A 144,179-nucleotide genomic window follows, 5' to 3' on the forward strand; every position below is an offset into this window, starting at 1 on the left:
TCCCTAGCTAACATTACGTGTATGACGTTATTATTCGTATCACAGAACCTTTTACTTTGCTAGTTAGAGCCTAATGTTAGCTAGCTAACATTGAACCTGATTGGTTAGCTCCCAGCAGATTCATGCAGGGTAGTAACAACATGATTTGGCACTATGTTCATTGTATTTTAACTAGCTAGGTTCATTGTTTAGCTAGCTAGCTACAGCCGTTGAATATGGCCGGTGCCAGCAAACGTCAGCAAAAAAGCGTAATGAAATTGTTGCCAGCAGAGCTGGTTAGGCTGTTTTCATGTTATCCAGAGGTAAACAAATCATCAGCCAGAGCGTCAAGTGAACGCTCCGAGAGCGATACGAGATCGGTGGGGCTAAAGCTTAAGAGGGTGTGAACGATGATGAATGGGTGTAGACAAAGAAGAGCTCTCCAGTAGTAGTACCAAAATATTCTAAGGCCATTTTCTCAAAAGTGAGTTTACAAGTTGATCAACTTTCAAAGCAGAATTACTTCCCCGTTGTTCCTCAAAAATGCAGTGTACGATATACCATTTTGTAGCTCTAGGTCTCTACTTTTATCCAATGAAAAAAAAACGCAATTTCAAATGTTTCTACATAAGACCATATCCAGGTCGTGAGTCACATTTTTGTTCAGTGTACATACATTAATCAAAGGGCAGTACAGATTCACAGAATACAGCCAATGTCAAAGCTAAATAAATATTTTCTACCTTCAGTCGTGCTTCTACTAAAACTCCAGATCTAACTGGGTGATCAATAAATCATGGATGTATGTAAATTGCTAGGTCTTAGCAGGTGAATGGTTCGTTTTCTAATGATTATGCTAGCTAGCTATCTATGGCTCCATACAGAATCAAGCTAGCTAGCCATCTATGGCTCCATACAGAATCAAGCTATCTGTCTATCTATGGCTCCATACAGAATCAAGCTAGCTAGCTATCTATGGCTCCATACAGAATCAAGCTAGCTAGCTATCTATGGCTCCATACAGAATCAAGCTAGCTAGTCATCTATGGCTCCATACAGAATCAAGCTAGCTATCTATCTATGGCTCAATACAGAATGAAGCTAGCTATCTATCTATGGCTCCATACAGAATCAAGCTATCTATCTATCTATGGCTCCATACAGAATCAAGCTAGCTAGCTATCTATGGCTCCATACAGAATCAAGTCTGAATCTGATTGATTGATTGCTTCTGTGGACATGTGTCTTTTATACAGGTAACAAACTGAGATTAGGAGCACTCCCATTAAGAGTGTGCTCCTAATCTCAGCTCGTTACCTGTATAAAGGACACCTGGGAGCCAGAAATCTTTCTGATTGAGAGAGGGTCAAATACTTATTTCCCTCATTAAAATGCAAATCATTTTATAACATTTTTGACATGCGTTTTTCTGGATTTTTTTGTTGTTATTCTGTCTCGCACTGTTCAAATAAACCTACCATTAAAATTATAGACTGATCATTTCTTTGTCAGTGGGCAAACGTACAAAATCAGCAGGGGATCAAATACTTTTTTCCCTCACTGTATCTATGGCTCCATTCAGAATCTAGCTAGCTAGCTAGCTAGCTTAAAAATAGCTTGCAAAATAACTTTACCTAATCTATTTCGGTACTACAAATGATGTTCACAACTCATCAGTTACACGTTTGAGAATGTGTTTACAACTACAGATTATTCTTTCATGTTCACAACTCATCAGTTAGACACTTCCACTTTGTGTTTACAACTACAAATCTATTCTGCACGCTCAAATCATTGTTAATGATTTACCTTCACAGATGACATGGTCATGTGTTACACCCCAACCATAGTTATAACAACTATCGTACTGCAGTGATCGTTATCTTAACCCTAAGGACACACTGTCATATTTGGTTTGTCTGTGTCTGTGATGTTGCAAACGACAGACAGACAGACAGACAGACAGACAGACAGACAGACAGACAGACAGACAGACAGACAGACAGACAGACAGACAGACAGACAGACAGACAGACAGACAGACAGACAGACAGACAGACAGACAGACAGACAGACAGACAGACAGACAGACAGACAGACAGACAGATGAACAAACAGGCAAGACAGGCAGCCAACCATGTCAGCAGGCCAGGGCTGGTGTGGAGGTTGTAGCTGGGAGGGCTGGGCCAGGGCTGGTGTGGGGGTTGTAGCTGGGAGGGCTGGGCCAGGGCTGGTGTGGAGGTTTGAGCTGGAAGGGCTGGGCGTCTGGAGAGTCTGGTTCAGGGCAACTCAGGCTACCCCAGACTGATTTATTCACAGTGTTTGGGTCCGCTCGGCTTTCCACCCAGGCCCCGGGCCAGGCTGAGGAGAGCAGAGGAGAGGAGACTTCATTTGTTGTTAAACTAACGTTCTTCTTGGACAGACTTGTCAACTCAGAGGACACAGACATGGACACAGACTACGACTGACTTGGCTGAGTAGCAGGCAGACAGACAGACAGACAGACAGACAGGCAGGCAGGCAGGCAGGCAGGCAGGCAGGCAGGCAGGCAGGCAGGCAGGCAGGCAGGCAGGCAGGCAGGCAGGCAGGCAGATCGACAGAGGCAGGCAGACAGAGAAGGAGAGGGAGGCAGACAGACAAGCAGACAGACAATTGTTAAAAATGGACAGTTTTGCTGTGTAATGATCCTGTTTCTCTTATTGTGAACATTTTTCATCACTGTGATGTATCTATGTGATGAATGCTGGTTTCCCAGAAATCATGGTTGAAAGATTTTTGGAATTAGGAAATTAGGAAATCCCGGTAGGAAATTCTCCTACCGGGATTTCTGGAAAACCTGGGAATTATTTGAAAAGTTACTAGAATTTTGCAATCCTTGTGCTGTATGTAATTTCCTCTTTAGTATATCGGCTGCTGAACATAGCCCTGGTTTATGTCCTAACCAGGAGGAACAGCGTTGACCAGAACCCTGATTGTGTGATGCTGGTTTATGTCCTAACCAGGAAGGAACAGCGTTGACCAGAACCCTGATTGTGTGATGCTGGTTTATGTCCTAACCAGGAAGGAACAGCGTTGACCAGAACCCTGATTGTGTGATGCTGGTTTATGTCCTAACCAGGAAAGAACAGCGTTGATCAGGACGTCTCATTTGATTGAAATAGATACACTTTGATATCTCAGCTGTTTGTTTTAGCAAATACAGATGTGATAAGGAGAGCGGACGGCTTCTGCAATCTCTTTTGCATAACTTTTTGTTATACAGGTTTGTCTCACTGAGATAAACAAATCTTTTGGAAGAGAGACCTGTTCAAAATAGCAGCAGTGGGCAGGAAGTGAGGAAATCTTTGTTGTGGCCAGGATGTTTTGAAGGTTGTGGCTCGATGGTGTACAACTATGGACGGGAGGGACTTTTCATAGCAGGTTAGGACAGCATTTTAGCTAAGCCTAACCCTTTTCCTAACCTTAACATTTTACTGCAGTGGGTTAAATCAGGGTCACACAGTGTTTCTTGGTAGTCTTAAACAAATCAACTTTGAAACAAAAGTATGCACCTCACACACATGGTTATGGGCTTAAAAATGAAGACCCCTGTACCATGTCAGATATAGAGTGGACATGTATTACATGTTGAGTTAGCATCCCAATGTTACACGTTATATACTTCACAGAAGACTGAAATATAAAATCCGTTTGACAGGATCACAGGATTTTCGGCAGCTCTTTTGAAATAATGTTAATCAATTATGAAATTATGAAAAATATTAACATTCCACCCATGAGGCCACTAGAGGGCGATTTGACCATTTGACTGAAGGAAAGGAGGGTAAACCCAATTCTCCTAACCACCGTCCTAACCTTAGCCTCATTAACCCACATTCTCCTAACCTGCTGCGTAAATTCTCCTAACCTGCTGCGTAAGTTCTCCTAACCTGCTATGAAAAGTAATTTCCGTCCATAGCTGTATACCATATAGTCAAAACCATGTTTGAATGGCTATGCTTTAAGTAACATGTTACGTCCACAACATGGTCATAACTAAACTATAAGTTATCAGAGAATACAAGTTTTTTTGTTGTTGCTGTATGCTTGTTATTTGAATCTATATCAGCAACACCTGTGGGATGGGATATTGTTCTATTCATGTCTCATCAAGGAACATTTCCCTCAGTAGATGAAGAGATAAGCTGAAGCGGTAGCTATTAGGTAGGTATTGTCGACAGACACATCCATTTCTCTCCGATAACTGTATTTCACTGTGGAACCTTTTGTCACAAGTGTTTTATTGTATCCCTGTCAGGTAATTGCCCGAATAGTAAGAGGCAAAAAAATATGTTGGTTTAGGGGGCAGATGAGGAAGCTAGCTAGCAGATTCCAGTGGGCATTCATTACGTTACTAATCACACGCGCTACTGTAAGGTTGAAAACATCCACATCAACTAATAATGCAACTTCTCGTGCCTTCAGATAGGTCCAAGCATTGCGCCCCCCCCCCCTCACCCCCAAACACACACACACACACACACACACACACATACACATACACGATCCTGATAATCAAATGTTACCAACAGCCAAGCCCACGCCAACAATCCGCATTACTAGTTTTTCCAGAGATCAGACTAACATATTTTCTTGGGGAAGCCTGGGTTGTGGCTTTGCGGCTACTAAGCTCTTTTTTTTTTAGGCAGGACTTAAGCTGTTTGAGTTGACTTTGGTTTAATGCCTTTTTTTCCCACCCTCATTCTGTCTTCCAGATAAAGAAATACTTTGAGCTGGAGCCTTTAGCCAGGGGGAAACGTTGGATCCTGGAAGGCAGTACGACAAACAACATGGTGGCCGTGAAGGAGAACTTCATCCTGTTAATCAGACTACTGGAGGACACGGACACAGGGCTACCCGCAAGGATATGATGCTAATGCTACATTAGAATCTAATAGCAAAGGACATCACAGCTTACAATTCTAGGGAGAGAGAACGTTTTTGTAATGTTACCCGTAATGTTCCCATAATGTTTGAATGTCCAGTTTTCCCTTAGTTAGGGGAACATTCTATGTTAGCAAAAAATCCTTCTGAGAACCTTTTTAGCATGTCTTGGTGTTAAAGTTAGGAGAATATTCCCTTAATGTTAAGCAGAACTTATCTAGAACGTGGTTACAATGTTCTCAGAATATACAACAATGTTCTAGACACGTTTTATAGGACGTTGCAAGAACATTCCTGTGTACAGTTTTCTGAGGGTTAGGAGAATATTCTTGCAATGTTCCCATGAAACTTGTCTAGAACATTTATAATCTTAAGTTCTGAGAACATGGTAACCATGTTCTGGGGAAGGTCTACTTGACATTAAGGGAATGGTCTCTTGGAAACATTCCTTGCGCATCACGGGAACATTCCTATGAAAACGTTAGTTTATGAACAAATGAGACTCTAAAGGGAACATTCTCTAATGTTGTGGGAACATTTGTTGTTAGCTGGGATGGCGATAATGATGATGGCGATAATGATTGATGCTACGTTAGCATGTTGAGTCAAAGGATTGTATGACGTTAATGCTAATGTTAGCATGTTAAGCCGAAGGATGGTATGATGTTAATGCTAACATTAGCATGTTGAGTCGAAAGATACTATGATGTTAATGCTAACATTAGCATGTTGAGTCAAAGGATTGTATGTTAATGCTAACTTTGGCATGTGGAGTCAAAGGATGGTATGATATTAATGCTAATGTTAGCATGTTGAGTCAAAGGATGGTATGACATTAATGCTAATGTTAGCATGTTGAGTCAAAGGATGGTATGACGTTAATGCTAACATTAGCATGTTGAGTCGAAGGATGGTATGTTAATGCTAACATTAGCATGTTGAGTCGAAGGATGGTATGTTAATGCTAACATTAGCATGTTGAGTTGAAGGATGGTATGATGTCAATGTTAGCATGTGAGTGGAAGGACAACCATAGCAAGACCTGCCAGTGTCCACAGTCACACATTAACATGGTGAAACGTCTTTGCGTTCATGTAGTTGATTTTGGAGTTGGAAGCAGCGCAGCACAGAACAGCGACGTACACAACAAATGCATCTGTAAGCATTTAACAGAACAGCTACACAACACATTCTCCTTTCCCCCCAAAAAACTCAGTTCCATTCAACCCACCCACCCACTGATGCAGTTGTTTTGTAATGAAGGAAACTCCTTGAACTTTCTCAGTAATGGAAGTTGTTGTTTACCACTATGTGATGTGTGCCATGTCAATGAAAACCCCCCGCAGTGCCATTTACAGCGTATGGCATTCCTTAAGTCGTCATCGTGAACACACTGCAGTGACTGCAGCTCATCTGTAAATATGTTTAACATTTGGGATAATTGCTTTACCGTATGTCCATCGGAGCAGCACATATGCCTAAAATTAGCCAGAAAAGTGCCAGTTGTCAAGTGGCCTAGTTGTTCAGTCTTGATAACTAACAATGTTCTGGGATTCAATGAATGAGGTCTGAAGCCTTCTGTTGTGTGTTAACAAACCACAGCCAGACAGGTAGACAGGCAGACAGACAACATCCCCCTTTGAGTCTTAATGTCCCTGGGAAGGTCCCATACTAGTCTCTAGGTCTATAATAGGATATTCTTATGCAGAATAATCTGTATGGCAAGACAGAAGCACTACATAACATGGGATGAAGGGGTAGGGGTCTTGTGGGATGGGGTGGAATACAAACTCTATCAATCGCCGTCGGCGACAGCTGCGTCTGACACGGTTTTGTGCTGCCTGACAACCTAATGCCTTCCAACTGTCTGTCTGTGAAGACCCCTCCCTATCTAACACCCCAGGAGCCCCCGGACGCCCCAGACCCCCCCCCCCCCCACCACCACATCCCGGAACCCCAACACACCCCAACACACCCCCCCACATCCTGGACCCCCAAAACAACCCTGGAACCACCCCCCGGACCCCCTGGACCCCCAACACATCCCGGACCCCCCGGAACCCCACCACCCCCGAACTCCCCGGACACCCCAACACATCCCGGACCCCCCGGACACCCCAACACATCCCGGACACCCCAACACATCGCGAACCCCCCGGACCCCCACCACCCCCCAGACCCCCCGGAACCCCAACACCCCCCAGACCCCCCGGAACCCCAACACATCCTGGACCCCCCGGACCCCCAACACATTCTGTAAAGGTCACGTTTTATTAACATTTGACAGAGGTTCGCAGGGATGTTGCTGTGAAATGGCTGTAATATTATAAACACAGTGGTGTAAAGTACTTAAGTAAAAATACTTTAAAGTACTACTTAAGTAGTTTTGGGGGGAAGAACCCTACCCTCCTTCTTCTATTTATATTTTGAAAAACTTTTACTTCACTACATTCCTAAAGAAAAGTATGTACTTTTTACTCCAGACATTTTCCTTGACACCCAAAAGTACTAGTTACATTTCGAATGCTTAGCAGGACTGGAAAATGGTCCTATTCATCCCCACTGCTGATCTGGCGAAGTCACTAAACACAAATGCTTCATCTGTAAAGTATGTCTGAGTGTTGGAGTGTGGCCCTGGCTATCTGTAAAAAAGTAAAGAACATGAAAATCGTGCCGTCTGCTTTGCTTAATTTAAAAAATATATATATTTTACCTTTATTTAACTAGGCAAGTCAGTTAAGAACAAATTCTTATTTACAATGACAGCCTAGGAACAGTGGGTTAAACTGCCTTGTTCAGGGGCAGAACGACAGATTTTTACCTTGTCAGCTCAGGGATTCGATTTAGCAACCTTTCAGTTACTGGCCCAACGCTCTAACCACTAGGCTACCTGCCACCCCATATATTCCTTAAAATAAGGAATTTGAAATGATTTATTATTTTACTTTTGATACTTAAGTATATTTAAAACCAAATACATTTAGACTTTTACTTAAGTAGTATTTTACTGGGTGACTTTTACTTGAGTCATTTTCTATTAAGGTATCTTTATTTTTACTCAAGTATGAAAATTGGATACTTTTTTCCACCACTGCAACCCCAGACTCCCCATTCGTACCCTACGCAAGCCCCCTACCCACCTCATCCCAGAACCCCAGTCCACTGCCAGCTCCACTCCCTATTCCAGTACTTTCTAGCTGTGGTATTTACAAGATCCCCATAGACCCCTCTCCTCGATCCTGATGGGGAGCAGCCTCCCCATAGACCCCTCTCCTCGATCCTGATGGGTGGCAGCCTCCCCATAGACCCCTCTCCTCGACCCTGATGGGTGGCAGCCTCCCCATAGACCCCTCTCCTCAATCCTGATGGGGAGCAGCCTCCCCATAGACCCCTCTCCTCGATCCTGATGGGGAGCAGCCTCCCCATAGACCCCTCTCCTCGACCCTGATGGGTGGCAGCCTCCCCATAGACCCCTCTCCTCGACCCTGATGGGTGACAGCCTCCCCATAAACCCCTCTCCTCGATCCTGATGGGGGGCAGCCTCCCCATAGACCCCTCTCCTCGACCCTGATGGGGGGCAGCCTCCCCATAGACCCCTCTCCTCGACCCTGATGGGGGGCAGCCTCCCCATAGACCCCTCTCCTCGACCCTGATGGGGGGCAGCTTCCCCATAGACCCCTCTCCTCGACCCTGATGTCCCAGGAGGACATGCTGTCGGCGGGATTAAAGATAAACAGCGACTCGGCTTCCCCGAGAGGATACCATAAACACAAGCACTGCCCTGCGGTGACGCACCACAAACGCATCGGCAGGCAACCATATGACACCTATCAGTTTCGTCTGTTCTGTTGTTGTTGTCCCTGTGACGGGGTAATACCAGGAAACCAAGAGGAGAATTGGGGATAATATGGAGGTGTTTCCTCTCTATGCATGTCAACACCCACCACCACCTTCCAACGCAAATACACACACCCTTTTGTAAAACAAACACACACACACACACACACACACACACACACACACACACACACACACACACACACACACACACACACACACACACACACACACACACACACACACACACACACACACACACACACACACACACACACACACACCCCTTTTGGAAAACAAACACAATGTAAACAGACCAGATAATTAGAGCTCAATTTCAGCCAAATGATTGTCCAAGCATTTCTCCACATGGCTAAACTAAATAACACATTTAGATTGATGCTTTGATGCTCCATTTCAGGATCATGCCAGATGGGTTAGTCCATTTTTTAACCCAGATGGGTTAGTCCATTTTTTAACCCAGATGGGTTGGTCCATTTTTTGCCTAGATGGGTTGGTCCATTTTTTGCCCAGATGGGTTAGTCCATTTTTTGCCCAGATGGGTTGGTCCATTTTTTGCCCAGAAAGGTTGGTCCATTTTTTAACCCAGATGGGTTGGTCCATTTTTTTGCCCAGATGGGTTAGTCCATTTTTTAACCCAGATGGGTTGGTCCATTTTTTGCCCAGAGTTGCTCCATTTTTTTTAACCCAGAAAGGTTGGTCCATTTTTTAACCCAGATGGGTTGGTCCATTTTTTGCCCAGATGGGTTGGTCCATTTTTTTTCCAGATGGGTTGGTCCATTTTTTACTTGGGATTTTTGTGCAAAATGATCATTATCTGACAAGTAATGGAGGCCTAAAGGAATAAAATGGGCCGTCACGAAAAGATTGTGTTGGTGTGTTAGAAATGCCGGATTCTGGTCCCAGTCCACCCCTGCTCCTAATATGGTATCTATCCCGCCCTAGCTCCACCCCTGCTCCTAATATTGTATCTATCCCTCCCTAGCTCCACCCCTGCTCCTAATATGGTATCTATCCCTCCCTAGCTCCACCCCTGCTCCTAATATGGTATCTATCCCGCCCTAGCTCCACCCATGCTCTTAATATGGTAACTATCCCTCCCTAGCTCCACCCCTGCTCCTAATATGGTATCTCTCCATCCCTAGCTCCACCCCTGCTCCTAATATTGTATCTCTCCATCCCTAGCTCCACCCCTGCTCCTAATATGGTATCTCTCCATCCCTAGCTCCACCCCTGCTCCTAATATTGTATCTATCCCTCCCTAGCTCCACCCGTTTCGGGAAGAGGGGGCAAGACATATTATAGACGTGTTTAGAGAATCCCTAAATAGAAGATCAGTGATAGATGAGTAATGAGATCTAATGACGCATTTATTTACAGTACGGTTCCCAGCTCTGTTAACTGCGACACACACACACACACACACACACACACACACACACACACACACACACACACACACACGAGAGAGAGAGAGAGATTCCATGAGCCTTGATTAAGTATCTTTCGAGGGGAGTTGTGATCGAGCTGTGAAGACAGAACAGCATATTTTTGAGTTCATCTTAATGAATTAGACCCTGCCAAACGATAAGCGCTAGAATCACTTTGATGCGACGCGCCAAAAGATCTTGCTAATGATTGTGTGTGTGTGTGTGTGTGTTCTTATCTTAATGTTTAAAACTGATTTACTTGATAAATTATATTTAAATTATACATGCAGCCATAAAGCCGTTATAACAGCTAAATAACACATAACATTTGTCATTGTTATAGCATCTGGTATGTACTGTAGACTCTTATGTAGCATGTAATAACATTTGACATACGCTGTCATCCAGACTGTAATAGCAGTTGTTACTAACAGTTGACATAGGACAACAGGATGAACGTGTCTCATAACTATTTAAAACTACTTATGACAGATGTTTTAAGTGTTATATAGCTGTTATAAATGCTTTATGAATAAATTCATAAGGATACCTACATAAAAGTGTTACCAGAAAATCATAGATAGACATTTATTTTTGTGTGAATCATTTTTAGCCTTTTGAGTGTATAATAAAATGATGGTTCTTTTCCCCCTTGTTCCTGAACGGAAAAGCACCCCTTCAAACATCTCAAAATGACTCTTTGGAGGATGAAAAGTTTATTCAAAGTCCACATCTGTCAACATGACACTGACACCAACCTAGATTCCTGTTGTTGTTGTCTCATGTTTGATTGAATGCCCTCTCTGTCCGTTGGGCTATTAGATTCCAGTAGACTGTCACTCAGGGGCTTACTGTTTTGCTCTCTCTTGCTCCCCCCCTGCAAGCTCTCTGTCTGTGATGTTGTTTCTCTTCGTCCCAACAACACCACAGTGTTGACTGACCGAGACCCTATCTCCTCCCAAGTGGTCAACACATCAAAAACATTAAGAAGACCAGCTCTCTGTTTCAGACAAACATCACTGACTCTGAGGGACAGGGGGAGGTGTGTGGGGTGTGTGTGTGTGTGTGTGTAAGGGTTTATCTCTCGAAAATCTCCTCTCCCTATCGCCTTCCACTGCTCCATCCCACAACAATGACAACAGAACATGTCAATCAAAATGATGGCACCGCATTCTTTAAAAAGGTCAGTTAGGTTCGAATTCAAAATGGCTGGTTGTCACTTCTGCACCACTTTAACTTTAGTCAAAATGTTTTTTGGGGGTAAAAAAAAAAAATGTTTGGAGCCTCTAGTTTCTAGAAATGAAAAACAATGTTTTATTGATATTTTCCCAGCTCTTAACTCACAAATATATTTTTTTATTTTATTTCCAGGAAATACACCATCACCCTTGGCTGTACACAGAGAGCTAAAATTAATACTCTGCATGTACTTCTCTCATGGCTCAAAGTGGAGGAGAGATTGACTACAACACTACGTTTTTATAAGAAGTGTTGACAAGCTGAATGTGCCGAGCTGTCTGTTTAAATTACTAGCACACAGCTCAGACACACATGCATACCCCACAAGACATCTCTTCACAATCCCCAAGTGCAGAACAGACTATGGGAGGTCACACAGTACTACATAGAGCCATGACTACATGGAACTCTAATTCACATCAGGTAACTGATGGAAGCAGTAAAATCATATTTATAAAACAGATAAAAATGCATCTTATGGAACAGCGGGGACTGTGAAGGGACACACAGGCATAGACACACACATACAAACACTTGAGAAGACATGCACTCTACACACACGAAAAATTATGGATTTTGTGTTGTAGATATGTGGTAGAAGAGTAGTGGCCTGAGGGAACACAATGTGTTGTGAAAAGTGTTATTAAATGTAATGTCATGTAATATTTGAAATTGTATATAACTGCCTTAATGTTGTTGGACCCCAGGAAGAGTAGCTGCTGCCTTGGCAGGAACTAATGGGGATCCATAATAAACCCCAGGAAGAGTAGCTGCCGCCTTGGCAGGAACTAATGGGGATCCATAATAAACCCCAGGAAGAGTAGCTGCTGCCTTGGCAGGAACTAATGGGGATCCTTAATAAACCCCAGGAAGAGTAGCTGCTGCCTTGTCAGGAACTAATGGGGATCCATAATAAACCCCAGGAAGAGTAGCTGCTGCCTTGGCAGGAACTAATGGGGATCCATAATAAACCCCAGGAAGAGTAGCTGCTGCCTTGGCAGGAACTAATGGGGATCCATAATTAAAAATGTTTAAAAAAAAGTGTAACCTTTAACTAGGCAAGTCCGTTAAGAACAAATTCTTATTTACAATGATGGCCTACCATGCCCTACCATGCCCTAACCCGGACGACGCAGGGCCAATTGTGAGCCGCCCTTTAGGACTCCCAATCACGGCCGATTGTGATACAGCCTGGAATCGAACCAGGGTCTGTAGTGACGCCTCTGAGATGCAGTGCCATTAGAGAACACTGTGCCACTCAGGAGCCCTCTATAAATATAAAATACATATGAAAATCTTCAGCTCAGGAGTATCTGTACATCCTGTCTCTCTCTATGTAATGTTGTGTCTCTCTTGTTGTGATGTGTTTTGTCCTATATTTATATTGTATTTTATATATATATTTTTTTTATCCCAGGCCCCCATTCCCCGCAGGAGAGGCCTTTTGCCTTTTGGTAGACGGTCATTGTAACTAAGAATTTGTTCTTAATAACTGGCTTGCCTAGATAAATAAAGGTTAAATACATGAATAAAAAATAAATACGAAGCTAGCTATCGCACACGATGAACTTCAGATACATCAGTGGATTCGTCCCAAATAGCACCCTCTTACCTATATAAGTGCTCTACATTCGACCAGATACCTATGGGCCCCTGGTCAAAAGTAGTGCACTATATAGGGAGCAGTGTGTCCAGTCCTTGTGAGTTATTTGACATGGCTCCTGATTCACATGATTCCTATTGTTCTCTGTGGCCCCATGAGAAGTGGTACCGTGGTAGCCAGCCTGGGTCATAGTGTTATAGTACTCAAGAACTGGTCTTTTTTTTTTTTTTAAATGTACTCAGTCTTAGACAATTTAGACTCTTAAAACACTCATAATAATCAGCTCTCATTCAGTCAATAGATAAAACCTTTTTGCCAGGTCAAATATCCACACTCCTTTCATGATACATTAATGTCTTATTGCCTATTAAAACCTGGCCTTCCCACATTTACTCGTGACACATGTTACAGATGCTGTATCTTAATTTGATCATCCTGTTGTTGCAGAAATGTTCACAACACAACAGGAAATGCAAACTTCTAGTTGATCCCTTGTAAACATCTGTAGTAAGGGGAGACTGGGGAAGTTGTAACACATTTGGTATTTGTATTTATTAAAAACAAAAACGTTTTAAGTGAAAAGTAGGCATTGCTCTGAAACTTAAAAAAATGTAATTTACATGAGCACCACAATGCATACTCCACCCATGCTCCACCAAGGTTTTCCAGCATACAGCTTTGACCTACTACACTAGCTATGTTGGTCTATTGAACTTCAAATGTGTAGGCAGGTTGCTTAGGATACAAACCTTCTCAAACATCCTAATTCATACTCTTAGAGGATGTGCTTCCCCAATAATGTGATTTGTACTTTACAAGGTAAAGTATTGGATTCTTCCACATTCTTTCACCACACTAATCCCATTCCACTACCATTTAAAGCTTTTTTTTATTTCTTTTTTTGATATATGAAAGCAAGCGTTTCTTTTATACTTAGAAAACCATCATGCTTGATTGAGTAAGTTGTTTTGTCTTGCAGTAATGTGGTGCCTGACTGTATTTCCTTAAACGTTTTTATTTAGCAATACATGTCATTGAGAAAATTATTTTTTTGGGGGGGGGTCAGTAGGTGGACACAGTCACTCATACAGTGCCTTCAGAAAGTGTTCATACCCCTTGACTTATTCCACATTTTGTTGTTACAGCCTGAATTCAAAATGTATTAAATCATTTTGTTTTATCTCACCCATCTACACACACCATAATAATAAAGTGAAAACATGGTTTTAAACATTTTTGTAAATGTATTGAAAGTAAAATAAAGAAATCTCTCATTTACTTAAGTATTCACACCTATGAGTCAATACATGTTACCTTTGGCAGTGATTACAGCTGTGAGTCTTTCTGGGTAAGTTTCTAAGAGCTTTGCACATCTGGATTGTACAATATTTGTACAGTATTCTTTTTAGAATTCTTCAAGTTATGTCAAGTTGGTTGTTGATCTTTGCTAGACAGCCATTTTCAAGTCTTGCCATAGATTTTATTAAGCCAAATTAAGTCAAAACTGTAACAAGGCCATTCAGGAACATTCAATGTCATCTTGGTAAGCAACTCCAATGGATATTTGGCCTCGCATTACGGTCAGATGACGAGCAGTTGCCATACCAGACGGTGATGCAACTGGTCAAGATGCTCTCGATGGTGCAGCTGTAGAACTTTATGAGGATCTGAGGACCCATGCCAAATCTTTTCAGTCTCCTGTAGAGGAAAAGTTGTTGTCTTGCCCTCTTCACGACTGTCTTGGTGTGTTTTGGACCATGATAGTTTGTTGGTGATGTAGACACCAAGGAACTTGAAACTCTCGACCCGCTCCACTACAGCCCCGTCGATGTGAATGGGGGCGTGTTCGGCCCTCCTTTTCCTGTAGTCCACAATCATCTTCGCATCTTCTTTGTCTTGAAAACATTGAGGGAGAGGTTGTTGTCCTGGCACCACACAGCCAGGTCTCTGACCTCCTCCCTATAGGCTATCTCGTCGATGTCGGTGATCAGGCCTACCACTGTTGTGTCATTGGCAAACTTAATGATTATGTTGGAGTCGTGCTTGGCCACGCAGTCGTTGGTAAACAGGGAGTACAAGAGGGGACTAAGCATGAACCCCTGAGGGGCCCACTGTGTTGAGGATCAGTGTGGCAGAAGTGTTGTTACCTACCCTTACCACCTGGGGGGCAGCCCGTCAGGAAGTCCAGGAGCCGCCCCCAGTTGCAGAGGGAGATGTTTAGTCCCAGGGTCCTTTGCTTAGTGATGAACTTTGTGGGCGCTACGGTGTTGAACGCTGAGCTGTAGTCAATTAACAGCATTCTCAAATACAGTACCAGTCAAAAGTTTGGACACACCTACTCAGGCAAGGGTTTTTCTTTATTTTTACTATTTTCTACATTGTAGAATAATAGTGAAGAGATAACTATGAAATAACACATGGAATCATGTAGTAAGCAAAAAAGTGTTAAATAAATCAAAATATATTTTATATTTGAGATTCTTCAAAGTAGCCACCCTTTGCCTTGATGACAGCTTTGCATACTCATGGCATTCTCTCAACCAGCTTCATGAGGTAGTCACCTGGAATGCATTTCAATTAACAGGTGTGCCTTGTTAAAAGTTAATTTCCTTCTTAATGTGTTTGAGCCAATCAGTTGTCTTGTTACAAGGTAGGGGTTGTAAACAGAAGTTAGCCCTATTTGGTAAAATACCAAGTCCATAAGTTTACATACACCTTAGCCAAATACATTTAAACTCAGTTTTTTCACAATTCCTGATATTTAATCCATGTAAAAAATCACTGTCTTAGGTCAGTTAGGATCGCCACTTTACTTTAAGAATGTGAAATGTCAGAATAATATTAAAGCGAATGATTTAATTCAGCTTTTATTTCTTTCATCACATTCCCAGTGGGTCAGAAGTTTACATACACTCAATTAGTATTTGGTAGCCTGGCCTTTACATTTACATTACATTACATTTAAGTCATTTAGCAGACGCTCTTATCCAGAGCGACTTACAAATTGGTGCATTCACCTTATGATATCCAGTGGAACAACCACTTTACAATAGTGCATCTAAATCTTTTAAGGGGGGGGGGGGGGGGGGGGGGGTTTCAGGTGTCTCTGGAAGGTGGTGATTGACTCCGCTGTCCTGGCGTCGTGAGGGAGCTTGTTCCACCATTGGGGTGCCAGAGCAGTGAACAGTTTTGACTGGGCTGAGCGGGAACTGTGCTTCCTCAGAGGTAGGGGGGCCAGCAGGCCAGAGGTGGATGAACGCAGTGCCCTTGTTTGGGTATAGGGCCTGATCAGAGCCTGAAGGTATGGAGGTGCCGTTCCCTTCACAGCTCCGTAGGCAATCACCATGGTCTTGTAGCGGATGCGAGCTTCAACTGGAAGCCAGTGGAGAGAGCGGAGGAGCGGGGTGACGTGAGAGAACTTGGGAAGGTTGAACACCAGACGGGCTGCGGCGTTCTGGATGAGTTGTAGGGGTTTAATGGCACAGGCAGGGAGCCCAGCCAACAGCGAGTTGCAGTAATCCAGACGGGAGATGACAAGTGCCTGGATTAGGACCTGCGCCGCTTCCTGTGTGAGGCAGGGTCGTACTCTGCGAATGTTGTAGAGCATGAACCTACAGGATCGGGTCACCGCCTTGATGTTAGTGGAGAACGACAGGGTGTTGTCCAGGATCACGCCAAGGTTCTTAGCACTCTGGGAGGAGGACACAAGGGAGTTGTCAACCGTGATGGCGAAATCATGGAACGGGCAGTCCTTCCCCGGGAGGAAGAGCAGCTCCGTCTTGCCGAGGTTCAGCTTGAGGTGGTGATCCGTCATCCACACTGATATGTCTGACAGACATGCAGAGATGCGAATCGCCGCCTGGTTATCAGAAGGGGGAAAGGAGAAGATTAATTGTGTGTCGTCTGCATAGCAATGATAGGAGAGACCATGTGAGGATATGACAGAGCCAAGTGACTTGGTGTATAGCGAGAATAGGAGAGGGCCTAGAACAGAGCCCTGGGGGACACCAGTGGTGAGAGCGCATGGTGCGGAGACAGATTCTCGCCACGCCACCTGGTAGGAGCGACCTGTCAGGTAGGACGCAATCCAAGCGTGGGCCGCGCCGGAGATGCCCAACTCGGAGAGGGTGGAGAGGAGGATCTGATGGTTCACAGTATCAAAGGCAGCAGATAGGTCTAGAAGGATGAGAGCAGAGGAGAGAGAGTTAGCTTTAGCAGTGCGGAGAGCCTCCGTGACACAGAGAAGAACAGTCTCAGTTGAATGCCCAGTCTTGAAACCTGACTGATTAGGATCAAGAAGGTCATTCTGAGAGAGATAGCAGGAGAGCTGGCCAAGGACGGCACGTTCAAGAGTTTTGGAGAGAAAAGAAAGAAGGGATACTGGTCTGTAGTTGTTGACATCGGAGGGGTCGAGTGTAGGTTTTTTCAGAAGGGGTGCAACTCTTGCTCTCTTGAAGACGGAAGGGACGTAGCCAGCGGTCAAGGATGAGTTGATGAGCGAGGTGAGGTAGGGGAGAAGGTCTACGGAAATGGTCTGGAGAAGAGAGGAGGGGATAGGGTCAAGTGGGCAGGTTGTTGGGCGGCCGGCCGTCACAAGACGTGAGATTTCATCTGGAGAGAGAGGGGAGAAAGAGGTCAAAGCACAGGGTAGGGCAGTGTGAGCAGGACCAGCGGTGTCGTTTGACTTAGCAAACGAGGATCGGATATCGTCAACCTTCTTTTCAAAATGGTTGACGAAGTCATCCGCAGAGAGGGAGGAGGGGGGGGGGGGGGGAGGAGGATTCAGGAGGGAGGAGAAGGTAGCAAAGAGCTTCCTAGGGTTAGAGGCAGATGCTTGGAATTTAGAGTGGTAGAAAGTGGCTTTAGCAGCAGAGACAGAAGAGGAGAATGTAGAGAGGAGGGAGTGAAAGGATGCCAGGTCCGCAGGGAGGCGAGTTTTCCTCCATTTCCGCTCGGCTGCCCGGAGCCCTCTTCTGTGAGCTCGTAGTGAGTCGTCGAGCCACGGAGCAGGAGGGGAGGACCGAGCCGGCCTGGAGGATAGGGGACAGAGAAAATCAAAGGATGCAGAAAGGGAGGAGAGGAGGGTTGAGGAGGCAGAATCAGGAGATAGGTTGGAGAAGGTTTGAGCAGAGGGAAGAGATGATAGGATGGAAGAGGAGAGAGTAGCGGGAGAGAGAGAGCGAAGGTTGGGACGGCGCAATACCATCCGAGTAGGGGCAGAGTGAGAAGTGTTGGATGAGAGCAAGAGGGAAAAGGATACAAGGTAGTGGTCGGAGATTTGGAGGGGAGTTGCAATGAGATTAGTGGAAGAACAGCATCTAGTAAAGATGAGGTCAAGCGTATTGCCTGCCTTGTGAGTAGGGGGGGGAAGGTGAGAGGGTGAGGTCAAAAGAGGAGAGGAGTGGAAAGAAGGAGGCAGAGAGGAATGAGTCAAAGGTAGACGTGGGGAGGTTAAAGTCACCCAGAACTGTGAGAGGTGAGCCATCTTCAGGAAAGGAACTTATCAAGGCATCAAGCTCATTGATGAACTCTCCAAGGGAACCTGGAGGGCGATAAATGATAAGGATGTTAAGCTTGAAAGGGCTGGTAACTGTGACAGCATGGAATTCAAATGAGGAGATAGACAGATGGGTCAGGGGAGAAAGAGAGAATGTCCACTTGGGAGAGATGAGGATTCCAGTGCCACCAGCCCGCTGGCTCGATGCTCTAGGGGTATGCGAGAACACGTGGGCAGACGAAGAGAGAGCAGTAGGAGTAGCAGTGTTATCTGTGGTAATCCATGTTTCCGTCAGCGCCAGGAAGTCTAGGGACTGGAGGGTAGCATAGGCTGAGATGAACTCAGCCTTGTTGGCTGCAGACCGGCAGTTCCAGAGGCTGCCGGAGACCTGGAACTCCACGTGGGTCGTGCGCGCTGGGACCACCAGGTTAGAGTGGCAGCGGCCACACGGTGTGAAGCGTTTGTATGGCCTGTGCAGAGGGGAGAGAACAGGGATAGACAGACACATAGTTGACAAGCTACAGAAGTGTTGTTTCTTGTATTATTGTCTCTTGTGTCTTTAGAGAACTGTTTCACTTTGATATCCTTTTTCTTCTGTCCTGATTTTCTCTTTCTTTTCTTCTGTTAACTAGATATTCTTTGTTGTTCTTCGTTAGCTAGCTAGCTTCTTCCAAAAGAGTCCCTAGCAACTGCTTAGCAACTGGTAAACAATTCAGCTAGCTAAGATAACTACAATTTTATGAAAAATAGTTATTTTTCAAAAGCCTATCTTCTTTGTTTGTTGCTTGTTTTTTCTCCTCTTCAGTCTTGCAGTTTTCTTTTGCTTTTTCCGATGTACTTCACTCTAAAAACCATGTAAATTTCAATATTTGTAGGAGCTCATTTTTCAGCTGCTGCTGCTCAAATTGGAGTTCCGGAACATAAATTGTTAACTTGGGTCAAACGTGTCGGGTAGCCTTCCACAAGCTTCCCACAATAAATTGGGTGAATTACGGCCCATTCCTCCTGACAGAGCTGGTGTAACTGAGTCAGGTTTGTAGGCCTCCTTGCTCGTACACGCTTTTTCAGTTCTGCCCACAAATATTCTATAGGATTGAGGTCAGGGCTTTGTGATGGCCACTCCAATACCTTGACTTTCTTGTCCTTAAGCCATTTTGCCACAAATTTGGAAGTATGCTTGGGGAAGACCCATTTGCGACCAAGCTTTAACTTCCTGACTGATGTCTTGAGATGTTGCTTCAATATATCCACATATTTTCCATTCCTCATGATGCCATCTAATTTTCCTGCCTCATGATGCAATCTATTTTGTGAAGTGCACCAGTCCCTCCTGCAGCAAAGCACCCCCACAACATGATAATGCCACCCCTGTGCTTCATGGTTGGGATGGTATTCTTCGGCTTGCAAGCTTCCCTCTTTTTCCTCCAAACATAAAGATGGTCATTATGGCCAAACAGTTCTATTCTTATTTCATCAGACCAGAGGACATTTCTCCAAAAAGTTCGATCTTTGTCCCCATGTGCAGTTGCAAACCGTAGTCTGGCTTTTTTATGGCTGTTTTGGAGCAGTGGTTTCTTCCTTGCTGAGCGGCCTTTCAGGTTCTCGCTATAGGACTCGTTTGACTGTGGATATAGATACTTTTGTACCTGTTTCCTCCAGTATCTTCACAAGGTCCTTTGCTGTTGTCCTGGGATTGATTTTCACTTCTTGCACCAAAGTACGTTTATCTCTAGGATACAGAACCCGTCTCCTTCCTGAGTGGTGTGACGGCTGCGTGGTCCCATGGTGTTTATACTTGCGTACTATTGTTTGTACAGATGAACGTGGTACCTTCAGGCATTTGGAAATTGCTCCCAAGGATGAACCAGACTTGAGGAGGTCTACAAAAAAATTTCTGAGGTCTTGGCTGATTTATTTAGATTTTCCCATGATGTCAAGCAAAGAGGCACTGAGTTTGAAGCCACGCCTTGAAATACATCCACAGGTACACCTCCAATTGACTCAAATGATGTCAAATAGCCTATCAGAAGCTTCCAAAGCCATGCCATCATTTTCTGGAATTTTCCAAGCTGTTTAAAGGCACAGTCTACTTAGTGTATGTAAACTTCTGACCCACTGGAATTGTGATATGGCGAATTATAAGTGAAATAATCTGTCTGTAAACAATTGTTGGAAAAAATTACTTGTGTCATGCACAAAGTAGATGTCCTAACCGACTTGCCAAAACTATAGTTTGTTAACAAGAAATTTGTGGAGTGGTTGAAAAACGAGTTTCAATGACTCCAACCTAAGTGTATGTAAACTTCCGACTTCAACTGTATAAACCAAAAAAATCAGCTCTCTTAAAAGTTTTACTCATTTTCTGTTCTGTTATCTATTCAATGGGCCTGGCACATTCCCACTTTCAAGGAGCCTTCCGTTTTGAATAAGTTATTTTGCTTAGAAACCTTTAGGTCTACCTGTAGAAAGAAAAATAGAAGAAAAAAAACCTCTGCATTTCTGGCAAGAGTGGCCAAAAGTGTGTTTATCATCCCCAAAAGTGGTCTATGGAGTGGTGGTGTATTCTATGCGACAACCATGGGTACGCCTGACGTATCCAAACCAGAGATTGACTCTCCAGCAGACGAACTGGTGACCACAGAGAGAGACAACAAAACTCGTAAATATGTAAATTGTAATTTATTTTCGAATGAGCGGTCGTTCATGTAAAATATTAGCATTTTTCTATGAGTTTCCAGCTCTTGAGCAGTCCACACACCCCCTTTCCCTTGTCTACCAAGCCATCCCATCTGGTTTGCGCTTCGTGGGACTATCATTTGTTTTTTTTCAACAGGACAATAATCCAACACACCTCCAGGCTGTGTAAGGGCTATTTAAGGAAGAAGGAGAGTGATGGAGTGCTGCATCAGATGACTTTGGCCTCCACAATCACTCGACCTCAACCCAATTGAAATGGTTTGGAATGAGTTGGGCTACAGAGTGAAGGAAAAGCAGCCAGGGACCTTACATATGTGTTTGTGTGGTACAGAGATGAGGTCGTAATAAATGTAAAAAAACCCCCCCAAAAAAATCACATTAAAACACTATTATTGCACACCAGTGGCGGTCAGTGCCGTTTAAGATGGAGGAAGATTTTATATATTTCTATTACAGCATATTGGATGACTGTCATTCATATTCCATTCACCCAGTTCAATGTAACATCTATAGGTTTAGGCTACTATATGATACTAGAATGTTCCCCTATACCCATCATGAGGTTGATAAAACCTAGCCTATGAATGAAAGTTTACAACGTAGGTGCACACAGGTCAAGAGACAAATTTGAGGTGACAGACAGTGACACCTGGACAGACAGTGACATTCAATACCGCCTTGCACACTCTTGCCTGCATCAATATATAGGATTTAATCATTAGTACAACAGTTGCAAACAAGAGTTTCTATTGGACAAATGTAAGTATTTTTTTATCCACGTTTTGTTCCGTTTGCTACCATGTAAGCAATCTAGGCCGTTAGCCTTGCGAGGGTTAAAACATTTAAAACGTCTTACTGACGTTGGCCACGGTGAAGAAGAGTCAACAGTCCTTGGTAGCTGGCCGCGTCTGTGGCACTGCGTTATCCTCAAAGTGGGCAAAGAACGTGTTAAGCTTGTCTGGCAGCAAGACGTCGGTGTCCGCAACGTGGCTGGTTTTCCATGATGTCTCTAAACCCTGCCACATGCGTCTCGTGTCATCCGTTGAATCGTGACTCCACTTTGTCTCGATATTGACGTTTTGCCTGTTTGATTGTCTTGCGTAGGGAACGACTACTCTGTTTGTATTCCATATTCCAAGTCATATTCCCAGTCACCTTGCCATGGTTAAATGCGGTGGTTCGTGCTTTCAATATTATGCAAATGCTGCCATCTATCCACAGTTTCTGGTTAGGGTAGGTTTTAATAGTCACAGTGGGTACAACATCTCCTATACACTTCTTGATAAACTCAGTGACCGTTTCGGTGTACACGTCCATACTATTCTTCATGAAGGTACCCGGAACATATCCCAGTTCGCGCGATCAAAACAATCTTGAAGCGTGGATTCCGATTGGTCAGACCAGTGTTGAATAGTCCTTAGCACGGGTGCTTCCTGTTTGAGTTTCTGCCTATAGGGAGGAGCAAAATGGAGTTGTGGTCAGATTAGACCAATGACACAAAATCTAATTTGAATCCATTTTGAAATCAGCCTGTCGCCTCCTTTAACCAATGTCCTCCTTTAACCATGTCTCCTCCTTTAACCATGTCGCCTCCTTTAACCTGTTTAGGACAGGGGGCAGTATTTTCACGGCCGGATAAAAAACGTACCCAATTTAATCTGGTTATTACTCCTGCCCAGAAACTAGAATATGCATATAATTGTTTGATTTGGATAGAAAACACCCTAAAGTTTCTAAAACTGTTTGAATGGTGTCTGTGAGTATAACAGAACTCATATGGCAGGCCAAAACCTGAGAAGATTCTAAACAGGAAGTGCCCTCTCTGACCATTTCTTGGCCTCTTTATCGAAGACTCCCATAGGCTCTCAGAAGGCGCCAGAACGGGGAATGATGACTCTGCAGTCCCTGGCTGAAAAACAGTAGCGCATTTGGATAGTGGTCGATCTGAGAACAATGAAACGGGTGCGCGCGTGCACATGAAGAGTCTATTTTCCATTTTCAGTCTTTGAACGAAAACGACGTCTCCCGGTCGGAATATTATCGCTATTTTACGAGAAAAATCGCATAAAAATGGATTTTAAACAGTGTTTGACATGCTTCGAAGTACGGTAATGGAATATTTTGAACATTTTTGTCACGAAACGCCGTGATACTCAAACCAATGATACTCAAATTAAATACAGGGTAACATTTGACATTCCACTATCGTTAATTTTATTTATTTAACCCTTTATTTAAATAGGCAAGTCAGTTAACAACAAATTCTTATTTACAAATGACAGCCTACCGACGGTCAAACCCTAACCCGGACGACGCTGGGCCAATTGTGCAACGCCCTATGGGACTCCCAATCACGGCCAGGTTGTGATACAGCCTGGAATCGAACCAGGGTCTGTAGTGACGCCTCTAGCACTAGGTAATTAATCAATTGTTAATGTGGCTGTAAATCTCCCTCTAAACCAGAGTAGTGTGTTGTGTTTGATATTGCTGTGTTGGCGTAAGGCCAGACTCTGTAGGTGGATTAGTTCATTGAATCCAAACAGTTTATTACAGCGGAAAGCAACTCCGATGACGACACTATGTGGGCAGCTTGCAGCGCTCAGAACACAAACGTTTCGTGTGAAAGAGAAAGAGAGAAATAGCAACTGGTTCACAGTCACCTTCTAGTAAACAAATGGTTTTCCTTAGAGAGAAAACACCTGCTATTTACAAAACACATTTTCAGTTCAGCCATGGAACAGTGGTTTGGTTTAGAGGACGGACGGATGTCTGTGACATATTTGGGCAACAGCAGGAGACGGTTATAGCTGAATATAAAAATTCTGAATCATGAGAGCGAAATCTGGCCCTTTATTTTCTACCTCGACTAGAACAATTCACACCATGTGACACTGAATTAAATAAGAAATAAACCAATGATACTCAAATTAAATACAGGGTAACATTTGACATTCCACTATCGTTAATTTTATTTATTTAACCCTTTATTTAAATAGGCAAGTCAGTTAACAACAAATTCTTATTTACAAATGACAGCCTACCGACGGTCAAACCCTAACCCGGACGACGCTGGGCCAATTGTCCAACGCCCTATGGGACTCCCAATCACGGCCAGGTTGTGATACAGCCTGGAATCGAACCAGGGTCTGTAGTGACGCCTCTAGCACTGAGATGCAGTGCCTTAGGCCACTGCACCACTCGGCAGCTACTAGGCAACTAGCACTGCAACTACTCATTGTTTTGAAATATCTGTTCAACTAGACTTCAGGAATGAAGCCTTGTTTACACCTGGTGCTAACATGCATCCTTGGTCTTGATCTTGTCCACATTTTGACAATGCCCATATTTGTGGTTCTTATCCCTCCATTGCGTCTGCATTGTGACCAGTTTCCTGGCCCCTGTCTGTATGCTCATTATTTGATAGATTGTCTTCCAAAATAATATGGATTTATTTTAGGACACATTTTGATGTCATAAGTCAATGGTGCCAGCTATCAATGATTTTAGAAAGCAGGATAATGATGATTGAAATGGTTTTACTGTCTACACTTGTGATAAATCCAGACATAATGTGCCCTCTGGAGGACGATCTGATCACAATGTGTCTTTTGATCGTCTACACCTGCCTAAAAATGTGGGCACAATCAGGACACATGTTAGCACCAGGTATAAACGGTGCTTTAGTGTGTTGTTCATGGTGATTAGGTGAGGTTGTCCATTTGAAAAACCCTGTGGGGTACTCTACTGTTGAGCATGGCTATGTTCCAGGGAATAGGGTTAAGGTACTGTATACACTGCGTGTACAAAACATTAGGAACACCTATACAGAATGGTGTCTGGGTAGAGGTGGATCAGAGAATCACCAGCAGCAAGAGCGACATCATTGATGTATACAGAGAAGAGAGTCGGCCCGAGAATTGAACCCTGTGGCAGCCCCATAGAGACTGCCAGAGGTCCGGCCAACAGGCCCTCCGATTTGACACACTGAACTCTGTCTGAGAAGTAGTTGGTGAACCAGGCGAGGCAGTCATTTGAGAAACCAAGGCTGTTGAGTCTACCGTTAAGAATGTGGTGATTGACAGAGTCGAAAGCCTTGGCCAGGTCGATGAAGACTGCTGCACAGTGCTGTCTTTTATCGATGGCGGTTATGATATCGTTTAGGACCTTGAGCGTGGCTGAGGTGCACCCAAGACCAGCTCGGAAACCAGATTGCATAGCGGAGAAGGTACGGTGGGATTCGAAATGGTCGGGAATCTGTTTGTTGACTTGGCTTTCGAAGACCTTAGAAAAGGCAGGGTAGGATGTATATAGGTCTATAACAGAAATGGGAGAGGCTTGGGCAAGTTGCTGCGGAGGGTGCAGAGCTGTTGGCTGTGGTAGGGTTAGCCAGGTGGAAAGCATGGCCAGCCGTAGAAAAATGCTTATTGAAATTGTCGATTATCGTGGATGTATCGGTGGTCACAGTGTTTCCTAGCCTCAGTGCAGTGGGCAGCTGGGAGGAGGTGCTCTTATTCTCTATGGCTTTCTTCTGACACCACCTAATATAGAGGTCCTGGATGGCAAGAAGCTTGGCCCCAATGAAGTACTGGGCTGTACGCACAACCCTCTGTAGCGCCTTACGGTCAGATGCCATTTGATTAATTGATTAATAGTTCAGGAGTCTTATGACTTGGGGGTAGAAGCTGTTAAGGAGCCTCTTGGTCCTAGACGTGGCGCTCAGGTACTGCTTGCAGTGCGGTAGCAGAGAAAACAGTCTAATGACTTGGGTGACTGAAGTCTCTGACAATTTTTGGTATTACAGACTCAGACAGGGAGAGGTTGAAAAATGTCAGTGAAGCCACTTGCCAGTTGGTCCGCGCATGCTCGGAGTACACATCCTGGTAATCCGTCTGATCCCGCGGCTTTGTGAATGTTGACTTGTTTAAAGGTCTTGCTTACACCGGCTATTGAGAGTGTTATCACACAGTTGTCCAGAACAGCTGGTGCTCTCGTGCATGCTTCAGTGTTGCTTGCCTCGAAGCGAGCATAAAAAGCATTTAGCTCGTCTGGTAGGCTCGCGTCACTGGGCAGCTTGCGTCTGGGTTTCCCTTTGTAGTCCGTAAGAGTTCTCAAGCCCTGCCACATCCAACGAGCGTTGGAGCCGGTGTAGTAGGATTCAATCTTAATCCTGTATTGACGCTTTGCTTGTTTGATGGTTCGTCTGAGGGCATAGCGGGATTTCTTATAAGCATCCGGATTAGTGTCCCGCTCCTTGAAAGCGGCAGTTCTAGCCTTTCGCTCGATGTGTATGTTGCCTGTAATCCATGGCTTCTGTACATACGGTCACTGTGGAGACAACCTCATCGATGCACTATTGATGAAGCCGATGACTGAGGTGGTATACTCCTTAATGCCATTGAATGAATCCCGGAACATATTCTAGTCTGTGCAGCAAAACAGTCCCGTAGCATAGCCTCCACGTTATCTGACCACTTCCGTATTGAGCGAGTCACTGGTACTTTCTGCGTTAGTTTTTGTTTGTAAGCAGGAATCAGGAGGATAGAATTATGGTCAGATTTGCCAAATGGAGGGTGGGGGAGAGCTTTGTATGCATCTCTGTGTGTGGAGTAAAGGTGGTCCAGAGTTTTTTCCCCCTCTGGTTGCACATGTGACATGCTGGTAGAAATTAGGTAAAACTGATTTAAGTTTCCCTGCATTAAAGTCCCCGGCCACTAGGAACGCCGCTTCTGGATGAGCATTTTCTTGTTTGCTTATGGCCTTATAGAGTTGGTTGAGTGTGGTCTTAGTGCCAGCATTGGTTTGTGGTGGTAAATAGACAGCTACGAATAATATAGATGGAGAACTCACTTGGTAGATTGTGTGGTCTACAGCTTATCATAAGGTACTCTACCTCAGGTGAGCAATACCTCGAGACTTCTTTAATATTAGACATCGTGCATCAGCTGTTATTGACAAATAGACACACCCCCACCCCTCGTCTTACCAGATGTAGCTTCTCTGTCCTGCCGGTGCATGGAAAATCCCGCCAGCTCTATATTATCTGTGTTGTCGTTCAGCCACGACTCGGTGAAACATAAGATATTAGTTTTTAATATCCCGTTGGTAGGATAATCTTGATAGTAGGTCATCAATTTTGTTTTTCCAATGATTGCACGTTGGCCAATAGAACGGATGGCAGTGTGAGTTTACTCACTCGCCTACGAATTGTCAGAAGGCAGCCCGACCTCCGCCCCCTTTTTCTTCACGCAAATGGTGGGGATTTGGGCCTGTTCCCGAGAAAACAGTATATCCTTCGCATCGGACTCGGACTCGTTAAAGGATAAAGCTTCTTCCAATTCGAGATGAGTAATTGCTGTTCTGATGTCCATAAGTTATTTTCGGCCATAAGAGACGGTAGCAGCAACATAATGTACAAAATAAGTTTAAAAAAATGAGTTACAAACAACGCTAAAAAAACCCGAACAAAATAGCACAGTTGGTAAAACATCAACCATCCTCTCCGGCGCCATTCTACCCTACAGGTGGGTTTGTAGGGTAACATGGGGTAAGACGCTGCCCCTATTAAGACAAGATTGTAAATCCCAGCAGTCTTCAAAATGAAATGTAAGAGCAAACTGTTTTCAATAATTTGTTAAACGTATATTTTTTACGTATTGATTGGAATATAACTGATTAAATATTGATTAAACACACACACACACACACACACACACACATTAAACATTTCATAACTTAACACAACTTAAATTTGAGTATAGCTCGTGAGCCCACCTTTGACCCCGCTCGCACCGTATCCAGTCCCCACCGGTAACAGAGAAGAGCTCGTTACAGAACAAGGATTCTGCATCCCTTTCTTTTAGGGTGTTTGTTGAGGTTTTGGAACCTGGAACAAACTTTTTCAGTCGTGCCACAGCTTTCTTCAGTGCCACAGCTTTCTTCCGTGCCACAGCTTTCTTCCTTCTCTCGTAGTCTTACCTTCCAGGAATAAAAAAAAAAAAGGTTTGAAGTACTGGAGCTGCGGTTGAGGGCAATGTATTTCAGGGTTCTTGCAAAAGTAGGGGACTGTTGCTATGTATAGGCGGACTTGGTCATAAAGTCTGTTTAAGTCCAGGGTGGAGTGGTTGGCCAGGTAGATGTTTTGAGACACAGTCTAGGAAAAGTCTTGGGTTTTTCCGCTGTATGGTAGCAGGGTGGGATCATTTTTGTGGTAGCAAGGGGGAAGTAACCACTCATGCGTTGGGGAAAGTGGAAGAAGCTTTTTCAATCAATGCCTTGAGTGCTGTGGACACCCTTTCCTACTGTGCACTCAGGTCATTTGTGCCTATGTGAATTATTAAGTGGCTGGGTGACCCTAGTTGTTTCTCAGATAAGCAGATCTAGGGCGTGTCTGGGTGTCTGGGCACCAGAGTTTAGCCTGTGGTTAGGGTCTAGAATGGGCTGTTCTGCTGTGGTGTCGAGGCTGTGGTCAGGATCTGGGGTGGGCTGTTCTGCTGTGGTGTCGAGGCTGTGGTCAGGATCTGGGGTGGGCTGTTCTGCTGTGGTGTCGAGGCTGTGATCAGGATCTGGGGTGGGCTGTTCTGCTGTGGTGTCGAGGCTGTGGTCAGGATCTGGGGTGGGCTGTTCTGCTGTGGTGTCAAGGCTGTGGTCAGGATCTGGGGTGGGCTGTTCTGCTGTGGTGTCGAGGCTGTGGTCAGGATCTGGGGTGGGCTGTTCTGCTGTGGTGTCAAGGCTGTGGTCAGGATCTGGGGTGGGCTGTTCTGCTGTGGTGTCAAGGCTGTGGTCAGGATCTGGGGTGGGCTGTTCTGCTGTGGTGTCAAGGCTGTGGTCAGGATCTGGGGTGGGCTGTTCTGCTGGCTTTTCTGGGGGGGAGTGGCCAGCTCATTCATGGGTTTTTTTCTGTGTCGCATCTCACTTCTCTCTTCCTCGTCCATCAGCTTTCTCTCATCTTCCTTTAGTGTTCTAAATTTTCTCTTTCAGCCTTCTCTCTTCCTCCATCTAACGCGCTCATCTTGTCCTGACGCTGGTCATTCCTCCTCTTTGTCCCGTCGGAGTTGTCTCACCACACGTCTCTCTCCCCCCTCCAGTTCTCTTGATCTAGTTGAGGGGGGATGTTGTTATGCTGGACTGTTGTCTAGTTCTAGTTGAGGGGATGTTGTTGTGCTGGACTGTTGTCTAGTTCTAGTTGAGGGGGGGATGTTGTTGTGCTGGACTGTTGTCTAGTTCTAGTTGAGGGGGGGGTGTTGACGTGCTGGACTGTTGTCTAGTTCTAGTTGAGGGGATGTTGTTGTGCTGGACTGTTGTCTAGTTCTAGTTGAGGGGGGGATGTTGTTGTGCTGGACTGTTGTCTAGTTCTAGTTGAGGGGATGTTGTTGTGCTGGACTGTTGTCTAGTTCTAGTTGAGGGGATGTTGTTGTGCTGGACTGTTGTCTAGTTCTAGTTGAGGGGGTGTTGTTGTGCTGGACTGTTGTCTAGTTCTAGTTGAGGGGGTGTTGACGTGCTGGACTGTTGTCTAGTTCTAGTTGAGGGGATGTTGTTGTGCTGGACTGTTGTCTAGTTCTAGTTGAGGGGGTGTTGACGTGCTGGACTGTTGTCTAGTTCTAGTTGAGGGGGTGTTGATGTGCTGGACTGTTGTCTAATTCTAGTTGAGGGGATGTTGAGGGGCTGGACTGTTGTCTATTTCTAGTTGAGGGGGTGTTGACGTGCTGGACTGTTGTCTAGTTCTAGTTGGGGGGGTGTTGTTGTGCTGGACTGTTGTCTAGTTCTAGTTGGGGGGGTGTTGTTGTGCTGGACTGTTGTCTAGTTCTAGTTGAGGGGGGGTGTTGACGTGCTGGACTGTTGTCTAGTTCTAGTTGAGGGGATGTTGTTGTGCTGGACTGTTGTCTAATTCTAGTTGAGGGGATGTTGTTGTGCTGGACTGTTGTCTAATTCTAGTTGAGGGGATGTTGTTGTGCTGGACTGTTGTCTAGTTCTAGTTGAGGGGATGTTGTTGTGCTGGACTGTTGTCTAGTTCTAGTTGAGGGGATGTTGTTGTGCTGGACTGTTGTCTAGTTCTAGTTGAGGGGATGTTGTTGTGCTGGACTGTTGTCTAGTTCTAGTTGAGGGGGGGATGTTGTTGTGCTGGACTGTTGTCTAGTTCTAGTTGAGGGGATGTTGTTGTGCTGGACTGTTGTCTAGTTCTAGTTGAGGGGATGTTGTTGTGCTGGACCGTTGTCTAGTTCTAGTTGAGGGGGGGTGTTGACGTACTAGACTGTTGTCTAGTTCTAGTTGAGGGGGTGTTGTTGTGCTGGACTGTTGTCTAGTTCTAGTTGAGGGGGTGTTGACGTGCTGGACTGTTGTCTGTGTCTATGCTGACTGTGGAGTGTGTTTACCTGCTGTTCCTTACCTCCAGCTGGGTGAATTTATCCCTCATTTCAATGAGAGAGAGAGTAGTGCTCTGTGTTGGGGAAGGGGAGTCGTCACCAAGAGAGGTGCTTCTCCTGCGGTGCTCTCTCTTTGATTTAGTAAAAGTCCTGTTGGAAGTTACGCTGCACCACCACTGTTCTGAATTGACAGAGGCGGTCTCAGGGTCCTTGTAAGGAAGCCATGGGGCAGAGTGTCTCAGAGGCCTCTGCATTTGGGTGATAGAGGTTGTGATTCTCTGTTCCCATTATTGGGTTCAAGGGCTTTCACACCTCTCACAATTAAAATGTTGGAGCTGGGAAGTCTGTCCTGTCCTAGCAATTTTTGTAGCTCTGTAGCCCTCATTTACCATTTAGTCTTTATAAAGTAAAATATCTTGAGATTATTGTAAAGCCTTTTACTTAAACAGTTTCAGATTGAACATTACTCACTCAGTTTCAGGTTGGACGGTATTTTTGGTGGCAAGAATCTTTCTGGATAATTTTGTCCAAAACCCAGGTTGTAGGTTTGGAGTTTTGATTTGGAGTGAAGGTTATGTTGTAAAGCAGGATTAGGCAAATCATTTCCATGGAGGCCCACATTAGAATATGTTTTTGCCATCGCAGGCCAGAATCATATTACAGGATTATACATCATGTCTACTGTAAATCATGTCCAGATATGCTACTTATTTGACTTTATTTTACGATGTCCTCAACACGCCGTGTCACTGTTCGTCTTGCCAGGGAAACATTTTCAAAAAGCTATTTTTTGTCGGTGCAAAGTATTGCTGCAGAGTCAAATAAACATTCTTTAATGAATTTGCCCTCAGCAAATGGCTTGCTGTTTAGCAATTTTGTGGGACAGTACATAGCTAGCTCTCGCAATTCCGTTGTTTGCTGAATGCAGTTTTGTGAAAAGTCCTTGCTGCTTTTGCAACTGAGAAAGCAACTCTTTCGATGTACTTGCCCTCTGCTCAGAATACATATTCCTATATTTATCTGCATGCGTCGTCTGGAAGTGTCGGGACAAGTTGTAGTCTTTCAAGACATTGATGCTCTCTTTGCACACAGCTTTCCCGGATACCTCAATAAAGAAATATTTCAATGTCCACTCTTGCTGGAACACCCTACATTGCATGTTTGCCCAGGCCTGTTGTAGAGGGTAGTATCCTTTATAGATCTTTGTGAAAAAGTCTTAGTTTATCTAACTATCTTTTTGCAGAAAAGTTCAGGAAAAGTTGATGAGCTCATTAACTCTCTGATCCCTCTTCTCCTCTCTCGCTTCCTCTCCCTCTGCTCCTCCTCCGTCTCTCTCCTCCTCTGTCTCTCTGCTCCTCCTCCTCCTCCTCTGTCTCTCTGCTCCTCCTCCTCCTCCTCCCGTCTCTCTGCTCCTCCTCCTCCCGTCTCTCTGCTCCTGCTCCTCCCGTCTCTCTGCTCCTGCTCCTCCCGTCTCTCTGCTCCTGCTCCTCCCGTCTCTCTGCTCCTCCCGTCTCTCTGCTCCTCCCGTCTCTCTGCTCCTCCCGTCTCTCTGCTCCTCCCGTCTCTCTGCTCCTCCCGTCTCTCTGCTCCTCCCGTCTCTCTGCTCCTCCTGTCTCTCTGCTCCTCCTCCTCCTGTCTCTCTGCTCCTCTGTCTCTCTGCTCCTCTGTCTCTCTGGTTGATGTCTATACAGTGGTGGACAGACAGACAACCAGCCCGGCCTGCATCTCCCAGTGTGGCTGTTTCACATACACAAGATTAAGGAGCAAAAGTGACATCCAAAACCAAAATCGGGCCACCCAGGAGAGGCAGGGCCAGTGTAAGACCTGTCAGAGCCCCCCCCCCCACCCCTCCCCATTAATCTTCAAGCCTCTCCGTCCCTGCCAACTCACATCTCCTTCAAATGAGACAGCCAGGCAGAGAGAAGCAGTTACTTTCTCTCTCTCTCCGTTTTTCTCCTTTCACAATCCGTCCAACCCATCGATGAACTCTTAGGGGGACAATTCATCGTCACGGCGTCGCTCCGAGACCAGAGATTTAAAGAAACAACGTGATACTGTTCCGTGGCTCTGTTGGTTTGGTTTAGGGATGTGACAAATAAAACATTTTCTTAATGATTTAACTGAAATTGTTTTTATATTTTAAACCAGGGTTTCCCCCAAACTCGTTCCTCGGGACACGTTTTGGTTTTTGCCCTAGCACTACGCAGTGCATTGAAATCATCAAGCTTTGATCATTTACCGCTTGCTATAGACCACCCTCTTCCCCCAGCTGTGCTCTGGACACCATATGTGAATTGATTGCCCCCCATCTATCTTCAGAGCTCGTGCTGTTAGGTGACCTAAACTGGGACATGCTTAACACCCCAGCCTTCCTACAATCTAAGCTTGATGCCCTCAATCTCATACAAATGAACCTACCAGGTACAACCCCAAATCTGTAAACAGGGGCACCCTCATAGATATCATCCTAACCAACCTGCCCTCCAAATACACCTCTGCTGTCTTCAACCAGGATCTCAACGATCGCTGCCTCATTCCCTGCGTCCGTAATGGGTCTGCGGTCAAACGCTCCCAAAAACACTTCAGCAAGCAGGCCTTTCTAAACGACCTCTAAATATCATGGAAGGATATTGATCTCATTCCGTCAGTAGAGGATGCCTGGTTATTCTTTAAAAGTGCTTTCCTCACCATCTTAAATAAGCATGCCCCATTCAAAAAATGTAGAACCAGGAACATATATAGTCCTTGGCTCACTCCAGACCTGACTGCCCTTGACCAGCACAAAAACATCCTGTGGCGTACTGCATTAGCATTGAATAGCCCCCGCGATATGCAATGTTTCAGGGAAGTCAGGAACCAATACACACAGGCAGTTAGGAAAGCAAAGGCTAGCTTTTTCAAACAGAAATTGCATCCTGTAGCTCTAACTCCAAAAAGTTCTGGGACACTGAAGTCCATGGAGAATAAGAGCACCTCCTACCAGCTGCCCACTGCACTGAGGCTAGGAAACACTGTCACCACGGATAAATCCGCGATAATTGAGAATTTCAATAAGCATTTCTCTATGGCTGGCCATGCTTTTCACCTGGCTACCTCTACCCTGGTCCACAGCCCTGCACCCCCCACCAGCAACTTGCCCAAGCCTTCCCCATTTCTCCTTCACCCAAATCCAGATAGCTGATGTTCTGAAAGAGCTGCAAAATCTGGACCCCTACAAATCAGCTGGGCTAGACAATCTGGGCTAGACAATTATCTGCCGAAATTGTTGCAACCCCTATTATGAAGCGAAAGCCAGCCAACGAGAGCGTACAGGTCGCAGTGGTGGGTAGTATATGGGGCTTTGGTGACAAAACGGATGGCACTGTGATAGACTGCATCCAGCTTGTTGAGTAGGATATTGGAGGCTATTTTGTAAATGACATCGCCGAAGTCGAGGATAGGTAGGATGGTCAGTTTTACGAGGGTATGTTTGGCAGCATGAGTGAAGGATGCTTTGTTGCAAAATAGGAAGCCAATTCTAGATTTAACTTTGTACTTATCCACAAATTCTAAGTCAGAACCGTCCAGAGAAGTGATGCTGGACAGGCGGGCAGGTGCAGGCAGCGATCGGTTGAAGAGCATGCATTTAGTTTTACTTGTATTTAGGAGCAGTTGGAGACCACGGAAGGAGAGTTGTATGGCATTGAAGCTCGTCTGGAGGGTTGTTAACACAGTGTCCAAAGAAGGGCCAGAAGTATACAGAATGGTGTCGTCTGCGTAGAGGTGGATCAGAGATTCACCAGCAGCAAGAGCGACATCATTGATGTATACAGAGAAAAGAGTTGGCCCAAGAACTGAACCCTGTAGAGACTGCCAGAGGTCCGGACAGCAGGCCCTCCGATTTGACACACTGAACTCTATCAGAGAAGTAGTTGGTGAACCAGGCGACGCAATCGTTTGAGAAACCAAGGCTACTGAGTCTGCCGATGAGGATGTGGTGATTAACAGAGTCAAAAGCTTTGGCCAGGTCAATGAATACGGCAGCACAGTATTGTTTCTTATCAATGGCGGTTACGATGTCGTTTAGGACCTTGAGCGTGGCTGAGGTGCACCCATGACCAGCTCTGAAACCAGATTGCATAGCGCAGAGGGTGCGGTGGGATTCGAAATGGTCGGTAATCTGTTTGTTGACTTGGCTTTCGAAGACCTTAGAAAGACAGGGTAGGATGGATATAGGGGGATGACAGCAGCTGCTTTCCAATCTATGGGAATCTCAGACAACACGAAAGAGAGGTTGAACAGGCTAGTAATAGGGGTTGCAATAATTTCGGCAGATAATTTTAGAAAGAAAGGGTCCAGATTGTCAAGCCCAGCTGATTTGTAGGGGTCCAGATTTTGCAGCTCTTTCAGAACATCAGCTGAATGGATTTGGGATTAGGAGAAACGGGGGAGGCTTGGGCGAGTAGCTGTGGGGGGTGCAGTGCTGTTGAATGCAGTAGGGGTAGTTAGGTGGAAAGCATGGCCAGCCGTAGAAAAATGCTTATTGAAATTCTCAATTATAGTGGGCTTATCGGTGGTGACAGAGTTTCCTATCCTCAGTGCAGTGGGCAGTTGGGAGGAGGTGTTCTTATTCTCCATGGACTTTACAGTGTCCCAGAACTTTTTAGAGTTTGAGTTGCAGGAAGCAAATTTCTGTTTGAAAAAGCTAGCCTTGGCGTTTCTAACGCCTGTGTGTATTGGTTTCTAACTTCTCTGAAAAGTTGCATATCGCGGGGGCAGTTCGATGCTAATGCAGAACGCCACAGGATATTTTTGTGTTGGATAAGGGCAGTCAGGTCTGGGGAGAACCAAGGGCTATATCTGTTCCTGGTTCTAAATTTCTTGAAAGGGGCATGCTTGTTTAAGATGGTGAGGAAGGCATTTAAAAAAAATAACCAGGCATCCTCTACTGACGGGATGAGGTCAATATCTTTCCAGGATACCAGGGCCAGGTCAATTAGAAAGGCTTGCTCGTTGAAATGTTTCAGGGAGCGTTTGACAGTGATGAGTGGAGGGCGTTTGACCTCTGAACCATTACGGGTGCAGGCAATGAGGCAGTGATCGCTGAGATCTTGGTTGAAAACAGCAGAGGTGTATTTAGAGGGCACGTTGGTTAGGATGATATCTATGAGGGTGCCAGTGTTTCCGGCTTTGGGGTTGTACCTGGTGGGTTCATTAATAATTTGTGTGAGATTGAGGGCATCAAGCTTGGATTGTAGGATGGCTGGGGTGTTAAGCATGTCCCAGTTTAGGTCACCTAGTAGCACGAGCTCTGAAGATAGATGGGGGGCAATCAGTTCACATATGGTGTCCAGAGCACAGCTAGGGGCCGAGGGGGGTCTATAGCAGGCGGCGACGGTGAGAGACTTGTTTTTGGAGAGGTGGATTTTTAAAAGTAGAAGTTCAAATTGTTTGGGTACAGACCTGGATAGCAGGACAGAGCTCTGCAGGCTATCTCTGCAGTAGATTGCAACACCGCCCCCTTTGGTCGTTCTATCTTGTCTGAAAACATGGTAGTTAGGGATGAAGATTTCAGAGTTTTTGGTGGACTTCCTAAGCCAGGATTCAGACACGGCTAGGACATCCGGGTTGGCAGAGTGTGCTAAAGCAGTGAATAAAACAAACTTAGTGAGGAGGCGTCTAATGTTAACATGCATGAAACCAAGGCTATTACGGTTACAGAAGTAATCAAAAGACAGCGCCTGGGGAGTAGGAGTGGAGCCAGGCACTGCAGGGCCTGGATTCACCTCTACATCCCCAGAGGAGCAGAGAAGAATGAGTATAAGGGTACGGCTAAAAGCTATAAGAATTGGTCGTCTGTGACATCCAGAATAGAGAGAAAAAGGAGCAGGTTTCTGGGGGCGATAAAATAGCTTCAAGGTATAATGTACAGACAAAGGTATGGTGGGATGTGAATACAGAGGAGGTAAACCTAGGCATTTAGTGATGATGAGAGAGATATTGTCTCTAGAAACATCATTGAAACCAGAAGATGTCATAGCATGTGTGGGTGGAAGAACTGAGAGGTTGGATAAGGTATAATGAGCAGGGCTAGAGGCTCTATAGTGAAATAAGCCAATAAACACTAACCAGAACAGCAATGGACATTGCATATTGACATTGAGGAGAGGCATGCTTAGCCGAGTGATCAAAGGGTCCAGTGAGATTCAGACAGCTAGCCGGGCCATAGGTAGCAAGCTGGTGGAAGATGGAGGGAAGTCTGTTTTTAGCCACCTCGTGCGTTTCCGTCTGTGGGTTAGTGGGGTTCCGTGTGGAAGGGGGGACCAGTCCAAGTTGGCAAAATAGTTAGTTATAGTGGCCCAAGAAAAGTGTCCGATAGACCTATTCAGATCGCAGCCGATAAGACAGCTAACGATTAATGATTAGTGGGCCGCAGATGGGCGATCAGGTTACGTCGCGACGGAGGGGCCAGTTGGATAAATCCCTCGGCAGATAACGTCGGTGGTCCAGTCGTGAGGGCCCGATGGGGCTCCGCATCGGCAGTAAAGCGGGTCAGGATAGGTGATTGTAGCCCAGGGGACACTTCAGCTGGCTAGCTCAGGAAAAGCCCACGAGTGGCTGACGGAACTCTTCAGCTGGCTAGCTCCGGGATAATGTGTGTTAATTCCGGGACCGACGTTGCCAATAGTCACTCAGGTCGCAGCTAGTTAGCTGCAAGATCCAGGTGTAAATGTCCAGAGCCTGCGGTAGAAATCGGGGAAAGGAGAGAGAAATAGGTCCGGTGTGCTCTGGTCTGAGTCGCGCTGTACAAAAACTGGCGATAGCTTTTCGAGCTAATGGATAGCTGAGGACAGCTGACCGTGGCTAGCTGAACTCCAACGTTAGCCGGTGAAAATGGCTAACCTCTGGCTAGCTTCTGTTGTGGATTTTCGGATTTGAGGTAAATAATACTTTCTTTTTTAAATTGGTGAGGCGGGTTGCAGGAGAGTACTTTGAGGTTGAGTTTTAGAAGAAAAAATTTAAAAAGATAATGCGAAGAAAAATATGTAAATATATATATATATACACGGGACACGACAAGAGGAGGGTAAAGGACGTCTGAACTACTACGCCATCTTGGATGATTCTCTATAATTCTCTGCTAGGTAAAGCCCCGCCTTATCTCAGCTCACTGGTCACCATAGCAGCACCCACCCGTAGCACGCGCTCCAGCAGGTATATCTCTCTGGTCACCCCCAAAACCAATTCCTCCTTTGGCCGCCTTTCATTCCAGTTCTCTGCTGCCAATGACTGGAACGAACTGCAAAAATCACTGAAGCTGGAGACTCATATCTCCCTCACTAGATTTAAGCACCAGCTGTCAGAGCAGTTCACAGATCACTGCGCCTGTACACAGCCCATCTGTAAATAGCCCATCCAACTACCTCATCCTCATACTGTTATTTATTTTGCTCCTTTGCACCCCAGTATCTCTACTTGCATATCTATCACTCCAGTGTTGAATTGCTAAATTGTAATTATTTCACCACTATGACCTATTTATTGCCTTACATCCCTAATCTTACTTCATTTGCACACACTGTATATAAACTTTTCTTTTCTACTATATTTTTGACTGTATGTTTTGTTTATTCCATGTGTAACTCTGTGTTGTTGTTTGTGTTGCACTGCTTTGCTTTATCTTGGCCTGGTCACAGTTGTAAATGAGAACTTGTTCTCAACTAGCCTACCTGGTTAAATAAAGGTGAAATAAAAATAAATACAAAATTGGAATCAGGTGTGTAGTGTTAGGGGGGGGGCAAAAAACTAAACATGCACCCCTTGGGGTTCCGTGGGCAAGTTTGGGAAATGCTCGGGTATTTGAGAGCTCACGCTTTGTACTTGCAGTACAGTACTTTATATTGTACAACCTCTCCATCCAGCCCGTCGCGTTTTTTTTCCCGACATGTCATCTTGTAGTCTGGTTCTAGATATGCCATCAGGGCAATGAAGCCAACATCCTTTACCATTGATAATGGCTGCATATCAACTGCAATCAGCGCTGTGATTTTCTCACTCCATCCCTTATTGCACCTCTTCGGTGTGAAGAGCTTGTCTGTCTGCTGTTGGGACCGGCGCTGCTGCCAGCAACAGTTTGGTTGCTAAAATTCAAATAATTTGCCTATTTTAAATTTGTGACAAAAAAAGCCAGTATAAGTAGAGAATCATTGTACCATCTAAAATGCTGTGAAATATATTTCCCATAACCCCAAATAATGTATTTTCAGCTGTTTGAAGCTGGTGTACAAAACTGAAAGTAAAAGACGTAAAAACAAAATTTAAGAATGGGAAGCATAGAAATAGAGTATATAGAACAGATCTACCGCTTCTTAGACTTGGTTTTAATGAGAATGACAGATCTATAACACACATTTCTATGTGAATTTGGTCAGTTCGCCCCAAAATTGACGTATTGCCGCTTTAACGATCCCAACTCAGTTTAAAACGTTCACACCCCAAGTTTGGTTGGTTCTTCAGTGACTTACTAGCCTAGAACTCTGTCCATCCCCTTCGGGTTGGCTCTTATCACTGCAAGGATTTTAAAATTAAAATGTATTGATTTTAAAGTGTATTGAAAAAGTTAAATTACAATATACACAAACGCTTTAATAAATTAAGAATAAAAGCTCCAAGACTCATTTCTACATCTTCTCAAACCAATCATAAAAGGTCTCACAGTTGACAGCGCATGTCAGAGCAAGAAAACCAAGCCCTGAGGTCAAAGGAATTGTCTGTAGAGCTCCGAGACAGGATTGTGTCGAGACACAGATCTGGTGAAGGGTACCAAAACATTTCTGAAGAATTGAAGGTCCCCAAGAACACAGTGGCCTCCATCATTCTTAAATGGAAGAAGTTTGAATCACCAAGACTCTGCCTAGAGCTGGCCGCCCATCCAAACTGAGCAAACGGGGAAGAAGGGCCTTGGTCAAGAACCCGATGGTCACTCTGACAGAGCTCTAGAGTTCATCTATGGAGATAAAAGAACCTTCCAGAAGGACAACTATCTCTGCAGTACTCCACCAATCAGGCCTTTACGGTAGAATGGCCAGACGGAAGTCACTCCTCACTATGCCAAAAGACACCTAAGGACTATCAGACCATGAGAAACAAGATTCTCTGGTCTGATGAAACCAAGATTAAACTCTTTGGACTGAATGCCAAGCATCACGTCTGGAGGAAACCTGGCACCATCCCTACGGTGAAGCGTGGTGGCAGCATCATGTTGTGGAAATGTTTTTCAGCGGCAGGGACTGGGAGACTAGTCAGGATCGAGGGAAAGATGAACGGAGCAAAGCACAGAGAGATCCTTGATGAGGACGCTCAGGACCTCAGACTAGGGTGAAGGGTTGTTGTCCTTCAAAACAGAACAACAACCCTAAGTACACAGCCAAGACAAAGCAGGAGTGGATTCGGGACAAGTCTCTGAATGTTCTTGAGTGGCCCTGCCAGAGCCAGGACTTGAACCTGATCAAACATCTCTGGAGAGACCTGAAAAAATAGCTGTGCAGCGACACTCCCCATCCAACCTGACAGAGCTTGAGAGGATCTGCTGAGAAGAAATGGAAGAAACTCCCCAAATACAGGTGTGCCAAGCTTGTAGCATCATACCCAAGAAGACTTGAGGCTGTAACCGCTGCCAAAGTTGCTTCAACAAAGTACTGAGTAAAGGTTCTGAATACTACATAAATGTGTTTTTTATTTTTTATTAATTCATTTGCAAAAATGTCTAAAAATCCGTTTTTACTTTCTCATTATGGCATACTGTGTGTAGATTGATGAGGGGAAAAATCAATTTAAATAAATTTTAGAATAAGGCTGTAACGTAACAAAACGTGGAAAATGTCAAGGGGTCTGACTACTTTCCAAATGCACCATGTACTCCAACTCATGGAAATATACTGCTCAAAAAAATAAAGGGAACACTTAAACACCACATCCTAGATCTGAATGAAAGAAATAATCTTATTAAATACTTTGTTCTTTACATAGTTGAATGTGCTGACAACAAAATCACACAAAAATAATCAATGGAAATCCAATTTATCAACCCATGGAGGTTTGGATTTGGAGTCACACTCAAAATTAAAGTGGAAAACCACACTACAGGCTGATCCAACTTTGATGTAATGTCCTTAAAACAAGTCAAAATGAGGCTCAGTAGTGTGTGTGGCCTCCACGTGCCTGTATGACCTCCCTACAACGCCTGGGCATGCTCCTGATGAGGTGGCGGATGGTCTCCTGAGGAATCTCCTCCCAGACCTGGACTAAAGCATCCGCCAACTCCTAGCCAGTCTGTGGTGCAACGTGGCGTTGGTGGATGGAGCGAGACATGATGTCCCAGATGTGCTCAATTGGATTCAGGTCTGGGGAATGGGCGGGCCAGTCTATAGCATCAATGCCTTCCTCTTGCAGGAACTGCTGACACACTCCAGCCACATGAGGTCTAGCATTGTCTTGCATTAGGAGGAACCCAGGGCCAACCGCACCAGCATATGGTCTCACAAGGTGTCTGAGGATCTCATCTCGGTACCTAATGGCAGTCAGGCTACCTCTGGCGAGCACATGGAGGGCTGTGCGGCCCCCCCACACCATGACTGACCCACCGCCAAACCGGTCATGCTGGAGGATGTTGCAGGCAGCAGAACGTTCTCCACGGCGTCTCCAGACTCTGTCACGTCTGTCACGTGCTCAGTGTGAACCTGCTTTCATCTGTGAAGAGCACAGGGCGCCAGTGGCGAATTTGCCAATCTTGGTGTTCTCTGGCAAATGCCAAACGTCCTGCACGGTGTTGGGCTGTAAACACAACCCCCACCTGTGGACGTCGGGCCCTCATACCACCCTCATGGAGTCTGTTTCTGACCGTTTGAGCAGACACATGCACATTTGTGGCCTGCTGGAGGTCATTTTGCAGGGCTCTGGCAGTGCTTCTCCTGCTCCTCCTTGCACAAAGGCAGAGGTAGCGGTCCTGCTGCTGGGTTGTTGCCCTCCTACGGCCTCCTCCACGTCTCCTGATGTACTGGCCTGTCTCCTGGTAGCGCCTCCATGCTCTGGACACTACGCTGACAGACACAGCAAGCCTTCTTGCCACAGCTCGCATTGATGTGCCATCCTGGATGAGCTGCACTACCTGAGCCAATTGTGAGGGTAGTAGACTCCGTCTCATGCTACCACTAGAGTGAAAGCACCGCCAGCATTCAAAAGTGACCAAAACATCAGCCAGGAAGCATAGGAACTGAGAAGTGGTCTGTGGTCCCCACCTGCAGAACCACTCCTTTATTGGGGGTGTCTTGCTAATTGCCTATAATTTCCACCTGTTGTCTATTCCATTTGCACAACAGCATGTGAAATGTATTGTCAATCAGTGTTGCTTCCTAAGTGGACAGTTTGATTTCACAGAAGTGTGATTGACTTGGAGTTACATTGTGTTTGAGCAGTGTATATAAACTGCATAACATTCATCAAGCTCTGCTCTAATGTCGCCTCATTTTTAGAAGATGTTGGTGGTTTGTGGACTGTTTGGTTTAGAGTACAGTGTATGTAGATCTGAAGGTATATCACAATGGATATGTCCCAAATGGCACCCTAGTGAACTACTTTTGACTAGAGCCCTATTCCATACATAGTGAACTACTTTTGACAAGGGTGCAATTTGGAATGCAGACAATGGTAAGTTAAGGGAATTGAGATTTAGTGAAAAATACAGTGGAATCACCAGATAGTCACATGAAATAGGTCTCTATAACTGAATCAAAGTACCGTTCGGCCTATTCAACTTGATCCAAGTTTCCCTTCAACGTGACTATTGTAAATTCCCTAACTAATTCCACTGAAGTCATTGATGGAACGCTTTTAAATCTTTATTGTTCCAGTATAGTATCGACAGTAGAACATTTGTGTCAACTATGCACCAGTTTTTCCGCCGCCCTTATCTCAAAGTGAGGCCTTCGAAAGCAACAAACGCTGCCCGTTGTCCTTTAAAAAAAAAAACAGCCCCGTGTCTTGTGTTTGGTCAGAGCATTGCGCTCATATCGGAGTGGGTCGTTTGATGTGTTGGAGCATTGGGTCTAAATAAAGAGCGAGAGACTGAAGGATTTGCAATGTGTTAATTAGTGCTGGGTTATACCAATTAAGTGGTTTGTTGTGCGAAGAAGACGGAAGGCACAGTCACGCAGCTAGAGGCCCACTGGACAGCAACACTATTGTACTCTGAAACACAAAGACCAACTGTAAAGAAACCTTGGTTGTCGTTGTACCCTTTTCACACTATCGTGCCAACAGTAGCCTGCTGCATTGTTTGTTTCCTTTTTAGGCCTTTTCAGCATGGTTACAGCAACTGGTGCTGGGTCCTGCAAAGCCTTCAGCGTTAAAGGGGTATTGGAGATGTCTCAGAACTGATGAAAAAAAAATGTATGGAAACCACACTATAAATACCTAGCCACGAGCTTTAGTGAGGTCGGGCACTGATGTTGGGCAATTAGGCTTGGCTCACAGTTGGCGTTTCCGATTCATCCCAAAGGTGTTCAATGAGGTTGAGGTCAGGGCTCTGTGCGTGCCAGTCAAGTTCGTCCACACCGATCAACAAACCATTTCTGTATGGACCTCGCTTTGTGCACGGGGGCATTGTCATGCTGAAACAGGAAAGGGCATTCCCCAAACTGTTGGCACAAAGTTGGATGCACAAAATCGTCTAGAATATCATTGTATGATGTAGCGTTAAGATTTCCCTTCACTGAAACTAAGGAACCATGAAAAACCCGAACCATGAAAAACAGCCCTAGACCATTATTCCTTCTCCGCCAAACTTTACAATTGGCACTATGCATTAGGGCAGTTAGCGTTCTCCAAGCATCTGCCAAACCCAGATGGTGAAGCGTGATTCATCCTTCCAGAGAACGTGTTTCCAGTGCTCCAGAGAATTCAATGGCGTCAAGCTTTACACCACTGCCGCCAACGCTTGCACATGGTGATTTTAGGCTTGTGTGCAGCTGCTCGGCCACACACAAGCTCCCGACAAAACAGTAACTGTGCCGATGTTGCTTCCAGAGGCAGTAACGGCTTTGCTTCATTTCGGCCAGGTCGCAGTTGTAAATGAGAACTTGTTCTCAACTAGCCAACCTGGTTAAATAAAGGTGAAATAAAAAAAATGTAAAGTTTGGAACTCGGTAGTGAGTGTTGCAACCGAGGACAACCTACGTGCTTCAGCGGTCTCGTTCTGAGCTTGTGTGGCCTACCACTTCGATGCTGAGCCGTTGTTGCTCCTAGACATTTCCACTTACCAATAGCAGCACTTACAGTTGGTCGGGGGAGCTCAAGCAAGGCAGAAATGTTATGAACTGACTTATTGGAAAGGTGTCATCCTATGAAGGTGCCACATTGAAAGTCACTGAGTTCTTCAGTAAGGCCATTCTACTGCCAATGTTTGTCTATGGAGATTGCATGACAGTGTGCTCAATTTTATACACCCGTCAGTAAGGGGTGTGGCTGGAATAGCCGAATTTGAAGGGTTGTCCACATATGTATATCACACACACACACAAAAGTATCTCATTGCTCGTCCTATATAGGGCTTTCTACTGTGACCTCTCCATCCCTTCCTTGTCCCTCTAATCTATACTTTCCATAGTTTAACTTAATGGCTAATTAATAAGTATTCCCATCTCTATCACCTCTACTCCAGATGGATCCCTACTCCAGATGGAACCCTACTCCAGATGGAACCCTACTCCAGATGGAGTGCACTATATAGGGAATAGGGAGCCGTTTTGGATACGTTCTATACTTTTCAGTTTAACTCGATGGTAAATTAACAAGACTTCCCTTCTTTATATGATGGGATGAGTTTTCCCTGGATGTCCAGAGAAGCCTTGCTGAGGTAATGGGATGAGTTTTCCCTGGTTGTTCAGAGAAGCCTTGCTGAGGTAATGAGAAGAGTTTTCCCTGGTTGTCCAGAGAAGCCTTGCTGAGGTAATGGGAAGAGTTTTCCCTGGTTGTCCAGAGAAGCCCTGCTGAGGTAATGGGAAGAGTCTTCCCTGGTTGTCCAGACAAGCCTTGCTGAGGTAATGGGAAGAGTTTTCCCTGGTTGTCCAGAGAAGCCCTGCTGAAGCGAGTTTCCTGTTGATGTCATCCAACTTGATTTAAATAGTGTATTAGTGGTCCGTTAGGGGGATGGCCCAACAGATAATAGGTATTGCCTGAACCTGGGAGATAACAATGTCTTATTTGAAATGGAGTGTGATGGCGATGGGTTAAAATCCAAGATGGGACTCGTGTGTAAACATTCATTCATTCATTCATTTGGCTGTGTTGTTGAAATGGTGAAGGTTACAGTAACCACAATCCCACTACAATAAAATTTAGTTGAACTGTAATTAGTCAAAACGGGAAGTTAAACTTTGAGAGCATTAATTCCTAACAAATAGCTCTCCCTGAACTACAACGGGAAAAAAAAGGAAGGGACAAAGCAACAAACATTAAAGTCCACAAACTTAATAGTTTCAATACTAAAAAAACAGGACAGAAAAAAAATCGCTTTGAACACATAAATATCCATGTATTATTTAATCAAGTAGAGAGTATTATGATACAAGCAACAACAGGTGTGCGTCATCAGATCAGGGTCAGGACAGTCCAGTTTACTTAGCAGACCTCCTAGTCCTTTTGTCCCAGGAGAAGTTGGCTCCATACGACTTCGCTCTGGGCTTCTTCTCCATCTTCTCTGTGATGTCGTAGCTCCAACCTGAGATAATAAACAGCTCAGATGAATGAAATGAAGCCACAGGGCCAAGAAAAGCTTGTGTATTCCTCTTGGATCAATTCCCATTCACAATTTAAAGTGGAGGCATAAACACGCGTCGTCAGAAAGCTGTGTATAGACAGAACAGCACTAATCTCTATCCTGCTATGATAAACAAAACACGTTTCCTTGAGTTAGTGTATTAGCGTCACCCTGAACCAACGACTAGCTGAGGTAGGAAGATCTATGGGATTTAACAGTGTGTGGTGTTTACCGTTTTTCTCCGCAAATGCGACAGCGTCATCCTTGGAGGTGAACGTAAGGTTCATGTTGGACATGGGGTCACCCCTAAGAGGACAAATAGAAAGCCATGTGATAATCATTTTACATTTTTTACATTTTAGTCATTTAGCAGACGCTCTTATCCAGAGCGACTTACAGTAGTGAATGCATTTCATACATGTTTTTCTCCGTACTGGTCCCCCGTGGGAATCGAACCCACAACCCTGGCGTTGCAAACACCATGCTCTACCAACTGAGCCACACGGGATCATTAAAAACTAGCTTGAACGTAACAACATTTGTCAGATTTTCTCAGACAAAATAAATAAAAATACACACCAATTTTTATCACAGTGATGTTTTTTTGGGGTCAGGGTTCTGACTAGAAACAGGTATTTAATATATGTCTGTGTTGTCTTACGTGGAGGCCCATCCCATCAGAGGGTTTTCCCAGCGTTCCCGGGTGTCAAAGTCCATCTTCCACTTCTTGATGCCGTGGGCTCCTGACTGCATGGCCGTGCGGGCCGGCACAAAGATGTGCACCTTGCGGGTCTTTATGTGTTCGTCGGGAATCCCGGTCAGAGTGGAGATGTCCTGAGGGTGAGAACCACAAACACACGCATTAGTAGGGGGCGTAACGGTAAATCAGGAAAACATCAAAAAACTAAATAATACGTCTATAGGCTGTAACTATGCTGTGTTGTATGGCTCAAGTAAATCTGAGCCGATAAAACATTTCATGATATTCCGTTAAAACTAGAGACTATGTGCACGTTGAAATCAAAAAAATCTAATCTTGAAAAAAATTGGTGCATTTCAAAATGTCCTTTTGTCAGGCGCAACTGGGAGCTAGTTCTATACGATGGAGAGTGGTGGGGTTGGATAAACCAGGTTTGGGAACATTTTGGCTTCCCAACGGCGACGGACAGAGAGTTGTAGATAAAAACATGTCGCCGCCATGCTCAACATTTACACCTACATCAACCCAGTATACCGGAGCAAGACGGAAACGCAATGTAACAACATATCATCATTCAAGCAGCCCCTTGGCAGCTGATTCTGACCGGGACAAAGAAATTACAAGTGATCGATAGGCAGGCTATGTTTATAACTTTTTTAATTGGTTTATAGCCGCAGATATTTCGTCCATTCTAGGTGGGTTTTAGCAACTCATGAAAGCGCTTTAGCAACGTTACAAACTTCCCCATAGCACCCATTTCAGCAAACAGGTAGTTTAGACAAGGGAGCACTTAGATACGGTCATTTTCACGTTTTCATAGAATTTTTGGGAATGACGTTGAGTAAGGCATGTGAAACTTTTATAGCAACAGAGTGGAAAAGGGGCCATGTGTTTGGACAATAAAAGACACTGCAGACCGGTACAGCCAATAAGAGCCACATTAGACCTATATGCAAATAAGTCATTTCACCACACGGTCCTGCCATCATTCTCTTTGAACTGGACTGTGTGTTTACAGGAAGTAGGACCTGTCATCATTCACTATGAACTGGACTGTGTGTTTACAGGAAGTAGGACCTGCCATCATTCTCTTTGAACTGGACTGTGTGTTTACAGGAAGTAGGACCTGTCATCATTCACTATGAACTGGACTGTGTGTTTACAGGCAGTAGGACCTGTCATCATTCCCTATGAACTGGACTGTGTGTTTACAGGAAGTAGCAACAGCGTGACTTTAGATCATTAGAACACATTCACCTGAATGGATTTCTGTAAATATGTAAAAACACCACAGGAGTCCTCTTCCACCTGGGAACTTTACAGTCCTATTGATCAAACAACCATGAAAGAAGGTCTGCTCTCTCTCTCCCTCAGTTATACACATCAACAACTAATGCTAGCCAGAGCAAGATGAGCTCAAATCTGATGTACCCTCGTTAGATAAACCCTCTCCGACTTTTTCAGATGGTTCTAAACAATCTGTAAAGACTAGATTACATTGAGAATAGTCTAAGGGGTGTGCAGCCTGAGGCAAGGGACAGAGCGCAAGCTCCCCCCCCCCACAGACTTTTTCAAATAGTCGAGTGGCATAATGCAGCCCAGATACGTTTTGATTTAAGACATTACGTGTTGGATATCATTCACAACTACATTTGTTAACTGGTAAATTCCCATCTCCCACATGGTCAGAGACGTAGCAGAGTGGAAACTGGAGAGGCCCAACATAACAGTCCTGTCACAACACACAATGCCAAGGACATTGTGAATGATGTCACAACAGACAATGCCAAGAACACATTGCTGAATGCTGAATATTGTAAATGGCATGTCATTTTTCCCGGTGTACCGAAACACCAAACAGTGACCCCAAAACCACAATACGTACCGAACATTGGACTTGGTGATCTGTTACACCCCTACGCATTAGGGTTGTATTCATTAGTGCAAACTGTATCGAAATTGTTTTGCAACAGAAAAAAACCGAACAAGCAGTAGTCCCTCTCGGTTTTAAACTGTTCTAAATCCGTTTGGTGCCTAATTAATAAAGGACTAGAATTATATGGATATACAAGATCTGTGTGGTTGGGAGAATTAAAATGTAGGCCTAAATCGTAAATAACGTAAATGGATGACTGAATATCACTTATTTTAGTGGTTATAACATTTCAAAATGTTATCTAATGCAGTTTTCAAAAAAACTTTTGACCAACAACTTGACTTTATGACCGACAAGTTTGTTACAATTGAAAAGAAGGTGGATGTGAAGAAAAAAAAAGCAAGATATGTATTCATATTTGTTTACATATTAGAGTTCATCACATGGACATTTTATAACAATATTCAATTAATTATCAGCTTCGTTTCCCCATGTGTGTTTTTCTCCCCTTTCCCAGACGGTGATTTAAAGAGCTGGCCCCTTGGCTGCTGTCAGGATTCCGCCTGGGGAGTTCCTTTGAACATATTCTGTCAAGTGGACCAATAACCAGGGTTCCAGCCAACCTTTTTATGTGCGTAAAGTACATATAAAAAAAATATATATATATAAAAAAATGTAATGCGAGGCCTGATGGAAACAGAAAACTTCAGTAAACTTTCCAAAATGTCGAAAAATAAAATAAAATACGCTAGAGAAGATGGGATCTTTTTGTGTCTGTAAAATGTATTTCTACAGGAAATGGGGGAGGAAAGCACTAATAAATATTGATATAACCATTATATCGAAGTAAACTTGGGAGTCACGTGATACGTTTTGCGGTCCTCCCTCTACGACTCATAAAACCATGCAGTTTATGAGGCTACGGATGAAATAACTTATGAACTTCACAGGGTGGTGAAAGTGCAATGTGATGAGCTTGATTCTCCTTTCCAATTAATATTGACGGTTTTATTCTGGTGACATGCTAGGCTGCCATTTGACAAATACAAACAATGTTGCTGTCCTGTCTATAATAATCTCATCATTTAGTAGGCTATACCCGCATTGTTATCTGAAAACGGTTGGCTAAAGGGCACGTACCGATACAACCGAGTTAACGAAACATTAAGAACACCTTCCTAATATTTTGTTGCACCCCTTTTTGTCCTCGGAACAGCCTCAATTCGTCGGGGACATGGACTCTGCAAGGTGTTGAAAGCGTTCCACAGGGATGCTGGCCCATGTTGACTCTAATGATTCCCACAGTTGTGTCAAGTTGGCTGGATGTCCTCTTGGTGATGGACCATTCTTGATACACACAGGAAACTTGAGGGTGAAAAACCCAGCAGCGTTGCAGTTCTTCACACAAACCGGTGCCCCTGGCACCTACTACCACACCCTGTTCAAAGACACTTAAATCTTTTGTCTTGTCCATTCACCCTCTGAATGGCCCAACATACACAATCCATGTCTCAGGTGTCTTAAGGTTTAAAAACCCTTCTTGTTAACCCGTCTCCTCCCCTTCACCTACACTGATGGTGGATTTAACAAGTGACATCAATAAGGGATCATAGCTCTGGATTCAACTGGTCAGTGTCATGGAATGAGGTGTATTTAATGTTTTCTACACTCCGTGTATAACAAACATTTCTGTGAGAGAACCATCAGTAGATGGAAACACAATTAACTTAAAATGTTTTATTTGGTACATGGGAATTTAACCGCAAAAGGTATTTTTATGTGATAACATAAAAACACAGCTTTTTATGTACAAGTCAATTTGATGGAAACACGTCTCTGGTGGGAAAATGCACATATTGTTTATATGCAGATGTTAGAATATTTGCATGAAAATCTGTTGCCAATTGGATGGAAACCTAGCTACTGGTGGAGATTGAATAGGTCACTGCAGTTCCTTACCGACAAACAACGTGTCGGTAAGAGATGGGGGGGAAAGAGAGAGAGAGAGATGGGGGGGAAAGAGAGAGAGAGATGGGGGGGAAAGAGATGGGGGGGAAAGAGATGGGGGGGAAAGAGATGGGGGGGAAAGAGATGGGGGGGAAAGAGATGGGGGGGAAAGAGATGGGGGAGAAAGAGATGGGGGGGAAAGAGATGGGGGAGAAAGAGATGGGGGAAAGAGATGGGGGAAAGAGATGGGGGAAAGAGATGGGGGAAAGAGATGGGGGAAAGAGATGGGGGAAAGAGATGGGGGAAAGAGAAAGAGATGGGGGAAAGAGAAAGAGAGGAAAAAAAAGAGATAGAGGGAAAGCGACAGAAGAGAGAACAAAGCACACCACAGATGCCACAAATACTTCCCAATTATGCCTCAGCGCAGCACTATAACAGTCTTTCCTGAACGTATGATGAACAAAAACAGAACTAATTGACCCAGTTGTAGTAAATGAGTGTCTGATCTCCTTCCTCCACCACTGGCGTTTGATTCGGCAGCTCCACCATGTTTTTCTAATGCCACCAGTGAACTAATTCAAGGCATGACTGGACTGGACTGACCTGACTGACTGCCATGCTAGTACACTGGCTTGTCTGTCCGTCTGAGGATTCAGGTTGGGTCTGTGTGCATCAGACCGTTTCGTAGGGCAAGAAACCCATCACCAAAACAACAGCATGGACTAGGGCCAAACTGTGGGACGGGACCCTAAAATGGGTCACTGCAGAGATTCAGGTGGGTAACAGTTGGACAGGCCGAGTGTGCAGGGAGCTTATATCCATGACCTCGCCGTGACTGACAGCTCTGAAACGCCTACGTCAAGAAACTTGGATACAATGAGCAGTGTTGCAGTAAAATCTTAAAGCAAATTTGGTGAAACACAAAAACAAAACATTGAAATTGCAAGACAGACTTTTTTTTTTTTTTTTTTTAAATCACACGTTTTGTGGCGGTTCACAGCAGTACAGACGGATGTGTTGACATGACAACTGCTTCAGAGTTTTGAATGAAGCATCCACCGCTTTTGTTCCATGCTGGCTGAACACCTAGCTAGCCAGTAACTAGCTAACACTAGACACAAATGAAAGGGGAAACACTCATCTCTGCAATAGATGAATAGTGTAAATTATATTTGCTGACACCCAACAGTCACATTTTGGAACCAGTAGAGTAGCGATATATAAAACACATCCATCTGCAAAACACACCTACTAGTGTGTTTTTCATTAGTCAATTGTTGACATAGTCCCAAAATGTTTTCCTTGACAGAAATCAAGATGTATAACTTTAAAAATAGTGAAATCATCCACCGTATGATGCTGGGTTTGTATCATATGTGAATGATTTCTGTATTTTGAAAGTTACACATCTTAAGCAAAACATTTTGGGACTGTGTCAACAATGAACTAATGAAACAAATAACCAAAATATGGTTTTTGGGTGGAATTTTTATTTTTCAGTGTTTGACATGGGGGAGGGGACAAGTAACTTTATAATCAAACTACATCAGTGAAGAAGCAACAGTCATTTTTCATACTTTATATTTGGATTAAACCAGATCAATCACATTTCATGAAGAAGAAAAAAAAAACATGATTTTGACTGTTCATGACATTTAATATAGTTTGATGTTTTGAAGTAATGGGTATTTATTAAAACCATATTTTTTTGTATTATTTGGTCGGCAAAGTTTTTTTTTTCACCACTCAACCCTTACGGTTGGTCGCGACGTAAGACACCTCAATTAGTGGGTCACGAAGCAGAGCGCTTTGAGGACCTCCGGACTAGGATACTCCCTCCGGGAGACTGGGTTAAATAGTGTGAATGGATGATTCGTTCCTATATTTTCCCATTGGGAGATTAGGCTAGGTGAGCAAGCCGACAAAACACTTTAATCTTGCTGCATACTGGAAATAACTTGAAAACAGACTTTACTGAAATAGTTAACTATGTGCTAAAAAAAAATAACTGGCATCCCTCATATATTTCAGACCTGAACAGCATGAAGCCCAAATATGTCACTATTAAAAAACAGACTTGAACTCTTGTTGAGACTTTGATTCCTCAAACCTCTGAAATGTTTGGCAACAAACGTGATGTTAGAATTATGATCCTATCAGGAACACAGCCAATGGCTCCCAGCATGGCTCAAGTTACAAAAACAACCATTTCTTATTCAACAAGAAATACTACCTCCCCGTTTCAATCAGCTTTCACATCATTTGTATTTATTTATGTTCATTCGAAAATGGAACATAATACCCCAGAGGTAAACAAACTTATCCAAAATCTGTAAATAACGGTTGCATGTTGCCTAGCTCAAAATGGATCAAATAAATCCAAATTAAAATAGATAACTTAGCCTAGTCAATAAACCTTGACCTAAATGGAACACAAAGACCTTGAGCACCACTAGCCTGGTCCCTGGTGGTGCAGGAGATGAGGAAAAAAAGGAGGGAAACGCCAACCTGTGGCTATATAATATATGCATATTCCTGGTTCAACTGAAGCCCATTCAGAGCCCTATAGAGAACCTGGTCCAATTCTTCTGGGAATTAGCAAACAAGCGATGGGGAAGTCGGCTACAAAAACCCAGACCAACCTCCCAGCACGCCCGGCCACAGCCACCCAAGACTGGAGGGCTTTCCAGGGCGCTCCCTTTTCAATACATGGATTTCACACATTTTAATGGCCATTACAACTTCAAAAGAATCACATTTTCATCATTGTCTGTCATCTGCCAGTTGATTTGTATAAAAGGCGGTCTTTTGCATGAACTCCACACAAAAGCGAGCAGCAGAGCTATGCTAACTGGCCCGCTCGCACAGGGCCAACTGGCCCACTCGCACAGGGCCAACTGGCCAAAGCCAAAGAATATCAATTACATTGACAAGATAGTGTAACCGCTCTAACAACGGCGTACATGGTCCTCCAGGATGGAAGGCAGGTGAGATCAGGTGGGACCATTCTAATGAGGACAATGAACAACAACTGGTAGAACTAAGGACAGACAGAACAACAGTACATTAGGACAGATGGTTTAGAAATCCAGGAGATAGATATACACACATATAGATACACACACAAATATTTGGATATCATTCACAACTACATTTGTTAACGGGGGACCAGTACGGAGAAAAAAATGTATGCATTCACTACTGTAAGTCGCTCTGGATAAGCACGTCTGCTAAATGACTAAAATGTAAGCTGGCCAAAATAAGGATTAGGCACAATAGTGGAATTTGCAGTGTGCCTTCAAAATAAAAGTATGTAATTGACAGTAATGCAAATTAATACAAATAGTATAATTATGCCATACTTTTATTTAAGGCTAACTGCAAAGTCCACTATTGTGGCTAATCCTCATTATGACTAGCTTCACATAGATGGTCCGACCACCATTAATCAAATAAGAACTGTTTTATAAATTAGGGTTATTTTAGATGACACCTAGCTAGATAGTTAGCTAGCTAACTATAGCTACTGAAACAGATGTCGTGTTATTTGACATGTATCTTTTTTGACACGCAAAGACCCAAACAGCGTTCGATAGAAATCCTGGTTGAGAATGAAATGACTGAACAATGAAACAGCACAGCTAGTAAGTGAAAGAAATGGGTTTTGATTATATTTTACTGGTAATGGGGACATGCGTAAATGCCAACAAAATAACTTTTTGGTCAGTGTGGTGTGTGTAACCTTTATTTAACTAGGCAAGTCAGTTAAGAAGAAATTCTTATTTACAATGACGGCCCGGACGACACTGGGCCAATTGTGCGCTGCACTATGGGACTCCCAATCACAGCCGGATGTGATACTGCCTGGATTCAAACCAGGGACTGTAGTGACGCCTCTTGCACGGAGACGCAGTGCCTTACACAGACGCAACAGTCTGTGTGTGTTAACTATAACTGTAGTAGAATGCTTAAAATTGTAAATATTGGTATCGTTTTCTTCGGCCAAAAATGTAATATCAGTGCATCACTAGTTGGAATACTTTTTATTTGTATTTATTTCACCTTTATTTAACCAGGTAGGCCAGTTGAGAACAAGTTCTCATTTACAACTGCAACCTGGCCAAGATAAAGAAAAACAGTGCAACAAAAACAACAGAGTTACACATGGGATAAACAAACGTACAGTCAATAAAACAAAAAAATATCAATGTGTACAAATGCAGAAGAGTAGGGAGGTATGGCAATAAATAGGCAATGGAGGCAAAATAATTACAATTTAGCATTAACAGATGATGTGCAAGTAGAGATACTGGGATGCAAAAGAGCAAGAGGATAAGTAACAATATGGGGATGAGGTAGTTGGGTGTGCTATTTACAGATTGGCTGTGTACAGGTACGGTGATCAGTAAACTGCACTAACAGCAGATGCTTAAAGGTAGAGAGGGAGATAAGACTCCAGCTTCAGTGATTTTTGCAATATACAATAATATAATGATTATTCTAATTCTATAGTTAGAATATGATAGTGGGCACTTTGAATAGTGTTGTTTAACAAACAAATGAAAATGCCAGGGAGTAGTTATTGTGATTGGTTCCTAAAACAAACACTTAGGGCAGGAACCAAAGTGTTGATAATTGATTCCTAGGGGACCCTATAATCTTTGGCTACATTGTCTGTTTTCTCTTAGCTACTTCATGTAGCTAACATATTAATGCTTCTTGTATTCTTCTTTGATTTAGAAGGTACTGTTGCACAAACAACATGCTGATTTAGGTCTATACCATCACTGGTATTATCAGGCTGTATAACTAATTACGTTTGCTCTGACTCAGTACATTTATTAGCTAGCTACCTAGCGATTAGCATTACAGGCTAACAAGATTTAGAACCAACTTGCTAAGAAAAGACAAACTAGCTGTTTGCAGACGTAAGCAACAAACTAATAGTGTAATTAAAGAACGCTACTGGATTTATATGAAGCAAAGTGATAACAGCATTGTTGTCATCAACATTGTTACATGTGCTGCAATGACCATGTAGACTGAAAGCATGTGTCTCGTGGTCGAGGAACAACTAATGAGCTCCTTGATTGACAGGGGGCGGGGCTAGGCCTGTGTGGAAAGCAAGGTGGAGAGAGAGAGATGACTCAAGTAGCGAAGTAAACTATAAAAATCAACGTTAAACACAGCGCATCACATTTAACCAAACATTGAAATACCGTTTATAGAAGGTAAAGTAAAAACCCAAACCAGTCCATGCATCAATACCGGTATATCGTAAAATACGGTATACCGCCCAGCCCTAGTTTGAATACTTTCCAAATGCACTGTATGCATCAAACCGTATGAGCAGACTTGAACTGGTACAGAAATAGTTTCAAAAAAGTTAAAATATTGTTGCACATATCAAGTAACCATTTTGGATTACATAATGGGGAAAAAAGTTTGACTGCAGAATGTTTTTAAGCAGCATTAATGCAACAACGCTGTCGGTTTGATCGAGGCTTTAGCGCTCCGGTATGCTATCCCCCCCAATTCAAATAGCAATTACAGGCTCTCACCTAACAGAGTTTTCACCATACCTGACAGGGATCAATGCAATACACTCACCAGAAAACCTTTTTGTAACATAATCAGTTCTATCGTGATGAAGATCAGACTTCTTTCACTGTTAGCCAACTTACTGCAGAAAAGCAACATTTCTGCTGCTTACCTCTGCCATGTGCATTTGCATCGTTCTGATTGGTCGAAAGTCAAGATAATTTTTTTGAATATCCATATGTAACAGTATAGCTTCCGTCCCTCTCCTCGCCCCAACCTGGGCTTGAACCAGGGACCCTCTGCACACAACAACTGACACCCCACGAAGCATCGTTACCCATCGCGCCACAAAAGTCGCGGCCCTTGCAGCGCAAGGGGAACAACTACTTAAGGTCGCAGAGCGAGTGACGTCACCCATTAAAACGCTATTAGCGCGCACCACCGCTAACTAGCTAGACATTTCACATCGGTTACACATACATCCAACAATCTTTAAATAATATAGGAACAGTAAAATAATTTACCATGCTCATCCCCACTACACCCTTCCTGCTAGCCCTCCCCCAGAAACCCCTACCTGCTTATTCTCTTCATTCTGAGAATCCTTCAAAACAATATTTTAGAAAAGGTTTGGGAAATTTACAACCCTTGTTTGGACTGATCCACAGCTGAAGGATCCCTTCTCCCCATAAATTACTGACGTACAGCCTATAGGCCTACAACTGCCCGTCGTTTGAACAACTCCATGAAAGAAGGCCTATAGATACTCTTTCTGATAGAAATTGCAAATCTGGTCCAAAAGGACAGGAAATGTAATGATATCTGATACCTGTGACATCTGTAAAGTGGCGAACACAGGTAAGAACCAACGTGAGGGACAGAGTACATAGGCCTAGCTCAGTGTTCCCCATCCCTGGTCCTCCAGTAGCCCCAACAGTGTTTCCAACCCCTGGTACGCCAGTGGCCCCAACAGGGGTCCTCCAGTGGCCCCAACAGTACACGTTGTTGTAGTAGACCTGGACCAACACACCTTATTCAACTCATTAAGGGCTTCATGATTAGTTGACAAGTTGAATCAGGTGCACTTGTCCAGGGTTGTTTGTCCTGTTGCAAGGTACTGGAGGACCAGGGTTGGGAAACAGTGTTGCAAGGTACTGGAGGTCCAGGGTTGGGAAACAGTGTTGCAAGGTACTGGAGGTCCAGGGTTGGGAAACAGTGTTGCAAGGTACTGGAGGACCAGGGTTGGGAAACAGTGTTGCAAGTTACTGGAGGACCAGGGTTGGGAAACAGCAGCCTAGGCCAAGCTAGAGACAAGCATTCACTCCAAATGTTCTGCTTTTGCACTAGGGTGTAAGGGTAGTATCCCGTCAATGAATGGAGGACTACCATTTAAAAAAATGTGTCCACATCTTGGTCCAAGTCCATTATCTAGGAAACCTAATATTGCCTTCCATTCTCAGGTTCCAATGACTATATCAGCTGAAGGGCTTTCAGGACAAGGTCTGAATGACTGACTGACGAGGAGAACATGAAAAGCAACAAGTAGAAACTAAAAGACCTCTTCTCCGTTGCATGCAGATTCACTTACTGGAGAGAAGAACAAAAAAAACTATTATAGCGAATCACTTTTAGGCATAATGCTCAATAGTCTAAAATATTTGCCCCCCCTCGCCTCCACATACAGTGAGGGAAATAAGTATTTGATCCCCTGCTGATTTTGTACGTTTGCCCACTGACAAAGAAATTATTTCTATAATTTTAATGGGAGGTTTATTTGAACAGTGAGAGACAGAATAACAACAACAAAAAATCCAGAAAAACGCATGTGAAAAATGTTATAAATTGATTTGCATTTTAATGAGGGAAATAAGTATTTGACCCCCTCTCAATCAGAAAGATTTCTGGCTCCCAGGTGTCTTTCATACAGGTAACGAGCTGAGATTAGGAGCACACTCTTAACCTGTTTAGGATAGCGGGCAGTATTTTCACGGCCGGATAAAAAACGTACCCAATTTAATCTGGTTATTACTCCTGCCCAGAAACTAGAATATGCATATAATTGTTTGATTTGGATAGAAAACACCCTAAAGTTTCTAAAACTGTTTGAATGGTGTCTGTGAGTATAACAGAACTCATATGGCAGGCCAAAACCTGAGAAGATTGCATACAGGAAGTGCCCTCTGACTATTTCTTGGCCTTCTATAGCCTCTTTATGGAAAATAGAGGATCTCTGCTGTAACGTGACATTTCCTAAGGCTCCCATAGGCTCTCAGAAAGCACCAGAACGGGGAATGATGACTCTGCAGTCCCTGGCTGAAAAACAGTAGCGCATTTGGATAGTGGTCGATCTGAGAACAATGAAACGGGTGCGCGCGTGCACGTGAAGAGTCCATTTTACATTTTCAGTCTTTGAACGAAAACGACGTCTCCCGGTCGGAATATTATGGCTATTTTACGAGAAAAATCGCATAAAAATTGATTTTAAACAGCGTTTGACATGCTTCGAAGTACGGTAATGGAATATTTAGAAATGTTTTGTCACGATACACGCCGGCGCGTCACCCTTCGGATAGTGTCTTGAACGCAAGAACAAAACACCGCTATTTGGATATAACTATGGATTATTTGGAACCAAAACAACATTGGGTGTAAACTAGAAGTCCTGGGAGTGCATTCTGACGAAGAACAGCAAAGATAATCCAATTTGTCTTATAGTAAATCTGAGTTTGGTGAGTGCCAAACTTGGTGGGTGTCAAAATAGCTAGCCATGATGGCCGGGCTATCTACTCAGAATATTGCAAAATGTGCTTTCACCGAAAAGCTATTTTAAAATCTGACACCGCAATTGCATAAAGGAGTTCTGTATCTATAATTCTTAAAATAATTGTTATGTTTTTTGCGAACGTTTATCGTGAGTAATTTAGTAAATTCACCGGAAGTGTTCGGTGGGTATGCTAGTTCTGAACGTCACATGCTAATGTAAAAAGCTGGTTTTTGATATAAATATGAACTTGATTGAACAAAACATGCATGTATTGTATAACAATGTCCTAGGAGTGTCATCTGATGATAAAGGAAAGATAAAGGAAAGTCTTGTCTTTAAAATGGTGTAAAATAGTCATATGTTTGAAAAATTGAAGTTTTTGGATTTCTGAGGTGTTTGTAATTCGCGCCACGCCCCATCATTGGATATTGGAGCGGTGTTCTGCTAGCGGAACATCTAGATGTAAGAGGTTAAATGGGAGTGCTCCTAATCTCAGTTTGTTACCTGTATAAAAGACACCTGTCCACAGAAGCAATCAATCAATCAGATTCCAAACTCTCCACCATGGCCAAGACCAAAGAGCTCTCCAAGGATGTCAGGGACAAGATTGTAGACCTACACAAGGCTGGAATGGGCTACAAGACCATCGCCAAGCAGCTTGGTGAGAAGGTGACAACAGTTGGTGCGATTATTCACAAATGGAAGAAACACAAAAGAACTGTCAATCTCCCTCGGCCTGGTGCTCCATGCAAGACATATCAGTGTGAATGACGGATCACCACCTCAAGCTGAACCTCGGCAAGATGGAGCTGCTCTTCCTCCCAGGGAAAGACTGCCCTTTCCATGATCTCGCCATCACGGTGGACAACTCCATTGTGTCCTCCTCCCAGAGTGCTTAGAGCCTCGGCGTGACCCTGGACAACACCCTGTCGTTCTCCGCTAACATCAAGGCGGTGACCCAATCCTGTAGGTTCATGCTATACAACATTCGCAGAGTATGACCCTGCCTTACACAGGAAGCGGCGCAGGTCCTAATCCAGGCACTTGTCATCTCCCGTCTGGATTACTGCAACTCCCTGTTGGCGGGGCTCCCTGCCTGTGCCATTAAACCCCTACAACTCATCTAGAACGCCGCAGCCCGTCTGGTGTTCAACCTTCCCAAGTTCTCTCACGTCACCCCGCTCCTCCGCACACTCCACTGGCTTCCAGTTGAAGTTCACATCTGCTACAAGACCATGGTGCTTGCCTACGGAGCTGTGAGGGGAACGGCACCTCCGTACCTTCAGGCTCTGATCAGGCCCTACACCCAAACAAGGGCACTGCGTTCATCCACCTCTGGCCTGCTGGCCCCCCTACCTCTGCGGAAGCACAGTTCCCGCTCAGCCCAGTCAAAACTGTTCGCTGCTCTGGCACCCCAATGGTGGAACAAGCTCCCTCACGACGCCAGGACAGCGGAGTCAATCACCACCTTCCGGAGACACCTGAAACCCCACCTCTTTAAGGAATACCTGGGATAGGATATAGTAATCCTTCTAACCCCCCCCCCACCCAAAAAAAAAGATATAGATGTACTATTGTAAAGTGGTTGTTCCACTGGATATCTTAAGGTGAATGCACCAATTTGTAAGTCGCTCTGGATAAGAGCGTCTGCTAAATGACGTAAATGTAAATCTCACCTTGTGGAGTTGCAATGATCATGAGAACGGTGAGGAATCAGCCCAGAACTATACGGGAGGATCTTGTCAATGATCTCAAGGCAGCTGGGACCATAGTCACCAAGAAAACAATTGGTAACACACTACACCTTGAAGGACTGAAATCCTGCAGCGCCCGCAAGGTCCCCCTGCTCAAGAAAGCACATATACATGCCCGTCTGAAGTTTGCCAATGAACATCTGAATGATTCAGAGGACAACTGGGTGAAAGTGTTGTGGTCAGATGAGACCAAAATGGAGCTCTTTGACATCAACTCAACTCGCCGTGTTTGGAGGAGGAGGAATGCTGCCTATGACCCCAAGAACACCATCTCCACCGTCAAACATGGAGGTGGAAACATTATGCTTTGGGGGTGTTTTTCTGCAAAGGGGACAGGACAACTTCACCGCATCAAAGGGACGATGGACGGGGCCATGTACCGTCAAATCTTGGGTGAGAACCTCCTTCCCTCAGCCAGGGCATTGAAAATGGGTCGTGGATGGGTATTCCAGCATGACAATGACCCAAAACACACGGCCAAGGCAACAAAGGCCTGGCTCAAGAAGAAGCCAGTCTCCAGACCTTAATCCCGTAGAAAATCTGTGGAGGGAGCTGAAGGTTCGAGTTGCCAAACGTCAGCCTCGAAACCTTAATGAATTGGAGAAGATCGGCAAAGAGGTGTGGGACAAAAATCCTTGCTGAGATGTGTGCAAACCTGGTGGCCAACTACAAGAAATGTCTGACCTCTGATTGCTAACAAGGGTTTTGCCACCAAGTACTAAGTCATGTTTTGCAGAGGGGTCAAATACTTATTTCCCTCATTAAAATGCAAATCAATTTATAAAATTTTTGACATGCGTTTCTCTGCATTTTTTTGTTGTTATTCTGTCTCTCACTGTTCAAATAAACCTACCATTAAAAATATAGACTGATCATTTTTGTCAGTGGGCAAAAGTACAAAATCAGCAGGGGATCAAATACTTTTTTCCCCTCACTGTATAGACTGATCCTCAGTGATGGGGAAACCAGTATTATATATAGATATAGATACTATAGCCTGCAGGGAGCTCGTCTATATAACAGACTCTTCAAGGTGGCGGATAGCAGGATGTTATGGCTGGGGGGGGCTGGTTTGTCAGGCCGTAGACCCGGTGACAAACGTACTGACTGAGAGGCCCACGGACAGGATACACTATAGCTCCACATGTGTACGACCAGACCGGACTCCATATGCCAAATCACTACTACCACAAAACTCAGCAGCTCCAAGGAGGTCAAGCAGGTCAGCCAAAACAAGGCCGATCACAGTGAACCGCCTTGGGCTGAGAGGAGAAATATGCCCCCCCCTTAACCTCCAGAGGGAGTGTGGGTATCCCTCAGTTCAAACCAGGCAGCTGGCCTCACTTCTCACCCTGTCGGGTAGGGTTCAGCTTTGAAGTGTAAAAGAGGAGGCTCGTGCTAATTATGGACTGGATGTAGATGGCGTCCGTCACTAATAGCAACGGATACTGTGCGCTTGCGCGTGTGTGTGTGGGGTTTTTAAAGGGCGGGAGGGTGAGGAGCAGCTGGTGTTTATGGATCGTCTTAGTTCTCCGGTTACCATACCGACAGTGTCCGTTCAACATCCGACTGGCCAGGACATCATGTATAATAACTCATCATTTGGTGGGTGATAAGCTTTGTCCTGTTACACACACACACACACACACACACACACACACACACACACACACACACACACACACACACACACACACACACACACACACACACACACACACATACATATATATGTGGGTATTATGTGTGAATTGGAAATGTTTATTTATTTAATATTATTTTAATTTTTTTTAACATATCCCAACTTCCCCTGAGACACCCTGGGAGAGTGGGGTCACAGCCACGGTCAGCCATTATCAACGACAACCCTGGAACAATTAGGGTTAAGTACCTTGTTCAAGGGCACGTCGACAGATCTCAACCTTGTCGGCTCAGGGGTTTCGAACTAACGACCTTTCGGTTACTGGCACAACTACCTGCAGCCCCGGAAAACATGACAGACTTTGTTTATATGTGTCCCTCTACAACTGTTACTATGACGGTTACCGAGATACAGTTACAGTCTGCTGAGATAGTCTTCTTCACCCCAAAAGGTAGATTGAAAACACCGGCTGGCCATTTAGGGGAGACATGCCAAAACAACACTCATTGTCACTTCATTATATTGTTAGGACTCAGCTGAAATAAGTCCACAACGTCTAGCTAGTCAAGTATTACATCCTGAAGGAGAAAGCATTTGTTTAATTAAAAATTACATTGAGTCATGTGGAATGGACCGATTTTACAAACAAACTAAAAAAAAAATAAAAAAAAAAAAGGGCCAAAATCACAGAGCCAAAGAAAACCTGCAAAGACAGGAGACAGACAGCCTGGCTATGTGACTAGCATTACCACCGACAAGGGGAGACTAGCATTACCACCGACAAGGGGAGACTAGCATTACCACCGACAAGGGGAGACTAGCATTACCACCGACAAGGGGAGACTAGCATTACCACCGACAAGGGGAGACTAGCATTACCACCGACAAGGGGAGACTAGCATTACCACCGACAAGGGGAGACTAGCATTACCACCGACAAGGGGAGACTAGCATTACCACCGACAAGGGGAGACTAGCATTACCACCGACAAGGGGAGACTAGCATTACCACCGACAAGGGGAGACTAGCATTACCACCGACAAGGGGAGACTAGCATTACCACCGACAAGGGGAGACTAGTATTACCACAGACAAGGGGTTGGGGAGACGGAGAGGAAAAACGGATTTCCTGTTTTCCACAGATCAGACTGTATGCTCCAGCGAGCCACGGCCTGTCATTTCCTTCAACCCTTCACAGCTCAGACAACACTCCTCTCTCTGTGTAGAAGAAGTGTGTTAACTAAATGAAATCCTTATTTAGTGGAGCATACATAAAACCTCTTGTCTAGGGGCCCATCAAAGAGGCCTCTCCTCTGACCTGCTAGGCTACTCTACACACCAGCCGGTAGATTCCCACACACACACACTACAAGGAGGCAACCAGACAAAACAGACACTTGATATGTCTAGAGAGAGAGAGGGAGAGAGGGAGAGAGAGAGAGCGAGAGGGAGGAGGATGAATGCAATATGCTCCAGTTCATGTCATCCTACCCCCGAGCGAGGCAGGCTAGGCAGGCCCTGGCCGGCTTAGAGAATTCAAACCCTGGTACCATAGATCTTAACTCATCACTCTAAAAATACCCTGGACAGGACAGTGTTCCTCTCTGGTAGTCACGCTTCTATGTCCACATTGTCAGTCACACATTTACATTACATTTTAGTCATTTAGCAGCCGCTCTTATCCAGAGCGACTTACAGTAGTGAATGCATACATTTCATACATTTTTTCCCCCGTACTGGTCCCCCGTGGGAATCGAACCCACAACCCTGGCGTTGCAAACACCATGCTCTACCAACTGAGCCACACACACACACAGAGAGAGAAGACCGTTGTGTCAGAGTCTTCATAACTGCAGAGAGGCTTCAGAGCTCAGACTCCTCCACTTCATTAAGTTCTGAGACATGGCTAGACATTTAGTTCTGAGACATGGCTGAGACATTTAGTTCTGAGACATTTAGTTCTGAGACATTTAGTTCTGAGACATTTAGTTCTGAGACATGGCTGAGACATTTAGTTCTGAGACATGGCTGAGACATTTAGTTCTGAGACATGGCTGAGACATTTAGTTCTGAGACATGGCTGAGACATTTAGTTCTGAGACATGGCTGAGACATTTAGTTCTGAGACTTGGCTGGACATTTTCATCTTCTTACCATGCTAGTATAAACATAACACTTGGTTAACGGTCAGGGCAATAAACCCCACCTTCTTGTGGACACCGCATTGCTGAGTGGACACCGCTAAAAAGGTAGGTTTTGAGCCATAAATCAACAAAAAAATTAAAGTTGTGAGTAGAGCAGCACCACCAGAGGCTACAGACTACAGACGCTCTGCTCAGTTCAGACAGACACATTTCACTCCTACTATCAGTACTGAGATGGGGAGACATTTTACTCCTCCTGTCAGTACTGAGATGGGGGAGACATTGTACTCCTCCTGTCAGTACTGAGATGGGGGAGACATTTTACTCCTCCTGTCAGTACTGAGATGGGGGAGACATTTTACTCCTCCTGTCAGTACTGAGATGGGGGAGACATTTTACTGCTCCTGTCAGTACTGAGATGGGGGAGACATTTTACTCCTCCTGTCAGTACTGAGATGGGGGAGACATTTTACTCCTCCTGTCAGTACTGAGATGGTGGGGGGACATTTTACTCCTCCTGTCAGTACTGAGATGGTGGGGGGGGGGACATTTTACTCCTCCTGTCAGTACTGAGATGGTGGGGGGGGGACATTTTACTCCTCCTGTCAGTACTGAGATGGTGGGGGGGGGGAAATTTTACTCCTCCTGTCAGTACTGAGATGGGGGAGACATTTTACTCCTCCTGTCAGTACTGAGATGGGGGGAGACATTTTACTCCTCCTGTCAGTACTGAGATGGGGGGAGACATTTTACTCCTCCTGTCAGTACTGAGATGGGGGGAGACATTTTACTCCTCCTGTCAGTACTGAGATGGGGGGACGGGGACATTTTACTCCTCCTGTCAGTACTGAGATGGGGGGACGGGGACATTTTACTCCTCCTGTCAGTACTGAGATGGGGGGACGGGGACATTTTACTCCTGTCAGTACTGAGATGGGGGGACGGGGACATTTTACTCCTGTCAGTACTGAGATGGGGGGACGGGGACATTTTACTCCTGTCAGTACTGAGATGGGGGGGGACATTTTACTCCTCCTGTCAGTACTGAGATGGGGGGGGACATTTTACTCCTCCTGTCAGTACTGAGATGGGGGAGACATTTTACTCCTCCTGTCAGTACTGAGATGGGGGGAGACATTTTACTCCTCCTGTCAGTACTGAGATGGGGGAGACATTTTACTCCTCCTGTCAGTACTGAGATGGGGGGAGACATTTTACTCCTCCTGTCAGTACTGAGATGGGGGGAGACATTTTATTCCTCCTGTCAGTACTGAGATGGGGGAGACATTTTACTCCTCCTGTCAGTACTGAGATGGGGGGACGGGGACATTTTACTCCTCCTGTCAGTACTGAGATCGGGGGGGACATTTTACTCCTCCTGTCAGTACTGAGATGGGGGAGACATTTTACTCCTCCTGTCAGTACTGAGATGGGGGGAGACATTTTACTCCTCCTGTAATTACTGAGATGGGGGAGACATTTTACTCCTCCTGTCAGTACTGAGATGGGGGGAGACATTTTACTCCTCCTGTCAGTACTGATAACCCACAACTATTTAAAAAGGAGGGGGCAAGAATTCAACAACGATTTTTAAATACTGCAGCACAGACAATTTTTTTTTTTTTAAAGTCACATTCAGAGGATAGGTAGTTGTTTTAAAGGGTCAGCCATAGTAGTATGATAGGTGGTGTTGTACAGGGTCAGCCATAGTAGTATGATAGGTGTTGTTTTAAGGGTCAGCCATAGTAGTATGATAGGTGTTGTTTTACAGGGTCAGCCATAGTAGTATGATAGGTGTTGTTGTACAGGGTCAGCCATAGTAGTATGATAGGTGTTGTTTTACAGGGTCAGCCATAGCAGTATGATAGGTGTTGTTGTACAGGGTCAGCCATAGTAGTATGATAGGTGTTGTTTTACAGGGTCAGCCATAGCAGTATGATAGGTGTTGTTTTACAGGGTCAGTCATAGTAGTATGATAGGTGTTGTTGTACAGGGTCAGCCATAGCAGTATGATAGATGTTGTTTTACAGGGTCAGCCATAGCAGTATGATAGGTGTTGTTGTACAGGGTCAGCCATAGTAGTATAATAGGTGTTGTTGTACAGGGTCGGCCATAGTAGTATGATAGGTGTTGTTGTACAGGGTCGGCCATAGTAGTATGATAGGTGGTGTTGTACAGGGTCAGCCATAGTAGTATGATAGGTGTTGTTTTAAGGGTCAGCCATAGTAGTATGATAGGTGTTGTTGTACAGGGTCGGCCATAGTAGTATGATAGGTGTTGTTGTACAGGGTCAGCCATAGTAGTATGATAGGTGTTGTTTTACAGGGTCAGCCATAGTAGTGTGATAGGTGTTGTTTTACAGGGTCAGCCATAGTAGTATGATAGGTGTTGTTTTACAGGGTCAGCCATAGTAGTATGATAGGTGTTGTTGTACAGGGTCAGCCATAGTAGTATGATAGGTGTTGTTGTACAGGGTCAGTCATTGTAGTATGATAGGTGTTGTTGTACAGGGTCAGTCATAGCAGTATGATAGGTGTTGTTGTACAGGGTCAGCCATAGTAGTATGATAGGTGTTGTTGTACAGGGTCAGCCATAGTAGTATGATAGGTGTTGTTGTACAGGGTCAGCCATAGTAGTATGATAGGTGTTGTTGTATAGGGTCAGCCATAGTAGTATGATAGGTGTTGTTGTACAGGGTCAGCCATAGTAGTATGATGGGTGTTGTTTTACAGGGTCAGCCATAGTAGTATGATGGGTGTTGTTTTACAGGGTCAGCCATAGTAGTATGATGGGTGTTGTTTTACAGGGTCAGCCATAGTAGTATGATGGGTGTTGTTTTACAGGGTCAGCCATAGTAGTATGATAGGTGTTGTTGTACAGGGTCAGCCATAGTAGTATGATAGGTGTTGTTGTACAGGGTCAGCCATAGTAGTATGATGGGTGTTGTTTTACAGGGTCAGCCATAGTAGTATGATGGGTGTTGTTTTACAGGGTCAGCCATAGTAGTATGATGGGTGTTGTTTTACAGGGTCAGCCATAGTAGTATGATAGGTGTTGTTGTACAGGGTCAGCCATAGTAGTATGATGGGTGTTGTTTTACAGGGTCAGTCATAGTAGTATGATAGGTGTTGTTTTACAGGGTCAGTCATAGCAGTATGATAGGTGTTGTTTTACAGGGTCAGCCATAGCAGTATGATAGGTGTTGTTTTATAGGGTCAGCCATAGTAGTATGATAGGTGTTGTTGTACAGGGTCAGCCATAGTAGTATGATAGGTGTTGTTGTACAGGGTCAGCCATAGTAGTATGATATGTGTTGTTGTACAGGGTCAGCCATAGCAGTATGATAGGTGTTGTTGTACAGGATCAGCCATAGTAGTATGATGGGTGTTGTTGTACAGGGTCAGCCATAGCAGTATGATGGGTGTTGTTTTACAGGGTCAGTCATAGCAGTATGATAGGTGTTGTTGTACAGGGTCAGCCATAGTAGTATGATGGGTGTTGTTGTACAGGGTCAGCCATAGTAGTATGATAGGTGTTGTTGTACAGGGTCAGCCATAGTAGTATGATGGGTGTTGTTGTACAGGGTCAGTCATAGCAGTATGATAGGTGTTGTTGTACAGGGTCAGCCATAGTAGTATGATGGGTGTTGTTGTACAGGGTCAGCCATAGTAGTATGAGAGGTACAGTGTAATGTGTTGTTTTACAAGGTCACCAATCGTAATACAGCACACCAGGAGCAAATTAGGGTTAAGTGCCTTGCTCAAGGGCACATTGACAATTTAACCTTGTCGACTGCAACGTTTCGGTTACTGGCCCAACACTTTAACCACTACCGCCTCACCTGCTGTCTACGTAAATAAAATCCTCATCATCGTCTTATGGACAACGTTAAAAGGGAAGAAATCAGCTCTAGTCTCTCCATAAATATGTGACAAAGGCACTTCAAAAGATAACCGGATGAAATAACGAGATAAAATGGCACCGAACAGACAGGACACTGCCAAACAAACCAGCTGAAACTGAAGGACCATGTCCTAAATACCTAGTCAAATGTTACATTCTCCCACAATCCTCTCCCCTCCCACAATCATCTCTTCTCCCATAAAACCATAGTTTACTTTAGAAGACTAGGAACAAAGCTTCACAAGCGCTTTAAGGTCATTGGTTTGTCTTTATGTGAACGGAGAAGGGAGAGGAGGGTGCTAGCTCGCTAACAGAGACAGAAAAAGAGAGAGAGATCAAGCAAAGTGCTTCTGCCTCTCCTTTACGCCTAGCTGAGCTGACCAGTCCTGTCTCAAGTGTCTGTAATGTACTAGCTGGTTGAGTAGAGGGGGCTGCAGGGCAAGTCAGCCTGCTTGTAGAGAGAGCAGACATTTCATGTCAAGCTGTGTATCAGTGGCCAGCCTGTCAGCCGGGTCCTGGAGTACCACAGCATGCTAAATCAAACAGTAATTACTAACAAAAGTGGGTCGGCGTAGGGCAGAGCAGGGGAAGGGAGGGCAGGGCAAGGGGGCAGAGAGCAGGATGGTAATTCTCCCTCCCTCTGCCTAAACTGATTTTTGAGGAGGGGGGGGGGGGGGGGGGGGGGAAATGGAACCGGTTTGACTTTAACTTGACCTATAACGGTATTTCAATGTTTGGTTTGTTAAAATGTGATACGCCACTCCGGTGGGAAGTATAGATCACTTCTTATAGTGAGAAACTCCATTTGCTACTTGAGTAATTTCTGTCCCTCTCCTACTGCATGCCTCGAATCACACCAAGCCCCACGCCCTGAAGGAGAGAGCAGTTACACGACCATGGGGTCATGAACCTTTTTCTTGCCGTTCATTCTTCATGGGTCAGATGGATGCAACAATATTGGTGAGGAGATGCTCTGCACTAGCGCTCTATAAATGTAATGTAACATCTAGTTAGGGTCACCTGGAAACACTGACAAACTTTTGGTTCCTACCCTGTTAATAATTCTTGCCTGGTTTATTCATTCGTTGTCATGTTAAACAACGAATTCAAAGTGCTATCCACTATATTCCAACTATAGAGTTATAATAATCATTACATTTCCATTATATTAACAGTTCAATTAACCAGTCCCAGTAAGGCCTCCTGTCTGTCTAACCAGTCCCAGTAAGGCCTCCTGTCTGTCTAACCAGTCCCAGTTAGGCCTCCTGTCTGTCTAACCAGTCCCAGTTAGGCCTCCTGTCTGTCTAACCAGTCCCAGTAAAGCCTCCTGTCTGTCTAACCAGTCCCAGTAAAGCCTCCTGTCTGTCTGTCTGTCTGTCTAACCAGTCCCACTATAGCCTCCTGTCTGTCTAACCAGTCCCAGTAAAGCCTCCTGTCTGTCTGTCTGTCTGTCTAACCAGTCCCACTATAGCCTCCTGTCTGTCTAACAGTAAGGCCTCCTGTCTGTCTGTCTAACCAGTCCCAGTAAAGCCTCCTGTCTGTCTAACCAGTCCCAGTAAAGCCTCCTGTCTGTCTGTCTGTCTGTCTAACCAGTCCCAGTAAAGCCTCCTGTCTGTCTAACCAGTCCCAGTAAAGCCTCCTGTCTGTCTAACCAGTCCCAGTAAAGCCTCCTGTCTGTCTAACCAGTCCCAGTAAAGCCTCCTGTCTGTCTGTCTGTCTGTCTAACCAGTCCCACTATAGCCTCCTGTCTGTCTAACAGTAAGGCCTCCTGTCTGTCTGTCTAACCAGTCCCAGTAAGGCCTCCTGTCTGTCTGTCTGTCTGTGGGGCCAGTCCCAGTATAGTCTCCTGTCTGTCTGTCTGTCTAACCAGTCCCAGTAAGGCCTCCTGTCTGTCTGTCTGTGGGGCCAGTCCCAGTATGGTCTCCTGTCTGTCTGTCTGTGGGGCCAGTCCCAGTATGGTCTCCTGTCTGTCTGTCTGTCTGTCTGTCTGTCTGTCTGTCTGTCTGTCTGTCTGTCTGTCTGTCTGTCTGTCTGTCTGTCTGTCTGTCTGTCTGTCTGTCTGTCTGTCTGTCTAACCAGTCCCATTAAGGCCTCCCGTCTGTCTGTCTGTGGGGACAGACTGTCTGTCTGTCTGTGGGGACAGACTGTCTGTCTGTCTGTCTGTCTGTCTGTCTGTCTGTCTGTCTGTGGGGCCAGTCCCAGTATAGAATATAGCCTCCTGTCTGTCTGTGGGGCCAGTCCCAGTATAGAATATAGCCTCCTGTCTGTCTGTGGGGCCAGTCCCAGTATAGAGTATAGCCTCCTGTCTGTCTGTGGGGCCAGTCCCAGTATAGAATATAGCCTCCTGTCTGTCTGTGGGGCCAGTCCCAGTATAGAATATAGCCTCCTGTCTGTCTGTGGGGCCAGTCCCAGTATAGAATATAGCCTCCTGTCTGTCTGTGGGGCCAGTCCCAGTATAGAATATAGCCTCCTGTCTGTCTGGGAGGTGTGCACTTCCTCTGCTAGGCAACTGGCAAAGTGTTTTCTCAGCGGCAGCTGTAAGCAGCAGTCGTGTCAGTGACGGTCTCGTTGGAAAAACTAAAGACTGTCGCCAAAACAAAGATAGTTCTGCCGAGTTGTTGCAGGAAGGAAAGAGAGGAAGGTTCCCCACTCTCACTTCAGTATCTTACCTAGTTATTTACAGATTCTCATTTTGATCTTTTGCCGCTTTGGCAACTAGGTGTGTGTTTGGCAACCTATTTGCTCCTCTCCCTGTAGGCTTTACAGACGCTCCCCACCCCTTGGCTGAACCCTTATAATTTAGTGTACCCTGAGCGCACAACCCATGTGGAATTCCTGGTCTCTGGCAGCGCTCGGGAACTGCTGATCTGCGTTTAACACCGCAGAGTTCATCTCAGCCTATGCTGACCTTCATTCCCTAGACTTTTTGGCCCTGAAGGAGACATGGATCACACCCTAGAGAAGACTGTTTCTCCAGCTGCTCTCTCTTTAAAAATCGGACTACGTTTTCTCTCATAGTCCAAGAGCATCTTGTCGTCACGGTGGTGGCACAGTGCTACTAATTTCTCCTAACTGAATATTCTCTTTTCTCCCTCTCTCACCTGTCCATCTCCTCATTTTGAATTCCATGCTGTCACTATCACTTCTCCACTTAAGCTTAACATTGTTGTCATCTATCGCCCACCAGGTGCCCTTAGAGAGTTCCTCAATGAACTTGACACCTTGAAAAAGCTCATTTTCTGATAATGGCTCACCGCTCTTTGTACTCGGCAACTTCAACCTCCTGACGTCTGCCTACGATTCACTTCTTTCCAGCTCTCGCTGTTCCGTCCTTGACCTCACCGTTTCTCAATCCCCTCCAACTCACAAGGCAATACTCTTGACCTCATCTTTACTGCATCCGAAAGGTCGCTCATCCTGTAACCGAAAGGTTGCTAGATCGAATCCCCCGAGCTGACAAGGTAAAAATCTGTCGTTCTGCCCCCTGAACAAGGCAGTTAACCCACTATTCCCCGGTAGGCCGTCATTGTAAATAAGAATGTGTTATTAACGGACTTGCCTAGCCTATAAAGGTTCAATAAATCAAAATGAAAAACTCTCTCCAGATGAAATCCTGTGACTAGTGAGGTCTGGCTGCCCGACAACCTGCCCGCTCTACCCCATTCCCTCCTCCAGACCATCTCTGGAGACCTTTCTTTTCTTTCCAAAACACTTGAGCATGCAGTCTCTCTCAGAACGATCTTGACCTTAACCAGTTAGGTTTCAAAAACGGGTCACTCAACCAAGACTGCTCTTCTCTGTGTCACGGAGGCTCTCCGCACTGCCAAACCTGACTCTCTCCACTCTGTTCTTATCCTCCTAGATCTACCCGCTGCACATGGTCTCTCCTATCATTGCTATGAGGATGACACTCAACTACCTTTCTCCTTACTTCAATCTGACACCCAGGTGGCGACACGCATCTCTGCGTACCTGGCAGATATCTCAACTTGTATGTCGGCCCACCACCTCAAGTTCAACAACACGGAGCTGCTCTTCCTCCCGGGGAAGACCTGCCCGCTCAAAGACCTCTCCCTCACGGTTGACAACTCCACAGTGTCGCCCTCCGACAGTGCAAAGAACCTTGGCGTGACTCTTGATAACACCCCAAACCGAGCACTCCGTTCTGCCACCTCTGGTCTCTTGGCCCTCCCTCCCCTACGGGAGGGCAGCTCCCGCTCAGCCCAATCAGAGCTCTTCTCTGTCCTGGCACCCCAATGGTGGAACCAGCTTCTCCCTGAAACTAGGACAGCAAGAGTCCCTGGCCATCTTCCTGAAAACATCTGAAACTCTACCTCTTCAAAGTGTTTAAATAATACCCCTCTTTACCTTGACACCCCCCCACCCAAGATAGATATTTAAAAACTTTACAGAACAAAACACTTGCACTTTAACCCCCCCCCGCATTTCTTGTTCTGACTTTGCTGATAAGCTACTTTGAGGAAAGGTGTAGTTACTATGCCTGTGATATGTGGTTGTCCCACCTAGCTATCGTAAGATGAATGAACTAACTAAGTCACTCTGCATAAGAGCGTCTGCTAAATGACAAATGTAAACATTTTCATGTCTGATTGGGCAATCCCATTATATCCTCCTGTCCTCTCTCTCTGGCCAGTCTGACTGAGCATTAAAATGGTCAATCTGCAGTTTCTACAACAATTTCTTGCCTTTAAAATGAATGAAATCTACCAAATGATTCCGAAGGAATATAACTTGAACTAAGCTCATGATGCATCTGTTTAACTGTCGCATCCCCCGTCACAACCCAAAATATAAGCTTGTTTTATTCCAATGTTTGTAAACAAATTAAACGTAAACATTATATAGCCTCAAAACATGGTTGAAACTATAATGTTGATATCATCGATGGTCAGTCTTTGCATCCATAGGTCTGTCTATGAATTTGAGAGTGGTTACATTTCTCCAGCCTCATCCCTCAGCTTTTTTATTTATTTATTTGAAACCGTGTCGGGGGAAAAACATTTTATACGCGGATTGCCCCTTTAAGCTTCTCTCTCCACCACAATGGAAAATCTCTATGGCCCACAATGCTGAAGCGCCTTCTTCTGCGTGAGAATGAATGCAAGTGGCTGGAGTCCCCCATTCATTCTTTGGTCCTCTTTTCTCTTCACTGTGTCTCCTGCTGTGAGGACTGAGGAGAGACAGACAGACAGAGGCTGCTTCTCTAATGGTACCCAATTCCTTATATAATGTACTACCTTTGACCAGGGCCCATAGGGAACAAGGTACCATTTGGATGTAGCCAGACCCTGAGCCGGCCAAAGGCTTTGTCCGTCTGTGCCAGAGTGGCCAGCTCAGGTCTGGGAAGGACACAACGACCACAACATCCATCCACTTACACCACCTCCCATCTTATCTCCTCATTACTTCACCTGCAGTGCTAAATAAAATGTTCTTATAAACACAGCCAGCCTTGGTACAGTATGTTCAAAGCACGCCTAAGGCTGCTTATCAATGTTTATGTTATACAACAGATGAGAAGGACGACTGCGAAGACCTTGGATTTCTAGAAACATGAAATTAGCCTTTGACTTGAGAGCTCTGTATGATCTAATGTTGGGAGAGACAACCTTCAGGGGAAAAAAAAAAAGGAGACTGTTCAAACAGGCTGTGATATTTCTAATCTGTGTGATGACATTTACAATTATATTTATAAAACAACTTATCTGTTCCACTCATTTGTGGGGTAGAGCCAAGATGGCGTAGCAGTGAGACGTCTTTCTCTTTGTCCTGTCGTGTCCCTTGTATATATATCTTTTTACATCTTTTTCTTCGCATATCTTTTAAAAATATTTTCCTAAACCTCAACTTCTAAATACTCTCCTGCAACCCGCATCACCCAATGTGGTGTGGATCTGTTTTTCTTTCCTAAAGTATTTCTATTTACTTCGGATCTGGAATCCCTCAACTGAAGCTAGCCAGCTAACTACCTACCAGCTATCAGTCAGAAAACCATTGGGCAGACAGCGGTCGTCAGCTAACCTTTAGCTCGGAAAGCTCTCGCCAGTTCGAACAATGTGACTCAAACCAGAGCATAACGGACCGATTATTATTTATAGCTAACCGGGTGACTACGCCTGGCTAGCATTTTCCATCCCGGAGAAAGCACCAATTAGCCTGAAGCTAGCCTGGCCAGGGCTCCTGTGCTACCACCGAAGCCCACTCCTGGGCTACAATATCCGGACCCCTTCTGCCGGTACCGGGCACGGAACCCCGCCGATCCTCTACAACTGGAATACCGACATAATCTGCCTGAGGATTCTAACAGGCCCCTCAGGCGCGACTTCTGCTGAAGGCCCATTCTGCTAACCGCGGCCTACAAGCTACCTAGAGCTACTTTGAACCCTACTAAATCCACGACTGGTCTATCGACGTCACCGCACGAAGAGGCAAAAACAGACTTACCCCCATCGCGACGTCCCCCAAAGGCTAGCTTGCCAGCCCCGGTCTGCTAAGTGCTAGCTTGCCAGCCCCGGTCTACTAACTGCTAGCTTGCCAGCCCCGGTCTGCTAACTGCTAGCTTGCCAGCCCCGGTCTGCTAACTGCTAGCTTGCCAGCCCCGGTCTGCTAACTGCTAGCTTGCCAGCCCCGGTCTGCTAACTGCTAGCTTGTTTAGCCCTGGCCTACTAACTGTTAGCTTGTTAGCATCGGCCTGCTAACTGTCTTAATCGCCGTGTCCCCAGTCAGCCCAACCACTCACTGGACCCATATGTTCACTTGGCTACGCATGCCTCTCTCTAATATCAATATGCCTCGTCCATTACTGTCCAGGTTAGTGATTACTGTCTTATTTCACTGTAGAGCCTCTAGCCCTGCTCAATATGCCTTAACCTGTTAGGGCTAGGGGGCAGTATTGACACGGCCGGATAAAAAACGTACGCGATTTAATCTGGTTACTACTCCTGCCCAGTAACTAGAATATGCATATAATTATTGGCTTTGGATAGAAAACACCCTAAAGTTTCTAAAACTGTTTGAATGGTGTCTGTGTATAACAGAACTCATATGGCAGGCCAAAACCTGAGAAGATTCCATGCAGGAAGTGGCCTGTCTGACAAGTTGTGTTTCATCTTGGCTCTTTTTATTGAAGACTGAGGATCTTTGCTATAACGTGACACTTCCTACGGCTCCCATAGGCTCTCAGAGCCCGGGAAAAAGCTGAACGATATCGAGGCAGCCTCTGGCTGAAACACATTATCGCGTTTGGCAAGTGGCCGATCAGAGTACTATGGGCTTAGGCGCGTGCCCGAGTCGACCCCATGCTTTATTTTCTTTCGTCTGTTTACCTAAACGCAGATTCCCGGTCGGAATATTATTGCTTTTTTATGAGAAAAATGGCATAAAAATTTATTTTAAACAGCGGTTGACATGCTTCGAAGTACGGTAATGGAATATTTAGAATTTTTTTGTCACGAATTGCGCCATGCTCGTCACCCTTATTTACCCTTTCGGATAGTGTCTTGAACGCACGAACAAAATGCCGCTATTTGGATATAACAATGGATTATTTGGGACCAAACCAACATTTGTTATTGAAGTAGAAGTCCTGGGAGTGCATTCTGACGAAGACAGCAAAGGTAATAACATTTTTCTTATAGTAAATCTGACTTTGGTGAGTGCTAAACTTGCTGAGTGTCTAAATAGCTAGCCCTGTGATGCCGGGCTATCTACTGAGAATATTGCAAAATGTGCTTTCACCGAAAAGCTATTTTAAAATCGGACATATCGAGTGCATAGAGGAGTTCTGTATCTATAATTCTTAAAATAATTGTTATGCTTTTTGTGAACGTTTATCGTGAGTAATTTAGTAAATTCACCGGCAGTGTTCGGTGGGAATGCTAGTCACATGCTAGTCACATGCTAATGTAAAAAGCTGGTTTTTGATATAAATATGAACTTGATTGAACAAAACATGCATGTATTGTATAACATAATGTCCTAGGGTTGTCATCTGATGAAGATCAAAGGTTAGTGCTACATTTAGCTGTGGTTTGGGTTTATGTGACATTATATGCTAGCTTGAAAAATGGGTGTCTGATTATTTCTGGCTGGGTACTCTGCTGACATAATCTAATGTTTTGCTTTCGTTGTAAAGCCTTTTTGAAATCGGACAGTGTGGTTAGATTAACGAGAGTCTTGTCTTTAAAATGGTGTAAAATAGTCATATGTTTGAGAAATTGAAGTTTTTGCATTTTTGAGGAATTTGAATAACGCGCCACGGGATTACACTGGCTGTTGAGCGTCCCACCTAGCCCATAGAGGTTAACCAACAATGTTGTTCCACCTCCTACATATGCGATGACATCACCTGGTTTAAACGTCTCTAGAGACTATATCTCTCTCATCATTACTCAATGCCTAGGTTTACCTCCAATGTACTCACATCCTACCTTAACTTTGTCTGTACACTATGCCTTGAATCTGTGCCATCGTGGCCAGAAACCTGCTCCTTTTACTCTCTATTCCGAACGTGCTAGACGGCCAGTTCATATAGCCTTTAGCCGTACCCTTATCCTACTTCTCCTCTGTTGATGTGGAGGTTAATCCAGGTCCTGCAGTGCCTAGCTCCAATCCCAGTCACCAGGTGCTTTCATTTGTTGACTTCTAACCGTAAAAGTCTTGGTTTCATGCATGTTAACATTAGAAGCCTACTCCCTAAGTTTGTTTTACTCAATGCTTTAGCACACTCTGCCAACCCGCATCTCTTAGCCGTGTCTGAATCCTGGCTTAGGAAAACCACTAAAAACCTGAAATCTCCATCGCTAACTATAACATTTTCCGCCAAGATAGAACTGCCAAAGAGGGCGGTGTTGCAATCTACTGCAAAGATAGCCTGCAGAGTTCTGTATTACTATCCAAGTCTGTACCCAAACAATTTGAGCTTCTACTTCTAAAAATTCACTTTTCCAGAAACAAGTCTCACTGTTGCAGCTTGCTATAGACCACCCTATTCACTATGACACACTATTCCCTATGACACCTTATTCCTTCTAATACTTCTACTTTTAAAAATCCACCTCTCTAAAAACAAGTCTCTCACCGTTGCCGCCTGCTATAGACCACCCTCTGCCCCCAGCTGTGCCCTCGATACCATATGTGAATTGATTGCCCCCATCTATCTTCAGAGCTCGTGCTACTAGGTGACCTAAACTGGGACATGCTTAACACCCCGGCCATCCTACAATCTAAACTTGATGCCCTCAATCTGACACAAATTATCAATGAACGTACCAGGTACAACCCCAAATCCGTGAACACGGGCACCCTCATAGATATCATCCTAACTAACTCGCCCTCCAAATAAACCTCTGCTGTTTTCAATCAAGATCTCAGCGATCATTGCCTGCATCTGCGACCAAACGACCACCCCTCATCACTGTCAAACGCTCCCTAAAACACTTCTGCGAGCAGGCCTTTCTAATCGACCTTGACGGGGTATCCTGGAATGACATTGACTTCATCCCGTCAGTAGATGATGCCTGGCTATTCTTTAAAAGTGCCTTCCTCACCATCTTAAATAAGCATGCCCCACTCAAAAAAAGTAGAACTAGGAATAGATATAGTCCTTGGTTCACTCCAGACCTGTCTGCCCTTGACCAGCACAAAAACATCCTGTGGCGTTCTGCATTAGCATCGAATAGCCCCCGCGATATGCAACTTTTCAGGGAAGTTAGGAACAAATATACACAGGCAGTTTGAAAAGCTAAGGCTAGCTTTTTCAAACTGAAATTTGCATCCTGTAGTACTAACTCAAAAAAGTTCTGGGACACTAAAGTCCATGGAAAATAAGAGCACCTAATCCCAGCTGCCCACTGCTCTGAGGCTAGGAAATACTGTTACCACCGATAAATCCACTATATTTGAGAATTTCAATAAGCATTTTTCTACAGCTGGCCATGCTTTCCACCTGGCTACCCCTACCCAGGTCAACTGCCCAGCACCCACCATAGCAACCGGCCAATGCCCCCACCATTTCTCCTTCACCCAAATCCAGATAGCTGATGTTCTGAAAGAGCGGCAAACTCTGGACCCATACAAATCAGCTGGGCTAGACAATCTGGACGCTTTCTTTCTAAAATTATCTGCCGAAATTGTTGCAACCCCTATAACTAGCCTGTTCAGCCTCTCGTATCGTCTGAGATTCCCAAAGATTGGAAAGCTGCAGCGGTCATCCCCCTCTTCAAAGGGGGTGACACTCTTGACCCAAACTGCTACAGATCTATATCTATCCTACCCTGTCTTTCTAAAGGCCTTCGAAAGCCAAGTTAAAACAGATTACCGACCATTTCGAATCCCACCGTACCTTCTCCGCTATGCAATCTGGTTCCAGAGCTGGTCACGGGTGCACCTCAGCCACGCTCAAGGTCCTAAACGTCATCATAACCGCCATCGATAAGAGACATTGCTGTGCAGCCGTATTCATCGACCTGGCCAAGGCTTTCGACTCTGTCAATCACCACATTCTTATTGGTAGACTCGACAGCCTTGGTTTCTCAAATGATTGCCTCACCTGGTTTACCAACTACTTCTCCGATAGAGTTCAGTGTGTCAAATCGGAGGGCCTGTTGTGCGGACCTCTGGCAGTCTATGGGGGTGCCACAGGGTTCAATTCTCGGGACGATTCTTCTCTGTATACATCAATGATGTCGCTCTTGCTGCTGGTGATTCTCTGATCCACCTGTACGCTCACGACACCCATCTGTATACTTCTGGCCCCACTTTGGACACAATGTTAACTAACCTCCAGACGAGCTCCAATGCCATACAACTCTCCTTCCGTGGCCTCCAACTGCTCTTAAACGCAAGTAAAACTAAATGCATGCTATTCAATCGATCACTGCCCGCACCTGCTCTCCCGTCCAGCATCACTACTCTGGACGACTCTGACTTACAATACGTGGACAACTACCTGGGTGTCTGGTTAGACTGTAAACTCTCCTTCCAGACTCACATTAAGCATCTCCAATCCAAAAATAAATCTAGAATCAGCTTCCTATATCGCAACAAAGCATCCTTCACTCATGCTGCCAAACATACCCTCGTAAAACTGACCATCCTACCGATCCTCGACTTCGGTGATGTCATCTATAAAATAGCCTCCAACACTCTACTCAACAAACTGGATGCAGTCTATCACAGTGCCATCTGTTTTGTTACCAAAGCCCCATACACTACCCACCATTGCGACCTGTACGCTCTCGTTGCTTGGCCCTCGCTTCATACTCGTCGCCAAACCAACTGGCTACAGGTTATCTACAAGTCTCTGCTAGGTAAAGCCCCACCTTATCTCAGCTCACTGGTCACCATAGCAGCACCCACTCGTAGCACGCGCTCCAGCAGGTATATCTCACTGGTCACCCCCAAAGCCAATTCCTCCTTTGGTCGTCTTTCCTTCCAGTTCTCTGCTGCCAATGACTGGAACGAACTGCAAAAATCTCTGAAGCTGGAGACTCATATCTCCCTCACTAGATTTAAGCACCAGCTGTCAGAGCAGCTCACAGATCACTGCACCTGTACATAGCCCATCTGTAAATAGCCCATCCCCATACTGTATTTATCTTGCTCCTTTGCACCCCAGTATCTCTACTTGCACATTCATCTTCTGCACATCTACCATTCCAGTGTTTAATTGCTATATTGTAATTACTTCGCCACCATGGCCTATTTATTGCCTTAACTTACCTCATTTGCACTCACTGTATATAGACTTTTTGTTTTCTTTTGTTCTACTGTATTATTGACTATGTTTTGTTTATACCATGTGTAACTCTGTTGTTGCATGTGTCAAATTGCTATGCTTTATCTTGGTCAGGTCGCAGTTGTAAATGAGAACTTGTTCTCAACTAGCCTACCTGGTTAAATAAAGGTGAAAAATAAATAAATAAATATATATATATATATATAATATTTTTTTTTAAAGAGCCATACAGCTGCAATTAACTAACACACAACTGATGTTGTGACAAACAGAGGTGGGGACACCGTGAGAGCAGAGTTGGATGCCGTCGCACGAGAGATACTGTCATGTGACAGATTGACACGTTGAGCAGGAAGTGTGTGTGTGTGTGTGTGTGTGTGTGGCCTATTACTCACCAGCTTCTCGTCCACGGTGATCAGTTGCGTCTCTTGTCCTGCTTTCTCTGCCAGCCTACATCCTGTCAGGCTCACCGACCTGCAATGGCAACACAGGAAGTTCGAACAGACTGTTCATGGCAAAGAATCAGACACACCACACACACACCAGGCACAACATTACGTAAACAAGTTAGGAACTTCCATGACAATTAACTGTCTTGGAGGACTCGGCGGAGGAGAGAAGAAAGGAGGGAAGGAAACAGTGAAAGGAGACAGACGGGGGGGTGGGGATTCTTTTCCTTCCCCATTAGTTCTGTCTGGTGAGTTTCTGGCTCCTGCTTGCCTGTTAACCAGACGGACCTGTTGGGTTCAACCCGTATTTGACATATTTCAAAACATAGCATTTGCCCCAGCCTGCCTGGAATGCCTAATGGGAGTGGTTTGGGCTGTTCAAAATTATTCAATTGGTTCCATTGCACCATCAATCAAGCCCAGCAAAAGTATCTGAACAATGTCAAATAATCCAGAACCCAGGTCTGCTGATGAGTTGACGACAGACCACACTTTATGTTGGCTCATCGTCCCAACTGTCCCCGGCTCACCGCCACCGAGTGCCTAAGGAAGGACTGGGATGGCTCTGTGTGGAGTAGTGAACATGCTGGCTTGTCATGAAACAGCCAGGAAGCCTAGCCAGCCAACAAAGTCCTGGTCAAACCATGGCGACTGAGTCAGTGGGGCAAGAACTGGGGCGGTTCTGTGAGAAGTGAACAACAACATGGCCTACTAGCTATTAGCTTGTCACAAATACAGCAGTGTGCCCCAGTGCCCAGCCAGGGAGGGACTGGAGCGAGCAAGCCAGGGAGGGACTGGAGCGAGCAAGCCAGGGAGGGACTGGAGCGAGCAAGCCAGGGAGGGACTGGAGCGAGCAAGCCAGGGAGGGAGCTGCCCATCTGCGTTAGTCCATGGAATGCCAGCACGCTGATAGCCTGGTTAAATAAGACTACTGAACGGGTCATATTCATTAGTGCACACCCTGGAAAAAATACAATTGTTTATTGGACAAATTGAGGTAGGTCCCTTGCCATTTCAGCCTGTTTGCTTCCTAGTGAATACGGACCAGCTGAAACGGCAGGGAACGCTCCCAAAATCCGGGGACAACGTACAGGCTATAGGCTACAGATGACCAATCAGACATGGATAATCACACTACGGGTTCTTTGAATTTTAAAAAAAATGTAGGAGTTTCGAGAATAGGCCTAGCATAGTTTCCATGGCAAGGCAAGAAGTGAATCACCCTTTTCGCCCGGCAAGAGTGAAACTGGAAACATTTGAGTACGTTTACATGCACAATAATAACTAGATAAGCTGATTATGACAGTAGGCAAATGGAGATCACACCTCTGGAGTCACCGTCCCCAACTGTCCACTCTCAAGAGGAGAGTCAGATGGTCGGACCTGCTGGTTGACGACCTACACAACCTGGGACAGAATAGGACGGCATGGAGATCCAAATGTCACAGCGCTACGCTCCAAGGAGATGGCGGAGACGAGTGAGACTATAACACAAACAAGTTAGCTGGCTAAGGTTTTGCTGAGTTAACGGCCATGTTTCACTTTAAACACCCCCCCCCCCCCCCATACAATAATGAGTAGTCCACATGTGCGAATCTGATCTGTCAATTTTATTTTTTTATCCAACATTGTAAATTGGAGATATCATCGATTATATCCACTTCTGGGCTGCAGGGGCACTATATATATATATATAAAGTATAACGTTGTCCAGGCTTGACGTAGAATCAAGTGTATACTATTGCAACGCTGAGCCATTGACTGCACCAGATGGTAGTATGCGAGGGCGTTTCTTTTGACAATGAAGCACCGGACTACAGACGTATCGTTTTGAACCTAGAAGACCTATAGACGGGACTAGGCAAGAAGGACTAGTAACGTTTAGTTGGTCAGAGAAGTATGGCAAGGAGCCAAAAGGTGAGTGTCTTTGGTAACTAGCTAACCAACTAGAGCAGCTGCATTTTTACACTTTAGCCTAAGTTAGATAATTATCTAAGTGCAATTATCATAAACCATTATTACCTAGCTAGCTACAGTAGCTAAATATCTGGCCGAAGTAAAGTAAACAGGATCGTGAAATGTCAGAAACAACGCATGCTAGCTAGCTCACGTTAGCGATTAATGCCTACAGATGTAACTCGGAGGTGAAACCTACATCCTGAATTAAGCAATAGTTAACACTATAATTAACACTATAATTAACATGGTTATCATTTAGCTAGCTAGCTAGGCTAATCACCCTATTTGAAGCAGTTTGGCTGTAACATTAGCCCGGCCTCACAGGCTACAGCTGGCTAAACTAGCGGCTAACTAGTCAAATAAAGGAACATGTTGTCGTTTATGTCATGATGGAATAAGTCGAGGTGGCAATTGTTAGTGAAATTATACGTGGTGTCTTCATATGAATAATAGCTTAGCTATAAAATATACATGAATGACATGTAATTTGTCATAACCTTTATCTCAAAATGTTGTGCATATTACATTTTTTTTTTTAAGTTATCAGCTCTGTTGGGTTACTAGTTACCACAGCCACAAAGTCAAAATGGGCCAAATCGAGAGAAAAAAAATCATGAAAAAGAACATGTTTTTGGTCTTAATTTAAAAAGGTTTGGCTTAGGGTTTTTTTCAATCACATTTTAAGTAGAAAGAAAATGTCGAAATAGGCGGGATGTATGACTAAGTGGCTGTGGTAACTAGTGATGACAGCTCTGACGTCATTTACAGGCATCCAGGTCGAGGCTTGCTATCAGCAGGAACATGAAGCACTCTGTGCTAACAGCAGGAACATGAAGCACTCTGTGCCAGTAAGTCATGATATAATTGTATCCTTTACATTATCCAGGCTGTATCAAAACTGGACGTGATTGAGAGTCCTTTAGGACGGCCCAGTGTCCTCTGGGTTTGGCGGTCATTGTAAATAAGAATGTTATTAGACCTGCCTAGTTAAATAAAAAATTAAAATACAATTTCAAGAGCTAATACTACACTCATAAGGAGTGGAGAAGCCCTAGGCCCCATACAACATTCTACTCCTGGAGTAAATTCCTGTCAGAGAGACCAATTAGAGGGTTAGGCAGGAGGCCCTGGGCCAGTGGAGACCGATTAGAGGGCTAGCCAGGAGGCCCTGGGCCAGTGGAGCCCGATTAGAGGGTTCGGCAGGAGGCCCTGGGTCAGTGGAGACCGATTAGAGGGTTAGCTAGGAGGCCCTGGGTCAGTGGAGACCGATTAGAGGGTTAGGCAGGAGGCCCTGGGTCAGTGGAGACCGATTAGAGGGTTAGGCAGGAGGCCCTGGGTCAGTGGAGACCGATTAGAGGGTTAGCCAGGAGGCCCTGGGTCAGTGGAGACCGATTAGAGGGTTAGCTAGGAGGCCCTGGGTCAGTGGAGACCGATTAGAGGGTTAGCTAGGAGGCCCTGGGCCAGTGGAGACCGATTAGAGGGTTCGGCAGGAGGCCCTGGGTCAGTGGAGACCGATTAGAGGGTTAGCCAGGAGGCCCTGGGTCAGTGGAGACCGATTAGAGGGTTAGCCAGGAGGCCCTGGGCCAGTGGAGACCGATTAGAGGGTTAGCCAGGAGGCCCTGGGCCAGTGGAGACTGATTAGAGGGTTAGGCAGGAGGCCCTGGGCCAGTGGGAGGTCAGGGTGAGCGCTCTTTCAAGCACACCCACTACCTCCATCCATCTCTTTCCAGGTGCTACAGAGACTGACTGGTCCAAGGACTTCTAGAGCCTTCTGACCCACTACCTGCGATCTCTCCTTCACTATGGCAGTCTGCTTGTGTGATGACAGCATATTATCCAGGGCCTATGGTTAAACAGGATTTACTGTACTCACTCCATCTCATGCTCGCTCCTCCCTGTAAAAAAAAAAGTCTTCAAGACTTATCAAATCTAACATGTGTCCATCCCTCTGTCCCCAGGTGAGTCTGCTGGGTTATGGAACTCCAGAGCAGCACATCAACAAACCTGTAACCCTGTTGTCAGCTATCCACAGACGTTCAACAGACACATTTTGGGGATGACCAAATGCAATATTTACTTATAAACAACTAATATAAGCCCATGTCACAGCATGCAGTGGCCTGATTGGGAGATTAAAATATATGCATTATGTACCTTCAATCGCTGCACGTGTTGATGAACAAATCAACCCTTTTGTTTGTGTGTCATTGATATGAAAATTCATATACGAATAGTCAGTTCATAAGCATCGAGTATAACAGAGACTGTTACTGTACTCCCAGGTAAGGCCCCTGCTTCCGCACAATTGGCCCAGCGTCGCCGGGGTAGGCCGTCATTGTAAATAAGAATTTATTCTTAACTGACTTGCCTAGTTAAATAAAAGTTTGTATAAAATAACTCTAGGGTCCAAGCAAAACTGATCCTAAATCAGTACTACTTTCCCAGTGATTTAACTCCCTTGGAATCACCGCCAAAAACATGAAGAATTAGCCTAGTCAGTCAGTAACTTGGTTAACTAAAAACGTTGTTTTTCCATCTACGTAACATTGCAAAAAAATGAAACTTTGTCCCCCCAAAAAAAGCATAAAAATGAATCCATGTTTTTGGTCACTTCTAGATTAGACTACTGCAATGCTCTACTCTCTGACTACCCGGATAAAGCACTAAATAAACTTCAGTTAGTGCTAAACACGGCTGCTAGAATCTTGACTAGAACCCCCAAATTATTTTATCATATAACTCCAGTGCTAGCCTCTCTACACTGGCTTCCTGTTAAGGCTAGGGCTGATTTCAAGGTTTTATGGCAAGCCTACAAAGCATTACATGGACTTGCTCCTATCTATCTTTCTGATTTGGTCCTGCCGTACATACCTACACGTACGCTACGTTCACAAGACGCAGGCCTCCTTACCGTCCCTAGAATTTCTAAGCTTTCTCCTATAGAGCTCCATTTTCATGGAATGGTCTGCCTATCCATGTGAGAGACGCAGCCTCGGTCTCGACCTTTAAGTCTTTACTGAAGACTCATTTCTTCAGTTGGTCCTATGATTGAGTGTAGTCTGGTTCGAGGGGTGTGAAGGTGAACGGAAAGGCACTGGAGCAACAAACCGCCCTTGCCGTCTCTGCCTGGCCGGGTTCCCCCTTCTCCACCGGGATTCTCTGCCTCTAACCCTATTATTACGGGAGTCACCGCCAATGTCTTCAGTAGCTGAACATGTTATTACTCCAACCTCATGAAAGACCTTAGGTGTGTTTGAATACTAACTGCACTAACATTCCATTTGTGACAGAAATGTAAGATGTAGTACACAAGCAGTGGACACTATTTCTGTGCTTTTAGGGCCCATAATGCAATTTTTCCCGAAAATGGACATGGCTTCATTACATTTTCAGATTTGTAGAAAATATGCAGCCGAAGTCTGATACAAATTCATTGCTTTAACTAATTATGACAAATGTTAATAAAATGTTGAGCAATGTAATAAAGTAATGACTTTTCAGATAACGTGTAACTTATGTTGGCTGAAAATTTGTTAGCTACGCTATCCTTACGAATCGAATAGCATATCATTACAGCAGTATGTACCGGTATGTTAACTAGCTACCTAATGTTAGTTGGCTACTAATACATCGAACTTGCCAGTATATTAACTATATGCTATCTAACTACCCAAAGTGTATTGAATTGATTATTCACGTCATTCTTAGCTTAGCGGCATAGTCGTAATGCATTTGTAAATTCGCTCTGCCTATCGACTCCGATTTCAGAGCACTCACATCTGAGTGTGCCAGAACGCAGAATAACTGATGAATTTACTAACGCTCAACACCTGTTGAATATTGCCAGTGTCAGTAAATGTCGGCAAAAAAAGCATAATTATAATGTTCCCAAAGTCACCAATAGGGTTGCAAAGGGCTGGAAATTTTCCATGGGAAGTTAAGCCCTGGAATTTGGGGAATTTTGCTTAAATTCATCAACAACAAAAAAGTTAGCTTATAATAGTGAACCTTTTGTGTGGGATACACATAAGGCAATTCTGGGATACACATAAGGCAATTCTAGATCTTGTTGCATATTTTGCTTAAACTATCCCCAATTCAATGGAATTGCAACCTTCTGCATGCACAGCGCATTCTTCCGTCACATGTACAGCTGATTCTCAAGATCTTGCACACTAATGAGATGCTATTGAGCCCACACTACTACACTGTCTGAAGCTAAGGACTACATGCTTTCTGGTAAGTTTTGATTACAATACTGGGTGGGGTGAATATATTTTATATGACATACATTATTTTGTTAACTCGTAAATAGTGGCCTACAGAAAAGTGTATTTAAATAATTTCTAATTTAACAATTTCTGCTAGTTAGTTTTTGCTACCATGTGGGTTTTAGCTTGCTTGAGCCTAACTGAGGAGTGTTAATGCACCTGTTTCCATACACGTTTCATTTTAAAACATTTCTTACAAAGGAGTTGTGTAATCTTAACTGCTTAACTATTTATCTGTACATGGAATTGCATTTAGGTTTTTTTACTCATTTTTTCCCTAATCTTTATGGGAAAATGCCACGGGCACTATCTGATGTGTGGAGACATTTCACTGCAGCTAATGTAGAAGGAAAAGCTGTGTACATTTGCAAATACTGTGCCAAATCATTTGTGAAGAATGCAACAAAGATGCAGAATCATCTGGCCAAGTGCATAAAGTTCCCTCAGCGCTCACAACAAGCAACCTCTGGCAAAAGTCCCTCTACTTCTAGTCGAGGGGGAAATTATGAATCAGACACCTTATCGATAGCAACAGCTCATGATCCTCCTGCAATCAGAAGTTTTGTTTTACTCAAGAGGAACGTAGTCAGAGAAATGCTGATGAATGTCTTGCTCGAGCTGTGTATGCAACTGGTTCACCTCTGATGCTCACAGGCAATGTGTATTGGAAGAGATTTCTGAATGTTCCACGCCCAGCATACACCCCTCTAACCAGACATGCTTTATCTACTAATTTGCTGGATGCAGAGTTCAAGTGAAGGTCAAGCAAATCATAGAGAAAGCAGACTATTGCAATCATCTCTGATGGGTGGTTGAATGCTCGTGGGCAAGGAATAATTAACTACATCATCTCCACCCCTCAACCAGTATTCTACAAGAGCACAGACACAAGGGACAACATACACACCTGTCTCTACATTGCAGATGAGCTGAAGGCAGTCATCAATGACCTTGGACCACAGAAGGTATTTTGCACTGGTGACAGACAATGCTGTGAACATGAAGGCTGCTTGGTTTAAAGTGGAGGAGTCCTACCCTCACATCACACCCATTGGCTGTGCTGCTCATGCATTGAATCTGCTTCTCAAGGACATAATGGCACTGAAAACAATGGATACACTCTACAAGAGAGCCAAGGAAATGGTTAGGCATGTGAAGGGTCATCAAGTTATAGCAGCAATCTACCTCACCAAGCAAAGTGAGAAGAATAAGAGCACCACATTAAAGCTGCCCAGCAACACCTGTTGGGGTGGTGTCGTCATCATATTTGACAGTCTCCTGGAGGGGAAGGAGTCTCTCCAAGAAATGGCCATATCTCAGTCTGCCGATATGGACAGCCCCATCAAGAGGATCCTCCAGGATGATGTATTTTGGGAGAGAGTGGTAAGCAGCCTGAAACTCCTGAAACCTATAGCACTAAGCCAGTGGACGGATTGAAGGAGACAATGCCATCCTGTCTGATGATCATACTCTGTTTGCATATGTAAGAGAAGAAATTCGTACTGCCCTGCCCGCTTCACTGTTGCTCCAAGCAGAGGAAACTGCAGTTCTGAAATACATCAAAAAGCGTGAAGACCTCTGCCTGAAGCCCATACACGCCACAGCGTACATGTTGGACCCCAAGCATGCTGGCAAGAGCATCCTGTCTGGTGCAGGGATTAACAAGGCCTATGGTGTCATCGCTACAGTGTCTCATAAATGAGGCTTTTTGAGCCATCCTCAACAAGGTTGGAAAGTGACAGTAAAGATGAGGCCTCAAGAGTCTGATGTTCAAGAGGTGGACATTGAGGAGGTCCTGAGAGGAAGACAACCAAAGCTTTAGTTTCTAAACTATCATTTTACAGATGTTGAAAATGTTCTTGGGTGATGCGATGGATCATTGGGTATCACTCAATATTCCCTTTTGTTGTTCAGTGAAATCATCCCAGGTGAAGAGTCAACTCATTTAAAGTTCAATACGTAACTAAATTGTTTGTTTTATATTGGAAGGATTTAATCATTTGCAATTATGTCTACTTATTAGGTAAAATGTTTATGTTTGTCGCCATATATGGTAAATATATCCAATGTAAAAAAAAAACATACATTTAAATGGAATTCATATTAAATTCCCTTATATTCCCGTTAATTCCAACGGAAAGTTTCCACGCCTGAATATTCCCCAAAATGTGCAACCCTAGTCACCAACGCTCTGGATAACATGTCAGCTCTGCTAGGGTTAGTAAAATGGTCAGAGTGAGGTGGTCTCTCATTTGTGTCTGGAAGTAGCTAGAAAGTTAGCTTGGGTACTTGAGTGGTCTCATTGTAAGGACAATCTGACTATTTATGAACACCCAGAGCGCACTCTGGCACTGCAGATTGAATTGATAAAAACACACCCAAAGTCGTAAAATGTCAAGCTATTAATTTGCTATGCTAACAAGCGGTTGCATAGCAACAGCATCAACTTCCAGTAAACAGGCGATGTGCTTAGTACACTCAACTGAAAGAATACCGTTCATTTACACTATACTAAAATTAACTAATAGTATAAAAGTATGTAGCATACAGTATGTTATTATGGGTATTCGATATATTATTAAATATGGGTATTCAGCGCTTGTGAAAGTGACAAACTGACACTTTCATTTTCGTCGAACTAATTGATGCTTTCAAGACAACTGGGAAGTCGGAAAAAATAAGAGGTAAAATAGTTACTTCCAGTAAAAAAAATATATATAAAAAAAAAAATAGGAGCTCTAGAAAAAGGCCCGAGTTCCCGACTTGGAAAACCATTCAAAGCAATTTTGACCGTCGGAGCTCGTTTTTATTTTGAGTTCCCAGTTGTCATGAAACCCACTGAAGAAGTAAAAAGTTGGAGATTTCCGAGTTCAGTTGTTTTTGAACGCTGCAATTTATATCTAAAGAGTGCCATTGATTTGACGGCCTGCACAGGCGCAGTTCGGTACGAGACGACCGTTAGACCAGATTACCTTATTCTGAATTTAGATGAATTTAGCTAGCCAATGACGACATGACATCGCATACAAGCATGATCGCGGATTTTTATTGGTGAAGTAATTTCTTCCCATCTTCATACTGTCTTCATACTTCCCATCTTCCTACTGTCTTTGCTGCTAACTAGCTAGTTAAACAAATTTAAAAGGACACACGCAGCTAGCTAACGTTACCACTAGCAATTAACTCCTAACTAGCTATGACATGCTTACACTGCCTTTCACAAAACCATACATCCATCCATACTCATTATCACTACAAATATCCCAAGGACACATCATAAAACGTAACTTTTGTGTTGTTTGTGCTAAGCTAAATAGCTAGCTAGCGAAAGGAAACCAATGACACATACATAAACTAGCTAACTATGGCATGTTATGACGGATAGGAGGTTAGTACCTCGTTGTGCGACAGAAATATGTCTGTAGCAAAATAAAAACATAATTACCTGACAGGATTCAGGAATACTTTAGTGGCTGTATTTAGCAGGGAACCCCGTCCCAAACCTAGAAGTGACATTGAAGACGCCATGATTCTGTCAACAGCTAATATGTACGGAGTCCGGGAAGGTAAAAAAAAAAAGAAAGAGCTGCTGCTGTGCTTCTTCTTTAAGTTCGATTGGCGAATCGCAACCAACAGACGCATACAGCGCCACCTACTGTTCTGGAGTGTGGGGCCGGTCGCGACCTATCTATACCACTATATTGTATTTGTTTTAATTTATTTAACCAGGCCAGTCAGTTAAGAACAAATTCTTATTTACAATGACGGCCTAGGAACAGTGACCCAGAACTGCCTAGTTCAGGGGCAGAACGATTCGATCTAGAAACCTTTTGGTTACTGGCCCAATGCTCTAACGACTAGGCTACCTGCCGCCCCTATTAACTAACCCTGAATTTCAAATCAAATCAAATAATTCCCATCCAACCTCTCTGACCCTATCAAACAACCTCTCCCTTTCTACATCATACATTTCACAAAGTAATAATGTTCAACCGTTTCCTCTAACCTACATCCATTACACATTCCATTACCATGTTTTCCTATCAAATTCAAAGATTAATTCAATCCCGTATGCCCTAACCTTAACCTACACAACATAACAGCTACTCCTGGGCTACAATCACCTAGCCGGACCCGTTTTACTGCCGATGCGGAGCCCCACCGGGCCTTCACGACTGGACTACCAACGTTATCTGCCCGAGGGAGTTATTCAACTGGCCCCTCCGTTGCGACGTAACCTGAACGCCCATTAGCTGTCTTGAGCATATCGACTGCTATCTGAATAGGTCTATCAGACAATTTTCCTATTTTGCCAATTGGATTGGTCCCCTCTACCAAACGGAACTCCACTAATCTACCGACGGAAACGCACGAGGTGGCTAAAAACAGTCTTCTGCTAACTTGCTACCCATGGCCCGGCTAGCTGTCTGAATCGCCGTGACCCCAACCAAACTCACTACTCACTGGACCCTTATGATCACTCGGCTAAGCATGCCTCTCCTTAATGTCATTATGCCTTGTCCATTGCTGTTCTGGTTAGTGTTTATTGGCTTATTTCACTGTAGAGCCTCTAGCCCTGCTCATTATACCTTATCCAACCCTTCAGTTCCACCACCCACATATGCAATGACATCACCTGGTTTCAATGATGTTTCTAGAGACAATATCTATCTCATCATCACTCAATGCGTAGGTTTACCTCTACTGTATTCACATCCTACCATACCTTTGTACATTATACCTTGAAGCTATTTGATCGCCCCCAGAAACCTGCTCCTTTTACTCTCTGTTCCGGACGTCCTAGACGACTAATTCTCATAGCTTTTAGCCGTACCCTTATCCTACTCCTCCTCTGTTCCTCTGGCGATGTAGAGGTTAATCCAGGCCCTGCAGTGCCTAGCTCCACTCCTATTCCCCAGGCGCTCTCTTTTGTTGACTTCTGTAACCGTAAAAGCCTTGGTTTCATGCATGTTAACATTAGAAGCCTCCTCCCTAAGTTTGTTTTATTCACTGCTTTAGCACACTCTGCCAACCCGGATGTCCTAGCCATGTCTGAATCCTGGCTTAGGAAGACCACCAAAAACTCTGAAATCTCCATCCCTAACTACAACATTTTCAGATAAGATAGAACGGCCAAAGGGGGCGGTGTTGCAATCTACTGCAGAGATAACCTGCAGAGTTCTGTCCTACTATCCAGGTCTGTACCCAAACAATTTGAACTTCTACTTTTAAAAATCCACCTCTCTAAAAACAAGTCTCTCACCGTTGCCGCTTGCTATAGACCACCCTCTTCCCCCAGCTGTGCTCTGGACACCATATGTGAACTGATTGCCCCCCATCTATCTTCAGAGATCGTGCTGCTTGGTGACCTAAACTGGGACATGCTTAACACCACGGCCATCCTACAATCTAAGCTTGTTGCCCTTAATTTGTGTGAGATTATCAATGAACCTACCAGGTACAATCCCAAAGCCGTAAACACAGGCACCCTCATAGATATCATCCTAACCAACTTGCCCTCTAAATACACCTCTGCTGTTTTCAACCAAGATCTCAGCGATCACTGCCTCATTGCCTGTATCCGTAATGGGTCAGCGGTCAAACGATCTCCACTCATCACTGTCAAACACTCCCTGAAACACTTCAGCGAGCAGGCCTTTCTAAACGACCTGGCCTGGGTATACTGGAAGGATATTGACCTCATCCTGATCACTGCCTCATTGCCTGTATCCGTAATGGGTCAGCGGTCAAACGACCTCCACTCATCACTGTCAAACGCTCCCAAAAACACTTCAGCAAGCAGGCGTTTCTAATCGACCTGGCCCGGGTATCCTGGAAGGATATTGACCTCATCCCGTCAGTAGAGGATGCCTGGTTATTCTTTAAAAATGCTTTCCTCACCATCTTAAATAAGCATGCCCCATTCAAGAAATTTAGAACCAGGAACAGATATAGCCCTTGGTTCTCTCCAGACCTAACTGCCCTTAACCAGCACAAAAACATCCTGTGGCGTTCTGCATTAGCATCGAACAGCCCCCGTGATATGCAACTTTTCAGGGAAGTTAGAAACCAATATAAACAGGCAGTTAGAAAAGCCAAGGCTAGCTTTTTCAAGCAGAAATTTGCTTCCTGCAACACAAACTCAAAAAAGTTCTGGGACACTGTAAAGTCCATGGAGAATAAGAGCACCTCCTCCCAGCTGCCCACTGCACTGAGGATAGGAAATTCTGTCACCACCGATAAATCCACTATAATTGAGAATTTCAATAAGCATTTTTCTACAGCTGGCCATGCTTTCCACCTGGCTACCCCTACCCCTACCGCGGTCAACAGCACTGCACCCCCCACAGCAACTCGCCCAAGCCTTCCCCATTTCTCTTTCTCCCAAATCCAGTCAGCTGATGTTCTGAAAGAGCTGCAAAATCTGGATCCCTACAAATCAGCCGGGCTAGACAATCTGGACCCTTTCTTTCTAAAATTATCTGCCGAAATTGTTGCAACTCCTATTACTAGCCTGTTCAACCTCTCTTTCGTGTCGTCTGGATTCCCAAAGATTGGAAAGCAGCTACGGTCATCCCCCTCTTCAACGGGGTGGACACTCTTGACCCAAACTGCTACAGACCTATATCTATCCTACTCTGCCTTTCTAAGGTCTTCAAAAGCCAAGTCAACAAACAGATTACCGACCATTTCGAATCCCACCGTACCTTCTCCACTATGCAATCTGGTTTCAGAGCTGGTCATGGGTGCACCTCAGCCACACTCAAGGTCCTAAATTATATCTTATTCGCCATCGATAAGAAACAATACTGTGCTGCCGTATTCATTGACCTGGCCAAGGCTTTCGACTCTGTCAATCACCACATCCTCATCAGCAGACTCAACAGCCTCGGTTTCTCTAATGATTGCCTCACCTGGTTCACCAACTACTTCTCTGATAGAGTTCAGTGTGTCAAATCGGAGGGCCTGTTGTCCGGACCTCTGGCAGTCTCTATGGGGGTGCCACAGGGTTCAATTCTTGGGCCAACTCTTTTCTCTGTATACATCAATTATGTCGCTCTTGCTGCTGGTGAGTCTCTGATCCACCTCTACGCAGACGACACCATTCTGTATACTTCTGGCCCTTCTTTGGACACTGTGTTAACTAACCTCCAGACGAGCTTCAATGCCATACAACTCTCCTTCCGTGGCCTCCAACTGCTCCTAAATACAAGTAAAACTAAATGCATGCTCTTCAACCGATTGCTCCCCGCACCCGCCCGCCCGTCCAGCATCACTACTCTGGACGGTTCTGACTTAGAATATGTGGACAACTACAAATACCTAGGTGTCTGGTTAGACTGTAAACTCTCCTTCCAGACTCACATCAAACATCTCCAATCCAAAGTTAAATCTAGAATTGGCTTCCTACTTCGCAACAAAGCATCCTTCACTCATGCTGCCAAACATGCCCTCGTAAAACTGACCATCCTACCGATCCTCGACTTCGGTGATGTCATTTATAAAATAGCCTCCAACACCCTACTCAACAAATTGGATGCAGTCTATCACAGTGCCATCCATTTTGTCACCAAAGCCCCATATACTACCCACCACTGCGACCTGTATGCTCTCGTTGGCTGGCCCTCGCTTCATACTCGTCGCCAAACCCACTGGTTCCAGGTCATCTACAAGACCCTGCTAGGTAAACATAGGTCACCATAGCAGCACCCACCCGTAGCACACGCTCCAGCAGGTATATTTCACTGGTCACCCCCATAGCCAATTCCTCCTTTGGCCGCCTCTCCTTCCAGTTCTCTGCTGCCAATGACTGGAACGAACTACAAAAATCTCTGAAACTGGAAACACTTATCTCCCTCACCAGCTTTAAGCGCCAGCTGTCAGAGCAGCTCACAGATCACTGCACATAGCCCATCTATAAATAGCCCAAACAATTACCTTATCCCCTACTGTATTTATTTATTTATTTTGTTCCCTTGCTCCCCAGTATTTCTACTTTGCACATTCACCTACTGCAAATCTACAATTCCAGTGTTTTTTAATTGCTATGTATTTACTTCACCACCGTGGCCTTTTTATTGCCTTTACCTCCCTTATGTCACCTCATTTGCTCACATTGTATATAGACTTGTTTTTGTACTGTAATATTGACTGTATGTTTGTTTTATTCCATGTGTAACTCTGTGTTGTTGTATGTGTCGAACTGCTTTGCTTTATCTTGGCCAGGTTGCAGTTGTAAATTGTTCTCAACTTGCCTACCTGGTTAAAAAATAACCTACTCCCTTCTGTTCCCATTATATGACATTATCTTCTGTACAGTTTTCCTTGTACTATAAAAATATCTGCCCTATACTACTTTCCTCCCATCGTCTCTGCCTGCAATCTAACCCAATCTAATCCATTTTTCTGAATCAATGTTTTAATTTCCCCTCTACCCAACTCCATAACATCATTTTTCACTGCTCTTTTTGCTATTATTGTCACGGTTGTCGTAGGATGAAGCGGACCAAAGTGCAGCGTGATTATCGTTCCAGATATTTTATTGAACTGTGAAACTATGCAATACATACAAAATAAACAGAATAAACAAAAACAACAAACCGTGACGAAGAGTTAACATACACTTAATCAAAATCAATCTCCCACAAACCCAGGTGGGAAAAACACCTACTTAAGTATGATCTCCAATTAGAGACAACGATGACCAGCTGCCTCTAATTGGAGATCATCCCAAACAAAACCCAACATAGAAATACAAAACTAGAACATAACATAGAAAATCTAAAAAAAATCCCCCTGTCATGCCCTGACCTACTCTACCATAGAAAATAACAGCTTTCTATGGTTAGGACGTGAAAAGATAATTATTTATTTCAGCTTTTATTTCTTTCATCACATTCCCAGTGGGTCAGAAGTTTACATACAGTCAATTAGTATTTGGTAGCATTGTCTTTAAATTGTTTAACTTGGGTCAAACATTTCGGGTAGCCTTCCACAAGCTTCCCACAATAAGTTGGGTGAATTTTGGCCCATTCCTCCTGGCAGAGCTGGTGTAACTGAGATCCGTTCAGTTCTGCCCACAAATTTTCTATGGGATTGAGATCAGGGCTTTATGATGGTCACTCCAATACCTTGACTTTGTTGTCCTTAAGCCATTTTGTCACAACTTTGGAAGTATGTTTGTGGTCATTGTCCATTTGGAAGACCCATTTGCGACCAAGCTTTAACTTCCTGAACGATGTCTTGACATGTTGCTTCAATATAGCCACATAATTTTCCATTCCTCATGATGCCATCTATTTTGTGAAGTGTACCAGTCCCTCCTGCAGCAAAGCACCCCCACAACATGATAATGCCACCCCTGTGCTTCATGGTTGGGATGGTATTCTTCGGCTTGCAAGCTTCCCTCTTTTTCCTCCAAACAAAAAGATGGTCATTATGGCCAAACTGTTCTATTCTTATTTCATCAGACCAGAGGACATTTCTCCAAAAAGTACAATCTTTGTCCCCATGTGCAGTTGCAAAACCGTAGTCTGGCTTTTTTATGGCGGTTTTGGAGCAGTGGCTTCTTCCTTGCTGGGAGGCCTTTCAGGTTATGTCAGTATTGGACTCGTTTTACTGTGCATATAGATACTTTTGTACCTGTTTCCTCCAGCAACTTCACAAGGTCCTTTGCTGTTGTTCTGGGATTGATTTGCACTTTTCGCACCAAAGTACATCTCTAGGAGACAGAATGTGTCTCTTTCCTGAGCGGTATGACGGCTGCGTGGTCCCATGGTGTTTATAGTTGCGTACTATTGTTTGTACAGATGAACGTGGTACCTTCAGGCATTTGGAAATTGCTCCCAAGGATGAACCAGACCTGTGGAGGTATACAATTTTTTTTCTGAGGTCTTGGCTGATTTCTTTAGATTTCCCCATGATATCAAGCAAAGGGTCACTGAGTTTGAAGGTAGGCCTTGAAATACATCCACAGGTACACCTCCAATTGACTCAAATGATGTCAATTAGCCTATCAAAAGCTTCTAAAGCCATGACATCATTTTCTGGAATTTTCCAAGCTGTTTAAAGGCACAGTCAACATAGTTAATGTAAACATCTGACCCACTGGAATTGTGATAGTGAATTATAAGTGAAATAATCTGTCTGTAAACAATTGTTGGAAAAATGACTTGTGTCATGCACAGAGTAGATGTCCTAACCGACTTGCCAAAACTATAGTTTGTTAACAAGAGATTTGTAGAATTGTTTAATAACGAGTTTTAATGACTCCAACCTAAGTGTACGTAAACTTCCGACTTCAACTGTATATAATACCCAACAACAATAATTGTAATTCTTGAACCGTTCAAGCTAGAAACACCAAACCAACTTTCACATTTGTATTTATTACGGATGCCTTGGCAGCAGCTACTCTTCCTGGGGTCTAAAAAAGTTTAAGGCAATTACAAAATACAACAGCACATCACACAACACATATCTACAATACAACACGTTATTACACTCTACCACAACATATTTACAATACAACACATTATTACACCACTACTCTACCACAATATACCTACAATACAAAATCCATCATACAGCAATATCAGTCAATCATGTATTTATAAAATGTATTTATAAAGCCGATGTCACAAAGTGCTATACAGAAACCCAGCCTAAAACCCCAAACAGCAAGCAATGCAGATGTAGAAGCACGGTGGCTGGGAAAAACACCCTAGAAAGGCTGGAACCTAGGAAGAAACCTAGAGAGGAACCAGGCTATGAGGGGTGGCCAGTCCTCTTCTGGCTGTGCTGGGTGGAGAATTTAACAGTACATGGTCAAGATGTTCAAATGTTCATAGATGACCAGCAGGGTCAAATAATAATAATCACAGTGGTTGTTGAGGGTGCAACAGGTCAGCACCTCAGGAGTAAATTTCAGTTGGCTTTTCATAGCCGAGGATTCAGAGTTAGGGACAGCTGGTGTGGTAGAGAGAGAGTCCAAAACAGCAGGTCTGGGACAGGTAGCACTTCCGGTGAATAGGTCAGGGTTCCATAGCCGCAGGCAGAACAGTTGAAACTGGAGCAGCAGCACAACCAGGTGGACTGGGGACAGCAAGGAGTCATCAGGCCAGGTAGTCCTGAGGCATGGTCCTAGGGCTCAGGTCCTCCGGGAGTAGAGGGAGAGAGAATTAGAGGGAGCATACTTAAATTCACACAGGACAGACAGGAGAAATACTCCAGATATAACAGACTGACCCTAGCCCCCTGACACAAACTATTGTAGCATAAATACTGGAGGCTGAGACAGGAGGGGTTGGGAGACACTGTGGCCCTGTCCGACGATACCTCCGGACAGGGCCAACCAGACAGGATATAACCCCACCCACTTTGCCAAAGCACAGCCCCCACACCACTAGAGGGATATCTTCAAACCACCAACTTACTACCCTGAGACAAGGCTGAGTATAGTCCACGAAGATCTCCCCCAGGCGCACAAACCCAAGGGGGCGACCAACCTGAACAGGAAGATCACGTCAGTGACTCAACCCACTCAAGTGACGCACTCCTCCTAGGGACGGCATGGAAGAGCACCAGTAAGCCAGTGACAGCCCCTGTAATAAGGTTAGAGGAAGAGAATCCTTGTGGAGAGAGGGGAACTGGCCAGGCAGAGACAGCAAGGGCGGTTCTTCACTCCAGTGCCTTTCCGTTCACCTTCACACCCCTGGGCCAGACTACACTCAATCATAGGATCTACTGAAGAGATGAGTCTTCAATAAAGACTTAAAGGTTGAGACCGAGTCTGTCTCTCTCACATGCATAGGCAGACCATTCCATATAATTGGAGCTCTATAGGAGAAAGCCCTGCCTCCAGCTGTTTGCTTAGAAATTCTAGGGACAGTAAGGAGGCCTGCGTCTTGTGACCATAGCGTACGTGTTGGAATGTACGGCAGGACCAAATCGGAGATATAGGTAGGAGGAAGCCCATGTAACGCTTTGTAGGTTAGCAGTAAAAGGACCAACCCCATGATTCAGCTGGCTAGGACAAACCCCAAGATTCAGCTGGCTAGGATCAACCCCATGATTCAGCTGGCTAGGACCAACCCCATGATTCAGCTGGCTAGGATCAACCCCATGATTCAGCTGGCTAGGACAAACCCCATGATTCAGCTGGCTAGGATCCACCCCATGATTCAGCTGGCTAGGACAAACCCCATGATTCAGCTGGCTAGGATCAACCCCATGATTCAGCTGGCTAGGACAAACCCCATGATTCAGCTGGCTAGGATCAACCCCATGATTCAGCTGGCTAGGACAAACCCATGATTCAGCTGGCTAGGACAAACCCCATGATTCAGCTGGCTAGGACAAACCCCATGATTCAGCTGGCTAGGACAAACCCCATGATTCAGCTGGCTAGGACAAACCCCATGATTCAGCTGGCTAGGACAAACCCCATGATTCAGCTGGCTAGGACAAACCCCATGATTCAGCTGGCTAGGATCAACCCCATGATTCAGCTGGCTAGGACAAACCCCATGATTCAGCTGGCTAGGACAAACCCCATGATTCAGCTTGCTAGGACCAACCCCATGATTCAGCTTGCTAGGACAAACCTCTTACAGACACACCTCTTAGTATAATACAAACAACAAAGCACGCCACAAAGCGTCTCATAGTAAGTTTGATCTAGGCACATGTATCAGAGTAGGTAGGAGTGCTGATCCAGGATCAGTCCATACGATCGTATTAGTTATGATCTAACATTATAAACTGATCTCATATCAGCACTCCTACTTGAGGTCATCCTGCCTTAAATAGCATTACTGTACCAATAAACAACAGACAATACTCTGGAATCAGCTGTTGTTACTCAATACTTCTATGGGGACACATTTCATAGGGCTTGTAGTTAATGTAATTTCTTATACTTTTTTGTGTGTTTTTGGTGTCAGTGATTTTAAAAATGATCTAATACGTTTGTATATCAAAGACAGTGAGACTTCAGTCTCCTTACGGGTCATAAACTACAAACATGTAAGGAAAAAAAAAACGTTTTTTTATTGTTTTACTCTTCATATCTGTACAAATACCATCAGACTTTGTATGTACATATGAAATTTACATTTAAAAAAAAAATTAAAATACTGAACTATATACTTACAACAGAATTTGTATATTTCTCTTGTGATTTTTTTTGAAAAACGAAAATGCATTCTGACAAGAACAACAGAGGTATGAGAAAAGCAAAGTGATGAGGTTTAATACAGTGTATATGTACGCGTATAGCATTCTAGTCAGGCGAGCTCTGCAAGAGCTACATGGAGCACAACATTGGCATCACACAAATGTTCATGGCACATCTTGTGACAAAAATCAAGTGTTGTCCCCCCCCCCAAAAAAACATATCTGTTCTAAAATAAAAAATTAAATTAAAATACTGCTACTGGTTGATGTTTGTCTGGGTTAGACAGACATCTCCATTGGTAGAAACACATTGTAAGGGAGTAACTAATGCTGCATTCATAACCAAGTGAGAATTCAATTCCATTTAAATTTCAGTCAATTCAGGAAGTACACTGAAATTCCAATTCTCTTCAATGATTTTCAGTGAGGATCATTTGGAATTGGGTTTACTTCCTGAATCGACTGGAATTAAAATAGAACTGATCCTAACAACTGTCCCTTTAGCGAGTTATAATAATGGGTTAATAACAAAAAAAAGCATAAACATTTCTGTACATAAATGATTGACAGATAAGATAAGATTTCCCGCCATAAATAAACACACAGTAGGCTAAACATGCATTCATGTGTGAATGATAAACATCTGTGATAATAGAGATATCTGACAGTGAGAACATAAGCAGGTTAGTACAGCTCAGGGAAGCATGAAAGCCAATTACAGCTTACAGAAAGGAGACGGATATTTTACTCAATAAATAACACTGCTTCTCTTTGGAGAAATATATTTTCTTCATTATAAAAAAAAATAAAAAAATGAAGGAAAAAATAAACAGGACAACAAAATCAATAGAAACAAGTGGTAACAATAACATGGTACATAGTAATCCTGAACATTGTAAATGTATAAATTATTTTTTTTAAAACCACAAAACATAGTATAAATAAAACATCTAGCAGAACTGAACTATATGTATAAATAAGCATATACATATGTGCTGTACAGTATGGACAACATGAGACCTGGCCCTAGGACTGTTCCCTTCCTGGAGACCAGGCAGGTAGATAGACAGCCTATCCAACCAATAAGGAGAGCATGTGGATATGATAGACAGCCTATCCAACCAATAAGGAGGTCAGGTGGATATGATAGACAGCCTATCCAACCAATAAGGAGAGCATGCGGATATGATAGACAGCCAATGCACCAAATAAGGAGGACAGGTGTATATGATAGACAGCCTATCCATCCAATAAGGAGGTCAGGTTTGATATGATAGTCTATCCATCCAATAAGGGGGACAGATGGATGTGAACCATGTAGTCCTGATCTTCTTGCTCCTCCTCCTCTTCCTCACGGTCTTCTGTTATGGCTAGATGGGAGAATATATGATAGCCGGTGTATGAATAAGGAGCACAACAGCAACGCAGCAGAACAATATTCAGTGAATGTTCTCAAAAGCCCCACCCCCCCCACTCCCTGCACAAAGCCACAGAAAAGCGTGGTGGTGTTGGCATGTTTCAGGGAAGAGAGGGGACTTGGCAGTCTACGATGCACTGAGGCATCCATGCCATACTTACAGGGGGGGGGTATGAGGTACTCAATGGCTTTCTCATTTATTTATTTTTAAGTCTCCTTTTGTCTCAGACACAGTACAGTTGCTGCCATTGGGCGGAGAGTTTCTCTGGGGTCATGGCAGTTTGACCTATGACCCCTATCAAGCAGGACATGAGCCAGGCCAACCACACAGCTTCGATTTTTGGAAACGTAAAAGGCAAGAGAGACAACAATACAAACAGGCAGTACGTCATCAAATCCAAAAGGGATATGTTATATATATATATATATATATATATATATTCTGATAGACAACATTCATTACAATCAGCACACACAGCAGTCAGTATAGATAGATGGATAGAACACATGTTAATTTTCTACAAGTAGAAAGAGACTGAGGAGAAATAAGAGAGCATTGTTCTGCAAGCTGCTACTTCTGCTTATAGGGTAAATGCTTCTTTCATGAGGTGATCATGGCAAAGGTCCTTTTAGAGAAGTTGTTATCCACACGTACCTTAATAAGGCACATTTACATTAAAGTAGTCAGTCGAACATCATATAATCATGTAGTGTAGTGGAAGAAATCCAGATTTATTAATCAGGATGAAAATGAAATGATTTCATCAGACATTCTTTGACATATAGCGACTTAAAATGTAGCTTCTATCATTTCTTTGAGGCTATTTTGGGACAGTTTGAAGGCAGGTACAGCCCCAGTTTAGTGAGCAGGTAGAATCTTGGTAGAAATAGGTAGTCTGTGTTAAGGTTCAATTTAAATAATCTTAGATAAATCGGCACCAGTTTTTACAATCACCTTATGCACTTTTATGAATGTATGCAACTGGTGTGTGTGTTCATTCTGACTCTATATTACGTGTTAACATGCCGTTACAGACATCGTGTAATTTAAATTGATTGATTACACCCCAAAATAAAAAAACATAACGCATTATTGACATGAAATTAGCAATGTGACCATGGAATGTTGAACCTGTAGAGATATTACCCTGATGTGTCTGTCTAGATTAAAAATAAAATAAAAACTATGACCATTTTTTTTTTTTAACGAAGAAAAAAAACTGCATGGAAGTGAAAGATGACAGATTACTATGAGATTATAACCACAAACTAGATGTTAAATACTGAACATTTTACTGTTCTAATTGTAAAAGTTAGTCTCTTGTTAGTTTCATGGAGTTAGCATCTCAACCTCTCCCCCCCTAAAAAAAAAGAGTTATCTTTTGAACTGTCCTTAACCTGTTGATATATATATATTTTTACAACTTTTTCATTTGTTTTTGCAGATTTTGTTTTGTTTTTTTTTGTTAGAGAAGCCAGCAACACAGACAACATCATGCAAGTTCTCCCATTCTCAAGTCCTTTCAGATGCGTGAGCTGAGCGGAGCTGTGCCGGCGGGTGGGCGGGGTAGGAGTTTGCAGGGGCGGGGGGGCTCAAGACGAGATGAGGGAAGGATTATTGTTGGGAAAGATCATGGAATTGTCTTTTGCTGTGGTGATTACTTACAGTTGCAAGATCCTGAATGCTTAACCTCCAGGAGCGTTCCCAGAGAGCAGGCAGTCTGCTTCATAACACACTCTGAGGGGTAGGTGGTGTTGTCGCTGGCGCACACCGGCTCGTCCGTCCGGCTCTCCGAACACGCCTCACAGATGGAGCAGCGGCCTCGGCTCATCCTGGCATCCCACAGACACTTCTTCCCTGCGCTGCACTGGATGTCCTCGCACGACTTGGCCTCTGGAGCCAGAGAGAGGAGAGGAGAGGAGAAGAAAGACAGAACTTATCAGACTGACGCCTCGTTGGTGCTGCTTGGCATATCACCATGTAACCGTAGTGGGTCATATTGAGTCAAATAACCATTTAACCGTAGTGGGTCATAGTGAACCATGTCCTATGTTAGGTCATCTTTGGTGCTGCTTGGCATATCACCATGTAACCGTAGTGGGTCGTGGTGAATCATATCACCATGTAACCGTAGTGGGTCGTGTTGAATCATATCACCATGTAATCCGTGGGGGTCGTATTGTGTCATATAACCATGTAACCGTAGTGGGTCGTGGTGAATCATATCACCATGTAACCGTAGTGGGTCGTGGTGAATCATATAACCATGTAACCGTAGTGGGTCGTGGTGAATCATATCACCATGTAACCGTAGTGGGTCATAGTGAGTCATGTCCTATGTAAGGTCATGTGTGGTCAAGTATCATTGTAGTAGGGAGGAAAATCTTCCTCAGCTGTGTTGTGGGTAATGTTGCCAACTTCAGGAAACAATCAGACGTCCATCATATTCTAAACAGTAACAAGTACAAAGTAGTCCCAGGTATGTATACTGAACTGGCCCTCCACAGCTTCAATGGCTCTGCTTGGAGAACCTCCATTTATGTGGAATGTTGGCAGAGTGGACTAAAAACAACTAAAATGTTGGCAAAGAGAAGCAGCCTACGAGGTACAGGCCATAGAAATAGAATGTATAGAATGAATACCCATGAGTTTACCAGTCAGATTTCCAGGGTTAGGGGCTCTAAGTCCCTTCTATAGATTATATTTCTATGGTAAAGCCTACATTCAGACTATATTGTAAGTATTGTACAGCATGGTTAAGAACTGAAATCATTTTCCAATCATTTCCTTCGGAACAGAACCACTATTTTCTTTTCCATTCTGTTCCACTGTTCCGACCAGCATAATACAATTCTGGTTCGAACAAAATAAAAGTACCGGTTTAAATCGTTCCTTTCAGTTCCTTTTTTAACCTGTGAAATATATATATATTTTTACATTTAGCTCCAGAGCGAGCAACCTAGTTGTTTACATGTGTAATGGACAAGTGTAAGGCGCGAGATGCGACAGAAATGTTAAGGGTTGAGAGATAGCGAGAGAGGATGCAGGAGGAGGCTTGAAGCCCTGGACAGTGGTGGTACAACAGGTTGGGAGATAGCGAGAGAGGATGCAGGAGAGGATGCAGGAGGAGGCTTGACGCCCTGGGCAGTGGTGGTACAACAGGTTGGGAGATAGCGAGAGAGGATGCAGGAGAGGATGCAGGAGGAGGCTTGACGCCCTGGGCAGTGGTGGTACAACAGGTTGGGAGATAGCGAGAGAGGATGCAGGAGAGGATGCAGGAGGAGGCTTGAAGCCCTGGGCAGTGGTGGTACAACAGGTTGGGAGATAGCGAGAGAGGATGCAGGAGAGGATGCAGGAGGAGGCTTGAAGCCCTGGACAGTGGTGGTACAACAGGTTGGGAGATAGCGAGAGAGGATGCAGGAGAGGATGCAGGAGGAGGCTTGAAGCCCTGGGCAGTGGTGGTACAACAGGTTCAAAAGTTGGTTTATGTCTTTTCTGGGGCCTGGAGTTTTTTTCTGATCTCATGATCTGGTCAGGTAAAACTCTGGGCTATGACAGGGTTCAATATTAACTTGGTGTCGGACATGGTGTTGTTTTTAAATGCATTGGGATCATGCAGAGTCTATAGGTTGGCAGGCTTTCTCTCTATATTCAGCTATTAATAAGCTACATTTGGTTATTATGATGTGTATTAAAAAAAGCAGTTTCATATAATTTAGCAATGTAACTCATTTTAACGTTGTAAAATAGGACCCTGCCCCTTTAAGACAATTGCGTTCCAAAAGAGATATGGACCTGGCTACAGTATGTTAGTCAAGACTATTGATAAAGAGTATTTTGTAGCTTTCTTTTAGCAGACTAGCAACAGTAGCCAGCGTATTGCTAGTCTGTTCACTTATTGAAGGTTTACTTTTGTAAATCACTTTCCCTAAATATAAATAAACTCAGCGAGTAGATAGATGGGCGCTTCTTTTAGCTCTGGAACAGCTCGCTTGTGTGAACATAGCTATCAACTTCTGTACTGCTCGAGAAGTTGTTATTCGCTGGAGCGTAATGGATGAACAGCCAATCATATTGCTTAAATACAAATAGCATAACTTTTCTTGAGTTTAGTCATCAACGGTTTTTAAACGATAAGACTGCAGCAGAGCAGGCAAGTGTTGAAACGATATCGGTTCTATTTCTGTTCCTCTCAACAACAACAAAAAAAAGAAAAAAAAAAGTTTTGGGTTCTGTTCCCTGAACCGGTTCCAACCCCTGCTGTAGTGTGTGGGTTGGGACGGATTTGAGTGTCCAAGAGGGACTACAGTATGTAGGCCATGTCCAGAAATAACCCCTAGCCCCTTCCTCTAGAAACTTGTGAATCTCTTATGCTGCATTTACACAGGCAGCCCAATTCTGATATTTTGCCCAATTATTGGCAAAAGATCTGATCTGATTGGTCAAAAGACCAATTAGTGGTGAAAGATCTGAATTTGGCTGCCTGTGTAAAAGCAGCCTTAGAGAATTGGACATGTGTAAACCATATGCTGGAGTGTCTAGAGGGTAAGGGCAAAAGTTTTTTATGCTGTATTCTATACTGTTGATTCAAAAGCTTTGGCCTACTGACTGATGCATTTCCCCTGGTATGCTACTCCTATAGATGTTCCCAGAAGACACTACTGACTGATGCATTTCCCCTGGTATGCTACTCCTATAGATGTTCCCAGGAGACACTACTGACTGATGCATTACCCCTGGTATGCTACTCCTATAGATGTTCCCAGGAGACACTACTGACTGATGCATTACCCCTGGTATGCTACTCCTATAGATGTTCCCAGAAGACACTACTGACTGATGCATTTCCCCTGGTATGCTACTCCTATAGATGTTCCCAGAAGACACTACTTACTGATGCATTTCCCCTGGTATGCTACTCCTATACATGTTCCCAGAAGACACTACTGACTGATGCATTTCCCCTGGTATGCTACTCCTATAGATGTTCCCAGAAGACACTACTGACTGATGCATTTCCCCTGGTATGCTACTCCTATAGATGTTCCCAGGAGACACTACTGACTGATGCATTTCCCCTGGTATGCTACTCCTATAGATGTTCCCAGAAGACACTACTGACTGATGCATTTCCCCTGGTATGCTACTCCTATACATGTTCCCAGAAGACACTACTTACTGATGCATTTCCCCTGGTATGCTACTCCTATGGATGTTCCCAGAAGACACTACTGACTGATGCATTTCCCCTGGTATGCTACTCCTATACATGTTCCCAGAAGACACTACTTACTGATGCATTTCCCCTGGTATGCTACTCCTATGGATGTTCCCAGGAGACATGTCGCCCTCCTCAGATGGCATGCACTGGCATAGATGATCCCGTCGTTGCCACACAGGAACTGATCCGGTGACGTCTGTTCAGGGCAGATCCGATTACAGGTCACACAGTACGCGTTATTCGTCTGGTCCACGACGCACGTGGAGCTTCCCGGGCATAAGACGTCACGGCAGGTCTCTGTCAGAACAATAAAGGGAGTCAAATGAACATGGTGGTTCATATCTGTAGGGTAACAAGCCAACCAACATGGTGGTTCATATCTGTAGGGTAACAAGCCAACCAACATGGTGGTTCATATCTGTAGAGTAACAAGCCAACCAACATGGTGGTTCATATCTGTAGAGTAACAAGCCAACCAACATGGTGGTTCATATCTGTAGAGTAACAAGCCAACCGACATGGTGGTTCATATCTGTAGGGTAACAAGCCAACCAACATGGTGGTTCATATCTGTAGAGTAACAAGCCAACCGACATGGTGGTTCATATCTGTAGGGTAACAAGCCAACCAACACGGTGGTTCATATCTGTAGGGTAACAAGCCAACCAACATGGTGGTTCATATCTGTAGAGTAATAAGCCAACCGACATGGTGGTTCATATCTGTAGGGTAACAAGCCAACCGACATGGTGGTTCATATCTGTAGGGTAACAAGCCAACCGACATGGTGGTTCATATCTGTAGGGTAACAAGCCAACCGACATGGTGGTTCATATCTGTAGAGTAACAAGCCAACCAACATGGTGGTTCATATCTGTAGAGTAACAAGCCAACCAACATGGTGGTTCATATCTGTAGAGTAACAAGCCAACCAACATGGTGGTTCATATCTGTAGAGTAACAAGCCAACCAACATGGTGGTTCATATCTGTAGAGTAACAAGCCAACCAGAAGTCCCTTAATTAAACACCTGTGAATCGACCGTTACTCACTGTGATCAAATAAAATGCAATCAGACTGAATCCCATTGGCTGCATTTAGACAGGCTGCCCAAATCTGATCTTTGTTTCACTAATTGGTCTTTTGACCAATTAGATCTGATGTGAAAAGATCTGATGTGATTGGTCAAAAGACCAATTATAATGGGAAAAGGTTCCAAAGAATTGAATATGAATGAGTAGCTGATGTTATTTTTTTATGCATTGGGCCTGCTTGCCAGGTAGACTTACTTTTGCATTTGCCCTGGTACTGCACATCCAGGTCCAGATGGACTTTACATTTGGACTTGAGCAACGAACACTCGTCTTTGTATGTTTTTCCATCCGACCCGCAGACAGGTCCTTTCCAAGTCACGTTAGAGCAGTCTGGAGCGCAGACGCAGCGTGGCTTACTTCTCCTGTTCATCTTGCATCTCTTTCCAGGTCCACAGTCCACGTTGTCACACGTTTCTGGAGTGGAAGAGATATCAAGTTTATTAAAATGATAGGAAATACAATTATGAGGAGAGCAGACAATGTTTAGACGCAACGAGGTCAATGACTTAAACGTGCCGACAAATTAATCTAATTGAGTTTTCACTTAAATATAATTGAAGTTGCACATTGTCTTATACACAAGTCACAACTGTTACTACCAGACTTTATGATTTCTAAATACACCTCCATTTAAACAATTCCCCCCAATCCCCCTTCCCCAAAACACGTGTCAATATTGGACTATAAATTGTGCCTTCATGTGTTATACTAATGCTAAAATGTTTATTATATTCTATGAGACATTTACTTTATGTTCCCTATTCTTAAATTGTATTACTTCTTATTGTTGTTGCATTGTGGAGAAGGAACTTGCAAGAAAACATTTCGTTAGACTTTTTTTTTTTTACATTTTAGTCATTTAGCAGACACTCTTTAGCAGATTCCCCCCGTGGGAATCAAACCCACAACCCTGGCGTTGCAAACACCATGCTCTACCAACTGACCCACAGGGAAGACAGTGTATAATGGTGTATAATGTATACCATGTGTATCCCATACATACGACTAATAAAACTTTAACCTTTGCAGGGTATGCAGTTAGGGGCTCCGCCGTTAAAGATCATCCACCGGAACAAGGTGCTGTTGGGTACATCCTCCTCGGTCCATGACGTCCCCAGCCTCCCGCTTCTACAGCACTCCTCTCGGCTCATCCCCGGTACGTAGAGCACCTGGCACCTTCCGTTCTTCCCTTGCTGTAACCAGCAGTTACCAGCTGGAAACAAACATGAAAACGTCCCAGTCAGATTAAAGTCTGAAGCCAAGGCGCTGAGTTACTGAACTGACCCAGTCACAACACGTGTCTGGGTCAGGTTTTTTTTCCATCGTAATGAAAATCTTTTAACACTTGGTTATTCCGTCACCAATGTTCAATACTGACAGCCGGTATGATAGAACTGTATACAAAGTACTGAGTTATCCATGTTCAAAATGCAGACAGTGGAGCAATCTAGTTATATTGACCATTCATTCTGTGTCCGATTATAACAGTCCAGAACAACTGTAGCCTATTCTTGACATTCTTGAATTTTGATGCTCGAACTATACGCATTAACTTTTTACGCATGGTTGTGTAAACTTTGTTCCAAATATATTTGTGCAATTCGCATCCGTGGACGCAGATCACACCGAGACCTATCATAGCAGCATTTTACGAATAGCTACCAAAACAACACTTTGCCCAAAGACACATATGGACACTAACTAACACGAGTAATTTATAACTTTTTTTGGGGGGTGCATTTAAAACGGTTTACATTGTTGACGTTCATTTCAGCGGCAGAAAATTAAGGGACATTTTATGTCATGATGTAATTTATGAGCATAATTATCAGCAACTGTATTCAATCATTATCAATGTAACAATAATAAAGATAATGCCGATCTCCATATGGCAAATAGATCGGAAATGGGTTGGTTGCAACGCACATAAACGACGTTCTATGGGTCAAATAATAATATGTGCTCACAAATTTCAAGCATTTTTTTCTCTCTGCCATGTACCGTCTCCAACTCTATCTCAGTTTGAGGTAAATCATACTGACCGTATTGGACTAGTGATATGGCAATCCGTGAAATTAACAACTAATTCCAAGTATTACAGACTTGGGATAGCAAGTAGGGGGGGGGGGGTGGGGGGGGGGGATAAATCCATCTAAAAAAAAAAATGTAATTCCATGTGCCTTGATCGTGTGGGCTAGAAAACTTGCAATAACATCTTGTTGAAACGACCCTAATGGCACCTGTTTAGTACAGTCAATCTGATAGTGAGCCATTTCAAACCGAATGGAAAGAATGTAGAACTTTTCTTTGAAACGTTTGCAACACTGGAAATTCTGTCGCCGTTACAATTCACATCAAGACGCAAACAGAACAGGATACACTTTGCAGTAAAAGTTTGTTTTTTTTTGGAGGGGGGGGGGGGAATCGAAAAGATTTGGAAAATATAATAATAATATACCTTGTACTTTTTGATCTTCCATGAAATGACAGAGCCATATCACTAATAGAATCATCCCTGGCTGGAGCCGGAGTTTCTGTGGCATCCTGAGCATGGTGCTGGAGACGAAGTGAAGAAGTGAACAAGGTATCGGGTATTGACACTAGCAGCTAAGCGAACGGAGTAAATCTGTTTAAAGGTGGCAGTGAGTGCTGAATGACTGTCAGTCTGAGAATGCAGCGACTCTTTTTAAATCTATAAGGGGTCTCGGGTCGTCTATCTGTGGTGGGCGGTCTTCTGGTCCGTGGGGGTAGGGAGAGGGAGAGAGGGATTCCCCCCCGAAAATGTCTTTCAATCCTAATCAGGTGACATCTATAGTCGCAATTTTCTGTGTCTGACCAAAATTGTTTGGTAAAAGTACTCTTGATGGCAGATTACTTGCTTATTGGCGTGTTCGAAGTCAAGAACAATTTAAAATTCAAAAACCACAGAGTTGCAACAAGACACAGAGCAACAATAAGGAGACTAGCTGGCCCCGCATCTATCAGCTGTTAATGTATATGACCTGGTCTATTTCAGTGTGACCTCAATTAATTAAATACATTCAATTAATCTCTACTTTGATGGCAAAATAAAAGTATAGGCCGCTACTACGTTAACCATAAACTATTTATAATAGGCCTACTGAAAGTATCACTACTAACACCAATAGGTTTAATTATAATAGTAATAACATCGACTACTGTAATTATAATGTTAAAGAATTGCCACGCTAATATTAATATAACCTATATGTAACCTATCAATCTTTCATCCACATAAAACAGACAAAATGCATATCAAGTCTCCGGGCCGGCAATTCCCCAACTTCAGATAAACTCGGTTATAAAGGATTTTTTTTTTCTTCTTCCCAGACAACTGCAGATGAACGTGTTAATCTTTTAATATGACTAGTCTATTGGAATCACCTGTCCATGCTGCCTACAATAATAGATTTCAGAGTACATGCAGGAAGGGATGATAATATTCGATGAGGCGGTTGTTTGGGTTTCTCTGTCAGGTCAAGCTGATAAATATAACTAACCCTGTTTCCGAATAGTCTTCAGTGTGACGGAGACTATTACATTATATACTATCTATGTAGGCTAGAACATCAGCGATCCTCCATGGGACACGGACAGGTCTGTACTGAGGTCCGCTGGCGACCTCTTCTGCAGACTGTCGATAATACAACTGGCTTGTCAAGACAAGTGCACCGAGAGATGTTTGTAACGACGCTAATTATGTAACTAATCTAAGTTGTAGCCGTAAGTCTTTTTCCCGAAAACCACCGAATAACTACGCTTTTTCCCGAAAACCACCGAGAAAATAACGCAATAAAGCAACTCCCCCCATTGAAATATAGCCTATTCTCCCTCGTCTCCAAACACGCCTTGACGTTGACATGGATGCCGAATATTAGGCCTAGACAACACAAACTAATTTTCACAATAAATCTTTTAATTTATTGCCGTGTTCACTAAACTATTTAAGACACACATTGAGTTTGTGTAATGGGGATGGTTTAACTCTCCAGTAGCAACATATGGTGTGGTATTGTTTTGTTATATGTTGCCTATAGCTATGATGTTCCCAATTTTTTTATTAAATTTGTTTTATTTTTTATTTGACCTTTATTTAACCAGGTAGGCAAGTTGAGAACAAGTTCTCATTTACAACTGCGACCTGGCCAAGATAAAGCAAAGCAGTGTGACACAGACAACAACACAGAGTTACACATGGAGTAAACAATAAACAAGCCAATAACACAATAAACAAGTCAATGACACAGTAGAAAAAAAAGAAAGTCTATATACAGTGTGTGCAAAAGGCATGAGGAGGTAGGCAATAAACAGGCCATAGGAATACGATGCTGACATCTGGTGTTAAAACAGCATCCCCACCTCGAGCACGAAAGTCCCTTTTTAGTCAGTCCTACAGACTAGTTGTATTTAAATTGTGCTTGTATTATATGAATTTCTGATTATATTTTTGAGAATTTTCTTTGTAATTATACTAAAAGGTATATTCTCAACTGTGAGTTGATTTGTGTTATAATTTGAGCAGCCACACAAGCGGACCGAAATAGCCAGCAGGAAATGATTGTATAGAAGCCTCATAATGAGATCTCTTTAATGTTTAATTTGAAGACAAAAAAAAGACCAAAAAAAGAAAAAGAATTGAAAAAATCTTACAAACATTTTCCCTATGGAATAAATGAAGATAAATAAATTCTGTGGAATAAATTAGGACTTATTCTGTTCAGAAACGGTTTATTGTCCCCAACAAAGAGTGTTATTGCATTTCATGGGTTAATAAAATAAACGCCATTGCATGTACTACAATTCAGGGCATGACAGCTAAACTGCTGCTGTACAATCCCAGAGAGCACATATCAAACACAACTAAATCAAAACATTCTCTATACTGGCTGTCAGCAGTTTAGTCCAGGACTATCGGCTTAATCTTTGTCTGGTAAAGCAAATAGTCCTGCAAATGGGCACATCCACATCTCATGTGTCTCATTGTGATAAACAGTATGATAAATGTCATTTTCTTTTGTGTGATATGGACAAGCTGTCCCCTGTGTCATCTGTCTTCTTTGTTCGTCTGTCTGTCCATCTCATGGCCTGTTCTCTTGAGGCGTCTAGCTGGTTCGTTTCATGGCCTGTTCTCCTGAGGCGTCTGGCTGTTCTCCTGAGGTGCCTGTCTGGTTTGTCTCATGGCCTGTTCTCTTGAGGTGTCTGGCTGGTTCGTCTCATGGCCTGTTCTCCTGAGGCGTCTGGCTGGTTCGTCTCATGGCCTGTTCTCCTGAGGCGTCTGGCTGGTTCGTCTCATGGCCTGTTCTCCTGAGGCGTCTGGCTGGTTCGTCTCATGGCCTGTTCTCCTGAGGCGTCTGGCTGGTTCGTCTCATGGCCTGTTCTCCTGAGGCGTCTGGCTGGTTCGTCTCATGGCCTGTTCTCCTGAGGCGTCTGGCTGGTTCGTCTCATGGCCTGTTCTCCTGAGGCGTCTGGCTGGTTCGTCTCATGGCCTGTTCTCCTGAGGCGTCTGGCTGGTTCGTCTCATGGCCTGTTCTCCTGTGGCATCTGGCTGGTTTGTCTCATGGCCTATTCTCCTGAGTGGCCTGGCAGATTTATCTCATTTCTGGTTCTCCTGAGGGGCCTTGCAACATCATTAAACACAAAACATATAAACCCCCCCCTCCAAAAAATCTATGACTTTTTTTCAAATTAAGATTAGAAGTGCTTATCTAGGATCATGTCCCCCCCGTCCATATCATCTTATTCATTATGATCTAAAAGGCAATCCTGATCCTAGACCAGCACTCCGACTCTGACACCATGCCCAGACTGGACGCGCGCGTGCGCAAATTGATTTTTCCCCCCACACCAAACGCGATCATGACATGCACGTTGAAATATCAAAACAAACTCTGAACCAATTATATTCATTTGGGGACAGGTCGAAACGCGTTTTGGCAATTTAGCTATCTAGCTTGCAGTTGCTAGCTAATTTGTCCTATTTAGCTAGCTTGCTGTTGCTAGCTAATTTGCCACGGGATATAAATGTTGAGTTGTTATTTTACCTGAAATGCACAAGGTCCTCGACTCCGACAATTAATCCACACATAAAACGGTCAACCGAATCATTCTAGTCATCTCTCCTCCTTCCAGGCTTTTTCTTCTTTGGACTTTATATGGCGATTGGCATCTAACTTTCATAGTATTACCACAACTGACCAACCTCAGTTCATCTTTCAATCACCCACGTGGGTATAACCAATGAGGAGATGGCACGTTGGGTACCTGCTTCTATAAACCAATGAGGAGATGAAAGAGGAAGGACATGCACCGCGTTCAGCGTCACAAATAGAACTGACTTCTATTTTAGTGCTTGGCAACGCAGACGCTCGTTGGCATGGCGCGAGCAGTGTGGGTGCAATGATTAAATAACATGTATGTGTAAATGTATTATGCAACGCATGCGCAAGCGACGTGAGCGGTGTGGTCAGCATGTGGAGACAGTGGGAGCAGATCTCCGATCTCACTGTCCACTATCACTCCCACAGGTGCATCTAATGTCTCCCCTGGCTTACTGACTGTTACAACAGACATCTACAGTACTGTCTCCCCTGGCTTACTGACCGTTACAACAGATATCTGCTGTTTTCCTTGGCTTACTGACCGTTACAACAGACAACAGATATCTACGGTCTCCCATGTCTTACTGACTGTTACAACAGACATCTACAAAATATACAACAAATAGCAGGAGCCATTCTCGTATGTCACAGAACCGTCATGGTGTCACAGAACCGACGCCAACATGACCTCTTTGCCTGACAGATAGTTCTCCTCACCAGGGCCTGGGCCTGTTTAAACTGAATCAGACTGACAGATAGTTCAAATCAAATGTATTTTTATTTACATCAGCTGATATCTCAAAGTGCTGTACAGAAACCCAGCCTAAAACCCCAAACAGCAAGCAATGCATGTGTAGAAGCACAGTGGCTAGGAAAAACTCCCTAGAAAGGCCAAAACCTAGGAAGAAACCTAGAGATGAACCAGGCTATGAGGGGTGGCCAGTCCTCTTCTGGCTGTGCTGGGTGGAGATTATAACAGAACTTGGCCAAGATGTTCTAATGTTCATAAATGACCAGCATGGTGAAATAATAATAATCACAGTAGTTGTCGAGGGTGAAACAAGTCAGCACCTCAAGAGTAAATGTCAGTTGGCTTTTCATAGCCGATCATTGAGAGTATCTCTACCGCTCCTGCTGTCTCTAAAGAGTTGAAAACAGCAGGTCTGGGACAGGTAACACGTGCGGTGAACAGGTCAGGGTTCCATAGCCGCAGGCAGAACAGTTGAAATTGGAGCAGCAGCACGGCCAGGTGGACTGGGAACAGCAAGGAGTCATCATGCCAGGTAGTCCTGAGGCATGGTCCTAGGGCTCAGGTCCTCCGAGAGAGAGAAAGAAAGAAAGAGAGAAAGAGAGAATTAGAGAGAGCATACTTAAATTCACACAGGACACCGGATAAGACAGGAGAAATACTCCAGATATAACAGACTGACCCTAGCCCCCCGACACATAAACTACTGCAGCATAAATACTGGAGGCTTTGACAGGAGGGGTCAGGAGACACTGTGGCCCCATCTGATGATACCCCCAGACAGGGCCAAACAGGCAGGATATAACCCCACCCACTTTGCCAAAGCACAGCCCCCACTCCACTAGAGGGATATCTTCAACCACCAACTTACCATCCTGAGACAAGATAGTTCTCCTCACCAGGGCCTGGGCCTGTTTATACTGAATCAGACTGAGGGATAATTCTCCTCTCCAGGGCCTGGGCCTGTTTATACTGAATCAGACTGAGGGATAGTTCTCCTCTCCAGGGCCTGGGCCTGTTTATACTGAATCAGACTGAGGGATAGTTCTCCTCACCAGGGCTGGGCCTGTTTATACTGAATCAGACTGACAGATAGTCCTCCTCACCAGGGCCTGGGCCTGCTGATACTGAATCAGACTGATGGATAGTTCTCCTCACCAGGGCCTGTTTATACTGAATCAGACTGAGGGATAGTTCTCCTCTAGAGGGCCTGGGCCTGTTTATACTGAATCAGATGTTGGAAGTTCTGCATCCTTTTCAGTACTCTAAATGTCCTGTTCTTACTCCTCCCCGTTGCCCCACACTCTTCCGTCCACCACGGGACTGCTTTCCTCCTCCTCCTCCTCCTCCCTGAACTCTTAGGTATCGCCTCAGTTGCTGCCCCAACTAACGCTGTTCTCACCCAGTTATTCATACTACCCACATCCCTTCTCATATCCACCCGAGACATCACCTGCTCACTCAGCTCCTGAAACTGATCCCACTTTGCCCTTCTAAACACTCACCTGCCTACTCTATCCACTGACACCTCCTCATCTCTCCGGCCTACTGTGCATACTATGGGGTAATGACTACTTGCTACTGTCATTAGAGTGTGTTGTGGGCATTCAAATCCCCATACCACATTACCTTCCTTCTATCCTGGTCCTTCCACCCTCTCCAGTACTTCCAGGTCCAATTTCTGACAGGGATTATAGTATTTCACTACCACTATCACCTCTCCTCTCAAACACACCTCCACATATTCCTTTTTGATACCTCTGCCTAGCATCCTGTAAGGAAGTCCTTGGTTTATGAAGGTGGCACATCCCCACCTCCCCCTGCATCTCTCACTAAGAACCACTACATATCCCTGTGTGATAAACTCCATAGTCAGTTTGAGACATGTTTCCTGAACACAAATCACATCAGGCTTAGCTGGCATATCTACAATGAACTGCTTGAACTCCTGCCCATTAGCCAACTGGCTTCAAGCATTCCATTGTAGTATTACCACCATAACTAAGATCTAGTAATACGCACATAACTCCAGCCTTGGCTGATTGAGGTAACACAAGCAATATGGCGCCGATAGAGATGGCAGCTTTGTTTCTAGTCCTTAGGAAACTGTGCAGTATTTTTTTTTTTTTGTATGTATTATTTATTCTATTGTTAGCCCTGAAAACCTTAAGTGGTATTACATATATACTCAGCAAAAAAAGAAATGTCCCTTTTTCAGGACCCTGTCTTTCAAAGATAATTTGTAAAAATCCAAATAACTTCACAGATCTTCATTGTAAAGGGTTTAACCTGTTAGGGCTAGGGGGCAGTATTGACACGGCTGGATAAAAAACGTACCCGATTTAATCTGGTTACTACTCCTGCCCAGTAACTAGAATATGCATATAATTATTGGCTTTGGATAGAAAACACCCTAACATTTCTAAAACTGTTTGAATGGTGTCTGTGAGTATAACAGAACTCATATGGCAGGCCAAAACCTGAGAAGATTCCATGCAGGAAGTGGCCTGTCTGAGAAGTTGTGTTGTATCTTGGCTCTTTTTATTGAAGACTGGGGATCTTTGCAATAACGTGACACTTCCTACGGCTCCCATAGGCTCTCAGAGCCCGGGAAAAAGCTGAAGGATATCGAGGCAGGCTCTGGCTGAAACACTTTATCGCATTTGGATAGTGGCTGGTCAGAGTACTGTGGGCTTAGGCGCATGCCCGAGTCGCCCGAATGCTTTATTTTCTTTCCTCTGTTTACCTAAATGCAGATTCCCGGTCGGAATATTATCAGCTTTTTTACGAGAAAAATGGCATAAAAATGGATTTTAAACAGCGGTTGACATGCTTCGAAGTACGGTAATGGAATATTTAGAATTTTTTTGTCACGAATTGCGCCATTCTCGTGACCCTTATTTACACTTCGGATAGTGTCTTGAACGCACGAACAAAACGCCGCTATTTGGATATAACGATGGATTATTTTGGACCAAACCAACATTTGTTATTGAAGTAGCAGTCCTGGGAGTGCATTCTGACGAAGAACATCAAAGGTAATCAAACTTTTGTAATAGTAAATCGGAGTTTGGTCAGGGCTAAACTTGGTGGGTGTCTAAATAGCTAGCCGTGATGGCTGGGCTATGTACTCAGAATATTGCAAAATGTGCTTTCACCGAAAAGCTATTTTAAAATCACAAAGGAGTTCTGTATCTATAATTCTTAAAATAATTGTTATGTTTTTTGTGAACGTTTATCGTGAGTAATTTAGTAAATTCACCGGAGGTTTGCGGGGGGGTATGCTAGTTCTGAACGTCACATGCTAATGTAAAAAGCTGTTTTTTGATATAAATATGAACTTGATTGAACAAAACATGCATGTATTGTATAACATAATGTCCTAGGTGTGTCATCTGATGAAGATCATCAAAGGTTAGTGCTGCATTTAGCTGTCTTCTGGGTTTTTGTGACATTATATGCTAGCTTGAAAAATGGGTGTCTGATTATTTCTGGCTGGGTACTCTGCTGACATAATCTAATGTTTTGCTTGCGTTGTAAAGCCTTTTTGAAATCGGACAGTGTGGTTAGATTAACGAGAGTCTTGTCTTTAAAATGGTGTAAAATAGTCATATGTTTGAGAAATTGAAGTAATAGCATTTCTAAGGTATTTGAAAATCGCGCCACGGGATTACACTGGCTGTTGCGTGGGTGGGACGATTTCGTCCCACCTAGCCCAGAGAGGTTAAACACTGTTTCCCTTGCTTGTTCAATGAATTATAAACAATTAATGAACATGCACCTGTGGAACAGTCGTTAAGACACTAACTGCTTACAGACAGTAGGCAATTAAGGTCACAGTTATGAAAACTTAGAACACTAAAGAGGCCTTTCTACTGACTCTGAAAACACCAAAAGAAAGATGCCCAGGGTCCCTGTTCATCTGTATGAACGTGCCTTAGGCATGCTGCAAGGAGGCATGAGGACCGCAGATGTGGCCAGGGCAATAAATTGCAATGTCTGTACTGTGAGACGCCTAAGACACCGCTACAGGGAGACAGGACGAACAGCTGATCATCCTCGCAGTGGCAGACCACGTGTAACAACACCTGCACAGGACCGGTATATTCGAACATCACACCTGCGGGACAGGTACAGGATGGCAACAACAACTGCCCGAGTTACACAGGAACCCACAATCCCTCCATCAGTGTTCAGACTGTCCGCAATAGGCTGAGAGAGGCTGGACTGAGGGCTTGTAGGCCTGTTGTAAGGCAGATCCTCACCAGACATCACCGGCAACAACGTCGCCTATGGGCACAAACCAACCGTCACTGGAACAGACAGGACTGGCAAAAAGTGCTCTTCACTGATGAGTCGCGGTTTTGTCTCACCAGGGGTGATGGTCGGATTCACGTTTATCATCGAAGGAATGAGCGTTACACCGAGGCCTGTACTCTGGAGTGGGATTGATTTGGAGGTGGAGGGTCCGTCATGGTCTGGGTCGGTGTGTCACAGCATCATTGGACTGCAGATGCACTGCAGCACTTAATGCAGCTGGTGGTCACACCAGATACTGACTGTTACTTTTGATTTTGACCCCCCCTTTGTTCAGGGACACGTTATTCCATTTCTGTTAGTCACATGTCTGTTGAACTTGTTCAGTTTATGTCTCAGTTGTTGAATCTTGTTATGTTCATACAAATATTTACACATGTTAAGTTTGCTGAATGCTAACGCAGTTGACAGTGAGAGGACGTTTCTTTTTTTGCTGAGTTTAGCTGGGAAGAACTATTTGATATCCTCTTGGGGCCACCCCTTCCCGTTCTTATCCCGGTAACGGGATTGCTTGACAAGATACATGGCGCGAAATTCAAAACAGCAAAAATATAATCATTTCAATTTCTCAAACAATCAACTATTTTACACCATTTGAAAGATAAACATCTCCTTAATCCAACCACATTGTCCGATTTCAAAGAGGCTTTACGGTGAAAGCATAAAGTTAGATTATGTTAGGAGAGTACATAGACAAAAAATTACACACAGCCATTTTCAATGCAAGGACAGGCGTCACCAAAAGCAGAAAAACAGCTAAAATTATGCACTAACCTTTGACAATCTTACATTTACATTACATTTAAGTCATTTAGCAGACGCTCTTATCCAGAGCGACTTACAAATTGGTGCATTCACCTTATGATATCCAGTGGAACAACCACTTTACAATAGTGCATCTAAATCTTTTAGGGGGGGGGGGGGGGGGGTTAGAAGGATTACTTTATCCTATCCTAGGTATTCCTTAAAGAGGTGGGGTTTCAGGTGTCTCCGGAAGGTGGTGATTGACTCCGCTGTCCTGGCGTCGTGAGGGAGCTTGTTCCACCATTGGGGTGCCAGAGCAGCGAACAGTTTTGACTGGGCTGAGCGGGAACTGTGCTTCCTCAGAGGTAGGGGGGCCAGCAGGCCAGAGGTGGATGAACGCAGTGCCCTTGTTTGGGTGTAGGGCCTGATCAGAGCCTGAAGGTATGGAGGTGCCGTTCCCTTCACAGCTCCGTAGGCAATCACCATGGTCTTGTAGCGGATGCAGCTTCAACTGGAAGCCAGTGGAGAGAGCGGAGGAGCGGGGTGACGTAAGAGAACTTGGGAAGGTTGAACACCAGGCGGGCTGCAGCGTTCTGGATGAGTTGTAGGGGTTTAATGGCACAGGCAGGGAGCCCAGCCAACAGCGAGTTGCAGTAATCCAGACGGGAGATGACAAGTGCCTGGATTAGGACCTGCGCCGCTTCCTGTGTGAGGCAGGGTCGTACTCTGCGAATGTTGTAGAGCATGAACCTACAGGATCGGGTCACCGCCTTGATGTTAGTGGAGAACGACAGGGTGTTGTCCAGGATCACGCCAAGGTTCTTAGCACTCTGGGAGGAGGACACAAGTGAGTTGTCAACCGTGATGGCGAGATCATGGAACGGGCAGTCCTTCCCCGGGAGGAAGAGTAGCTCCGTCTTGCCGAGGTTCAGCTTGAGGTGGTGATCCGTCATCCACACTGATATGTCTGACAGACATGCAGAGATGCGATTCGCCGCCTGGTTATCAGAAGGGGGAAAGGAGAAGATTAATTGTGTGTCGTCTGCATAGCAATGATAGGAGAGACCATGTGAGGATATGACAGAGCCAAGTGACTTGGTGTATAGCGAGAATAGGAGAGGGCCTAGAACAGAGCCCTGGGGGACACCAGTGGTGAGAGCGCATGGTGCGGAGACAGATTCTCGCCACGCCACCTGGTAGGAGCGACCTGTCAGGTAGGACGCAATCCAAGCGTGGGCCGCGCCGGAGATGCCCAGCTCGGAGAGGGTGGAGAGGAGGATCTGATGGTTCACAGTATCAAAGGCAGCAGATAGGTCTAGAAGGATGAGAGCAGAGGAGAGAGAGTTAGCTTTAGCAGTGCGGAGAGCCTCCGTGACACAGAGAAGAGCAGTCTCAGTTGAATGCCCAGTCTTGAAACCTGACTGATTAGGATCAAGAAGGTCATTCTGAGAGAGATAGCAGGAGAGCTGGCCAAGGACGGCACGTTCAAGAGTTTTGGAGAGAAAAGAAAGAAGGGATACTGGTCTGTAGTTGTTGACATCGAAGGGATCGAGTGTAGGTTTTTTCAGAAGGGGTGCAACTCTCGCTCTCTTGAAGACGGAAGGGACGTAGCCAGCGGTCAAGGATGAGTTGATGAGCGAGGTGAGGAAGGGGAGAAGGTCTCCGGAAATTGTCTGGAGAAGAGAGGAGGGGATAGGGTCAAGTGGGCAGGTTGTTGGGCGGCCGGCCGTCACAAGACGCGAGATTTCATCTGGAGAGAGAGGGGAGAAAGAGGTCAAAGCACAGGGTAGGGCAGTGTGAGCAGGACCAGCGGTGTCGTTTGACTTAGCAAACGAGGATCGGATATCGTCAACCTTCTTTTCAAAATGGTTGACGAAGTCATCCGCAGAGAGGGAGGAGGGGGGGGAGGGGGAGGAGGATTCAGGAGGGAGGAGAAGGTAGCAAAGAGCTTCCTAGGGTTAGAGGCAGATGCTTGGAATTTAGAGTGGTAGAAAGTGGCTTTAGCAGCAGAGACAGAAGAGGAGAATGTAGAGAGGAGGGAGTGAAAGGATGCCAGGTCCGCAGGGAGGCAAGTTTTCCTCCATTTCCGCTCGGCTGCCTGGAGCCCTGTTCTCTGAGCTCGTAGTGAGTCGTCGAGCCACGAAGCAGGAGGGGAGGACCGAGCCGGCCTGGAGGATAGGGGACAGAGAAAATCAAAGGATGCAGAAAGGGAGGAGAGGAGGGTTGAGGAGGCAGAATCAGGAGATAGGTTGGAGAAGGTTTGAGCAGAGGGAAGTGATGATAGGATGGAAGAGGAGAGAGTAGCGGGAGAGAGAGAGCGAAGGTTGGGACGGCGCAATACCATCCGAGTAGGGGCAGAGTGAGAAGTGTTGGATGAGAGCAAGAGGGAAAAGGATACAAGGTAGTGGTCGGAGATTTGGAGGGGAGTTGCAATGAGATTAGTGGAAGAACAGCATCTAGTAAAGATCAACAATCAACAATCTTCATCAGATGACACTCCTAGGACATTATGTTAGACAATAAATGCATTTTTTGTTCTATCGAGTTCATATTTATATCCAAAAACAGCATTTTACATCGGCGCGTGACGTTCAGAAAATGTATCTCCCCCAAAACTGCCGGTGAATTTACAAAAATACTCATTATAAACGTTGATAAAATATTAAACTGTTATTCAAAGAATTATAGATTAACATCTCCTGAATGCAACCGCATTGACAGATTTCAAAATAACTTTACTGGGAAAGCACACTTTGCAATAATCTGAGTACTGCGCTCAGAAAAATACACTAGGCATTACAGATAGCCGCCATTTTGGAGTCATCTAAATGCATAAATAACGTTAGAAATATTCACTTACCTTTAATAATCTTCATCAGAAGGCACTTCCAGGAATCCCAGGTCCACAATAAATGTTGTTTTGTTCGATAAAGTTCATAATTTATGTCCAATTAACTCCATGTTGTTAGCGCGTTCAGTAAACTACTCAAAATGTAGGACGCGTGAGGAAAATGTCACGACGAAAAGTAAAAAAAAAAATCTATTGACGTTCGTTCAAACATGTCAAACATTGTATAGCATCAATCTTTAGGGCCATTCCTGTGTCTTGAAAAACGTTTTGGAACAGAGCTTCCTCTCTCGTGAAGGCGCACCAATGAAGTGGTCCTTCCCTGGGTGACCAACTTCCCAGCCTTCTCATTCGATCTCTGTTCATCATAGACGCCTCAAACAACTTTCTAAAGACTGTTGACATCTAGTGGAAGCCTTAGGAAGTGTAAAATTAATCCTTAGTCACTGTGTGTTCGATTGGCAATGACTTGAAAAAACTACAGGGACCAGATTTTCATTTCCTGCTTGTATTTTTCTCAGATTTTTGCCTGCCATATGAGTTCTGTTATACTTACAGACACCATTCAAACAGTGTTAGAAACAGTGTTAGAAACTTCAGAGTGTTTTCTATCCAAATATACTAATAATATGCATATTCTAGTTTCTGGGCCAGAGTAGTAACCTGTTCAAATTGGGTACGTTTTTAATCCTGCCGTAAAAATACTGCCCCCTAGCCCCAACAGGATATCAGAGAGATGTCAACTTACCAACACAACCAGCACTATGGCCAAGAATATGACTTTCCCAAAGCGGATCCTTTGTCTGCACCTCCCAGGGCATTTGAACTGATTCCAGAGGCTGACCCAAAACCACGCCGCCGGAGGAGAGGGAACCGGAGCGGTCTTCTAGTGAGGCTTTGGATGTGCGCACACCACCCACTGCTTCCGAGTATATTACTCGCTAATGTCCAGTCCCTAGTTAACCTCTTGGGGCTATGTGGGACGCTAGCGTGCCACCCGTGGTGCACCCTATCAACAGCAGGTGCATTTCAAGAGCGTAAATTTGAAACCAAATAAATGTCAAAATTCAAATTTTTCAAATATTCAACTATCTTACACCCTTTGAAAGATAAACATCTCCTTAATCTAACCACGTTGTCCGATTTCAAAAAGGTTTTACGGCGAAAGCATAAAGTTAGATTATGTTAGGAGAGTACATTGACAATACCTGTGTGTAATGTTTTGTCAATTCAAAGACAGGCGTCACCAAAACCATAAAATCAGCTAAAGTTATGCACTAACCTTTGACAATCTCCATCAGATGACACTCCTAGGACATTATGTTAGACAATACATGCATTTTTAGTTCTATCAAGTTCATATTTATATCCAAAAACAGCGTTTTACTATGGCGTTGATGTTCAGGAAATCGTTTCCCTCCAATAACCGGCAGTCAAGTCAGCACAACAAATTAAATAATTAATATTAGAAAACATTGGTAAAATATTATATTGTCATTTAAAGAATTATAGATTTACATCTCTTGAACGCAATCAACTTGCCAGATTTAAAAATAACCTTACTGGGAAATCACACTTTGCAATAATCTGAGCACTGCGCCCAGAAAAATACGCTTTGCGATACAGACTAACCGCCATGTTGGAGAGATCTAAAATCGAAAATACTATGTAAATAATCCATTACCTTTGATTCTCTTCATCAGATGTCACTTCCAGGAATCCCAGGCCCATAACGAATATAGTTTTGTTCAAAAAAGCTCATCATTTATGTCCAAAAAGCTCCGTGTTGTTAGCACATGATCTAAGCCCGCCGGACTTCACTTCATGAACGAGGGGGAAAAATATATTTACGTTCATTCAAACATGTCAAACGTTGTATAGCATAAATCATTAGTGCCTTTTTTAACCAGAACATGAATAATATTCAAGGTGGACGAATGCATTCTCTTTTAAAACGTATTGGAACGAGGGTACCCAACATGACCTCGCGCGCCAGAGTCTAATCGGCCATCACCGTTCCAAGGCTCTTGTTCGGTCAGATCTCACAGTAGAAGACTCAAAACACTTTGTAAAGGCTGGTGACATCTAGTGGAAGCAATAGGAAGTGCCAAAACATTAATAAGCCCCTGTGTGTTTCAATGGCATAGGCTTAAAGGTAATTCAACACATCAGGTATCCACTTCCTGTCAGAATCTGTCTCAGGGTTTTGCCTGCCAAATGAGTTCTGTTATACTCACCGACACCATTCAAACAGTTTTAGAAACTTTAGGGTGTTTTCTATCCATATATAATACGTATATGCATATTCTAGTTACTGGGTAGGATTAGTAACCAGATTAAATCGGGTAAGTTTTTTTATCCAGCCGTGAAAATACTGCCCCCTAGCCCCAACAGGTTAACAAAGTCAACGAAATCAGGGCAAGAGTTGCTTTCCATATCCGGGATTGTAACATACTCTGTTTTACGGAAACAAGGCTAGCTGGGGACATGCTGTCGGAGTCCATACAACCAACTGCTCTTACTTCCGCGATGCATACAAGGCCCTCCCCCTCTCTCCTTTTGGAAAATTTGACCTTGACTCCATCTTGTTGCTCCCCTCCTATTGGCAGATACTAAAACAGGAAGCGACCATGCTTATGTCTATCCTACGCTGGTCTGACCAAATCGGATTCCACGCTTCAAGATTGCTTCGATCACGTGGACTGGGATATTTCCCGGGTAGCCTCAGGCAATAACATTGACGTTTATGCTGGAAGTGTTTATAAGGAAGTGTATAGGAGGTTTTCTACCCACTGTGACTATTAAAACGTTCCTTAACCAGAAACCGTGGATTGATGGCAACATTCGCGCAAAACTGAAAACACGTACCACCGCACTTAATCATGGCAAGGTGACTGGAAACATTGCCAAATACAAACAGTGTAGCTATTCCCTCCGCAAGGCAATCAAACAAGCAAAGCATCAGTATAGAGACAAAGGCTCAAACACGAGACGTGTGTGCCAGGGTCTACAGACAATCACGGATTACAAAAAGAAAACCATCCCCTTCGCGGACATCAACGTCTTGCTTCTAGACAAATTACACAACTTCTTTGTGCACTTTGAGGACAATACAGTGCCACCGAGCATCCGCAGACCAGCTGGCTGGTGTGTTTACAGACATATTCAATCATTCCCTATCCCAGTCTGCTGTCCCCACATGCTTCAAGATGGCCACCATTGTTCCTGTTCCCAAGAAAGCTAAGGTAACTGAACTAAATGACTATCGCCCCATAGCACTCACTTCTAACATCATGAAGTACTTTGAGAGACTAGTCAAGGATCATATCCCCTCCACCCTACCTGTCAACCTAGACCCACTGTAATTTGCTTACCGCCCCAATAGGTCCACAGACGATGCAATCGCCATCACACTGCACACTGCCCTATCCCATCTGGACAAGAGGAATACCTATGTAAAAATTCTGTTCATTGACTACAGCTCAGCATTCAACACCATAGTACCCTCCAAGCTCATCATCAAGTTGGAGGCCCTGGTTCTCAACCCTACCCTGTGCAACTGGGTCCTGGACTTCCTGACGGACCGCCCCAGGTGGTGAAGGTAGGAAACAACATCTCCACTCCGCTGATCCTCAACACTGGGGCCCCACAAGGGTGCATTCTCAGCCCTCTCCTGTACTCCCTGTTCACACATGACTGCGTGGCCATGCATGTCTCTAACTCAATCATCAAGTTTGCAGACGACACTACAGTGGTAGGCTTAATTACCAACAACGACGAGACAGCCTACCTTGTCAGGAAAATAACCTCTCACTCAATGTCAGCAAAACAAAATAGATGACCGTGGACTTCAGGGAACAGCTTTGCCACTCTCCACATCGACGGGACAGCAGTGGAGAAGGTGGAAAGTTTTAAGTTCCTCGGTGTACATATCACCGACAAACTGAAATGGTCCACGCACACCGACAGTGTGGTGAAGAAGGCGCAACAGTGCCTCTTCAACCTCAGGAGGCTGAAAAAATTGGCTTGTCACCAAAAACCCTCACTAACTTTTCCAGGTGCATTTTCCAGGTCATCTCATATGTACAGTATATACTGTATACTGTATCCTTCACTATCTATTGCATCTTAGCCGCTCTGTCACTGCTCATCCATATATTTTATACTTATATATTCTCATCCCATTCCTTTACTAGATTATGTGTATTAGGTTTTGTTGTGGAATTGTTAGATATTACCTGTTAGATACTGCTGCACTGTTGGATCTAGAAGCATAAACATTTCGCTACACTCGCAATAACATCTGCTAACCATGTGTATGTGACCAATAAAATTTGATTTGTTTTGGTTTGATTTAATCTCAAACCTTTTACCATGTCAGCCCTGTCATGTCTAAAAGGCCACTTTCACTATTAGCTGAATCCTCTCTGTTTCAGACTCTACTTTAGCAGTGCTATTGATCGCTCCTGCTATGAACGTTACCAGCTTTCTCTTATCTATGTATACCATATCGCCGCCCACCTTCCCCATAATCCCCGGTCTAGATGCTCCTACCCATCTCTCCCTTGAACCTGTATCTCCCTGGACCTGGACCAACCTCACTGCCTCAGCATAAGATTGGGTCTTAGTCTAAATTACTATACATTTCGCAGTGTGTATACCTCCACAATCAACCTGATACCCCAAATAAACAATTTTAGGTAAGCCTAAATCAATTATGGGCACGGTTGACCCCTTTCCTCCCAGCACTCATCCTTCTGGCGTTTCTTCATGTTCTTCTTCAGATAGTGTTTCAGTTCGTCCTTTTTAATGGCACATGTTCAAAGTGGATGGCCCTTGATAATGTCTCACCTGAGTCGCCACTGTCCTTTAGAGTGCATTATGTCCTGTCCATTTTCCAGTACACCAGCAAGTTTGGACAGGATCTCTCTCCATGCTCACTCCATGTGGACTCATGTCGCACTCCTGAGAGAAAAAGCATGAGAGAAAAAGCATGAGAAAAAAGGCAGGTGATAGCTTCAACTGGATGCTGTGTACAGGTTGCTGGTTCGGTCTCAGGTCTCATGGTAGAAGTGGTGAAGGACCATACTGAATGCCATTTTCGCCATTTCTTCAGCCGGTTGGGGGGGGGGGGGGGGGGTTGAGTTTCAAACTGTTCTTGGTCAAATTATGCCTTCCATGCATCTAGATACCTTCTGTGGTCACCTTCGCCATAACCTCGTGAGAGAGAGGACAGACCAGAACAAGAGATTAGTTTAGGCCATTTCTGATTCAGGAATTCTAAAAAAATTATTTACTGTATGACAAATTATTACTACTACCAACATTCTTAATACAGATTTCTAAAATATATGTCAAAGAGAATAACAACACACAGTTGAAACCATTTTTTTCTTCTCCCAAATTGTCTTATAGTCCCCTATCATGTTGGTGATCTCACTGCAGAGTTACAGGGTCAGGGAGTTAGACGGCTAATCCGTAGGGCGAAATCATCCAGCAGACCCAATCTGGTGAGATTTGTTATTGAAGGAAGAAAAAAAAACGAAGAAAACAAAACAACAGCAACAACAGCAATACACATCTATCACTCGAGGTGGGGAAAACTTCAATACATTTGGAGTAACTGTCAACACTTCCTGTTAAATAGAAAATTCAACAAAATAGAAGAAGAACTCTTCTAACTCAATAAGGAAATACTTGTATCCCATAAAGGTAATGGGGGAGGGAGGGAGGGAGGGAGGGAGGGAGGGAGGGAGGGAGAGGTGGAGGGAGAGGTGGAGGGAGGGAGGGCGATGTGGAGGGAGGGAGGGAGGGAGGGAGAGAGAGGTGGAGGGAGGGGTGGAGGGAGGGAGGGAGAGGTGGAGGGAGGGAGGGAGGGGTAAAATAGACTAGAGATAGGTGTCCCTCATTCAGGGACAGTGCTCTCTCTCTGTCCTTCTCGTGGTCCGAATCACACATGGGACTATTGATAAATTATAAACTTTTCCTAATTATTAGAGTTTATGTAGCCCATTTAAATCTCACCCAATTTCTCCAGTCTTTCTAGTGAGGGTGATCAAGCCTCACCAGGAAGTAATAACAGAGGTCAGTTAGCCCTATTACATTTTAATTATTTTTTTTAACACTTTTTTGTCATTTAGCAGACGCTCTTATCCAGAGCGACTTACAGTAATGAATGCATACATTTCATACGTTTTTTGTTGTTGTTGTACTGGCCCTCCGTGGGAATCAAACCCACACCATGCTGGCGTTGCAAACACCATGCTCTACCAACTGAGCCACAGGGAAGACAGGAGGGAGTGAGTGTTTATTTTCCTGTACCTCAGACATTATTTAAGATATTTCAAAAATTTACAATTTTGGTGTATGAGATTTACATTGGGTTTTTCAGTACATTTCTTATCAAGAGAATTTACGTGTGCAACCAAAGCTCTGACAATAGAAACGTCAGAAAATGTCATTTGTGTACCCTTTAAGTTGCATGCTTTCTAACCCATGAAAAACCCACTAAAAGCAAATAAAAAGACCACACACCATAAATCAGTAATAATACCACTAACAAATATTCATTAACAGGTGGGTTGTGTGTGAGTGCTGGTGTGTATATAATAAAAAATCATAAGGTAAAAACAAATAAAATGGACAGGCTTTACTTAATTTGTGATCCCAGAGCCCCTCGCTTGTAATAATTGTCATTTTGATCTGTTGCGTTGACATTCAATTCTGTACAAACTGTCCCAGGGACATAAACTTAGTCAAAATATAAAACCTGTTGTTTAACAAATCTGCTAGGACCTTCAAAAAGTTGGTCCTGGCTTATCTGCTCAATATTGGTACTAAAAACATTTACCTGGATTTACTTAATTCTGGACACAGTTCCGCCTAATGGAAACAGATTATTGTTTTAGATTACATTACCTTCTTTCTTAAATCACTGGTGCTACCTAAACTATGGAATTGAGAAATACATTGTGAAAAACGTGTCTTATTCAACTATTCACCTCTGTCCCCAATTTTCCCACTGTCTCTCTTACAGCCTGTTTGAGTTCAGTGTGTACTGGCGGCTATCTATTGTTTCACAGGAAGCTTATCTCTAACCCAAACAACAGACGACTTAAACACCAGAGCAGTGGACCAGGCCTTGAAGATTGAGCAGCCTCTAGTTTAATATCAGTCCCAATCTTCTTCAAATCACTAAGATATTGCATTATTAGAATTCTATCTGAAAGCCAATTACCATTCACTTTGTTACTTTCACTAGTCTCCATAATCTGTTTCCTTCAACTAAAACCCTTTTACTCTTTACAGTAGAAACATTCCAGTAGAAACACTACTACTAATATACACAGATCACTCTCAAACAATGGTCTGCTTTTACCCCTATTGCAAGGTTTAAAATAAAACTAAACAAATGTGATAACTTTCCATATCGGAAGGCGTTCTTTTCATTTTAGTCTATCCTAACAATGTTACTCTTAATAGTTAATTCAAAGTTCTGTTGGATACTCACTTTTCTCAGAATACTCAGATCACTTACGTACATCTACGTGTTGTATATTATTATTATTATTCTATTCTTACTTCATCAGATCATCATTATACTCAATATTATGTTACTTTATCTCTAGTAACCCATTATACATTTGTGTTACATCACAAATTCCTCCTTTAGACTAGTGTTCTATTCATACAGGGGTTTAGATATTTACACTGGTTGTTCTATTTAGCAGCATATTCGGGAATAATACTCTCCTTTCATATCTCCACATACATAATGTATTTTATTTCACCTTTATTTAACCAGGTAGGCTAGTTGAGAACAAGTTCTCATTTACAACTGCGACCTGGCCAAGATAAAGCAAAGCAGTTCGACACATACAACAACACAGAGTTACACATGGAATAAACAAACATACAATCAATAATACAGTAGAAAAATCTATATACAGGATGTGCAAATGAGGTAGGATAAGAGAGGTAAGGCAATAAATAGGCCATGGTGGCAAAGTAATTATAATATAGCAATTAAAACACTGGAATGGTAGGATGTGCAGAAGATGAATGTGCATATTGAGATACTGGGGTGCAAAGGAGCAAGATAAATAAATAAATACAGTATGGGGATGAGGAAGATTGGATGGGCTATTTACAGATGAGCTATGTACAGGTGCAGTGATCTGTGAGCTGCTCTGACAGCTGGTGCTTAAAGCTGGTGAGGGAGATAAGTGTTTCCAGTTTCAGAGATTTCTGTAGTTCGTTCCAGTCATTGGCAGCAGAGAACTGGAAGGAGAGACGGCCAAAGGAGGAGTTGGCTATGGGGGTGACCAGAGAGATATACCTGCTGGAGCGCGTGCTACAGGTGGGTGCTGCTATGGTGACCAGTGAGCTGAGATAAGGGGGGACTTTACCTAGCAGGATGACCTGGAGCCAGTGGGTTTGGCGACGAGTGGGCCAGCCAACAAGAGCGTACAGGTCGCAGTGGTGGGTAGTATATTGGGCTTTGGTGACAAAACGGATGGCACTGTGATAGACTGCATCCAGTTTATTGAGTAGGGTATTGGAGGCTATTTTGTAAATGACATCGCCGAAGTCGAGGATCGGTAGGATGGTCAGTTTTACGAGGGTATGTTTGGCAGCATGAGTGAAGGATGCTTTGTTGCGAAATAGGAAGCCAATTCTAGATTTAACTTTGGATTGGAGATGTTTGATGTGAGTCTGGAAGGAGAGTTTACAGTCTAACCAGACACCTAGGTATTTGTAGTTGTCCACATTTTCTAAGTCAGAACCGTCCAGAGTAGTGATGCTGGGCAGGCGGGCAGGTGCGGGCAGCGATCGGTTGAAGAGCATGCATTTAGTTTTACTTGTATTTAGGAGCAGTTGGAGGCCACGGAAGGAGAGTTGTATGGCATTGAAGCTCATCTGGAGGGTTGTTAACACAGTGTCCAAAGAAGGGCCAGAAGTATACAGAATGGTATCGTCTGCGTAGAGGTGGATCAGAGACTCACCAGCAGCAAGAGCGACATCATTGATGTATACAGAGAAAAGAGTTGGCCCAAGAATTGAACCCTGTGGCACCCCCATAGAGACTGCCAGAGGCCCGGACAACATGCCATCCAATTTGACACATTGAACTCTATCAGAGAATTAGTTGGTGTACCAGGCGAGGCAATCATTTGAGAAACCAAGGCTATTGAGTCTGCCGATGAGGATGTGGTTATTGACAGAGTCGAAAGCCTTGGCCAGATCAATGAATACAGCAGCACAGTATTGTTTCTTATTGATGGTGGTTACGATATCGTTTAGGACCTTGAGCGTGACTGAGGTGCACCCATGACCAGCTCTGAAACCAGATTGCATAGCGGAGAAGGTGCGGTGGGATTTGAAATGGTCGGTAATCTGTTTGTTGACTTGGCTTTCGAAGACCTTAGAAAGGCAGGGTAGGATAGATATAGGTCTGTAGCAGTTTGGGTCAAGAGTGTCCCCCCCTTTGAAGAGGGGGAAGACCGCAGCTGCTTTCCAATTTTTGGGAATCTCAGACGACACGAAAGAGAGGTTGAACAGGCTCGTAATAGGGGTTGCAACAATTTCGGCAGATAATTTTGTTAAGAAAGGGCCTATCATATCACGGGGGCTGTTCAATGCTAATGCAGAACACCACAGGATGTTTTTGTGTTGGTTAAGGGCAGTCAGGTCTGGAGAAAACCAAGGGCTATATCTGTTCCTGGTTCAACATTTCTTGAATGGGGCATGCTTGTTTAAGATGGTGAGGAAGGCATTTAAAAAAAATAACCAGGCATCCTCTACTGACGGGATGAGGTCAATATCCTTCCAGGATACCCGGGCCAGGTCGATTAGAAAGGCTTGCTCGCTGAAGTGTTTCAGGGAGCGTTTGACAGTGATGAGTGGAGGTCGTTTGACCGCTGACCAATTACGGGTGCAGGCAATGAGGCAGTGATCGCTGAGATCTTGGTTGAAAACAGCAGAGGTGTATTTAGAGGGCAAGTTGGTTAGGATGGTATCTATGAGGGTGCCCGTGTTTACGGCTTTGGGGTGGTACAAGGTAGGTTCATTGATAATTTGTGTGAGATTGAGGGCATCAAGCTTTGATTGTAGGAAGGCTGGGGTGTTAAGCATCTCCCAGTTTAGGTCACCTGGCAGCACGAGCTCTGAAGATAGATGGGTGCCAATCAATTCACATATGGTGTCCAGAGCACAGCTGGGGGCAGAGGGTGGTCTATAGCAGGCGGCAACGGTGAGAGACTTGTTTCTAGAGAGGTGGATTTTTAAAAGTAGAAGTTCAAATTGTTTAGGTACAGACCTGGATAGTAGGACAGAACTCTGACATACCAATACCTCACGAGGCTTCTTCTCTCTAAGCTGAGATATTCCTTTCTCTAAACAAGGTTCTGGGCGTACTTCCAAATTGCAGACACTGATAGTGAGAATTCGTTTAATCAGTCACTTGCATGAACACAGAAATAGGTTTATAGAAAAACATAGAACATAAAAATTGGTAAATAGAAAAGCAACAACATAAAATGTTCCATCACACACCCTTCTCTCCTTGACCACCCTCACTGCCTCAGCATATAACACCCTTCTCTCCTGGACCACCCTCACTGCCTCAGCATATAACACCCTTCTCACCTGGACCACCCTCACTGCCTCAGCATATAACACCCTTCTCACCTGGACCACCCTCACTGCCTCAGCATATAACACCCTTCTCTCCTGGACCACCCTCACTGCCTCAGCATATAACACCCTTCTCTCCTGGACCACCCTCACTGCCTCAGCATATAACACCCTTCTCACCTGGACCACCCTCACTGCCTCAGCATATAACACCCTTCTCTCCTGGACCACCCTCACTGCCTCAGCATATAACACCCTTCTCACCTGGACCACCCTCACTGCCTCAGCATATAACACCATTCACTCCACTGTCCCTTGTTGCACCTCCACTGCCTGCTTCATTGCCATTATGAGGTGAAGCACTTTGGATGTATGTTTCTGTTTATTTTTCTGCATACGTCTTGAGCTGTCCATATCCTCCTGACTGGTGGTTCTAAAAAAAAAAGTTTGCTTCTCTGCATCTCTGAAGAAAATGTGGGTAAAAGATTGAAAGGAAATGTGAGTCTTATTTAGTAACGACTTGCTTTTCTAAAGTCTACCAACCTTAATGGGTTTTTTGTTGTTGTTGATGGCTTCTCAACCCTCATCACCTGAGGTTGGGAACCTATCTGGGCTAGCCAAAGCCTAAAAAAAATGGCCTTCATAAAAGCCTTCATAAAATGGCTAGGTGGCTAGCAGTATTGCAAAAAATATATATACTTTTTTTAAACAGCACAAATTTGAGGGGGTACGTGTCCCTGTGCCACCTGTGGGCATGATGCCTCTACCTACCCTTACCTTAACCCTTACCTTAACCATTTAAAATGTCCACTTCAATGGGGTAGGGATATCCCAAGGATCCCAGTTAGCAAGGGCCCTCGCTCCAGTACGCACACAGGCGTTATCGGCTCTGTAAAGCAGATGGCATCGATCACGAAACGACGTATGCCAATGTGAGTAGATTGCATTGATAGAAACAGGCGTCCATCTTGGAAGCAGTCTCCAGTTATTTTATAGCTCAATGACTCGAACACACGCTGTTTGCCTGTCAAACATCAACCAGGAAGCATGAAGAACTTCTGTACAATTGAGGAAAATAACGATTTGATTCTAAAGCTAGTTCTACATTTTACTCAACAAATGCATGAATGGAAAGAGTAGCCTAATGAGTGCACTACCACAAACTCATTCACAGATTTTTCTTTCCTAGGATGATCAAGAGTTGAAAAGTAAATAACAAAAAATGTTATTACTGCAGTTATAAAATGTCATTTAAATTAAAAAATATATATATTTGTTTTAGTTATTATAGAAGCTATGACACCATTTTAAAAGAAGATTGTTCTTGTGTTATTATCAAGGTCCTGGATCAGTATGTTTTGCGTTGCCAGATGGATGATATTTACTGTTTACTGACTATTTTCCTGTCATTTACAAAGAATGGATTAGGCCTACTCAAATAGGCCTGGCAGGGTGGTGTCCATATGAAGTACTTAAAGTTACCATATGATGGCAGCATTGGTCTAGGTTTGGTTCTCACAGGCCAGATGAGGGTGCTGATCTCAGGAGGTTAGACACACACCCACACACCCACAGTGGAAAAAATAGCTTGTGTGTGTGTTTGGACACGGCAAGGACAGGGTGCTATCTTGATTCTCTCGGACTTCACAGGCAACAGCAAAATAGATCAGAGAACTGTTCCCATGGGGTGTATGTACAGTACAGTACCAGTCAAAAGTTTGGACACACCTTCTCGTTGAAGGGTTTTTTTCTTTATTTTTTACTATTTTCAACATCGTAGAATAATAGTGAAGATATAAAAACTATGAAATAACACATATGGAATCATATAGTAACCCCAAAAAAGTGTTAAACAAATGTAAATATATTTGATATTCCTCAAAGTAGCCAGCCTTTGCCTTGATGACAGCTACACACACAAAAAGGCCAACATTCTTCCCAGGACCCTAGGCTACTAAAAATGTTCCCCCATGTGTGCAACTTCTATAAGGGCTTCTACTCTACGCCAATACACAAATGTGATGATATGCATGCTATGCTTTATTATGACGTTTTTTTTTATTTTATATATACTGCAGAACTTCCCAGGTCACCCCACTCTCAAGCTCACTTTTTGTTTCCCGGCACTTCATGATTTACAAACCTGGCTCTCCCATGTTGGTGATTAGTTCATAGTGATCATAGCCAGTGTCTGGTGTTGTACAGTAGGCTACCTGCAGGGCCTATAGGCTCTGTTTTGGTTTAACCCTTCTCTTATAAACAGAATTTGAAATCAACAAAATACTATTTTAAGTCCCTGTGGCTCAGTTGGTAGAGCATGGTGTGTGCAACGCCAGGGTTGTGGGTTCAATTCCCACGGGGGGCCAGTACAAAAAAATAAAAAATACATGAAATGAAATGTATGCATTCACTACTGTAAGTCGCTCTGGATAAGAGCGTCTGCTAAATTACTAAAAATGTAATTTTTCTACAATGGGCCTTTCCCAAGTATGGAGTCTCACACTTGTGAAACAAACATTTTATCTGTAAAAATGAAAACATATAAAATAAAGCCCAGGTACTGGAATAATGACATCCACGATGTTCTGGGTCAATTTGAACCCCACAATTTGATCTTCGTCTATATAACCTTTGAACAGTGCGTCCTAAAAACAAGCTGTTTTTTCTGCACACGAATGGAGTAAGTATAGTGTCCATATGATGCTCAGAGGCTGCGTAAGCTGTGCGACACTGATCTGAAGTATATGTTAAGTCAATTTGACCTTGACCTTTGGGACAAAATGATCTTCTGTGCAGTAACAATCTATTATCCATCATGATAAAAGATAAGTATGTTTTCCCTGTGATCTTCAGAGGCCGAGGAACAGTGATCGGATGTGCGAGCCGGCCAGGAGGAAAGGGGACAGTGCGAGTCATAGGATGCAGAAAGGGAGGAGAACATAGTTCCTCTGACAAGTGTTTTCTAAAGATCAATTAGCCTTTTAAAATGATAAACTTGGATTAGCTAACACAACGTGCCACTGGAACACAGGAGTGATGGTTGCTGATAATGGGCCTCTGTACGCCTATGTAGATATTCCATAAAAAATCAGCCATTTCCAGCTACAATAGTCATTTACAAAATGTACAATGTCTACACTGTATTTCTGATCAATTTGATGTTATTTTAATGGACAAAGAATATGCTTTTCTTTTAAAAACAAGGACATTTCTAAGTGACCCCAAAACCTTTGAATGGCGGAGACGTATACACTCCAGACTCCGACATTGCTCGTCCTAATATTTATATATTTCTTGATTCCATTCTTTTACTTTTAGATTTGTGTGTATTGTTGTGTATTGTTAGATCCTACTGCACTGTTAGAGCTAGGAACACAAGCATTTCACTACACCCACAATAACTGCTAAATATGTGTATGTGAGCAATTTGATTTGATTTGAAGAGCTGTGTCAAGGGTCTCTGTCTGTCCGTCCGTCCGTCCGTCCGTCTCCTAGCACTGACTCGTAAACTAATGTTTTTAAAGCTTCTAAATTGTTCAGTGAACAGAACCTGAGTAGAACCGTTATTATAATACATGGTCATTTCTCACACCACACACATATCATTAGGTTTAGATGATGACCTAGTGTTGTTTTTACACTTTGCATAGCCAGCTAGCCATCTATCTGCATCTCCTGGCCTTGGACCATGGCACAGTGACCACACATTGAATACCTCAGACACAGCGAGCTAATGGTGCGGATGGCGGTTCAAAATTCGAATAGCATTTTAGGTTTTTCACCTCAATTAATATTATCAATTAAATTATTACATTAAAAAATACCTGTTTCTTATTATTATTATCCTTTATTTTAACCAAAGACAAACTAATAAGCTCCTTCTGTTCTGTTCTATTCTGTTCTGTTCTGTTCATTTCTATTCTGTTCTGTTCTATTCTATTCTGTTTTGTTCTGTTCTATTCTGTTCTATTCTATTCTGTTCTATTCTGTTCTATTCTGTTCTATTCTATTCTGTTCATTTCTATTCTGTTCTGTTCTATTCTATTCTGTTTTGTTCTGTTCTATTCTGTTCTATTCTGTTCTATTCTGTTCTGTTCTGTTCTGTTCTATTCTGTTCTGTTCATTTCTATTCTGTTCTGTTCTATTCTATTCTGTTTTGTTCTGTTCTATTCTGTTCTATTCTATTCTGTTCTATTCTGTTCTATTCTATTCTATTCTGTTCTGTTCTATTCTGTTCTATTACGTTCTGTTCTATTCTATTCTGTTCTGTTCTATTCTGTTCTATTATGTTCTATTATGTTCTATTCTGTTCTATTCTGTTCTGTTCTATTCTGTTCTATTCTGTTCTATTCTATTCTGTTCTATTCTGTTCTTTTCTGTTCTGTTCATTTCTATTCTGTTCTGTTTGTATGAGGTGCACTAGGCTTCATGCTTGCTGACTGAATGTCATGTCAGACCGGACCCAGCTACAGTAACCTTACAGGGGGTCACTCACACAGTCACTCTTTCTCCTTTGTTAGCTGTGTGATGTGCTGGGTGCCTGTTGGATCCGTCCTGCTGAATGCCCTCTAGTATTTACTCAACGAGCAGGAACAAAAGAGAAGTGAGGCCTTCTGGGTAGGCAGCTAGAGTATAGTGAGAGGGCGGTCAGACCAGACCAGACCGGGCTGACTCACACCCCAGGGCGTCCCTATATTGGGACAGTGTATGTGTGTGTATTGGGTCAGTCACAGGGAACCCAGGACTCGCAGGGCTTTTATGCACTTTGGAAAATATCGACGGCCCGGGCCTCTGGCTTGTGCCATTGATTTGGACTTAAGCCGCACTGCCTCTTGCGACTGGCTGACTGCCTGCCATTGTATTGGCGTGATTAATTAAAAAGCAAACGTTTTTTAGCATGGGTGACTGCCTTTCACCGTAGGGTGGAGAGTGAGCAGGAGGGGGAGAAGGGTTGAGGGGGGTGACTGTGTGTGGCTTTCTTATGCCTGCGAGCTAGAGCGCATGGGCGGGAGGCAGAGAGGGGTGCCCTCCTCCTCAAATGGATGAAAAACATTAGCCATTGGTGCACTGCTGAGTTTGGACAGTTCCTGCTCCGGGGCCTGACTTTATGAGCCATTAGGCGTTGCAGTGAGGGATGTAGTTGGTGCATTATGTTCCGTGTCACCTCCTATTAGCCTGGCCAGGCCTGATATCTATTGAGAAAGCTACTTCTGCTCCACAACTCCCTTCATGTGGGTGTGTGTCCCAAATAGCACCCTATTCCCTATGTAGTGCATTACTTTTGACCAGGGCTCATAGAGCACTATATAAGGGTTAGGGCTCTGGTTAAAAGTAGTGCACTATATAGGAATAGGGTGCTATTTGGAATACAGTCGTGGTCTGGGGGCACTGATAGGAGAGTAACGATCGGACCGCCAGCCACATTACATTGTTATGCTGTTTGGGCTCTGTTCTTCTTGTGCTTCCAGTCCAGTTGCTGCCCAGCAGTGTTGAGACAGGGCTGGACGGGACAGACAATATCTCTGTAGTGTACTGTAGTGTATTGACTAAGCCCCAGCTGGCATGTATACACTGAGGCTTTTACAGAAAGACATTTTTTAGGACACGCGGGACATTGTGTTTGTTTATAATGTAATGGGAAGCAGGGAGGAGAGAGGAAGACATGGTGTCAGGAGGGGGAAAAGAGTTTAGGGTTAGGGAGGAGGGAGAAGGGAGAAGGGGGAGGAGGAAGGAGGGAGGGAGGGAGGGAGGGAGGGAGGGAGGGAGGGAGGGAGGGAGGGAGGGAGGAGAGAGGAGGGAGGGAGGGAGAAGGAAGGAGAATATTGTGTCAGGAAGGGGATACAAGTTTAGGGGTCTTCCAGGCTACACAGAGGGTCTACCAGAGGGTCTACCAGATGGTCTACCAGAGGGTCTACCAGAAGGTCCTCACAGAGGGTCTACCAGAGGGTCCTCACAGAGGGTCTACCAGAGGGTCTACCAGAGGGTCTACCAGAGGGTCCTCACAGAGGGTCTACCAGAGGGTCTACCAGAGGGTCTACCAGAGGGTCCTCACAGAGGGTCTACCAGAGGGTCTACCAGAGGGTCCTCACAGAGGGTCTACCAGAAGGTCCTCACAGAGGGTCTACCAGAGGGTCCTCACAGAGGGTCTACCAGAGGGTCCTCACAGAGGGTCTACCAGAGGGTCTACCAGAGGGTCTACCAGAGGGTCCTCACAGAGGGTCTACCAGAGGGTCTACCAGAGGGTCTACCAGAGGGTCCTCACAGAGGGTCTACCAGAAGGTCCTCACAGAGGGTCTACCAGAGGGTCCTCACAGAGGGTCTACCAGAGGGTCCTCACAGAGGGTCTACCAGAGGGTCTACCAGAGGGTCCTCACAGAGGGTCTACCAGAAGGTCCTCACAGAGGGTCTACCAGAGGCTCCTCACAGAGGGTCTACCAGAGGGTCCTCACAGAGGGTCTACCAGAGGGTCCTCACAGAGGGTCCTCACAGAGGGTCTACCAGAGGGTCCTCACAGAGGGTCTACCAGAGGGTCTACCAGAGGGTCCTCACAGAGGGTCCTCACAGAGGGTCTACCAGAGGGTCCTCACAGAGGGTCTACCAGAGGGTCGACCTGCTACTGAACAAATGGTTTCCATTTGCATTGTTATTTGTTTAATTCCAGAATTTTCATCAACCTCTTAATTTATTGCAGTCATTTGTTATTATTTACGCACAAGGTAACAGATTATTCCAATTGGTGACAGATTTGTAAGGACCGACGCCAGAGATGTGAAGCAGGTCAGGAACAAACGGGTAACAAGACAGGCCCAGCGTCGGCACACGGGTAAACAAGGACATATGACAATAAATGCTGAAGCAGGGAACAGAGTGGGGAACCAGACATATGTAGGGAAGGTAATGACAGAGGTGATAGAGTCCAGGTGAGTCCAATAATCGCTGATGCGCGTGACGGGGAGAAGGAAAGTGTGCGTAATGATGGTGGCAGGAGTGCGTAATGCTGGGGAGCCAGGCGCCCTCGAGCGCCAGGGCGGAAGAGTGGGAGCAGGCGTGACAAGATTTTCATGCAAATATTCAAAAATATGCATGCAAACAATATGTGCATTTTCCCACCAGTGATGTGCTTCCATCAAATTGATTTGTTGTGCATAAAAAGCTGTGTTTGATGACTGTGTCGTTAAATTGTGGTTAAATTCCCATGTACTGAATTAAAAAAATACAAGTTAAATAGGTTTCCTTTGCATAGCCAGCTAGCCATCTATCTGCATCTCCTGGCCTTGGACCATGGCACAGTGACCACACATTGAATACCTCAGACACAGCGAGCTAATGGTGCGGATGGCGGTTCAAAATTCTAATAGCATTTTAGGTTTTTCACCTCAATTAATATTATCAATTAAATTATTACATTAAAAAATACCTGTTTCTTATTATTATTATCCTTTATTTTAACCAAAGACAAACTAATAAGCTCCTTCTGTTCTGTTCTATTCTGTTCTGTTCTGTTCATTTCTATTCTGTTCTGTTCTATTCTATTCTGTTTTGTTCTGTTCTATTCTGTTCTATTCTATTCTGTTCATTTCTATTCTGTTCTGTTCTATTCTATTCTGTTTTGTTCTGTTCTATTCTGTTCTATTCTATTCTGTTCTATTCTGTTCTATTCTGTTCTATTCTGTTTTCAACTAAACTGATGGTTTGTCACAAAAACGGTTATTTATAGTGAATGTGCCCACTCTGGTCTTGGTGCATGCGCTGGAGGCAACAGCTCGCTGAAAACTCGTGATTCTACAAGCATCTTGTTCACATGTTGTTCACCATAGGGGCTTATATGAGATGTCATTTGTGACTACTGAGACTTGTAAAAGTGTGCTTTAAACAATGTACATTTGTTAATGGCTAGGAATACAAATACGAAAATATTTCTTGATACATTTGAAACGAGTTCTAGTTGTGGCCCAACCGGACTAGATTGTGAACGACTCTTGGCAGAAGGCATTGCATGACTGCTGTGAGGGTGATAAGGACAATATCGTTCGAGAACTGTAGCCCTCCAAAGATTCAAATCAAATGTTATTCATCAAATGCTTGGTAAACAACAGGTGTAGACTAACAGTGAAATGCTTGGTAAACAACAGGTGTAGACTAACAGTGAAATGCTTGGTAAACAACAGGTGTAGACTAACAGTGAAATGCTTGGTAAACAACAGGTGTAGACTAACAGTGAAATGCTTGGTAAACAACAGGTGTAGACTAACAGTGAAATGCTTGGTAAACAACAGGTGTAGACTAACAGTGAAATGCTTGGTAAACAACAGGTATAGACTAACAGGGAAATGCTTGGTAAACAACAGGTGTAGACTAACAGTGCAGAATGCTTGGTAAACAACAGGTGTAGACTAACAGTGAAATGCTTGGTAAACAACAGGTATAGACTAACAGGGAAATGCTTGGTAAACAACAGGTGTAGACTAACAGTGAAATGCTTGGTAAACAACAGATGTAGACTAACAGTGAAATGCTTGGTAAACAACTGGTGTAGACTAACAGTGAAATGCTTGGTAAACAACAGGTGTAGACTAACAGTGAAATGCTTGGTAAACAACGGGTGTACAGACTAACAGTGAAATGCTTGGTAAACAACAGGTGTAGACTAACAGTGAAATGCTTGGTAAACAACAGGTGTAGACTAACAGGTAAATGCTTGGTAAATAACAGGTATAGACTAACAGGGAAATGCTTACTTACGGGACCTTCCCAAACAAAGCAGTAAGAACGAAAATAGAGAAATAATATTAAAGTAATAACACGTAATAATAAATACACAATGAGTAACGATAACTTGGATATATACACGGGGTACCAGTACTGAGTCAATGAGTAACGATAACTTGGATATATACACGGGGTACCAGTACTGAGTCAATGAGTAACGATAACTTGGATATATACACGGGGTACCAGTACTGAGTCGATGAGTAACAATAACTTGGATATATACACGGAGTACCAGTACTGAGTGGATGTGCAGGGGTACGAGGTAATTGAGCTAGATATGTACATATAGGTAGGGGTAAAGGGACAGATAATAAACAGTAACAGCAGCGTCTGTGATGAGACAAAAAGGTTTGTGCAAAAAGGGTCAATGCAGATAATCCTGGTAGCTATTTGGTTAACTATTTAACAAACTATTTAGAAGGCTCCCGAGTGGCACAGCGGTCTAAGGCACTGCATCTCAGTGCAAGAGACGTCACTATAGTATCTGGTTTGAATCCAGGCTGTATCACATCCAGCCGTGATTGGCCCAGCGTCATCTTGGTTTGGCCGGAGTAGGCCGTCATTGTAAATAAGAATTTGTTCTTAACTGACTTGCCTAGTTAAATAAAGGTTAAATACAAATAAAAAAATGATGGCTTGGGGTTAGAAGCTGTTCACGGTCCTGTTGGTTCCAGACTTGGTGCATTGGTACCACCTGCTATATGGTAGCAGAGAGAATAGGCTGGAGTCTTTGTCAATTCTTACACCGCCTGGAATAGAGGTCCTGGATGGCAGGGAGCTTGGCCCCAGTGATGTACTGGGCCGTACGCACTACCCTCTGTAGCGCCTTGCAGTTGGATGCCAAGCCCTTGCCATGCCAAGCGGTGTTGCAGCCAATCAAGATGCTTTCAATGGTGCAGCTGCAAAACCTTTTGAGGATCTGAGGGCTCAATGCCAAATCTTGTCAGCCTCCGGTGCGGGAAGAGGCGTTGTCGTGCCCTCTTTACGACTGTTGGTGTGCATGGACCATGATAGATCCTTAGATATGTGGACACTGTCGATTTGGTCCATGATCAGCTCCTTTGTCTTCCTGACATTGAAGGAGAGGTTGTTGTTCTGGCACCACACTATGGTGTTGAACGCTGAGCTGTAGTCAATGAACAGCATTCTTGTCCAGGTGGGAAAGAGCAGTGGGGTGTGAAATAGAGATTGCATCATCAAATCAAATCAAATTTATTTATATAGCCCTTCGTACATCAGCTGATATCTCAAAGTGCTGTACAGAAACCCAGCCTAAAACCCCAAACAGCAAGCAAAGCATGTGAAAGAAGCACCTGTGGGTCATCTGTGGATTTGTTGGGGGGGGTATGTGAATTGAAGTGGGTCTAGGGTTTTTGGGATAATGGTGTTGATGTGACCCATGACCAGCCTTTCAAAGCACTTCATGGCTACAGATGTGAATTCTACGGGGTGATAGTCATTTAGATACTGGGCATCTCGTGGCTGGGTTTCCCTTTTTAATCCGTGATAGTTTGCAAGCCCTGCCACATCCGACGAGCGTCAGAGCTGGTGTAGTATGATTCAATCTTAGTCCTGTATTGATGCTTTGCCTGTTTGATGGCTCGGCGAAGGTAGTAGCAGGATTTCTTATAAGTGTCCGGGTTAGTGTCCCACTCCTCTAAAGTGGCGGCTCTAACCTTTAGCTCATTGCGGATGTTGCCTTTAATCCATGGCTTCTGGTTGGGATATGTACAGTACGTACGGTCTCTGTGGGGAGAACTTCCTCAATGCACTTATTGATGAAGCAGCTGACTGATGTGGTGAACTCCTTAATGCCATTGGATGAATCCCGGAACATATTCCAGTCTGTGCTAGCGAAACGGTCCTGTAGCTTCATCAGACCACTTCCGTATTGAGTGCGTCACTGGTACTTCCTGCTTTAGTTTTTGCTTGTAATCAGGAATTAGGAGGATAGAGTTATATTCAGATTTACCAAATGGAGAGCGAGGGAAAGCTTTGTATGCGTTTCTGAATGTGGAGTAAAGGTAATCTATAGTTTTTTTCACCTCTTCTTGTACACGTGACATATTGGTAGAAATGAGGTAAAACGGATTTCAGTTTTCCTGCATTAAAATCACCAGCCACTAGTAGTGCAGCCTCTGAATGAGCATTTTCTTGTTTTCTTATGGCCTCATACAGCTCGTTGAGTTCAGCCTTAGTGCCAGCATCGGTTTGTGATGGTAAATAGACAGCTATGAATAATATAGATGAAAACTCTCTTGGTAAATAGTGTGGTCTACAGCGTATCATGAAGAGTATCATTAAAGATGCACTGTTTTAAACATGTATTTTCATTCTCTATGCTGCCTGCAGCATGGTCTATTTTCCTGCATGCATATACACTGAGTATACAAAACATTAAGAACACCTGCTCTTTCCATGACATAGACTGACCAGGTGAATCCAGGTGAAAAGCTATGATCCCTTATTGATGTCACTTGTTAAATCCACTTCAATACGTGTAGATGAAGGGGAGGAGACAGGTTTAAAAGAAGGACTTTTATTAAGCCTTGAGACAATTGAGACATGGATTGTGTATGTGTGCCATTCAGAGTGTAAATGGGAAAGACAGAATAATGTGTCTTTGAACGGGGTATGGTAGTAGAGCACGTCTCCTGAGCTGGAGGAGTGTGTATCAATCCTGCTGTAGGACTCATTGCGACCAGCAGGTCAAACGAACAACTAAAATGAACGAGTCACTTAGAAAAAATGAATCATTTTGCGAACTGTACATCACTGCTAGGAAGTTAGCTAGCGGTTCACTGCTAGGAAGTTAGCTAGCGGTTCACTGCTAGGAAGTTAGCTAGCGGTTCACTGCTAGGAAGTAAGCTAGCGGTTCACTGCTAGGAAGTTAGCTAGCGGTTCACTGCTAGGAAGTTAGCTAGCGGTTCAAATCAAATTTATTTTTATATAGCCCTTCGTACATCAGCTGATATTCTCAAAGTGCTGTACAGAAACCC

At 44.1% G+C, this 144,179-nt stretch overlaps 2 protein-coding genes across 2 annotated transcripts; both read right to left on the reverse strand.

Moving 5' to 3' along the window:
- Positions 1 to 45,147: 45,147 nt before the first annotated feature.
- On the reverse strand, positions 45,148 to 89,698 carry ndufs4 (NADH:ubiquinone oxidoreductase subunit S4). The gene is made up of 5 exons (XM_014143510.3): positions 89,534 to 89,698; positions 79,805 to 79,883; positions 46,041 to 46,213; positions 45,612 to 45,685; positions 45,148 to 45,340 (listed from the first exon to the last, which is right to left on the reverse strand). Exons 1-5 carry the CDS (start codon positions 89,614 to 89,616, stop codon positions 45,237 to 45,239), a joined length of 513 nt encoding a protein of 170 aa, XP_013998985.1. The 5' UTR covers positions 89,617 to 89,698; the 3' UTR covers positions 45,148 to 45,236.
- Positions 89,699 to 99,115: 9,417 nt separating this feature from the next.
- On the reverse strand, positions 99,116 to 109,705 carry LOC106570922 (follistatin-A-like). The gene is made up of 6 exons (XM_014143509.3): positions 109,456 to 109,705; positions 108,019 to 108,210; positions 107,193 to 107,411; positions 105,976 to 106,200; positions 102,348 to 102,575; positions 99,116 to 100,634 (listed from the first exon to the last, which is right to left on the reverse strand). The coding sequence occupies exons 1-6, from the start codon at positions 109,547 to 109,549 to the stop codon at positions 100,543 to 100,545; spliced, it is 1,050 nt and encodes a 349-aa protein (XP_013998984.1). The 5' UTR covers positions 109,550 to 109,705; the 3' UTR covers positions 99,116 to 100,542.
- Between the last annotated feature and the right edge of the window lie 34,474 nt (positions 109,706 to 144,179).

Source organism: Salmo salar, chromosome 15 (genome assembly GCF_965601325.2).
Source record: "Salmo salar chromosome 15, fSalSal1, whole genome shotgun sequence".
Classification (NCBI taxonomy): Eukaryota; Metazoa; Chordata; class Actinopteri; order Salmoniformes; family Salmonidae; genus Salmo; species Salmo salar.

Excerpts from the sequence above, each read along its gene's own strand:
- ndufs4 (XM_014143510.3), bottom strand. The coding sequence starts at position 89,616 with ATGGCGTCTTCAATGTCACTTCTAGGTTTGGGACGGGGTTCCCTGCTA. Across the intron at positions 79,884-89,533 it reads GTATTCCTGAATCCTGTCAG|GTCGGTGAGCCTGACAGGAT; the intron begins GTAATTATGTTT and ends TTGCCATTGCAG. Across the intron at positions 45,341-45,611 it reads CGCATTTGCGGAGAAAAACG|GTTGGAGCTACGACATCACA; the intron begins GTAAACACCACA and ends TTATTATCTCAG.
- LOC106570922 (XM_014143509.3), bottom strand. The coding sequence starts at position 109,549 with ATGCTCAGGATGCCACAGAAACTCCGGCTCCAGCCAGGGATGATTCTA. Across the intron at positions 106,201-107,192 it reads GTACCAGGGCAAATGCAAAA|AGACCTGCCGTGACGTCTTA; the intron begins GTAAGTCTACCT and ends TTGTTCTGACAG. Across the intron at positions 102,576-105,975 it reads ATACCAGGGGAAATGCATCA|AGGCCAAGTCGTGCGAGGAC; the intron begins GTAAGTAGTGTC and ends CTCTGGCTCCAG.